General features: G+C 45.4%; 4 protein-coding genes across 11 annotated transcripts; 2 read left to right on the forward strand and 2 right to left on the reverse strand.

Moving 5' to 3' along the window:
* Window positions 1-10,728: 10,728 nt before the first annotated feature.
* On the reverse strand, window positions 10,729-28,963 carry HEXA (hexosaminidase subunit alpha). Its single transcript, XM_083371474.1, has 14 exons — window positions 28,352-28,963; window positions 26,302-26,394; window positions 25,243-25,308; window positions 25,107-25,153; window positions 22,117-22,227; window positions 20,644-20,745; window positions 19,140-19,272; window positions 18,341-18,521; window positions 16,951-17,037; window positions 15,970-16,042; window positions 14,823-15,003; window positions 14,073-14,163; window positions 11,920-12,024; window positions 10,729-10,894 (listed from the first exon to the last, which is right to left on the reverse strand). The coding sequence occupies exons 1-14, from the start codon at window positions 28,587-28,589 to the stop codon at window positions 10,837-10,839; spliced, it is 1,566 nt and encodes a 521-aa protein (XP_083227600.1). The 5' UTR covers window positions 28,590-28,963; the 3' UTR covers window positions 10,729-10,836.
* A 2,935-nt stretch (window positions 28,964-31,898) lies between these two features.
* Window positions 31,899-56,309, forward strand: ARIH1 (ariadne RBR E3 ubiquitin protein ligase 1). Its single transcript, XM_083371679.1, has 14 exons — window positions 31,899-32,522; window positions 38,862-38,929; window positions 40,723-40,867; window positions 42,701-42,793; window positions 43,249-43,304; window positions 44,680-44,746; window positions 45,692-45,798; window positions 46,068-46,110; window positions 46,921-46,992; window positions 48,504-48,634; window positions 49,343-49,400; window positions 50,343-50,603; window positions 51,693-51,805; window positions 52,605-56,309. The coding sequence occupies exons 1-14, from the start codon at window positions 32,118-32,120 to the stop codon at window positions 52,687-52,689; spliced, it is 1,704 nt and encodes a 567-aa protein (XP_083227805.1). The 5' UTR covers window positions 31,899-32,117; the 3' UTR covers window positions 52,690-56,309.
* Window positions 56,310-59,336: 3,027 nt separating this feature from the next.
* On the forward strand, window positions 59,337-105,173 carry BBS4 (Bardet-Biedl syndrome 4). 6 transcript variants are annotated; one of them, XR_014493496.1, is made up of 18 exons: window positions 59,337-59,423; window positions 67,281-67,326; window positions 79,241-79,320; window positions 81,689-81,752; window positions 82,285-82,396; window positions 83,583-83,655; window positions 85,582-85,635; window positions 87,244-87,371; window positions 87,686-87,740; window positions 88,553-88,621; window positions 89,920-90,072; window positions 92,937-93,108; window positions 93,410-93,479; window positions 94,141-94,279; window positions 94,594-94,783; window positions 96,330-96,737; window positions 102,263-102,468; window positions 104,948-105,173. XR_014493496.1 is itself a non-coding variant. In XM_083371149.1 (16 exons), the coding sequence occupies exons 1-16, from the start codon at window positions 59,400-59,402 to the stop codon at window positions 96,470-96,472; spliced, it is 1,572 nt and encodes a 523-aa protein (XP_083227275.1). In that variant the 5' UTR covers window positions 59,337-59,399; the 3' UTR covers window positions 96,473-97,547. The 6 variants fall into 6 exon arrangements, 1 of the variants encoding a protein (XP_083227275.1); XR_014493497.1 differs by lacking the exon at window positions 102,263-102,468; XR_014493498.1 differs by lacking the exons at window positions 102,263-102,468; window positions 104,948-105,173 and adding an exon at window positions 98,297-99,799.
* ADPGK (ADP dependent glucokinase) lies at window positions 101,432-108,889 on the reverse strand. 3 transcript variants are annotated; one of them, XM_083371151.1, is made up of 8 exons: window positions 108,783-108,889; window positions 107,401-107,735; window positions 106,451-106,676; window positions 105,363-105,425; window positions 104,902-105,022; window positions 103,691-103,887; window positions 102,906-103,004; window positions 101,432-102,405 (listed from the first exon to the last, which is right to left on the reverse strand). In XM_083371151.1, the coding sequence occupies exons 2-8, from the start codon at window positions 107,616-107,618 to the stop codon at window positions 101,857-101,859; spliced, it is 1,473 nt and encodes a 490-aa protein (XP_083227277.1). In that variant the 5' UTR covers window positions 107,619-107,735; window positions 108,783-108,889; the 3' UTR covers window positions 101,432-101,856. The 3 variants fall into 3 exon arrangements, with proteins under 3 accessions (XP_083227277.1, XP_083227276.1, XP_083227278.1); XM_083371150.1 differs by having other exon boundaries at window positions 101,432-102,408; XM_083371152.1 differs by lacking the exon at window positions 107,401-107,735 and having other exon boundaries at window positions 101,432-102,408; window positions 108,783-108,812.
* Between the last annotated feature and the right edge of the window lie 25,268 nt (window positions 108,890-134,157).

Raw genomic sequence — 134,157 nt, forward strand, 5'->3', positions numbered from 1 at the left:
CGTGCACGATTGTGGGGGTGGGGAACGTATCTCGCGGGAGACATCTGCCAATTCTAAACGCAGCTTCTGGTTCTTGAGTTGAATCTTGGCAGAACATAGATTTTTAACGATTTTTTTTTAAAAAGGCTGCTTGCTTGTGGGGGGGTTGTTGTTGTTTTTAAATCAGATACAAAGTGGGGAGAAGCTATTTGCATTTCGATGTTGGCCGGTCCTCTCCTGGCCAACTGCTTTGTTCCTAGGCTGCAACGGAGACCCAGGAATTGTTGCCAAATGTTCACAGATCAAAGATTCCAGAGAATTGTGGTTCCTCCCGTGTCACAAGCAGCCAGCTGTTGGTGACCCCCTTCATGCAAGGACTGAAGTCCAGAGCTTGTTGCAGGGCAAAGAGGCAGTTTGAAGGCTCCAATACTGTGCTTCTCAAGTTTGACAACTTGGTGTCGATGTTCTGTACCAGCCTGCTACCAGCCCTGCAGAAAAGGCAGGGACAACCCCTTTTACAAGAAAGCAAGAGGCTGGAATTAAGCCTGCCAAATTTATGAATACAAAAACAAACAGAACAAGACACGAACCAAGAAACAGGAGCTTTTCAAGCGGTTGCCTTCAGCAAACCAGCCCTCCCACACGTTCCCCTTTTATACAGTTCAGGGCGTGGCTTCTCTCTGCCTCCTTCCAAGGTGCCCCATTGCCTTCCTCTGTTTACTCCTGATTGACTGCCTCCTGCGTTGGGCGTCCTTGAACAGGGTCAGCTGTGGGTCATCTTCATCCACGCTGTCAGGCTCACACAGCTGGGTCTCCGTCGTGACCGGGTGGGAGGGGCCTGGCTGAGGGCTCTGCGGAGACTCAAGGCCATCATCAGCAAGCTCTTCAACACCCCCCTCCTCCTCCTCTGAGTCGTCCGACCCAACTGCCGAACCCACAGGCTGACCCTGAATTACAACAGTCGACTTCAACAGTCGACTTCAACTCTCAGAATCCCTCAACCGGCCATTCTGAGAGCAGGACAAGAAGTAATGAATGGAAGGTCATTCAAAAAGAGATCTAACCTGGAACTAAGCAGGAATTTCCTGACGCTGAGAACAATTCATCAGTGGAATGGTTTCTCTCCAGAAGTTGTGGGTGCGCCATCACTGGAGGCTTTCAAGAATAGGCTGGACAGCCATTTGTCTGGAATGATATAGGACCGCGATGGTGAATCTTCTAGAGACCGAGTGCCCAAAAACCGCACCACCACCCCGTCCCGCTCTGCCCCTCGCTTTGCCTTCCCGCAGGGCCACCCACCGCCTCCACGGCCCGCCGCAGATCGCCCAGGTGGCCCAGCAGTGCCATGGCAGCTACACCTTCACCCGTGTCCCTGCGCGTGATGGTGTGCGAGGGCGGAGTCTTGTCCCCGCTGCCTGGTTGCCATATCCTTGGCTGCGCTGCTCCGTGCGGGCCACGCTCGGGGGTGAGTCTCCTCTGGGGGTGCTGATGATGATGAGGGGGCTGTGGGGGGAGGCGGGGCTGAGGCGATGGCGTATGTTCCCACAGAGAGGGCTCTGAGTGCCACTTCTGGCATGCGTGCCAGAGGTTCGCCACCACTGATATCGGATCTCCTGCCATGGGTAGGGGTTGGACTAGAAGACCTCCAAGGTCCCTTCCAACACTGTTGTTCTGGGGACAGATTCCTTGTGTGTCTAATTAATAATCAATAAAGTATTCCATTCAATTCAATTTAAAAACAAAACAAAACAACAACTGGGGTAATACGAAAGCTTGGTGACCTGCCCTAGTCGCTGCCTGTCCCTGTTTTTCCCAAGCTGTTCGATACAACCCCGGGATATTACAAAGCTTCCCCGTTGCCCTGTTTTAAACTTGGTTTTGTGGTAGGCAAAGGGCAACATTTGGCCCCCTTTCCTGATGAGTTTTCAATTACGCCTGAACTGCAGCCAAATCAATAGTGCTGTTAATAGCAGGCCTTGTGAGCCGGGGAATCGGCATTGCTGTGAAGCGTACCGACGGGAGCCAGTTGGCTGCCAATCGGGTGTCAATCAGCAGAACAAGATGCTTGGATTTGGATAAAGGGACTGGAGGGATTATCATTTTTATCATCCTCTTGGCTCCTCCAGGCTGGCGGAGAGGGGATGGGTGGGCAGGACTATGGGGTTGCAGAACTGCCCATCTGCAGAGGAGAAAGACGCGCAGATACATTTTGCAGATCCCTGGGCTGTTGGGCAATCTTTGTGCCAACACATCTGGAGGACCGTCAGGGCTGTTCTTCTGATGCTGCATTCACAAGGCGCTCCCTGACATGCAAACTGGCACCTGTCTTTTAGCCCAATGGTCTGTGCCAATCCAGTCTCAGGGTTTGTTGAGGGTCTGTGTCCTATGGACAGGTAATCCTTCTCACGGATCTGTGCTGGGCCCCCTCCAGATGCGATGTTTTATTAACCAACTATGGAACATCATCAGTGCTAAGACTTTGTTCCCTAGTTGAATCATGAAACATCTGCAAGAAAACAACCAAGCTCAGAGACCACCAAGAACTCCACAGTCCTCCTTCTCCCCTTCATTCCTCCTCCTCTTCCCCCTCCTCCTCCTCCTGTCCACAAACCCCACTCCCTTCTAGCGCTGATGACATTGCCAAGTTGGATCATGAAACATCTGCAAGAAAACAACCAAGTTCGGAGAGCAGCAAGGAACCCACAGTTCAAGCCGGAGCTACAAATATCCTCTTCCAGATATTCAGGCACTTCAAGGAGGGGAGTTTCCCCATTTGCCCCAAAGATTTTTTGTTGGGAGGACAATTTCTCCCTGGCCTCAAACATCTATCCCGGGGGCCCTTTGCCCCTTTTCAAAAGTTTTTTTAAAAGGAGGAGGAGGAGGAAGGAAGAAGGAGAAGGAGAAAGAAGGAGAAGGAGAAGGAGAAGGAGAAGGAGAAGAAGAAGGAGAAGGAGAAGAAGAAGAAGAAGAAGAAGAAGAAGAAGAAGAAGAAGAAGAAGAAGAAGAAGAAGAAGAAGAAGAAGAAGAAGGAGGAGAAGGAGAAGGAGAAGGAGAAGGAGAAGGAGAAGGAGAAGGAGAAGGAGAAGGAGGAGAAAGAAGAAAGAAGAAAGAAGAAAGAAGGAGGAGGAGGAGGAGGAGGAGGAGAAAAAGAAGAAGAAGAAGAAGAAGAAGAAGAAGAAGAAGAAGAAGAAGAAGAAGAAGAAGAAGAAGAAGAAGAAGAAGAAGAAGAAGAAGAAGAAGAAGAAGAAGAATCCAATCTCTGCCTGTCAGCCCCCAGGAAAACAGCTATCCGTTCGGAGCTAATGGGCTTTGGATGAATACAGGGCTATCGACAGGTCGACTGTGTCTTTTAAAAGCCAGCTAATGAATTGGATTGTAGGTATTGATCCTGGACGTCCGCTCTGCCCCTCTTATTGCCTCTCTTTCTCCAGGCTGGCTTCATTAAAAACCCACTGTTCTTTTGATCTCTGCAGCGGGGTGGGGGGGGGGTCGGGGTGGGGGGTTATTATTTATCTATTGGATTCCTGCACCTGCTGTCTTGCCAAAGGAATACCTTCATGGGCAGGTGCCACTGAGGTAGAAGCCCAGGGAGATTTCCCCCCTCCCTCCCCTAGAGAAGAGAATCGGCAGCCAAAAGTTCAAATCCTAAATCAACTTGGCGTCAGAAAGCCCCTCCTTTGCAGGAATGTAGCAAGTCCCCACAGAGAGTTTTATTTAGAGCGCTGTTTCTTTAAGAGGCGGGGACTTCAATTCCCAGAATTCCTCAGCTAGCACACCGGCTAGGGAATTCTGGGAACTGAAGTCCAGACTTCTTAAAGTTGCTGAGATTGAGAAACTCTGAGTTAGAGTCTTCCCAAGCCGGATGTTGAGGTGGCTTTTAAAGCAGCCTGTTGCTCTGATAGGATTTGTTTTGAGTGGGTGGGTGGGGGGGGGGAAGAACCATCTTCTCCCTCTCCCTCTCCCAAATTTAATGGTCCTGTGTTTACCAGCTTTTGGGAAAGAACTGAATGCATTTCTAAGCACGAGGGCTGAGTGGTTAGCTGCTGAGATTGCTCATTGACGGTGCATTGCATTTCCTCGTTTGCTGCCATTGTACACTGTGGCCTTTTAAACACTTATTCCTATTGTCTTGTTTATATGTTGGTATGCATTTTATATGTTTATATGAGATGGGTGGCGGTATCAGTTGGATAAATTAAATAAAATGAAATCAAACGTACGTGCAAGAGAAAAAGACGGCTGATGCCTTTTGGTTTTTAAGGTGTCTTTTCTTCCGCACTTTACCTCCCCCCCACCCCCACCGCAAATTTTTCTGATGGTTTATTTATTTATTAGACTTGTCACCAGAGGCTGCAGGCAGTCTTTGAAGCCAAACACGGTGCAAAGAACAGTATGATAAAAGCATTAAAAGTGCAAGACGTATAAATAGCAATATTAATAAAACTATGTGCGTCTGCAGGCTATCAGTCCTTGGATCACCTCCTGGTGACACGGTTGAGAAATAAATTTAATAAATAAATAAATAACGTGCGAAGGAAGAAAGGAATGAAGCGCACTGCAAGCAAGCACGCGGAAGTGAATTTTTCAAGGCTTCATTGATTATGTTCCATCGGATGGGTGTCAATTCTTAGCGGCCACATGGATTGTCTCCAAGATCTGTCTCCCGTCTGACCCTTTAGGTCATTTGAAGCTTGCAAAATGTTTCAAGATGACTCTAAAGACTGCACTCACACTAAATCCTGACCGAATCATGATTTGGTACAGTAGATAAACTCAGTCCTGGCCATTAATTTTTCAGCAAAAGGAGACCGTCAAAGGTTCCTGGGCTGCATCAACAGAGAGCCAGCATCAAGATCACAAAAAGTGATAGTACCACCGTATACTGCACTGGCAAGGCCGCCTTTGGAATACTCCATCCAGTTCTAGTCACCGTGATAGAAAAAAGATGTTGAGATGTTCCTGGAAAGCAGGCAGAGGAAAGCAACAAATGTGATAAAGGGTCTGGAGGCTAAATCGTATGATGAACATTTGAGGGAGCTGGAGAAGTTGAGAAGTATATCTAGCTCAGGGCTAGGCAATCTTGGCTCTTTTATGACTCGTGGACTTCAACTCCCAAAATTCCTGAGCCAGCACGGCTCAGCTTGGAAACCTCTCTCTTTCCCCTCAGCGTGGCTGGCTCAGGAATTCTGGGAGTTGAAGTCCACGAGTCACAAAAGAGCCAAGGTTGCCTAGCCCTGGTCTAGCTTATTGAAGAGAAGGATTGGTGGGGATATGATAACTGTCTTCTAGTACTTGAGGGGCTGTCCCAGAGAAGAGGGGACTGACTTATTCTCCAAAGCAACCGAGAGCAGGACAAGGAGTAACGGAGGGAGGCTTGTTAAAGAGAGATCCAGCCTACAAGTAAGCTTGGTTGTTTTCTTCCAGATGTTTCATTATCCAAACTAGGTAACATCATCAATGCTGCTCCTCCTATCTAGTTTGGGTGAAGAAACATCTGCTTGAAAACAACCAAGCTCAGAGAGCACCAAGGACCTTCATTTCAACCTTGAGCTACTAGTATTCTCCTTGGAGAAATTCTCTGACAACGAGAACAATTAATCAATGGAACAGCTTGCTTCCCAGAGTTGTGGGTTCCATGGTCTACGTCTGGAATTGCAAAGACCGATACGAAGGATTCGCTTGCTAGGTTACAGTTCTTCAATGAAGAAAAAAAAATGTCATCATATCTGAACAACCCAAGTGCTTATATAGCTAGAAAAGAACATGATGGATTGATTGACCCATCAATACATTTGATGTGTCTTGTCCACAGCATTAGACAGGTGCTCATCAACAGAACAGTCTTGAAATGGTCAAAGCAGAAAGATTTAGAGAGAGGTGATGTTGGAGGGAGGAGGACGCAGAGAAAATTAAGAGTTCTCCTTGATGGACATCCCTACTACCTATCGAAATAAATCATTAGAGTTAGTCTAACGTTAGAGTGAATAACAGACATTGCAGAAATATTAGCTAATAATTATTAGTGCCGTAAGCGATCAAATGTTTGCAGTACGCCAAACCATCCTATGTGGTTTTACACATCACAGTAGCTAAGTTGGTCCATCACACTACGGGAGAAGCCTTGATGGCACATTCTGGTTAGATCTGACTAACAATCTTGGTTGAAAAATGGTTGGGGGCTCATTACGCTGCTTTACCTTCCAAGTTGGCTTAGTTTATGGATCTGGCAGTTAACTCAGTCCATTGTGGGACTAGCAAATTCCCTAGTTTGATTGCACGTGTGAACTGTGCCAGGGTTTCCAAACCAATTACCCTGAGGTTACTTGGCGTAGCTGAGGACAAATGGCCTCACTTCCCTCAGAGGGCCTGATGCACCCCCAGCCTAACCTGTCCAGCCTCCTCCTCTTCCTCCATCTTCTCTTTCCTGGCAACCCACCCCAGCTGAGCAATAGCTGTATCCCGGCAACCGTCCTAGCAACCAGGAGAGACCCCGCTACTCCAATGGGCAAACAGTTGCTAGGAGACCAACTTCACCTTTCCTTCGCCCGTTCCCCGCTCTTGGGGATCAGCAACCACTACTTTGAGTGGATGAGATAATGCCCAACCAAGGAGACTTGGCAACCATGCCCGCAAGGTTGAAGCCCACATGCCACTCCCCCACCCCCTCCCCAAGAGAGATGCCGAAAACCAACATCTAGAGAGTGGAACAAAAGTGGTTCATTCTCTCGGCAGGGAGGGAGATGGCTTTGATCAGCAAATGATTTCCAAATAGGAAGGAAGCAACAGGCTCTTTTCCAGCATTGTCTCGTAAAGCCTGACATCCACCGTGCAGGGGTGGGGAAGAGTCTGCTAGCAAGACTTGTGGCCGAAATTAGGGGGAAATGGCTCTCTCCGACCCTGAATCTCAGATTTGCGAGGAATAGAAATAAAAACTTCCCTAACGGGGAACTCCCTTCATTCTCCCTTCATTCTCCCATGATCATTCCAAGGCTGGCGGGCTAAAGAATTTTAACCTTTGTTCAAATGTTGACAGAGTTTATCTTGCAGAGAGAGTTTAGCCCCACACTGTAAATTCCCTTTCTGCATCTCTCAACCTGCAAATTGTGTAATACAATCCTGGAGCAAAGTCTCTCTCTCTCTCTCTCTCTCTCTCTCTCTGTGTGTGTGTGTGTGTGTGTGTGTGTATGTATGTATGTGTGTATGTGTTTGTCAAAGTCCCCCACCCTGTTCTTTTATCGGAACAAAGGCTCACGCAAAAGGTAACAATTTGCACTGCCAAGCAAAGCGACAGCGATTGTTGAAAAGAATAGCAGTGCATAGTAATTACTCTACTCCTTCTGCCATCCTAGGAACTCAGAAATTTTCCCTCCAAAGGGGAGGAAAAGGGAAGAAAAGAGGGGAAAGGGGGGGGGGGCTTTTAATCCCCTTGACTAGCACTGCCACCTGCTGGCATTGCACGCCAAATGCCAGCCACTGGCAGAACTGCTAGAAGTAACGGCGGAGTAGGCGAGAGGAAGAGTGAGTCTCCTTGGCGGTGTGTTTGTTTTGGTAGAAATGCCAGCGGGTAAAAGAGAGAGAGAGGGAGAGAGAGAAGGAGAGAGAGAGAGAGGGAGAGGGAGGGAGGGAGAGGGAGAGATGGCAGGGCAGGGCCAGAAATGCAACATTATATATTATCCAAACTAGCTTACGAGATCTTGCGGCAGGAAGCCAGCAAACTGGCCCAGTTTTTGCAGGAGGAGGCTTAGAAACCCTGCAAAAAAAATAACAAAAGTGACGCAACGAGGGTTTTGCAAGGGTGGCCTCCTGCAAATCCCCAAATGCTGCTAGACTTCAAACTCCCAAGTGGCCAAAGAGGAAGAATATTGGGGAGTTTTCGTTCAATCTGACCTGACGGCTGCCGTAATCTTGAGACGATTTCAAAAGTTTTGTCCATTTGACCCCAAGGTGCTCATTTCTCCTTTCCTTTAACAAAGCAGAGGAGAATCCCTGCACGAGGGACCTCGCCATGGTCCTGCAAAGTAGATTTGGCTATAAAGAAGTGACCCAAACCAAGTCAGATCATTAAGCTTGATGGCCAAAACAAAAGAAAACAAACAAACCCCAAGTCCACACATTCCTAATTCACCCCACAGATTTTCTCCACATTGAAGCTCCTTTTTCTTGGATAGGGCCCATTGTTCAAGTTTGTCAAGATCTTTCCCGATCCCGAGTTTGTCTTCTGGGGGCATTGGCTATTCCTGCCAGCTTGGTGTCATCTGCAAATTTGATGAGTTCCCCTTCAATTCCCTTGTCCATGGAGATATTGAAGACTACTGGGCCTAAGATGGAGCCTTGTGGTATCCCACTGCTTCTCTCCATGTGGATATAGTGCCATTGAGGACTACTCATTGAGTATGGTTTGTCAGCCAGCTACAGATCCATGACTGCTCTTTAGAAGGCCAGATCCTGAAGTTGAAACTCAAATACTCTGGCCACCTAACGAGAAGGAAGGACTCACTGGAGAAGAGCGTAATGCTGGGAAAGATTGAGGGCAAGAGAAGAAGGGGACGACAGAGAATGAGGTGGCTGGATGGAGTCACTGAAGCAGGAGGCGTGAGCCTAAATGGAGTCCAGAAGATGGTAGGGGACAGGAAGGCCTGGAAGAACGTTGTCCGTGGGGTTGCGATGGGTCGGACATGACTTCGCAACTAACAACAACAACAGATCCATCTGGTGGTGATGTGGTCTAGGTCTAGATGTGGTCCCGTGATATGCCCCAGATTTTCTGGAAGTCGCACGAGAGTTGCATGGCCTCCGGAGCTTCCGAAAAATCACCCAAGGATGGGCTCGGCTTTTGTACGGTATTCTCAGGACACAGAAGTGGCGGGAAAACCTTCTCCAAAGCTGCTTCAAGAGCAACCCACAACGACCTCGTGAGACCCACAGCAGCAGCTTCAGGTGGGCTGTGGGGGTCCCATCCACAGAAAAGGAACTACCTCTGAAGGCAAATCCTGGGGAATCACAAACGTGGGCTGATTTTTTTTAAAAAATAAACATACAACGAATTGTTTCTCTTTTGTGCGTGTATGTATGTGTACGTGTATTCATGCCAGCAGAATAATAAAAAGAAAGGCATTTTCCCAATTTTTGACACGCTGAGCTTAAAAGGTTTGCCATCGCCGTAATAGATCATTGGGTTGAGCAAATAGCCCCCCAAGACCTCGTTTCGTTCTCGTTCTCCCACGCCTGCCAAGCTCTCTCTCATTATTCCCATAGAAAAGGGTAGGCAGAGCTGAGAGGAGTTAAAATGTGTCATCAGCTGTGAGTCATTGCGTTGCTCCAATGCCCAATGGTTACTGGGAGGAATACTGTAGGAGAAGAACAGGCTGGGCTGGAAGGTGGAGCTAAAGGTGTCATCAGCTTAGCATCCACACATTGCCACAATCCAAGTCCACCACACACACCCCTTGAATTCTGTTGACCCTTATCTAGTGTCAATTTAGCGCTATTAGTTGACCAGAGTCTTGTGTAGAAGCGTCAATAAATCATATATGCTGCGACCTTACAAAGGGTCCTGATTCTTTGTGTCTAACAATCCCATGGCTCTTACCTGGAGATTCAGCTCTTACCTGGAGATTCTTTCCAATGTTTACGTTTCTTTAGAAGAATGTTTCTTCCCCCCCCCCTTTGGATTTCGGCAAACAGCAGCTTTAGGAAAACCTAAGTTTTGCATCCCCCTCAGATGTTCTTTTTATTACATAAGATGTGATGTGTGTGTGTGTGTATACATACATATATGTCTTGAGTGTTTTGAGCACCTCGTTGACCCAAATATGGGCGAGTGCTCAAAACACTCAAGACATATCTCCTCCCCTCGTCTCTTCCCTCCCTATTGCAGCTGACAAAGTGAGAAAGAGCCTGTGGCCTAGAGGTTAAAACAACTGCCTAACATGCAAAGCAGCCCAGGTTCGAATCTCAGAAGGGTGTGGATGACTGATGAGAGCAAAGAAGCTTGAAATAGCTATATCAGTCTCCCTTTAATTCTTTGTCAGCAATCCAAATTTATTTAATTCATAAAAGGTAAAGGTTCCCCCGCACATGCGTGCTAGTCGTTTCCGACTCTAGGGGCCGGTGCTCATCTCCGTTTCATAGCTGAAAAGCCAGCGCTTGTCCGAGGACATCTCCGTGGTCATGTGGCCGGCATGACTAGACGCCAAAGGCGCACGGAACGCTGTTACCTTCCCACCGTAGTGGTCCCTATTTTTCTACTTGCATTTTTACGTGCTTTCGAACTGCTAGGTGGGCAGAAGCTGGGATGAGTAACAGGCGCTCACTCTGTTACGCAGCACTCGGGATTTGACCCGCCAAGCTGCCGACCTTCTGATCAACAAGCTCAGCATCCTAACCCACTGAGCCACCGCGTCCCTATTTAATTCATACATACATACTAATACATACATAATACATACATATATCTCTCTCTCACACACACACATATACACACACATATAACTATATCTACACATGTATATACATACATACACATGTATTTATGTATGTATGTATATATATATATATATATATATATATGTATATATATATATATGTATATATATATGTATATACATACATACACATGTATTTATGTATATATATATATATATATATATATATATATATATATATATATATATATATATACTGTACATATATACACACAAACATACATATTCTTCTTCTAAAAAAAGGTTTCAGATAATAGGGAAGTGATTTATTGAAATATTTGTTTTGTTTTGTTTTTTAAAAAAGATTCTCCCTGCACATATTAAGAGTACAGATATTTGGGGGGAGGGGGGGAAGAACGAGGTGATTGTAAAATCAAAGTGCATCGTATTCACAATATCCTGTAAAAAGGGGTTCAGCCTGGATACCTCGCCTGGGGAAAAAAAAGTATTGTTAGAAGATATTGTTGAGGGAAGAGTTTAGCAGCTTTTAAAAGCAGAGACAGAGTGACAGATTTATCCACCTGTTTTGCCAGAACGATAACCCAAGTGTATTGTTAAAGAAACTGAAGGGCCAAACTGCTGGAGAATAATTAGGTCATCCCTATTTCAGTTTATTTAAAATTACATGAAAAATAACTGGGAAAATTTACTTCCTCTCCCGATTCTGCCCATTAATTTGGGGAGTCTGACCTGTGGGGCGCTAGCTGAACCCAACTGCAGATCTTAGCTAGAAAAAGATGGTGTAACTCAGGTCTGAAAAACCCCTATAATTTTCAACCAACACTTTATATTTAAGCGGTTTCTAGATTGGGGAAGGATGACACCCGTTGCTAGATTAGCAAGTGTCTTTGGTACAGCAGCAAAATGGAACAGAGGACAATGATACATGGCATCAGCCAAGAAAGATGAATTTTTCAGAAGTACATGAACTCCCGGACTTTGATTTAGCAACCAAAGTTACAACGGAAGTTACAAAGTTACGACGGGGGAAAAAAGTGACTTAGGACCGTTTTTCACACGTACCACCGTTGCAGCATCCGCACGGTTGCGTGATCAAAATTCGGACACTTGGCAACTGACTCGTATTTATGACGGTTGCAGTGTCCCGGGTGTGTGTGTGTGTGTGTGTGTGTGTGTGTGTCACACGATTCCCCTTTTGCGACTTTCTAACAAGCAAAATCAATGGGGAAGCCAGATGCGCCTGAGAACCGTGTGACTCACTTCACAACGGGGTGGTTCACTTAACAGGCGTGGCAAGAAAGGTCACAAAATGGAGCAAAATCCACTTCCCAAATGTCTAGCTTCGCAAACAAAATTTGGGGCGCCGTTGTGGATGTAAGTTCAGGACTACCTGTGTCCAGTCATGGGCGATGAGATGCTGCAATAAATTACAACCATCGCAATGATTTATGTGGCCCAGTAGAGCTTGGAGACAGAGGAGGAAGAAGGGCGTTACCTGAGCAAGGTGCATCGGAAATGTGACAAGCGGGCATAAGCGTCTTGCTGGTTTCGAACTGTCTCGTTGCTCCACAAACGCTCAGCAACAGCCCCAGCTCTGGGCCTGGAGGAGATACAGAGGTTTTGCTCAATTTGGAGAGTTTGTAGGCTACTTTAACTGAACACAAAGCCTTCATAGACAGCTCACAAATTAATGGCTCACAAATTAATGTTGAAACTCTGGAAAGACTACAGAGAAGAGCAACGAAGATGATCAGGGGACCGGAGGCTAAAACATATAAGGAACGGCTGCTGGAATTGGGGATGTCTAGTACTTTAATGAAGAGAAGGACGAGGGGGGTGACAGGATAGCAGTCTTCCAGTATCTCAGGGGCTGCCCCAAAGAAGAGGGAGTCAAGCTATTCTCCAAAGCACCAGAAGGCAGGGCAAGAAGCAACGGATGGAAACCAATCAAGGAGAGAAGCAACCTAGAACTAAGGAGGAATTTCCTGACAATGAGAACAATTAACCAGTGGAACAACTTGCCTCCAGAAATGGTGAATGTTCCAACCCTGGAAGTTTTAAAGAAGAGACTGGCCAGCCCTTTGTCTGAAATGGTATAGGGTTTCCTGCCTGAGCAGGGGCCTGAACTAGAAGACCTCCAAGGTCCCTTCCAGATTCTATTCTATTCTATTCTATTCTATTCTATTCTATTCTATTCTATTCTATTCTATTCTATTCTATTCTATTCTATTCTATTCTATTCTATTCTATTCTATTCTATTCCATTCCATATTTTCTATTCTATTCTATTCTATTCTATTCTATTCTATTCTATTCTATTCTATTCTATTCTATTCTATTCTATTCTATTCTTCTGTTCTGTTCCATTCTACATATCTGTTCCCGTAACAAAGGTTAGAATTCAATTACAAGTAACGCTGTTTGTTTGCAACATCCAATTGTATTACCGCTAAATCAACAATCGGCATGCCGATGTCCAGGAAAAGCCAGAGGACGTCAATATGATGGTCCAAGGGTCATGGTGTGGTTGCACAAAGGAAGCAGACTAGGGCATAATGTGAATTATTTGCATGCAGACGTCAAGAGGGCCATAGTTGTCTACCCTTCCTGCAGACATCCTGGGACCAAAAGCTACTATAGGATAGTCGTCTTTGAGTTCCTGCGCCGAACCACTAAACATGTTTCCATCTCCAGCTGACACCTGTGAGCATCAGAAGAATGGAAGAGGAACGCACGAAGCTTGTGGGGGGAGGCAGACTAAAGTTTCTAAAGAAACATTTTTTATTTTTATTTTTTGCACAACTGGATTGGTTTGCAATCGGTCACGGGCTGTAAAAAAAAAAAATCTTGAGAAGCAGGAGGAAGAGGCCCAACTCACAGAAAAAGTCAGGTAAGGGAAATTGAGTCTGGTGCCGGAAATGTAACTTGAGAAAGCGTCTCAAGGAAACCTGCCCGGGTTCCTCTGAAGAGAAAAGGAAGGAGAGGGGAAGAAGTCTTTGGCTTTGCCAGATTCTGTCGCTGTGGCTCAGTAATGAAAGTCGTAGCAGAATTCGTCACTTTGGTTTCCTAGTCTAGTCTACCTCGAAGGGGACTGGCACTTTCCCAAGACAACGTGCAGCTTAGCAAGGCAAACACGAATGAATGAATCTTTATTGTCAAAGTACAACTATGTATACATTGAGATTAGCTGAGCCTCCCTTTGTGCTCCCACCCCCCCAACACACAGTGACAACAAACCCTCCATCTTACTACACCATGTGAGCCAACTACACCACACACCGGCCTCCCAAGTCAATTCTGCATAAAATTCACACAAGTTATTTCTCGTTCAAAAGCCTAACAGCCCACGGATAAAAGCTGTTTTTCAGCCTGTTGGTGCGGCTGGCTATATTCCTGCATCTCCTACCCGATGGTAGGAGAGTAAAGAGATACCGTCCAGGGTGTGAGTCATCCCTGAGAATCTTCCTCACTCTTCCAAGGCAGCGACCCCTGGCAATGTCATCCAGTGATGTCAGGGGACAACCCACGATGTCTTGTGCTGTGCTCACCACCCTCTGTAATACTTTCCTAACCGCGGCTGTCAGACCAGCATACCAGACCACAATACCATACGAGAGGACGCTCTCTATAGTAGACCCAGTCTCTTACCACAGTCTTGGGGTTAAATTTGTTGCATCCACATATTCGCCCCACATACAGGCTTCTCCACCAATAACCAGCTTTTTTTGTTCTGCGCTGCCTGTTGGAAGAGACAATAATATACTTACTTTATATCCTATCCAACTTGTATTAATTTTACAAATAGCTCAAGGTGGCAAACATAACCAACACACCTTCCTCTTCTTCCCCCCCCCCCCACCCAAAGAAACCTGTGAGATAGACTGAGCTGAGAGAGAGGGATTGGCACAAAGTCACCCCATTGGTTTTCATTCCTAAGGCAGAACTAGAACTCATCGTCTCCTGGTGATTGGCCCAAATTTACCTAGTTGGATTTCATACCTAAGGCACGACTAGAACTCACTGTCTCCTGGTGATTGGTCCAAAGTCACCCAGCTGGCTTTCACGCCTAAGGAGGGACTAGAACTCACAGTCTCCTAGTGACTGGCCCAAATTTACCCAGCTGGATTTCATGCCTAAGGCAGGGCTAGAACTCTCTGTCTCCTGGTGATTGGCCCAAAGTCACGCAGCTGGCTTTCACGCCTAATGAAGGACTACAACTCACCACCACCTGGTGAATGGCCCAAATTTACCTGGCTAGATATCATGCCTAAGGCAGGACTAGAACTCGGAGTCTTCTACTTTCTAGCCTGGCGCCTTAACCACTAGACCAAACTGGCTCCCTACGTGGATTATTCTTACTATTGTATGTTGATAGGGCCACACGGGGCAAAAACTCACCTTTGAAGGCTAGAGGCTCCACCCAATATGCCGCCAACCAATCCTGCCCGTAAGAGATGACGTTCAAGTACCAAGGGGAGGACAGCAGGGTCCGGAAACCAGCCTGAGTGACACGAGACATCTCCTCTTGAAAGGTGACGGGGTTTTGTTTCCACACATGTATGACTGTATCAGGGTTCACCTGGGCAAAACAGAGAATGGATCAGGGACCGAGGTCCAGGAAGAGGCATCTACAGGAGGTGCATGTGCATAGCAAAGGATATGTGGGCTCCAATATTGACATTCCTGGGAGGGGTACCGTAGGAGAAAAATAGGCTGAGCTGGAAGGTGGAGTTAAAAGAGCCATCAGCTTAGAATCCTTACATTGCCACAAACGACCTAACTCCAGCCTACCTGTGAATTCTGTTGACCCTTATCTAAGTGCCAATTTACTGCTGACCATTTGTTGACAGATTCTTGGGTGTTGGTTTGCATAAATCTTCTGTGTTGCAACTTAACGTGCAGTCCCGATTCTTTTGCACCTGGCAAAATATCAACTGACCACATACACCACGGGGGTGACTTACTGGCTTTCCCTCTCTCTGAGTTTAACCCATCTCAAGCGGTTGCTAGGCTGAGCAGAAAAGGAGGGAGATACCCACGAACAGACCCAGGTGGACGAGTAAGTCCTTGGCGTATGACCAGTCATTTCATGATGGTTTGGATTTAAGACAGCCCCGGAAAAGGTGCTTTGTGGTAAAGCGCTTCCAGGCATTGTAAAATGTTGCATGCTCACACACCCACACACCCACACACACCTCAGGTTCAATGACCCTATTTTGGACATGTAGCAACTGGTTCGCATTTATGATTGGCTGCAGCATCCCGAAACCACAATTTGAGACTTTTTTCAGCCAAACGTCCAATGCCTAATTTGACTTATAAATGCGTGATTCGCTTAACATCCCTCGTAAAAACAGTCAATTTGGTCTGGTGACGTGGTGCCTCAACATGACAGCAGTTTACACCCCAGTGGCAACTGTGGTCATCATTCGAGAACTATACATTTCCACTTTAACAGGCAGGAAGCAATTCGGGGTGGGAGAGAAGAGAAGCACCCTAAAGGCCTACTGCAGGGCATCTTGAGCGCTCCTAGCACAATCCTTACCTTCACACCATTATCAAACACTTCTTGCCACACCATGTAACCTTTCTTGTAAGAGGAGACTATATCCAGCAGCCTGGAGCAAAGAGAAGAACCAAGCGATGGAGAAAACGACTCATAAGCCCGTTGTTGTGATTCAGGGTCAGCCTGTGGGTTCGTCAGTTGGGTCGGATGACTCAGATGAGGGGGAGGAGGGGGGTGTTGAAGAACTTGCTGATGATGGCTTTGAGGCTCCGCAGAGCCCCCAGCCAGGCCCCTCCCACCTGGTGGAGACCCAGCTGTGTGAGCCTGACAGCGTGGATGAAGATGACCCACAGCTGGCCCTGTTCAAGGATGCCCGACGCAGGAGGCAGTCAATCAGGAGTAAACAGAGGAAGGCAATGGGGCTTCTCGGAAGGAGGGAGAGAGAAGCCACGCCCTGAACTCTTTATAAAGGACGTGTGGGGAGGGCTGGTTTGCTGAAAGCAACCGCTCAGATAGTGTTTCAAAGCTCCGGTATCTTGGTTCGTGTCTTGTTTGTTTTTGTAATAAATTTGGCAGACGTATTCCAGCCTCTTGCCGTCTGTAAAGGGGTTGCCTTTTCTGCAAGGCCGGTAGCAGGCTGGTACAGAACAACCGTGTTTCAATTTCCTTGCATCAAACCCTTCTTTTTTAAAAAAATAAAAAATCCCTGCCTTCATTTGGCAACTCTCGAGGAAGTCAGGAGTGTCTCCTGACATGGGATGGGAGTTCAACTTGAGGCCAAAAGACAAGAGAAACAAGAAAAAACAGGAAGCTGAACCGAGACAGCCTCCCAGCACAATTCTTACCCTGGTCTAGCTAGAAGCTGTGTCTGGAGAACTTAACAGGATCTGCACCTTGGCTTGGCTGAGAGGGATGGGTAAGTGGGGCACAACCTTTGGGGGAGGGCCTGTGGGAGGGAGAGTGGCCCTATTTCCTTGCCCTAAGCAAATACTTAGCAATGGAGAGGAAGGATCATTTTACCTTTGAATGTAGAAGGATTCTAATTTGGCATAGTCTTGGCCAAATTGCATTTTCTGCATGAACGCTTGGATGTCTGGGTTGGACTTCCTGTGTGAAAACAGAAGAGCTGGATCAAAGTTGGATCCTCAAGTTTTCCAAAGTCTGCTGCTTCAAGGGACTCTTTGGTAGGCCATCCCGAATAAAAATAGAAGCATCCTCACGCTTAATAAAGACACCAGCTGTCCCAGAGGGGCAGTGGCTAACCTTGTCCCCTTTCAAGACTTTTGGACTTCAGCTCCCAGAGGGTGCAGGGATGGCTGGGGAATTCTGGGAGCTGAAGTCCAGAAGTTTTAAAAGTAGCCAAGGTTGGACACCCTTGAGCTACATGAAAGCAGGATCGATCGCGCTAATATTTGGTCTGCTCGTGACTCCAACCCTCAGGATACAATTTAACATAGTTTTTGAACTCAGCCCCTGTGATTTGTGACACAGAATGCTGTGTGACTACCGCCGATGGTGGCTTACTCAATGAACCAAGGTTACTTAGGCCAGCCAAAGATAGAACCAAGGTTACTTAAGTAAATCAACGCTAAGACAAATGAGGCCTTGGTCCAAAATGAACCTAAAGGTAAAGGTAAAGGTTCCCCCGCACATGCGTGCTAGTCGTTTCCAACTCTAGGGGCCGGTGCTCATCTCTGTTTCAAAGCCGAAGAGCCAGCGCTTGTCCGAGGACGTCTCTGTGGTCATGTGGCCGGCATGACTAGACGCCAAAGGCGCACGGAACCCTGTTACCTTCCCACCGTAGTGGTCCCTATTTTTCTACTTGCATTTTTTACATGCTTTCGAACTGCTAGGTCGGCAGAAGCTGGGATGAGTAACAGGTGCTCACTCTGCTACGCGGCACTCAGGATTCGACCCGCCAAACTGCCGACCTTCTGATCGACAAGCTCAGCGTCCTAACCCACTGAGCCACCACGTCCCTTTTTAAAATGAACCTAGCAGGTCTCTAATACCCATTCACATCACCACTCCTATGGTCTCTTAACTGAGCTGTGTTCATCCTGACTCCAATGATTCAACGGAGTGAAATTTGCCACCAGGCGGTTAGGGCTACAGATGAATATACCTAAGTAAGTTGTTGACACACGAAGCTTCCTCTGAAGCATGGACACCTAGATCCTTGCATGGAGCATGTTCTTATTTTTACATCAGGATCTATCTTAGTGCCACAATAGGTGTGAACAGGGGAGGTTTTTAATGTATGGTTTATGACCATCAATCTTTGCTGATTCCCTCCCAAGAGGTCATCCACCATCTCATCGCCATTACACTCTTCCCTTCACCCCGCCATATATTCGCCTTCTCTCCATCCTTCCCCTTCCAGATTCCCCAAGAGAAAAAACAAACCCACCAGCAGGTAAAATCCACCTCATCTCCTCCCAGGTGAAGGTAGAAATCTGGGAAGATGGCACTAACTTCAGCAAAAAACGAAGCCATGAATTGGTAGGTGGAGTTAAGAATGGGGTTGACCGGCCCGTAGGTCCCGATGGGTTTTGTGGATGTGTAACATGGAGTCAACAAGCCTGGGACACCTGGGAGAAGGAAGGAAAGGAGGAAGGAATGAAGGAAGGAAGGAAGGAAGGAAGGAAGGAAGGAAGGAAGGAAGGAAGGAAGGAAGGAAGGAAGGAAGGAAGGAAGGAAAAGGGAATATCAAACAAAACATCCACAAAACTACTAAGTGCAATTAGATATTATAGAAAAGAGACGTGTTAGTCTATGGCGGTGTTTCTCAATCTTGTGAACTTTCAGGTATGTGGACTTCAACTCCCAGAATTCCCCATTACTGCCACACTGACTGGGGAATTCTGGGAGTTAAAAGTCCATGCATCTTAAAATGGCCAAGGTTCAGGAACACTGCTTTAGCCTAACAACTTCTCAGGGTATTTTCAACCCAGCTCATCTTGAAGGTTGGAAATGGCTAATCCAGATGGCAATATTTAAATAATACCCAGCTTTGCCCTCTCCCTCTTTTTTTCAACCAAAAATGCAGGCAATAATCTTGTTTTATAGGCCTTGAGTATTCCCTCCTGGTGAGCAATTTCAACACCGCTTTTCAAGTTATACACGTGTCTGTTCAGATTCTAACTTAGCACCGATGCATGTTCAAAGAAATCCGAGATCGTGTTTTCTCATCGCAAGAGAGTTCTTACCTGGTCCCCAAGAGAGTGTGTGTCCAGGAGTGTCAAATTCTGGAATGACTCGAATCCCACGCAACCGGGCATATTCAATCACCATCTTCACATCTCTAGCAGTGTATACGTGAGTGGCTGAGTTATAGGATCCCTAAATATAAATATAAATATATAAATAAAGGTAAAGGTTCCCCCGCACATGCGTGCTAGTCGTTTCCGACTCTAGGGGCCGGTGCTCATCTCCGTTTCAAAGCCAAAGAGCCAGCGCTTGTCCAAGGACGTCTCCGTGGTCATGTGGTGGCATGACTAGACGCCAAAGGCGCACGGAACGCTGTTACCTTCCCACCGTAGCGGTCCCTATTTTTCTACTTGCATTTTTACGTGCTTTCGAACTGCTGGGTTGGCAGAAGCTGGGACGAGTAACAGGCGCTCACTCTGTTACGCGGCACTCGGGATTCAACCCGCCAAACTGTCGACTTTCTGATCGACAAACTCAGCGTCCTAACCCACTGAGCCACCACGTCCAAATATGTGTGTCTGTGTGTGTGTGTGTGTGTGTGTGTGTATGTATGTATATGTATATGTATGTATATATGTATATACATACATACACACACACACACACACACACACACATATATATATCTCAAAGGTTCAATTGAATGGTAGGTCAAGGTGGAGTGAAGGAGCTACTGCCTTCAAATCTTATTTCGAGGGAAGAACTGTGGCTCTCAAAGAATGTCTAGTCTGATGAAGAGAAGGACGAGGGGTGACATGGGGCTGCCCCAAAGAAGAGGGAGTCAAGCTCTTCACCAAAGCACCAGAAGGCCAGACAAGAAGCAACGGATGGAAACTAGTCAAGGAGAGAAGCAACCTAGAACTAAGGAGAAACTTCCTGACAGTTAGAACAATTAACCAGTGGAACAACCTGCCTCCAGAAGCGGTGAATGCTCCAACAGTGGAAGTTTTTAAGAAGAGACTGGACAGCCACTTGCCTGAAATGGTATCCCTATACCTGAGCAGGGGGTTGGACTAGATGACCTCCAAGGTCCCTTCCAACTTTATTATTATCATTCAAGAGCTGCTGCTGGCTGAGATCTCACTCTGATCAAAGATTATAAATCTTGCTGGCCCTCAAATCAACCCAGGCTCTTTCAGCTAGCATGCGACAGAGGGTGAGAAATTCGTAAGTCTATGCCACCTGCTTCCCTTGATCTAGAAATCTTTTTTAGAAAATAAGGTCAAACACTGCTTGCATGCCGCATCAGCGTTATCTCACACGCCTAGAAAGCAGCATGGAGACTTGAAAACCGAAATCCAGAGGGCCTGAGAAAACCCTCTTCAGCTTCCATTGGGAGAAGAACGCTGCAGAGTGAAGACATCCCCCATTTCAGCCAAGATGCTCTTTTTCACCCACTGCTGTCACGTCAAAGAGAGGGACGGGGGCTTCAAAGCTCCGCGGAAATTCCCTCCTCACAGCTGGCTAAATGGCAGAGACTCAGTGAGAGATGGGACTGCTCACCTTCAGGCTGAGATCTGGGAACACCATGCTTTCAAATGGGAACGACGGGTCGTCCACAATGTGCCAGTGGAACACGTTAAATTTGCTGTATGCCATGACATCCTGAGGAAACGAAAAAAGGTTAGGAAAACTTGCTGCTCGGTGGGACATTTGTTAGCAACCGTTGTGAGATGGACCAAGGATTCATCTGTGGCTCAGAAAACCCACAGGGACCATTCAGGACTTCTGAATGTCTTAACCCAGGGGTAGGCAACCTTGGCTCTTTTATGACTCGTGGACTTCAACTCCCAGAATTCCTGAGCCAGCACAGCTGGCTGAAGTCCACGAGTCATAAAGGAGCCAAGGTTGCCTACGCCTGTCTTAACCGGTAAGGATCTTTTGAATATTGTGGGGAAAACAAATTTGAATAAGCATGTCAACAGGACTTATGATGAGGCAATCAAGATGACCAATGAAAAAAAGAAGCTTTATATTGATGTGGTTATTACTTGCAGAAACATGATAAAAATGTTTATATTTAATTGTCATTTATTTAAATAAGAATTTTATTAATTTAAGGTTGGCAAAAAGAGAATATTATTGGAAGAAGAGGAAATCAAGTAAAGCTCTCATATGGACTATAGAATTATAGAAACTGTTATTGTTTTTTAAACATTAACCCAGACAACATGATGTTTGCTAAATATTAAGGTCTATGTTAAAAATCAATAAAACATTTTTTTAAAAAAAAGAGAAATTCTGAATGCGGTTACTCCTAAGAAGCCTTCTTCACCCATTAAACCTTTGCCCTGAATTATTGCTCTGCACAGCTGTTTTCTTAGACTGTAGAGCCGTGTTTCTCAACCTCAGCAACTTCAAGGTGGGTCGAGTTCAACTTCCAGGATTCCCCATTCTCCACGGCTGAATGGAGTCCAACGCTAAACAACTGCACCACACTGGCTGTCCTACCAAACCTCCCATTTCAAGTGCAGACAAGAGGACACTTCCTCGTAATGCCAACATGGTGCCACCTAAGCCTAAGAGGGAAACTTCGTAAGACACCCCCCCCCAAGGTTCATGGAGGCAATATGCTGGTGGTGATAAAAAAATGAATTAAGTCAGCCAATATAACAGCCTGCTCAATGGGGAACCATCTCAGTGGGGAACCATGCCAAGAGCTGCTGCAGTGTGGCCAAGATTTGAATTTGAATTTATTAAATTTATATGCTGCCCTACTCCCTAAGGACTCAGGGCAGCTCACAACAATAAAAAGTTAAAAACATAAAATACAAAATTTAAAAAATGAAGTAAATACACAACAATAGACCCAGTAAAACCAAATTTAAAACTACAGTCAGTCCAGGCCCGATTGTTGGAATATCCATGTCTTCAGGTCACAGCGGAAGGACCAAAGGTCAGGGGCCATCCTCAGCTCTGGGGGCAAATGATGTAAGATCTCTTAGGATCTTCTCGATTGCTTCCAGATTCACCTACCAGGGTCTCCAAGATGACTCTCAGAGGCAGATAATGGCGAGATGTGTCAAGGAGCAGACCTCGGTGAGGGAAGCGAGGGAAATCAACCACATCTGTCTTGTTGAGGTAGAACTATATAAAGGAGAAGATAGCACAGTTAACCCAATGCCCAGCATAGATGTCTCCCAGGGAACTTGCCTTCTCCAATGGGAGTGAAAAATCAGGCCATCCGTTTGGAGGACTAAACAAGCTCCTCAAGAATTCAGGTCTAGGATTTACGAGGGACTTAGATGCCACACAATTTTCCCTGTCCCCCAGGTTAAGCTGGAAAGTCCTTTGGAGAACAAAGTAACAGCTAACAAAGTGAGTTCTAAGTGACAGCTTGAATTAGATTAAGCTTCGAATAGGTTAGGATAGGTTAGGATAGGATAGGATAGGATAGGATAGGATAGGATAGGATAGGATAGGATAGGATAGGAGTCTTTATTGGCCAAGTATGATTGGACACACAAGGAATTTGTCTCCAGTGCATAAGTTCACAGTGTACATAATAAACAAGTAACAGGTCATAGGTCATTAATCATGGTTGCAACCGTAAAGTGATAAATCATAAGATACCAATAGGAGAAGATAGTAGAAAAGATGAGAGATGAGAAGATGAGAGGGATAATTGCAATGCCTACTACATGAGTAAATATCCTTAGACCTAAGACAGTGCTGTGGGAACTAGCTGTTTAGCACCTAGTATGTTTAGTTTAATCCTGAGGGGAGAAGTTGAAACAGCTTATGTCCAGGATGTGAGCGGTCGGTAGATATTTTCTCAGCTAGCTGGTTGCTATTTTTTCCCCATTTCCAAGAAATGGAATAGATCAGGGGAGTCAATTTCACTGAGGGCCGCATCAACATTATGGTTGCCTTCAAAGGGCCAGGTGGGTATGGCTGGGTGGTCACGGCTGGGTTGCTGTGACTAGGTAGGCACGGCTGGGTGCGCGCACATGCACACACACACACACACACTCCACATTCCAAGTTTGGGGACTTTTAACCAGACAGGAAGCAGAGGTCCTTCTCCCCACGCCCGGGCATGATTGGCAGCTTGCCATTTCAGACGTGGATAAAAGTCTCCAAGCTTGGAATGGTGTGTGCATGCACGCAGCACGCCAAAGATCTTGGTTGAATTAGAAAGATTTCTGGAGAGGAGGAGGAGAAGGAGTGGTGGGGAGCTGCACGAGGACAAGGTGCCCCAGCAAGCCAGCATCTTTCTCAAAAGGATTCCCTGCCTCCTCTTCTTGTTCTCCAGAGATTTGTCAAGGCAGAAGTTTGACTTCGTGCTCCTACGCACAATAGCATTGCCCTCTGCCTCTCCTACTTTGCCAGGAGGGGGAACCGGACAGGGAAACACCAATGCTCGGATGTCTGAACTTGGGAGAACGTCTCCTTTGACGTGCTGCACACACGCACGCACGCACCATTCCAACTGCAAGGACTTTGATCCACACCTGAGCTGGCAAGCTGCCAATCATGCTTGGGCGTGGGGAGAAGGACCTCTGCTTCCTCTGTGGTTAAAAGTTCCCAAACTTGGAATGTGGGCTTTGTGTGTGTGTGTGTGTGTGTGTGTGTGTGTGTATGCGCGCATGTATGGGCTTGAGTGACAGCAGTTTGAGGAAGCGAGGTCTCCACATCAAGTTAGCTGGGGCAACTTCTTCTGGGCCGACCCAGCCGTCTCAAGTCAGTAGAACTAGGACAGTTGCAACTACCCAGCCAGGCTTACCCAGCCATGCCCACCTGGCTGCTGTGAGTCATCACAGATCCATGCAGCGGTTACCGCTACCACAGCTCCATGCGCTGTAGAGGCTCCCGCTGCCCCTCCTCTTCTAGCACGGCTGCCATTGACAAGACACCAGAAGAAGCGAGGAGGTAATTACTCAATCAACTCCTCCTACTAGTCTGCTTGCGGACCAGATCTAAACACGTCACAGGCTGCGTATCTGGCCCGCGGGCCTTGAGTTCGACAGGTCTGTGCGAGACGAACTGTACTCCCAAACTGATGCAACAATTCCCACAGAACTGTACTCTTCCACCAAAGTAAGCCAATTTACTCCAATTATAGAGTCTTTTTAACAAAAAGATTCTGTGTGGAAAGATGATCTAACTGCCTAATTAAAGATTACAAGGAAGCCCTATTTTGTGCCCTTAAAACATTAACAACTGGATAAGCCAGGGTGAAGCCATGCCTGCTTTTCTCCGTTAATATATGCATCTTATTATGCAACATCTTATTGTGCCTTATATTGTTCCCTCAACAAACAGGGAACAACTTACTTAGAACAGCTGCAGATCAAACTGTTGTAATAGTTAAAAGGATTGAGCAGACTGAGTTATATTGCAAGAGCCTTGGTGGAGCAGTGGGCTAATGCCTCCTTAAGTAACACCAGCTGCCTGCAATTAGTGCAGGTTCGAGTCCCACCAGGCTCAAGGTCGACTCAGCCTTCCATCCTTCCGAGGTAGGTAAAATGAGGACCCAGATTGTTGGGGGCAATTAAGCTGACTTTGTAATAATGCCGCTTGGGGTGTGTGTGAAAGCCCTAACAAGCAGGCATATACATAGAATGAAGGCTACTGCTAAGCTTGTAAGCCGCCCTGAGTCTTCGGAGAAGGGCGGGATATAAATGTAATAATAATAAAAAAAGATTGAGTTATATGTTGGATACACATCATTTCAGGGAGGCAAAAGGTCTTCTCCTATAGCAACCTCGGCTCTTTTATGACTCATGGACTTCAACTCCTAGGATTCCTGAGCCAGCTGGCTCAGGAATTCTGGGAGTTGAAGTCCATGACAGGATAGCACTAATCCATGACTTTAATTAAATATGGTGTATTAAGTAGGCCCCACACTGCTCCACTGGCAAACCACAATAGGTGCTGTCGCTCCACACAGACAGTCACACCCAAGCAAAGCAATTAACCACAGAACAGGAATTGTAAACCCCACCCTAATGTCCCCTACTCACTGTGCCATCTTCGTCCCTCCAGGCAAGCTGGCTGAAGGTCTCCAATCCTATGCAACAAGGCAGAACCACATCAGTTGGGCCAAGTCAAGAATACTGAACTACGAAGACAGCGATGGAAAAGTGGCTCCCGCCTTACCTCTGAGGGCACCCCAGACGTTGGTGGCTGTGAGAAGCATCAGATCCACCGAAACGCTGAGCTTATCTGAGTTTATTTGGGGAACAACAACAAAAAAAAGCAGTAGTTAACAATTTTAAAGCTTAGAAGTTGGCTTTCCACAAAGCAAATGGCTGACATCATCTTTTTATTAGGAGTGAGAATGTGTCAGTTCAGGGATTCTTTTGGGAACTGCTTTTGGGAACACAAGACTAAAATTGGGAACCTCCCCTAAGATCTGGACAGCCATCTGTGGTAGTTTAGAAGAGGTTGAGTTTTGGTCCCCACATCATAAAAAAGATGTTGAGACTTCGGAAAAAGTGCAGAGAAGAGGAACTAAGATGATTAAAGGCCACGAGACTCATATGATGAACAGTTGCAGGAACTGGTTATGGCTAGTCTAGAGAAAAGAAGGACTAGGGGTAACATGATAGCAGTATTCCAGTATTTGAGGGGGCTGCCACAAAGAAGAGGGGGTCAATGCCGCTTGGGGGGGGGCAAAAGCCCTAATAAGCAGGCATATACATAGAATGAAGGCTACTGCTAAGCTTGTAAGCCGCCCTGAGTCTTCAGAGAAGGGCGGGATATAAATGGAATTAAAATAAAAAAATTAAAAAAATACTGGAGGGTAAGAATTAAGGATGGGGCTGCGCCCAACTGGGGACAACCCATGAGTTTTCTCTTTTTTCTCTCTCCAGATTTAATAATAATTCTATAACATTAGAAAACATATTTTAAAATGTTTTATTCTGCATTAAACTTGTGTGCTGCCCCTCTCCCAAAAATTCTGGGCGGTTCAAGGAAATGAACCCAGGAAACCACAATAAGATCAGTAAAACATGATGGCAAATGGGTTGAAGTGAGTATTAAAGATGTCTTCTCCAACCAACCCCACGTTGCCCACCCTTAGGTAAGAATATTCCTGGCTTTGAAAATAAAAGGGTAGATGACAGCCAGGAGGGGTTGAGGCTTGTCTTAAGGGCGCCCTGCTGACCATAAGCTCAATGTTGGCAACCCAACCATCAGATGCCGTTCTCTTACAGTCCTCTGGAGATTCAAGGGTGGGATAGTCACTGCATCCTGCTTGGCTCACGGAGACAAGAAGATTAGGACACAGATCCTCCATGTTGCTCCCTACAATACAAAATGGGAAATTAAGCATGGGAATCTCTCTGAATACAAGTTGCACTAAGCTTCTTTCCTCCCCCCCAAATAAATAAATAAATAAATGAGGTTTTTTTTAACAAAACAATCCTGAAGCTCTTAAAGAAAAAGAAAATTTAAAAACATTAAAAATCTTTTTTTTAAAAAAAAACACCACCAGTTTTAAACCGTCTACCTTGAAGGCTTGACATTGGTGTAAAGGGGGCTGAGGCTGGTAAGAGAAGAGGGGGCTGCTTTGTAAAGATATCACAACCACGTTGTCTGTCAAGAGGATGGAAGGAAGAAGCAAGAATATAATAAAACCAGGGTTCTTCAAACTTGACCCTTTTATGACTTGTGGACTTCAACTCCCAGAATTCCTCAGCCAGCATGCTTGACTGAGGAGTTCTGGGAGTTGAAGTCCACAAGTCATAAAAGGGCCAGGTTTGAAGACCCCTAATATAAACCTAGAGAACTGACCTACAAGCATCTCTGCTTTTGCATTGCACTGGGCAATCACTGTTGTGTGTGTGAAGGGTTCCGTTCTTATATGCAGTCAAGTCTCTACTTTAGCCCAGCACGATAAGTGGGGTCTACAGGTGGTTCTCAACTTACAACTGGTTATTGAACAGACCATTCAAAGTTACAACAGACCCACAAAAGCTACTAACAACTTCTTTCTGAATTTACACAACCTTGTGCGTAACACGATTGCATTTTGCGCTTGGCAACCGGCTCACCTTTGCGGCTGTTTTGCAGCATCCTGCAGTTGTATGACTACAACTTGCAACATTTTTTTTAAGCTGGCTTTAAGCATTTGCTTAAATGTTGAAAAATTATATTCAGTTCCACGATGCCTTGATTTGTGACAGCAATGACTTACAAGTATAATCCTGGGCTCAATTACTGTCCACAGCCAAAGACAACCTGTCTCAGGAAGCAAAATTTGAACATAGGTGCAAAATCTGACAGCAGACTCAGATAGATTCCATCTTTTAGGAGAGAATGCCATATGTGCTAGAAAAATGAAGTTATGAGGAACTATGTCCAGCTATGTACAGCTCACTTTTATTATTTCCTCCTTCTGCCATTAGGAAATTCTTTGTTTATGGAACCAGCTAAAGTCAGAAATATTTTGGGTGAGTGGATGTCGAGTGCAAAAATCCAGGATAATTATTATTGCTAGCAAAAAGATCCTGAAAGCTGCCGTCTCCTGACCATCCAGACTATTTCCAGTATTTGGTCTCTGTAGACCAGCATTTTTCAGCCTTGGCTACATTAAGAAGCGTGGACTTCAACTCCCATCATTCCCCAAGCCAATAAGAAGACCATGTAACTTAAACCAGGGGTCTTCAAACTTGGCCTTTTTATGACTTGTGGACTCCAACTCCCAGAAATCCTTAGCCAGCATGATATAGTACACAACCTGTTCATTTTTTTGTTGGGTGTGGGTTTTCGCCACTGTGACTTCAGAGAGGTTTATTTCCAAGTCAGCAGAAACCAGAATTTGCCCTTAATCTTATCTGAAGCATTCAGCTTTCTGGCTTGTTTTAGAAGTACGTACGCCAGGCTGCCCTGCCATCCTCGATTAAATGAGTTTGGGCTGAACAGCTTACACGTGAACTTTTGTCCAGCTTCAGGAACTTTCAGAAGGGAAAGATTTGCGGGGGGGTCGCATAAAGGTATAATCCGAAGTCCACTGTTGTCCGATCCTCCAACAAGACCTCAACCCCTCATTCAGCTGCAGGGGAAACCCCAAGCCAAGCCCTCCGAGCGAAAACCCCAGCGAAGCTCCGCAGCGGGGTTAGGTCGTGTGAACGCGGCCTCGTATTAGAAAGCGTGGAAAGAGAGGGGGGGTCAAATGCGCTCCCCCTCCCCGATCCGCTGCTTCCCCCTCCCTCCCTCCCTGATCCGCTGCTCTCTCTCTCCCCCCCCCCCCCCGCCGGACCTGTTCTCTCCTTGTACCCAGGAGGGAAAAGCAGTTGCCAGTAACGTCGGAACGCCCCGTCCAGCACTTCGCAGCCGGGCTCCGCAGCCGAGTGGTTGGCGTGGGCGAATCGGAACTGGCGGGAGCTGAGCCGGCAGCGGCTCTGGGGGTCCTGGCGCAGCGCCTGCGGCTCCGGCCACACGGCAGCGCCCAAGCCGGCGGCCAGGAGCAGGAGCAGCGCGCCCACCGCGACCGCCATCTGTGCAGGATCCGCGGCTGCTTGGCGTGGAGACGCGAAGGGCAGGAGGGAAGCCGCGGAGAGCAAGTGACGCGGCCGGATCACATGAGAGGCGGACCGTTCTGCGCCCCCCCCCCCCGCTTCGGGCGACGCCCCATGGGGAGATTCTGCGTGGAGAGGGCGGTGGGTGCCGCCCGGTGAAGGGTCTCTCTCTGTCTGGCTCCCTGCGTCTTTCTTTCTTTCTTTCTTTCTTTCTTTCTTTCTTTCTTTCTTTCTTTCTTTCTTTCTTTCGTTCTTTCGTTCTTTCTTTCTTTTGTTCTTCTTTCTTTCTTTCTTTCTTTCCTTTCTCTTTCTTTCTTTCCTTTTTCTTGCTTTCTTTCCTTTTCTTTCTTTCTTTCTTTCTTTCTTTCTTTCTTTCTTTCTTTCTTTCTTTCTTTCTTTCTTTCTTTCTTTCTTTTCTATCTTCCCTTCCTTCCTTTCCCCTTTTTCTTTCTGTCTTCCCCTCCCTCCCTCCCTTCCTTCCCCTTCTCTATTTTTCCTTCCTTCTCCCCTCTCTATCTTCTCCTCCCTGCCTCTCCTCCCTCCCTCCCTCCCTTCTTCTTTTTCTATTCTCCATTTTCTTTCCTTCCTCCCTCCCTATCCTATCCTATCCTACCCTAACCCTATCCTCCCTCTCTCACTTCTTCAATGAAGAGAAGCAGGGGGGGGAACATGATAGCAGTCATCCAATATCTCAGGGGCTGCCCCAAAGAAGAGGGAGTCAAGCTCTTCTCCAAAGCGCCTGAAGGCAGGACAAGAAGGAAACTAACCAAGGAGAGAAGCAACCTAGAACTAAGGAGAAATTTCCTGACAGTGAGAACAATTAATCAGTGGAACAACCTGCCTTCAGAGGTGGTGAATGCTCCAACACTGGAGGTTTTTAAGAAGAGACTGGACAGCCATTTGTCTGAAATGGTATAGGGTTTCCTGCTTGAGCAGGGGTTGGACTTGATGACCTCCAAGGTCCCTTCCAACATCATCATCATCATTATTATTATATTAATCAAGTTCCCTTCGTCCAGTGCGCTCCCACAGGGAGGGTCTGCTCAGGGTGCCGGTGGTAAAAGATTGCCTGCGTATAACACCCAGGGGGAGGGCCTTCTCAGTGGGTGCACCTGCCCTCTGGAACCAGCTGCCCGTGGAGCTCAGGACTGCCCCCCCCCGACCTCTGTTCATTCCACCGGGACCTGAAGACCTGGCTCTTCGAGCTCTCTGGCCCAGGCTGAGAATTTTAATTTTAATTTTAATTTTAATTGGGGTTTTTACTTTTTTTCAGGGATTGATGTAATTTTTTAAATTGTTTTTAACTTTTGTATTTCTTGTTTTAAATACCCTGTAAACCGCCCTGAGTCCTTCGGGAAAGGGCAGTATATAAATCTAATTAAATAAATAAATAAATAAATAAATAAATTTTATATGCTGCCCATCTCACTCTACAAAGCAAAGCTTTAACAGGCCACTGGCCTTGCGGATAGAAATCTAGCTCCATCCTGCCAGCAAAAAAGCCAGCATGGCAGCGCAAAATGAGGAAGGACCTTGGAGCTTGTGAGGCACATCCCTATGGCTTTCTTAGCAGCAACATGGAAGCGGGTGGTTAGAGCTTTTTTCAAGTTGCTTTTTCAATTCCCCACTCTAGTTCATAACTGTTATTTACAGCTCTTATTTTAAGAGTAGGACCACTTAGTAAAGAAAGTGAATCTGAGGGTCGTTTTCCTTTTTTTGGTGTACTGTATGTTTGCAGACTTTGGCCATTACTGTCCTGCCATTGTTGAATTCCTTCATAGACTTGGCATTGGACTCGATGGCCTTACCTAGTGATACGGTGAATAACATATAACATAACAACGTATTGTAACATCCTTCTGTGATACGGTGAATAACGTTAAGATGTAGTGAAAAAGGAGAAATATATATTAGAACCCAAGATAATTTGATTTTTCAGGACAGAAAATTCAGCACAAAAATACTGACTTTCAGAGTTAAGGTACAGAATTTATAAATATAAGGCCTGATTTATACATCGGTCTAAGATAATGGACATTTATGTTATACCTTATTGGTTTTAACATTTGTTACTTTTACAAGATTCAATAAATATTGTATGGATGTGTCAATTTTAATTGTTTGTACAGTAAATATTGATAAGTAGAAACCATGCAAACAAAAGCTTTGTGGGGTCCTTTTTAAGTGGGATGAGGGTCTTCTGAGTGAAAGTTTCCACTGGCCGAGGCTTAGTGAGAAACCAGCCATCACGATTTTGTAAATGAACGTTTATCTCTGACATTCTTTACTTAGTTCTTGGGAATTTACGGGTCATTAGGAAATAAAAAGGTGATCAGCATGGGGAAAAAAATCTCAATCTTTCAGCCCCTTAAAGATTAAAACTGCAAAATAACTCCAGGCATAAATGTGTGGGGGGCAGGGGGAGGGGGAGGCGCGAGCAAACCAAACTAGGGATTGTCCAGGATGCTTAACCATGGTTTATTTAGCCCAATGTTCTGGGTTCACGATGAAGCCATACTGGTGTTAACGTGTCACTACTCCATAACCCAGTTTCATGAGCCCGCGAGGCCGATTAATAATAATAATAATAATAATAATAATAATAATAATAATAATAATAATAATAATAATAATAATAATAATAATAATAATAATAATAATAATTTTATTTATATACCGCCCTTCTCCAGAAGGACTCAGGGCGGTGAACAGGGCAGATATACAAAAAATACAAAAATACAAAAGTTAAAAGAAAATTAAACATATGCCCTGCTAAAAACAGTAAATACAGATATTAAAAGTGACACAAAAACCCAACCCATCCCCCTTAAGGTCTCAAGGAAGTCAGAAAGGCAGAGCTGAACCAGCCGCAGGATCCGCAATGCAACCTGGCTCGCATTTAAGCTGCGGGCCTCGTGAGACGCCCCTCTCGTTCACCTCTAACCGGCCTTAGCCGCACCCAAGATGGCGGCCGCGTTCCATCTTTTTTTTTTCTTTTCCCTTTCCCCTACTCCCCTTGTGGCGGAGCAAACAGGAGCGCGCGCACGCGCCCCCCCCACCTCCCACAATGGCTTCCCGCGAGAGGATTCCCTTTCAAGCCACGCTCAAGATGGATGTCGCCGAGCGACGATGCGCCGGGCCCCGCCCACTGGCGCCCGAAGGCCAAGCGAGCGAGCGAGCGAGCGAGAGAGAGAGCGCCTGCTTAGGGGTCCGGGCGTTGCCCCGCCCTTCGCCGTCCGCCGCGCGGCGCGGGGTTGCGTCCCGCCGTGCGTGCGTGCGTGCGTGCGTGCGTGGTGGCGTGCGTCGAGGTGACGGAGCGGGCCGGACGCGTCCCTTTGTTGGCTCAGCGGCGCCTGTGAGGAGGAGGAGGAGGAGCGGCGGCGGCGGGCGCTGGCGATCGGTCCGCCGAAGGGAGGCGGCGTCCAGGCCGAGGCCTTCGGATCCCGGTGGGGCCGCCCCGCTCGCGGCCCGTCTCGCCGCCTCGCGGCCTCCGGCGCGCGCGCCGCCATGGACTCGGACGAAGGCTACAACTATGAGTTCGACGAGGACGAGGAGTGCAGCGAGGACAGCGGCGCCGAGGAGGACGACGACGAGCCCGACGACGACGACGACGACGAGCCCGACGACGACAACCTCGACCTGGGCGAGGTGGAGCTGGTCGAGCCCGGGCTGGGCGTGGGCGGCGAGCGCGACGGGCTGCTCTGCGGCGAGACGGGCGGCCTGGGGCCCGGCGGCGGCGGCGGCGGCGGCGGAGGCGGAGGAGGCCTGGGCGGCAGCGGGCTGGGCGGGCCGGGCCCGGGCGGCGGGCTAGGCCACGAGCAGGAGGAGGATTACCGCTACGAGGTGCTGACGGCCGAGCAGATCCTGCAGCACATGGTGGAGTGCATCCGAGAGGTCAACGAGGTCATCCAGGTGCGCGTGCCCGGCGCGCGCGCCCCCCTCCTCCCCCGCCCCCCCCCCGCGGAGGGATCGGGCCGCCTCGCTGGGAGAATCGGCGGGAGCGGACTCGCCAGCCACGCCTTCGGTCCATCCCCCCCCCCCCCTCCGTCGCCCCCCTGGAGAAAAGGGCTCCCCGCCCAGCCGCCCCCCAGCGCTGAGCTCTCCAGAAGGGGCTGGAGGACCTCCGGCCTGGCAGCCCCAGCCTGGAAAGGGAGGGGGCGCTCTAGGCAGGCCGAGGAAGGGTGAAAGCATCCCCCCTCTCTTGCCCCTGCCCCGAAGTTCCTTTGTGGTCACTAAGGTGCCCCTCCCCCCTTTCTGGTGGCATCTTAGCAGAGGGAAGGGGTGACCCGTTGCAGCTGGATTACACAAGAAAGGCAGGGAGGTAAAGGGCTTTCAAGGGTGGGTGGGTGGGTGGGGGGAGAAGGGGTTCAGTGTCAGGGTTCGGTGCACGCCAGCTAAGCTGCGACTGGTCACCCCGACCTCGGTGGGAAATGGCAGGGGTGGAGTCCTCGCCCTCCTATTGGCATCCCCCCCCCAAGGGGAACCCCAGGCTGTAATTTCGGGCCCCCCACCCCAAGGATCTGATGCGTTAATATTCTTGAAGGCTTTTTGTGGTTAAGAAAGGTTCAGCCAGAGGAAAAAGGTCGACTGTCCCAGTCCTGCCGGTGACTGATGGTGACATGAATCTTTGTGGGCGACCCTGTGCAGCTGCTCAGGATGGCAACGTGACAAGAGGGCAGGGCCCAGGAATGTGTACCTCTCTCAGTGTTTTGGCATTTTTGAGAAGCAGGACTGTTCCGCCGGACTCGACTCTTGTGTGTACACAATTGTTGAAAGGGATTGACTCAGGTCGGGTACAAGTTGAATACCTAGTGGCGTTTCCATTGGTACCAAAAGTGGTGTAGAAATAAGAGAATTATTTCCTGGAACTTAACAAAGCCTTATTGTGGGCAAATTTATTTTGCATAGGATTGACTGTGTATTGAGATTGTATAGCTTGCTGTTTACATCATTTATGTAGGAGGGGGGCTAAAGTTGTTTTTTTTAGCATTTATAAATAACTATTTCACATTAGGGTTATAGTTACAATGACACGGTTACAGTTCACAAATTGTACGTCACATTGCTGAGGCTGGAAACAAGGCTAGGAAAAATCCCAAGATTAAGGCTTGTGGTGTTCATAATCTGCTCATTTTATACCTTCCAGCTGAAACTGGCATCCAAAGTTGCACAAGTTACAAACAATAAAATGCTTAACACAGGTGTGTGATTGGATTTCCTGTTGCCAACGTAAGTAAAAGGTGTCAATTTGGTCTAGGAAGAGTCTGGTCTAAAGATCAGTCTTGCTTCTGCAATTAATGGTCAGGTTGACTTGTAGGGAACAAGGCGCTCTTCGCATTCAGGACAATTCATATTAGAGGTGGACCTTAATTACTGTGTTTTAAGCTGTGCAAAGGTTTTGCCTCTCATTTGCTTTGAGCTAATGCCCATTGCTGAGGGCTAATGATGGATAGGCTTGGTTGAATTGATTTCCTGGTTTTGTTTGAAAACTCTCCTGGTTTTAGCATAATGACTATTTTGAGTCAGAGATGAATAGAGAAACATTTACACATCTTCCTTTTTTTAGCAGGTTTTTTCCCCCAGAAGGTAATCAGGAAACTCAGGTTGGAATGGGATGGGGAGGGGAAATAGGTGTCCACATCTATTAGGGATGACCATTTCCCCGTGAAGAAGAGAAATGGTAATCTGTTATCTTGTCATTCTACAAATATGTCCAATTCAGGTGAGTGATCTATGCTCAGCAGGTGAGAAAGCTGTATGGAAAAGAGAAAATCTTTCTGCCAACATGGAGCTCTTCAAGTATTCCTGAGCAGCAATGGAACCTGGTCTTCTCTTGAGTGAGCATTCAGACAGCTCACAAGGAGTGGGGGGGGGGGGCTCCTCTCCTTTTCTGTGTAAATGTTGCATGGCGTACTTGTAGCATCGCATACATAAGACCTTGTTGAGGGGCTGTTGACGTGACTTGCAATAAAATCCCCTCTCTAGCCCAAGTTTCTTTAGAATTGGCTTGATGGGCCCAGACGTTTCTGTTCATGTCCCTGAAACACTGCAAATATTTTAAAAAAAAAACTTTCAAGGGTCATTCATGATGCGTTTGGCGAGAATGGGAGAGGTGGTGAACTTTAGCCTGTATACCAGAACTCTCCTATGACATCAGTTCTTCCCTGTCCTCTTCTGTGCTAAATAGCACTCACAACCTTGTGCTTACCTGGAGATTTGCTCTGACTTTAGGAAGTTGGAAAACAATTGGAACAAAACAACGTATAGTGTCGATTTACTTTTGCGTTGACAACTCCCGAACAAGGTAACGTTAATCCTGTAAAGATTTGCTAAAGGAAAAGGAAGAATAGCTTGAGCCTGATGCCAAATTACAAGAGCTGAGTGGTAGTTAAAGCTGGGTGAGTAATAGTGGGTGTGGAATGGGCTGTATTCCTTCTTCCTTCCAGCTCTAATTGAACAGGTCCAAATCCAGAGCTTATCTTGCTGTAATCTTCAATTCAGGGGTAATATAAAGATTGGCAGTGAAGGATGTCTTTGTGTCTGGCAGGTCCAAGGTCAAATTTAACAGGGAGCTATTAAGCCAACTGGTTAGCTGACTGTCTTACCTTAGAATCACACTGCTATATGAACGAGTCTCTCAACTTTTGACCCTTCTTGCTGGTTGCCGAGTAGTCAGTTGAATTTCATCCATGGAATAAACATTAGAATTAATGCCATTTGTGGTTTGTCTCTTCGTTTTTGTTTCTTTTGTTAATTCTGGAATTGACAGAGGAGCAAATTGCCACTCTGTCAAATCAGGTGGCCGTTTTACTAGCCCAATTTCAAGAGCCGAGTCAGAAGGACTTAATAGTGGCATTTAGGTATCAATGTCCTTAAATTGTTTGAGAAGGATTAAAATATGGCCTGGAAATCCTGCAAAAATGAATATTATCAGGTGGTGTTGATGTTTTTATATACGAACATACCTGCATTCCTTTTTAAATAGCTGGTGTTTAATATCTCCAGAGTACCTAATACAAGGATGCTATGTCAAGTCTCTGTGTCCCGGTCTTTCTTAAATGTAATGGGGCCAGGTTCCATTTTTGTACTCAAAAATATGTTTTAACAGTTTGGAAATATGAAGCCTCAGAGCCTTTCATGGAGCTTGGAGCTGTTGGGAATAGGGAGACCCAGATTTGAATTCTCCCTTCGGTAAGGAAGCTGGCTGACTCGGCCCTAGATGGCAAAGTTGAAAAAAATCTGTCTTGACCAGGAAGGCTGCTTGTAGCCCAAGTTCCTAAATGGAGAATATTTTTCATCCAGCAGTGAACTAATTCACACCGACGATGTGCATGCTAATCTACTGTATCTAGTACATTGTGTCTCAATTCTATTTCTGAAAGGTCTTGCCATCCAAGCCAGGGCTGTCGTTTTTGGTGTTTTGATTTTAACCAAGTTTGTTGCTCTGCCCGATATCCCAGATGGGAAAGGACTAATGTTAAAAATCAATATTTGGAATATTGAATATTTGGAAGGATTACCTGGGGGTGCAACACTAAAAGCGAGTTGTTTAAAGTGTGTATCGACCTGTTGCCACCTATGTGTAAAGCCTACATTCAACTTGTTTACTTTTATATAGCTGTATGTTGTTTTTACAGTGGATGGAAAGTGGACTAATATTTCTCTGCTCTGTGAGAATGATTAATTTATACTTTGTAGAGAATAGGCAAGCAATAGCTTGATGCTGGAGAATGTTGGTTTGATTGTTGGACTTGAACTGTAGGCTTCTTATTAAGTGATAATGTGACTGGTAGATTTTGAGCCAACTAGCCTTTCTCATAGTTTTGAGACTAACATGAGCAGCTGATGTTTCTTGGGAGAAGAAGCAAGGTTAGAACAATGGAGAAATTTGCAGCTAAATTGGAAAAGACTATGACTGCAATTTGCCATCCTCGTGTTTATGTTTGCACAAACCATACCTAATATTATGTGTGTGATCTTTTAGTGACATGGTAAATTTGGTATTTTATCCCATTTAGATTGTGCTCGATTCTAAATTGTTTCTTAGTGCCTGTGGCTGTAAAATAGAGCCTAAACTAATTATGACAGCCATCCCAGAAATTAATACCATTGCCAAAGCTATCGCTTGTAATGTTGAAACGGTCTTACAGATCCTGGATATATTTTTAACATCAGAAGGGCTGTCTGCAGGGGTTGGACAGCTGTGGTTTTTTTTAATCCCTTGCAGTCTTAGAGTACATAGATTATCATGCTAGCACAGACCTAACTAGAAAAGAAGTGTTATGTAACATGTTGCCTTAGAATAAGATGACTGAACTTGGATGTTTTGTAGGCTGCAAATATTTTCAAAATAGGTTAACGATTAGGGTTAACAGATCCTTTAGTTTGTATTTTGAGAAGGCATGTGATATTTATCCTGAATTCTGTGGAGATATTTGTAGAAAAAGTCTGTCTTAAAAAGTCCTTCTGTTGCTAACATCAGATGAAAACTTTTCAACATCCAGTTTTACCTTTCATGTAACCCTGATGCGGGATCATTTGGCCAATTCATTGTTTTGAGAAGTAAAAAACAAAATCCCCAAAGAAGGCGCTGGCAAAATATTTCCGAACTATTTGCCAAGAAAATTGCATGGATATATCCATGTGTTCACCAGAGTTGATCGATTTCATACATGCATTTATGTTACATATCCTAAAAATAGACTTGAATTATAATCAAACCAGACTGTATTCCATTGCAGTTTCTTTTGCATTCTCTGGCGTTCAAGTGTATAGAGGTTATATCGATACATTTAAAATGACTTTTTCATACTTAATCTCTGAATAAAGTCAAAAATTGTAGATGATAAAAACTTTCCAAGATGGGACGATTTTGCATTATTAGTACGAACAATAAATCCTTGGAAGAATTCCTCGTCTATTAATCTCCCAAGAATTCTGGTGTTCTGGTGCGTCCTCCTTTGATCTGTTTGGTTTCTTCTGTCAGTAGACATAAGTAAGTAACACATGAAAACATATCGCCTGCAAACCCCAGAAGCGTGGCTTAGTCTTCTAACAAGCCAGAGCCAGAAGCCATAGTTAGTAAGTAGGTAAACTTGGGGAGGCATCTCTTTGGTTAGTTTTTCAGATCCCTTTTCCAGGAGGAACAAAGCGGGAGCTACTTTCTTGCACGCGTGAGTTTGCTTTGCTTGCATGAAGCCTAAATTCCCAGATATTCTGTTTATTATGAGATGTGAATGTTCCTGGTAGTTGTCGGCTGGGCTTAGCTATTTCGTGTGCCTAAAGGGAGGGATCCTTTTCTTATGCAATGGTAAGTCCAGTTGCACAATGAAACATTAAACTGACATTTAATAGCTAAGAGGATTATACTTATATGCCTTACCTGGCTATTTGTGGAAATCTGTACTCATCCTTTTCGCTTTCACTGGGATCTGTGGAATATGTAAATAACGTGCAACATTCAGAATAACTTTAAAATCTGGATTTATTTATTTTTAAAGTCTAGTCGGACTCTGTGTTTGAGTTAGCCTGTTGGAGTCTAGTCTTAACATTGCCTGAATGTATTTTTTTTAAAAAAATGAATTAAAGCCAAGCACTCCAGATCTAGTGTGTTTAGGGGGTGGGTGAGTCCCCATTCTTGCACAGGCCTCACATTCTCTCTAGTGTACCATTAAAGGAGAATATTTGTAGCTCTGGGTTGAAATGAAGTCTTGGTGCTCTCTGAGCTTGGTTGATTTCCTGCAGACATTTCATTACTAGCACTGGTGAGGCTGCCTCGTTTGGGCAATGAAAGGTCTGCAGGAAAACAACCAAGCCTCAGAGAGCACCAGGGACCCCACAATCCTCCTCCTCCTCCTCGTCTTTCTCCTCCTCCACGGACCCCACTCCCTACTAGCTCTGAGGAGTTGACCTAGTTTGGGTAATAAAACACCTGCAAGACAACCAACAGCCAAGCTCAGGGAGCACCAAAGACCCCTCATTCCTAGTGTGCTTTAGAGGATTGGGGAACTACATGGGACCCATTCAACAGTCAGAAGAAGTGTCCTAAGAAAATGTCCGGCTCCACAATTTTAGATTTCACTCACTATTGATCAGTACTGATCGTCCAACTGATTTAAACTTGAATTTGCCTTTGAAATAACTTGTCACGTTTATTATCAGATATTGGACGGGGGGGGGGAAATGAAGTTTTGGGAGAAAGGGCAGGTCTGCTGGTCACATTCCTTATGACGACTTTCCTTCCTCTTCTAGAACCCGGCCACCATCACCAGGATACTCCTCAGTCATTTCAACTGGGATAAAGAAAAGCTGATGGAGAGGTAAGCCAGGCGGTTTCTTTCCCCTCCTTCCCAGGTAGCCAGAATAGCAGGTACTCCCTATTGTGGTTCCTACTTTCTTTAAACAAATAGGAGTAGAGAACGGGGCATGTTGGTGAGCCAAGCCCATCGTGGCTTGACATTTGAGGCTACTTGGAAATCAAAGAAGCCCATTGAGGTCTCTTGGGAGGAGAGGAGGGAAAAAAAACGTGCCCTTACATGAGCCAGTTATTGGGAAATTGTTTGGCTTGGGCTTTTGCAAAATTCCTGACACAATTCATAAAGTCATCCCGGGTGGTATAGTTCCATATCTCGCACAACATACTTACAAAGCGTGTGGTGCCATTATGTGCCCCATCCTTCCCCAAGAGACTAGCATTTGGAATTTGTTGTGGAATAAAGTTAAGATAACAGTAGCATGAGATAAAGATCTTTTTTATAGAAGCAATGAGTATAGAGGCATAACCATCAGGGCTGTAAGAAGCTATCTTAGTATCGGAACTAGCTTAGTAACATTTGCTAGGGTTATAATGTGATTTCAGCCTCATCTGTTGGGTGGACCAACATATGGTTGCCTAGTTAACAGGCTGGTGAAATGCACCTTGGGTTAGTGTGATATAAAAATCTAAGCTTGGAACAGCTCCTAAAATAGCTTTATGAGTTAAAACGCTTAACAAGCAGCTATAGTCAGGATCCTTTCCTATCATTATAGTTAATTCACTGGCTTAATCTAGTTGCAATTAATCCTACTGGCATTTTTTGCAGCCTTCTCTAGAAACCTTGGGAGTTGCACCCAGAGCTGAGAGGTTGGCCTGTTCAACATTTTTTTTTTAAATATTAGGGCTTTGTAGGCATTTTGAATAATTTTCATATTGGAGAGCTAATCCACAAGCAGTGGTTTTCACTTTCAGATTTTGATTGACAATTTCAAGTAACTTTTAGGACAATGTGGGAGGCTAGGAAATGTTTATTCATAGCTAGGGATGCTGCAGATAATTTATCCAGTTTGACATTTTTTTCAGAAGCATAACTTTGGATGCTGAACTAATAGGCATTTGTTTGGAGAGAAGGAAAATGCGTTGTCTATAACAGTTTTAATTTAATGTTTAATTGCTGAAGGCAAGATTTGTTTGAAATGTACATGGGGCTGCAGTCTTTTGGTTGAATTTTTTTTAATGTGTTTATTGATTGGTTATGGGTCATCAAATTGATGTTTAGTCATTGTGATGACATTGATGTTGACTTTTTGTGATGATCTTTCTCTGGGACGTTTGTCCCTAGCCTGGTCCTTCAGGTCTGTCAACAATTCCCCCCCCCCTTGCCATTGTGTCAAGAGTCTCCTTTGGCAAGACTGGCGGCATACGTTTCTTTAATTATAGCTCGTATTTATTTGTAACTTTAATGTGATTTTATATACTTATGGTTTCATTTTATTTTTGTAAGCTGCCCAGAGTTGCGTTCTGAGACCGAACACAGATGTTAGATTTGTAGACTGAGCAACAGGGATTTGTGCCCTGAAAAGTGACCCTTGGAAGCAGGAGATTTTTGAAGCAGGGTGGGCCCACTACTTTTCCCAGTGTATTTTGCTGTTTTTTTTTTAAAAAACCCCACAAATATATGCAATTGTTTTATGGATTTACAGAACCAAGGCCATCTGCCTCTTCTAGCTAAGAGATGAATTAGAACGCAGGAAGTTTGGGTTTATATACAGATCCCAGAGCTCCTGCATGCTTTTTTTTTCAGAGAGGTTTTTTTTTAAAAAAAAAAATTCATTCGGCTTCATTCTTTTTGGGTAGGTACTTTGACGGCAACTTGGAGAAGCTGTTTGCAGAATGTCATGTCATTAATCCTAGTAAAAAGTCTCGAACACGTCAGATGAACACCAGATCATCTGCACAGGACATGCCGTGTCAGATCTGCTATCTCAACTATCCAAATTCGGTGAGTGCCTTCCAAATTGTGCAGTCTGTAACTTGAAAATGTTTGTATTAGCTGTTTTTTTCTGAGGCACCCGGTATGGCTGGCTGATGAGAGCTAAATAGCTCGAAATAGCTATACCACTCTCCCTTTAATTCTGTGTTGGCAATCCAAATTTGTGTGTGTGTGTGTAATTACAGATAAAAGGTAAGACCTAAAATCGTACAATTATGCCAATAAATGCCAAATGCAGGTTGTCCTCAAATTAGGACCACAATTGAGCCCAGAATTTATGTTGTGAAGAGAGTTTGGCCCCATTTTATGACTTTTCTCGCCACAGTTGTTAAGTGAATCACTGCAGTTCTTAAGTTAGTAACCCGGTTGTTAAGTGAACTCTGGCTTCTCCCATTAACTTTGCTTGTCAGAAGGTCGTTAAAAAGGGGAAATCACGTGACCCCGGGACACTGCGACCGTCATAAATGTGAGTCAGTTGCCAAGCATCTGAGGGTAAATCACGTGACCATGGGGATGCTGCATACGGTCGTTAAGTGTGAAAAATGGTCATGAGTCACCTTTTTTAGTGGTCACTAAATGAACTCTTGTAAGCCGAGGACTGCCTGTAAATAACACCTATCGGTAATATCTAAAACCTTGAGGGCAAAAGAAGAAAAATGCAGCTTTTCGTTAATGGAGATATTCAAACTCCTTTTTTCTTCTGCAGTAGAAGAGACCTAATTATATACCAATGATTTCTGTTTTTATTCCCTCTCATTAAATATCCTAATTTCATTTCCCTCTCCCGTCTCTCTGCTTATTATGTCCTGTGATCAGATTTCTGCTTCTTAAAGGCCTTTGAATACGCTGCTTGTATGGGGCTTTAGAGCCAAGTAGATCTCCTCACATCAGATGCTTGAAATTCAGGCTCACCAGAATCCTAATACAGCTTCTCTTGAGCAGCAAAATCACAAAGTGCAATGTTGGCATTACAATTAAAGCGGGAGAATTGTAAAAAAAATAAAAAATAAATCAGAATTGGTGTCTCCCATAGTTACCTATTTTGATCTCCAAAATATTCAAAGCGACCTCTCTGGATCAGATCAAGTTTCCTCGTACAGGTGGTTCTCATCTAGTGACCGGTTGTTTTGCGACTGTTCAAAGTTACGATGGCCACGGAACGGGTGCTTCACAGCCTGTAAAAGAACCACAATGTTTGCTTAATGATTGCCGTGAAAGGGGAAAAATAAACCCTCAGAAAATTACTTCCGGGTCATCCGTATGCCTCACCTTATGACTGTTAACAACTTCTGGGTGTGATTCTGGGCTCAATTACAATCGTAAGTCGAGGACAGCCTATACCTGTAGCCTCAGAATATTGGAGGTGCTTGATTGACCAGGAGATTGGGCAGATGCTTTAGATGGGGATATACTAGGACAAAGCAGGGCCTAAAGCTCCCAACATCTGGTCCTGTCCAGCAGCATCACCAGTTCTAAACGTGCCGCCTTAATGGGAGATTTGGGTGGAGATGCCAGCTTGTTCACTTTGCCATCTTAATTTCAATTTTTTTGGTATGAAAACCTCAGGAGGCAGCATGATTGTGGTAGTGGAGTCAGGAAGCTTGTGTGCATTTCCTGGCACTTTGGGCCAGGGGCTGCTGGGATGAATGTTTGTGGCTGTGTGGCGCTCTGTGTGTGTGTGTGTGTGCGTGCGTGCGTGTGTATGTAGGGTGGAAGACCTCCCCAAAGCCCACGAGTTCAGTTGCTGTGCTGTGTCACTCTGAACTTGCAAAAAGATGGTACCGTCCAGTTTCAGAGCTGTGAAAATTGAGTAAAGCTAATAACGATGATTTGTTTTTCCAGTATTTCACTGGCTTGGAGTGTGGACACAAGTTTTGCATGCAGTGCTGGAGTGAATATTTAACTACCAAAATAATGGAGGAGGGCATGGGACAGGTAAAATTTTTCCTTCTTGCGTTTACGCTGAATTAACAGTGTTAAAGAAAGGCCTGCATCATGCTCCAGCTGTTCCTTTGCTGAGCCCCCCCCCAATAAATAAATAAAATAAAACAAAAATTGGGAAGCCGCTGAGAACGTGCATTGCTGACACTTTTCAGAAGCACAAGCGTTAGAAACTGGGAGGTTTGCTACTGAGAAAAGCCTTGGCTTTCAGTCCGACCTACTTCACAGGTGGTGGCTGTGGGGGATTAAATGAAAGGCGCCTTGGACTTCAGATGAAAAAGCGGAATATAAGTAAAATAAATAGGCACAGTCTTACGCTGGTCTGGAATTGAGGGAAAAAAATGCTTCTCTGTAGAATTTTCTTTTAGAGGCATCAATACCTAAACTAATCAGATGTGTTCTTCTTTGTCTTCTGCTTCTTCCCGTCGCCTCTTGGATGTCCTTGCTAGACAATCTCCTGCCCGGCTCATGGCTGTGATATCTTGGTTGATGACAATACAGTTATGTAAGTGTTGCGGTTGACACCATTTCAGTTAACACTTGCATTTTCTTGAGCTTAATGCCAGTTGATTGGCTCCACCTTGTATGGAGGGATGAGTCAATCACACCGTTTAGCATCCCAGGACTCTCGTCCCTGTGGGCCCCCCAGGAACAGGGAACCTCTCCCATCAAAGTGGGCTTTTGCTACCCGCTTCCTCCTCTCTTAGCTTGCTTTAAAGTGAAGTAATAGGCATCCAGGGAGCAGCGTCCGATAATAGTGAAAGCAGGATGTACATACAAACAAATTATTACAAGTATATTGGGTCACCTGTCAAGGTTTTTAAGCCACTCCTTTCACAGAAGGCCTACTAAGAGGGTCTGTTGCATCATTCTTAAAGAGAAATGGCATCTATTGCAGGGGCTTGTTCGGCTTACCGTGGTGGCGCAGTGGTTAGTATGCAGCATTGCAGGCTAACTCTGCATTCCCACTGCCAGGTGTTCGATTCTGACCAGCTCAAGGCTGATTCAGCCTTCCATCCTTCTGAGGTCAGTAAAATGAGGACCTAGATTGTTGGGGGCCATAGGCTGACTCTGTTAACTGCTTATAGAGGACTGTAAAGCGCTGCAAAGCGGTCTGTAACAGAGGTTCCCAACCTTTTGAGCACCAGGGACCGGTTCTGTGGAGAGAGGTTTTTCCACGGACCGGAGAGTGCGTGGTTTTGTGTGCTGCCTACATACCCGCGGCCCAGTTGTTTGTGCGGCCCAGTTGCTGGGAGATGAACTCCACAAGTCATAAAAGGGCCAAGTTGGAAGACCCCTGGTTTACATGTTGGGCTCTTGTGTAATCCTTTCCAGCAATAAAATGTCGGGTTTGAATTAATGCATTTGGCCCTTTTGAGGTGGCGACTTTTCTCAGTCGTCTTAGCATTTGCATATTAAACTGACGGTGGGAGGAGATTACATTACTGCTGGGGAGTAGGGGGTTCCCAGGTGTAACTCACGTAAAAGGTTGAGCCACTCGCTTCCTGATTTGTAAACCTGGAATCGTCCAGTTAAAACCCTGTGAGTTTAAACTGCCTCAGACAAACACATTCATTTTGGTCTGGCATTTGACTTGAGTCGTTGCTGGCACCTCTCAAGAGAGTGGGCTTTCTGCAGTCACAGTGCCACTTTCAGAAGGACCCTCCTTCCTATAAAGATTTAATTTGATTTTTATTTTTTTGGGTTGTACCGTAGAACAAATAACAAGATAGTGTGGGAAAAGCCACTCTTTCAAATATTGGAGCCTTCTTTACTAAGCGAGACTGTTGTTTTCCTTGAAAACGCATTATAATTTAGGTTGGACTTCTAAGGTAACAAGGTTTTCTGAATGGAATATTATCTTTCTCTTCTTTTTGTAGGCGCCTGATCACAGATTCAAAAGTTAAATTAAAGTACCAGCATTTAATAACTAATAGTTTTGTAGAGGTGAGTGTTCTGTTTAAAACTGTATGCTGACGTGACTGGTATAAAGGAACGTCTGCCTTTTGTTTTAGGAACCCTAAATATGCTAGAAGCCGTTTAAATATGTGTGTGTGGGGGGGTTGTTGATTGATTAGCCTTTGTTCACATTTTGGTGCCATTCTCGGCTTTTGATGCCGAAATACTCGTTCTGGCTGCGAGTGTCTTTAGCTAAACCACTGGCTCTAATAAGACAACCTGCCTCCAGAAGCGGCGAATGCTCCAACACTGGAAGTTTTTAAGAAAGAGACTGGACAGCCATTGGTCTGAAATGGCATAGGATCTCCTGCCTGAGCAGGGGGTTGGACTAGAAGACCTCCAAGGTCCCTTCCAACTCTGTTATGCTATTATTCTGTTTCTCAGATAGCATTTAAAAAGTTAAGAGCATTGCTTTGGCTCAAAATCTAAAATTCTTACCCACGTGAAGGCCACGATTTTACAGAAGTATTTTAGCCACTTGGTTAGGTTGACTGTTTCCAGGGAAACCACTTACTAGCTTCTCATATCTTCACAATAACGTGGATGAGTTTCTTGGATGAAAAGTGAAAACGTTTTCAAAGAGGAAAACTCCTTCCAAGAAAGTCCAGTTGCCTTTTGGAACACCATCTTTGGGACAATTTTAGGACTTGCTTTTAACTAATGCTGTGCAATTCTCTTTGAATATGAAGAGGCTCAGAAATGACAGCCGGGTAGGTCTCCATCGAGACGAAGTTTTGGATAAAGGATTTCTGGCAAGAGAAGGGAATGAGATGGACTGTTAACAAGCCATCTTTCAGTGCAATCTGCCCCTGCCATCTCCGCAGTAAACCAACCCCCACCCTCCCACCCACCCCCCTCGAAAAGCAGTGAGGCTGTGCGGATTTTGTTCTTGGCTTTCTCTGTGCTAACAATGGGTGGGTTTGTTTCTTCCAGTGCAATCGACTGTTAAAATGGTGTCCTGCTCCAGATTGCCACCATGTTGTTAAAGTACAGTATCCCGATGCTAAGCCTGTTCGCTGTAAATGTGGCCGTCAGTTTTGGTAAGCAGGTTGGGCGGTAGAACACCATTTTGTTACGTTGGCTTGGTAGGGTAGCCGTGTGGAAATACAACCTTGGCTTCCTGTGATAGCAAACCCGAGTGAACACGGGCTGCTGAATATTTTTGGGGGACAGGCAGATGCTTGCCGGCTGCCAGCCATCAGTGAAGCTTTGCGGGTTGCAGCAAACCTCTGCATCTTAAAAGTTCCATCGTTTCCAGTGTTGCTTACCTGGGAAACTGTCTAATAATATTTTCAAACATTTGTTGCAGTTTTAACTGTGGCGAGAACTGGCATGATCCTGTTAAATGCAAGGTGAGCTTTTTAAAGCTGTCTGGGTTGCATCTAACGTGTGGCAGTATAGAAAAGCAATAAATATTGCTTCAGGGGATAAATATAGCAGCAGCAATACACGAAAGGGTCTTAGGATACCTTGGAAATGCAGCTTTGGAAGAACAGGCCGAGAGACAGAGGGCGTCACTTCAGGTTGCCCACCCACCCACTTCATATTTTGTATGGCCCACCCTAACCCTTTTCCAGGAAAGTTGGAATTAAATCATTCAGAATCAGGGTGAGCAAACACAGTTCTCTGCTTAGAAATCATTTTGTATCAACTGATATGTATGATCAACTCAGCATGGCAAGATTTGAAATTCACTTCCATTTCCTACTGCTTTTGGGGGGGGGGGTGTTCCTGAGAACGATGCTTTGGACCTGAAGTGGCTTGAATGAGTACATAAAATTTTGACGATTACTTCTCAAGATAATAGGAGCCCAGTTGCACATATTCAGCTAGTTCTTTCATTTGTGAGACAAGGAACTTTAAATATTCCGATAGCTGTAAACTTTACGTCCGTCGATGTGTTGTTTTAAACCCTGCCCTGCCCTTTCTTGCCTTCTCCCTTTTGCTTTTAGATGGTCATTTATTCCTCAAATGTTTTAAAATAATTTTTAAAAAATGTTTTTGTTTTTCTTTACCAAGTTGTTTATTGTAGAGAAGTTGAGGGGCATGACCCCTATTTCTGCAGGCAGTCCCTGGCATCCGATAAACTCTGAATTTAGGAAGCCTGCAATGATTCCATTAGGACAATTATGATTTTTTTTCTCTCTCTCTCTCCTGGACAGTGGTTGAAAAAATGGATTAAGAAATGTGATGATGACAGTGAAACTTCGAATTGGATTGCAGCAAACACAAAGGTTTGGTGGTTTTGTTTCTCTGGCTTGACACCCTCACAATACAGAGTCTCTTTTCTCCCTTACGAGAACGTTCCGTGAAATCTGACAGTTCCTTTTTGCATGTAGTGAGTGACAATTTTTCGCCGTAAACAATAGCCTCTGTGGTTTCCTCTCTTTAGATAACTGGAGAGCCAAAAAGTACCAGTATCTATTATGTCTGGTTTTTTGGCTTTGTTTGTTTTTTTAAATTGCTGCAAAATCAAGAGTTACTGTCTTAACTGAGGAGAACTAACAAATTTGCACTTATTGAAGGCAATGCAGATCGGGAATGTGTCCGTATTTGTGGTTTCTGGAAAGGCAGGAAAGTGTCTTCTGATCTAGTCCAGCTATTAGATCCACTGCTGCATTGATCTACAGCGCCTTTGTCAGGGTCCAGGCAAATTTTGACCGAGTCCTTCGGTGCAAATTGCAAAATACAATGCAGGGCTTCCTGAGATAACTCAGCCCTTTCTAATCTCAGATTTCTGGAAATGGGCCCCCACACTCAAAACTGGTGGCCCGTTTCATGCTTTGTAGACATCGCAAGCTGTGCCACAAACTCTGTACGGTCTTTCAAGTGTCGGTGGCGGAGAAGAGGAAGTGGTTAAGGTGTGTAAAAAAAACCAAAAATACGCAGTGTGGAGAAAGTAGACCAGTTTTACTCTCTTGGGTTACTGAGTTTGGGGCCGTCTGGTGTACCTGATTCAAGCCATTGTTTACACAGCCCTCTGTGGACTTTTTAACTTCAAGTTTGGGGGCTGGGGTTTGATGGTCACTTCACGTGAGAGGAATTTTGATAAATTCAGGAAGGAGAGGTTGATTGGAGAATTTGTAGTCTCAGGCATCCTGGCAGCATTTTGTTAGCCAGAAACAACAACAACAACAAAAAAAAGCCTGGACTACAGTAGTCCTTCCCATAGCTTCTAAGACAGCTGCTAAGCATCTTCATCACTCTTCTCCCAGGACTTGCCGACGTGTTCAGAATCCGCTTCGTTTTATAAGCCAGTGTTTCTCGACCTCGGTTATTTTCAGACGTGTGGACTTCAGCTTCCAGAATGCCCCCAGCTTGGCATGGGGGCTGAAGTCTGCACATCTTAAAATGGCCCAGATGGGGAAGCACTGTTTACAAGGCCTAGTTATAAATTAAGAACAATTAGTGGTAGATTAATCTATCGGTAATTTGACACAGAGAGTAAATGGTGTATACTGCATGAAGATTTTTTCTATTAAAGCTGTCACTGACCTGGAAGCAGTGGAACTCTTTATTTCTGGTGTTCTCATTATACAAGGCCAACTTTTTGTGCTGTTTTAAGGTGGCTAAAAGTGCAGTCCAAAGAACTTTTTAACTTCATCCACCCTCAGCGGACTTACCTCCCTTCAGTTTTATTTTTTATTTTTAACTAATAACAGGGATGATTAATAATAAAGTTTTCGATAGAAAGAATGATGGCCTGGTAGTTTTTTGATCCCACCGCCCTTCCTGTTGTCTGCAGGAGTGTCCCAAATGCCATGTGACCATAGAAAAAGATGGCGGCTGCAACCACATGGTCTGTCGGAACCAGAATTGTAAAGCAGAGTTTTGCTGGGTGTGTCTCGGCCCATGGGAGCCGCATGGATCTGCCTGGTATGTTTAAATAGATGCTTTTTTTGTGTGTGGGGGGGGGTGTTGGATGGTTAGGAACATTTTTCTGTAGAAGGAGTGAGCCTCAGCAGATAATTGCTGCATATGGATTATCTCTCTCTCTCTCTCTCTCTCTCTCTCTCTCTCTCTCTCTCTCTCTCTCTGTATAACTATATTACTTGTGGTGAGAAGATAGGAACTTGAGAGAAGCCCTAGTCCAGTTTGTCTCAACCTTAATGATTTTAAGCCGTGTGGACTTCAATTCCCAGAATTCCCCAGCCAGTATGCGCCAAGATGTTGTAGAGAGAACCATTCAAAACCAGTTTGAGCAAACAGGCCGTTCTCTGCTTAGGCTGCATAAACTGAGGAAATATCGTGTCATCAGCTCAGCATGGTGTGATTTGAAATTCACTTCTAACTATTTCACACTGGTTTTTTGGCATCCCGAATAGGATGCTTTGGATCTGATACGGTTCCTCTTTGCTGGCTGGGGAATTCTGAGAATTGAAGTCCACTCACCTTAAAAGTTGTCAAGGTTGGGAAATCACTGCTCTAGTCAGCTGTAGGCCCTGAAGGCTCTTAAAAAAACATCACAAGGGAGTTTGTCCTGTTTACAATAATAAGCGAAGGAAGGAAAGGAAGAACTTGGGCTGACAGATAGAAATAAGAGCGATCGTTTTAGAAATCTACATACTCATAAACCTCTTCCAGGTACAACTGCAACCGCTACAACGAGGATGATGCCAAGGCAGCAAGGGATGCCCAGGAGGTGAGTTCATCACTCTTGGCAACCGTCTGCATCAGGAAGCTGTTGACTGCTTGCTCAACTCTCTCTTGTTGACCAGATGGAGAACGTGGAGTAGGGTTAGCTTCCAGCCTTAAATCCACACCAAGTGGCCAATTTATTCATTGCTTCCTGGTGTCAGAGTTCCGGCTAATTGGTAAAACGAGGACACACAACGAGCTTTCACGCTTTCACCCTTTCTTTCCTTGAGGCAGTTTCTTCTTGAGATGTTTTGCTGCGGGTAGACTTCGTACACTGGATGGTGCTGCTCTTTAGGTGGTTTCTTTTATTATTTTACATTCTGGCTGCTCACCATCCTTTCTGCCCGGAAGACCTTCCTCTCCTGTGTCTTGGAGAAACCAAGCTGTTAGATCTTTAGTATTGTGAAAAGGCCCGTTCTTGTTCCTGTTTATAGGCCACCCAATTCGTAAGAGCTCTCGGCAGTTTACAGATCTGAAACTTTTAATCGCGAAGGCTGTTTCTCTGGGCTGCAGAAAACCTGGAGTCTTCTTCAAGATTTGGGGCTACACAGGGATCACCTGCTCCCCATCCGCTCGAGCGCCAGCCGTTTTTCAGCCACCCAACAAATAAATACACCCCTGTCTAAATAAAATTTGGCCAGCCAGCAAGCAAGCGAGCTTGAAAATCTTTTTGAGTCTCTACGACCTTATGAAATTTGAGCCGCTTAAGGTTATTTAAGTTAATTTGGATTTGGCTGGCAGGGGATGTTGTGTCTGGTGGTGCTCCGAGCCAGGGGAGGGGTGGGTGGGTGTCAGATTCAGAGCTTCACCTGGAGAACTTGCTGAATGAGGCAAAGGCTGGGCCTCTGTTTGCCTTGGGCTCCCTCCCTCCCGCGGGGAGCCTCTCAGTATTGCTCTGCTTTAATTCTCGCTTTTCCGTTTTGCCTGATGGGGAATTAAAACGCAGCGCTCAAGAGCCGCCTTGCAGCGATACCTCTTCTACTGCAACCGTTACATGAACCACATGCAGAGCCTGCGCTTTGAGCACAAACTCTACGCCCAGGTCAAGCAGAAGATGGAGGAGATGCAGCAGCACAACATGTCCTGGATCGAGGTCCAGTTCCTGAAAAAAGCGGTCGACGTCCTCTGCCAGTGCCGTGCCACGCTCATGTACACCTACGTCTTTGCCTTCTACCTCAAAAAGAATAATCAATCCATTATCTTTGAGGTAAGAGGCCCGTCCGTTCCCTGGAAATCTCCCAGGATGCTTGACAGTTCTGTTCACTGCCCTGGGATTTTGTTGGAGAATTAACAACGCAGATCATACAGGTCCAGCCGGGGTCCTTGGTGCTCTCTGAGCTTGGGGGTTTTCTTGCAGACGTTTCATTGCCCAAACTAGGCAACCTCATCAGTGCTAGAAGAGAGTAGGGCGGGAGGAGGGAGAGGACTGTGGGTTTCTTGATGTTTTCTGAGCTTGGTTGTTTTCTTGGCACTGTCGATGTTATTTAGTTGGGTCATGAAACGTCTGCAAGAAAACAGCCAAGCTCAGAGAACACCAAGGACCCCAGAGTCTTTCTCCTCCTCCTCCTCCTCCTCCTCCTCCTCCTCCATGCAAACCCCACTCCCTTCTAGCACTGATGATGTTCCCTAGTTGGGTCATGAAACGTCTGCAAGAAAACAGCCAGGCTCAGAGAGCACCAAGGACCCCTCATTTCAACCCTGAGCTACAAATATTCTCCTTTGTAGGTCCGGCAGGCAACTTTTGTACCGGTAATCCTCGACTTAACAACCGTTTCATTTGGCCATGGTTTGAAATTACAATGGCACTGGTTATAAGTCAAGGACTTTCTGTACAACAAACCAAACTTTCTGAATGTCCTCCGGGTGGGAGCCATTTGGATTTCTGGGGCAGAGGGTGTTTCTTCCAGATAAAAGGCACCTGGACAGGGATGGCATCATTGGTACTGTCTAGTCAGATGGATTTGAAGTGCTCTCAGACTGCCTGATTTTACTGGACAGGAAGAAAGGTGGTTTCTCAAATAACCAGGCCTTTTCTTTTCAACACTGTGTTAACGTAGTTCTGTTTTTATGCCAAGTATCTTAATCAGATTTAGGAAGACAGATGTTTCCTGATTTCTCTAAAGAAAAGCCCATAGGAGAGAAATAGCTTAAGCTTTGAAGAGGTTCCAAAACCGCTCTAATGCCTGCCTGCTAATGGAAAATACTAAACTGACAAGAAGGTTTTTTGTTTTTTTGCTATTTTGTTAAACTCAAAGAGTTACTTTTAAGTTTTTACCAGAGTGTTTTGCATTTTTAGAATAATCAAGCAGATTTGGAGAATGCTACCGAGGTTCTTTCTGGGTACCTGGAACGAGATATATCTCAAGATTCACTGCAGGATATAAAGCAGAAAGTGCAAGATAAATACAGGTAATCCTTGTTTCGGATAGCACGGCTCAAAATGTTTATCATTGATCTTGAATTAAGCTACACAAAGGTTGGTTGGCAGGAAAACGTATTCCTCCTGCGGTCACTTTTGATCCAAGCAAACGTTCAAGACAGTTGAAGTGAAAGAAAACCCCAAACATGCAAAACAGAAATTAAGTTAACGGTTAAAATCTCGGCGAAAGAAGTGCATGTTCCTCTCCTGAGAGATGGAAGGCCCAGTTCAGCTTCTGAAGGATTGTATTTTATTAAGTCTGGAAGCCGATTGTGAAAATGGCTTCTCCGTTGGGCTGAATAAAGCACATTGTGGGGGCCTCTGCAGAAGGATCGCTCCTGCAGGTCTTAAATCGCTAAATGGATTTGCAAAGCAGGGCCACGGCCTCTTCACTCGGTATTTCTCAACTGTGGCCACTCCCAAGACATGTGGACCACAACTCCCAGAATTCCCCAGCCAATGTGGCTGGCTGGGGAATTGTGGAAGTTGAAGTCCACAAGTGTTAAAAGTTGCCAAGTTTAGAGAAGCCAGCACTCGAGCAAAATATGGCTGGCTGGGGGATTCTGGGAGTTGAAGTCCACACGTCTTAAAGTAGTCAAGGTTGAGATTCACTGTTTGAACTGCACAGAGGCAAGAATTATTTGCACATGACTGGAAAGACCACCACCACCCCACCCCAGTTTCTCAACTCCACCCAAAGGCAAAAACCTTGTTGCCTTTAAATGTATTATGCCCGGAAATGTTTCCGCCTGGGCATCTAAAAGCTCTCGCCTCTCTTTTTCCTTGCAGATACTGCGAGAGTCGACGGAGGGTGTTATTGCAACATGTGCATGAAGGCTATGAAAAGGACCTGTGGGAATATATTGAGGACTGAAAAGTGCCCTGCATAAAACGAACTCTTAAAAAAAAAATCTCTTCCCATCTAGAGTGCTCATACCATTAAAACAAAACCCACACACGCAGACACCGGACAAAAAAAAAGGGGGCGCCATGCCTATTAACACCGCTGGTCTATAGTACCGGAATTCTGTTTGTTTGTTTTTTTTTTCCCTCTCTCTTTTTTGTTAATGGAAAAAAAATTAAGTAAATTATATTGTAATAAAAAAAAACGGTAGATAAACCATTGTACAACAGTATTCTAGGTGGCCGGTAAGTGTGATAGATGAAAACAGCCCTCCCGACTTTTAACTCGCAAGGTAGCTTACTTCTCCAAGCTGACTTTTTCTCTCTCCTCCTCTGCATACGACCGATGAAATTTAAAAGAGTTTCTTGACACTGCTGTTCATGTCCGACCAGCCATTTTGATGTACTTTGGTATGAGATTATTTTTTTCCCCTACGCCCCCCCCCTTTCCCCTTTCCTCCTGCCCCTCCCCACCCCTCCGTAACAAATACACGACAGTTCATGGGTGGTGAATGTTGTTTGGCTTATTGTAAAGATGATTTGGGGAGGGCAGGGGGGAGGAGGGCAGGGGGAAGGAAGGGGCACCAAACAAGGAAAAACCACACACACACACACACACAAACACACACACAGAGAGAAAACCCTTTGTATATGACTTTTAAAAAAAACAAAAAAAAACAAAAGGAGAACACAGTATTTTTCAAAATTGTAAATAGCGCATATGCATGGATAAAAAAGCAAGCGTGGCACGTGTTTGCATAATGTTTAATTACAAAAAAAATATTTATTCTTTAAAAACCTTCAAGATGTCTATTTGCCGTGCATTTTTTCCTTTTTCTTTCTCCCCCCCCCCCCCCGTTTGCTTTTTATTCAGAGAGGGGGAATAGGGAGGGGGCAGTGTGCGCTGCTGTAAAGAACTCATTCTGTGGCTCAAACAACATAAATGGGGTTTTTTCGGGGGGTTCCTCTTCCGCTTCCCCCCCCCCCTTCCTTGCAACCAGTTGATCCCTTGTTCGGGTGTGTTCCTTGCTGGCAACGGACACCGTCCCTTGGGCACTTCCAGCTTGCTTGGTGTGCGTTTCCCGTTTGGAAATCAAAGTGTTGTATAATTCCGGCTGCCTTTTTTTTCCTTTCAGCTTCGAACGGCCCCATTTCCCCACACACACACCCCGGCCTCGGCCATTTGCCCGTGCGAAAATCCAATATCTTATTCTGCGACTGGGCTCTTCATTCATTCATAGGAAGCTTTGGGCATGTTGGGTTAAAGTGTCTGCGGAACATTCCTTGTTAACGTGTCCAATTTTGGAAACGATGGGGGCTGCTGGGAAAAAATTGTGATGGTTGGCGAGGAAAAAGTGCCTGATGCAGCAAACACTCCGTCTAGTTGCAAGAGTCGGTAGCTGGGTTTTTGAACATCAGGAACGTTAAACGAGAGGTGGACTTCAATTACCAGAATTCCCCAGCCAGCAAAGCTGGTTGGGGAATTCTGGCAGTTGAAGTCCACACCTCTTAACGTTGCTGAGGTTGAAAGACTGGTCTATAGTTTCCGGAGCCATTGGGTGTTTTTTTTCCTGAATGAGGACTAAATCATGAATATCATACAATACATTTATAGTCTCATATTTTTTTGTAATAAAAGTTATCTTCAAGCACCGTTTGGAAGCTGTTTATTACTGTATCGGAGCTTCTTGTAGTGAGTTTTCCCAGTGAGCTTTCTACTTTCAAATTCAGGGGTGGATGGGAGGCTGGATGTACCCCAGAGTCTAGCTCAGGGGTCTTCAAACCTGGCCCTTTGATGACTTGTCGACTTCAATTCCCAGAATTCCTGTGCCAGGCACGCTGGCTGAGGAATTGGAGTTGGAAGTCCACAAGTCATCAAAGGGCCAGGTTTGAAGAACCCCCCTGGTCTAGCTTATTTACCTAAAAGGGCTGCTTTTCTGATACTTTTTTCCCCTCTGTTTTTTTAAAAAAAAGAAACAAGTTTCCAAGGATCTGTTCAGCTAATTCCATGTGTGCCTGTGACACTTGTAGTTGTGTGTTTGGGACAGCCTGCTCGCCCACCCCCTGGCAAATATTTCTATAGTTGCAGGACGTGTAGGGTTTTGCACAATCCGCGATTGGATTTTAAGGGGTTTCCTGCCAAGGTTGAGAGACCTAGCTTCCCTCTTTTGGCAGCTCAGCTTTGCATCTGATGAGACTTAAGACCTGCTTTTGGCTTACCCTGGGGAGTTACTAAAACAAAACCCCAAATAATCTCCTTCAGCATAAGGGAGGGGGAGGGAGAGAGAGAGAGAGAGAAGGTTGTTTTCACTTTGTGACTTCCTGCTTGGAATGGAAGTTTGGAATTGGTCAATGGTTTTGGAAATGTGTAACTAATCCAAAAATTTCTGCATTCAAGGTCAGCGCTCCCGTTGCTTTGAATGGTGAGGTTTCCTGCCATGCTCCTGGCTTCATCTTTGCATGCTCCCAATAAGACATGACAAAGTGCTTCCAATCCAGTTAAGTGTGGGTGTCTGTGCGTTTTGTGTTTCTTTTTTATCGGCCCTGCTTGGAACTAGCTCGATGGAAGAAGTGGTCCATTCCTTGGTGGGCCGCATGGAATAAACCCATTCTGTTCCCCGGGGGTGTCTCATACATGTTCGGCTCTTTTTCCTCAATACTTTGCCATTGCCCCTGTATTATTAAACAATATTGTTTGTTTTTAACAAAATGTATATAGAAGCATTGTATCGCTGCATCTTCTACTTCAGGAGCTCATACCCCTGTGTGTTCATGTGGGGTCAGGAGGGGAGCTTCTTAAAATTGGGATTTGCAAATCATTTAAATCAGTATTTCTCAACCGTAGCAACTTAAAGATGGATGGACTTCAACTCCCAGAATTCCCCAGCCAGGAGGCTGGGGAATTCTGGGAGTTGAAGTCCGCTCATCTTCAAGTTGCTGAGATACGCTGTTATATAGGGTTACTTCTAGACCTGTACTCCTCTCCTTCCTTGCTTTCCTATCCTGTAGAAGACAAAGCAAATAGTACCTTTTTTTAAAAAGAAAGAAATTCTCGGATACTTTTAGACCTTGGTTGGTGCAATCTATGGAAATTATGGCTTGTGCTGCCATAACTATGGGCAGATGGAGCGAGGGTCCTCTTAAGACACATTCTCATTCTCTCCTCCCCCACCGAAGTGGCTGCCTTATTGGGTTTTATCGCTAGTGTTATGTATCAAAATCGTCTTTTAAGTTTTCAGAACCATTTTAACTCAAGTGTCGTAGTACAACTGCTGTATTAGAAATCAGTTATCGTGTGAGACAAAAGAGTAGTGTTCTTTGGCAAACTTTCCCATGTATAGAGAGCGCTCCTGTAATCCAGCATGTAAGAGAGATGGTTAAGATGAGCGGACTGGGCTATGACCGAAGGCTTGTAAGTTTCTTTTTTATTTTCTTTTTCTATTTTTCTTCCCTCCATCTTAAAAAGTGCACCTCCTCATGCTGTGGAATTAACTGTTCTTAGACTTCATTGTAACTGGCGGACTGTTCCATGTTAAGGCTAATCAGAGGGAGAAACTGCGTTCCTAATTCTAATAAACTTTTATTTTGTTATTTCATTTGTTAATTTTTCTTTTGAGCGTTCGCTTGCAGTGATTTGGCATCTTCCTTACACCATAGGGAAAACACCTTGGGTAAGTCGAACAGCTGGAAAACACCCATCAGATGTTAGTCCTCGTGATGTATAGCTTTTCAGATGCAGCCTAATCTGCCTTTTGCCTTGCCGTTGGCCCAAAGTCACATCACATCCCCTATCTGCCTTAATGTGATTTTGGTAGTCCCACCCCCCATATGAAATTCAGAATAACATAGCTGACTTTTCCTTTAGTATTACTACAATCTTGGCTAAACCAGTGTTCCTTCTTCTTCCAGGGTTTCTAGAAGACCCAAAGAATCCTTTTCGCTGGGGGGGGGGGGCAGAATTATTTGCCAGTCTTATGTTGAAAAATAAATCAGTATTAAAATCCCATCAAACAATTGTGAAAAGTTGGGGGCAAATGTATCTGTTTTAATTTTTAATACAGTAAATATTGATAGATCCAACCCGTACAGACAAGCTCTTTTTGGGACCTGTGTAATTTTAAAAGTTGTAATGGGTCCTAAGAGAAGGGAAAAAAATTAAATAGTAAGCCAGACAAAAATTAGCTCAAGCTTTGATCGATGACCTTCAGACAATGATGGAACAGAAGTTCAGTAGTTAAATCATTACAATACAGCTTATGGCTTCATTTTATACATTTTATTATTTATACATCAGGACTTCTTGTTCTTAACAAGTTACTTAGTTACCCTGTCTAAAATCTTTCCTGCAAAACCTGTTGTAAACAACTCTATGCAAAGCCAGCCCGACCTATAGTAACCCTCAAGTGACTTTGGAAAAAAATCGAATGACTAACAATGTAAAGTCCACTTGTTGCAAGTGCGGAAAACTTATATTTTCTAACTCTCACCACCTAAGAGGATTCTCAAAACTCATAAAATCTTTTACACCAGCACTGAAAGAATCTGAAGATCCCCGTGAATCGGGTCAGTGTTCATTGAAAAGACCTTGATTCTTAACTTGTGTTCTGCTGCAACGGTGTTTGAAAGCTGCACTTGAATATTTTTTTAATTTTCAACAGCTAGCAAATTTAACCTTGCCAACGTGCTCCATATTGCCCAGGCTTGTTCCCATAGAAACAGCAGCATTTTCTTGTGCTGATCAGAATATTGTTTCCACCTTCCTTACACAGTTGAACATTTTTAAATCACTTTATTAAATGTTAAACTCAAGTGCAATTTTGCAGTGGGTGCGTTGAACACGAGCCGTGCTGAACAACACAACCAGGCTAACTAATACACATTGTAGGAGAGAGTTTTTCCTGCATCCTGGATAAATATATTTCATTACATTCTGCTTAATGATGGATGTTTAAAATTGAACCTAGGGGAATGGAGGTTAAGTATGGAGGAAGAGATTGAGCACTTCATCCTAGTTATGCAAGTTCTCCTTTGAACTGTACCCTACTTAAAGCTTAAATGAAGTCAACATATTTTTTTCTCCGACAGGTGACGGCTATAAATGTTTGCCCTACTGCCAGGATCCTTAATTGCTGGGCATCCTAAGGAGTAAACAAAACCTGAATGGCTTGTTCAGCTTCACTGAACTTGCTGTTTTAACTTTTATACCAGACTATGCAAACCAACTATGCACACCATGTAAGACAGACTTTCTCAATCCGGGCAACTGGGTAGACTTGAACTCCCACAGTTCCCCAGTTGGCATGCATGCATCCATCTTAAAGTTGCTGAGGTTGAGAAATACAGCCCTAATTGGACATGGCACTACCTGGACACAGAATAGAAAAAAAAGAATAGAAAATAGAAATTGAGCGACAAAAGAAAGCGAAGATAACACCAATAGTTATAGGTGCTTTGGGTGCAATCCCAAACACCTGGAGCATCACTTGAACACCATCAGCACAGACTAGATCATCATCGGTCAACTGCAAAAAGGCAGCTTTACTTGGAACAGCTTATATTGGGTATTCAAACTTGGCCCTTTTATGATTTGTGGGCTTCAAATCCCAGAATTCCTCAGCCAGCTTGAGGCACACTGGCTGAGGAATTCTGGGAGTTGAAGTCCACAAGTCATAAAAGGGCCAGGTTTGAAGACCCCTGGCTTATATCCTCAGATGAGACCTTTAACACCATCAAACATGCACATCTGCCTATCCCAGGTCCTTGGGAAGGACTCGCTAGGTGGATAAAAATATACCAAATCCAGACTAAACACCTGGTTGACTTCAGTTAAACATAAAAAAAGCTCTCCAGATAGAGTGATCCCTCAAAAGGGCTATTCTAAGGCTTTTCTGGGTGAAAAAAAATAAGGAAACCGGTTCCATAAGAATTAAGCACTGTTGAGAAAGACTGTAAATTGTGCAGCTCAACCTCAGCAACTTTAAAGATACGGATTTCAACTCCCAGATTACGGTTTGGGGAATTCTGGGAGCTGAAGCCCACCTATTTTAAAAGTTGCCAAGTGTGGAAAAGTGATATATAATAAGGGCATCCCAATGCTAGCGGCTTTAGCAGCTCTTTGCAGAAATCTGGAAATCCCCGTGCAATTCTTAAAAGTATTTTTTTTTAAAAAAAAAGCAATACCGTTGGAATATGCAAAGATTTTAGACCGCCCTGGTGGAGCCATAAAAATGCAAAATAAGCCATAGCGGAAAACTCCGTCCCTCGAGCTAGCAGGATCCCAAAAAAGGCAAGGCAAATGATTTGTATCTGCAAGGCAGATTTTTGATAATTTATTTCCTAGCCCCCCCTCTGGCTCTTTAAAATAGTTCGCTCCCCCCTTATTGTCGCGGTCCACCCATCTCGGTGGGCGAGTCCAAGTGACAAAAATGGGGGGGTGGAGAAAAGCCAAATCTAAAGAAGCTCATCCCTTCCTCGAGCCCTCCCTAATCCCGGCCGAGGCCCGTGACGTCACTTCCGTTCTTTCCACACGCCGCCGCTTCAGGGTTGGAGCTTAGAGGGACCGGAAGCTCTATGTTACCGTGGCAACAGGATACCCGGCGCCCTTTCCGTCGATTATTTCCGGGGTGGCTGGTCACCTAGGCAACGGACAGCTGGCGGCGGCTTGCTGGGAGCTGAGGCGCCATGGCGGAGGTGACGGCTCGACCGGTGAGCGGGGGTTCCCACCTGTTGCGCCTTTTTCCCCTACTGAGAGCCGAGGGAGGGCCCCGGAGGGACGGGACCCTTCTGGCCAGGCCTTCCGTGGCCTAGTGGCGCTTCGCCCTTCCTCCCACCGTCTTCTTGGGGTGCCTCACCCACCAGGCCCGGCCCTGCTGGGGTCGGGGTGGGTCTGAGTCGGTGGGAGCCCAGCCAGTTGTAGTTTACAATAGAATAACAGAGTTGGAAGGGACCTCGGAGGTCTTCTAGTCCAACCCCCTGCTTAGGCTTCTTAGCTATGGACTATGGCTTAGCCCCTTGTTCCAGATCAGCCCATTGTGGCTTGTGCTCCAAACCGTGGCTAGGCAGATTAGGGCTCATGTGGGGTGCAGTAACCTGGGGGATTTTATGGAGTCCCTCCCCCCCCCCCCGTGAGGGTCTGCCTCCTTTCTTCTCTTTCTCCTCTTCATCCCTTTTGCAAGACCTGCAAACACCCGCTTCCTCTTTGCTCAGTCTCCCTACCCAGCCCATAACTACTTTTCAAAAGTAGTCTATCCCTCTTTTCTTTATTTTATTCCACTGGTACGCTGCCCCAACTCCCAATAACCCTGAGCCCCCCCTCCCCAACAACTTGGCTCCCTTTCTTTCAAGCCTACCCTCCCCCTCTTTTTTTTTTTGCCAGTGCAGCCCTTAAAGGGGAAATATGGACAGGAGATATTGCCATGCTGAGAGCCAGTTTGGTGCAGTGGGGAAGGGGCTGGCCCAGGAACCGGGAGACTCAGTTCTGTTACGTGGAATATTGATCTAACGTCAACTGTCTTGAGTTGTACATTAAAAAAAAAATGGGGTGAAAATATAATGATGACCGCAGAATGTTTTGGTTGCTGGAATTGTAACTAGCTGGAAGCTCCCCACCTTGACAAATTCCCTCCCTTGGAGACCTTTCCATGTAAAAATCGATACAGCTACTCCTTGACTTCCAACCGTTCATTTAGTGACTGTTTAAAGTTAACAACAGCACTGGAAAAAGTGACTTATGACCATTTTTCACCCTTAGCGACCGTTACAGCATCCCCATTGGTCACGTGACCAAAATTCAGATGCTCGGCAACCAACTCATATTTACGACAGTTTATATTGTCCCGGGATCATGTGATCACCTCTTGTGACCTTCTGACAAAGTCAGTGGGGAAGCCAGATCAAGTTAACAGTCGTGTTACTAATTTAACTGCAGCGGTTCACTTAAAAACAGTGGCAAGAAAGGTGGTAAAATGGGGCAAAACTCACTTAACACACGTCTTGCTTAGCAACATAAATTTTGGGCTCAGTTGTGGCCGTAAGTCGAGGATTGCCTGTACAGTCAAAATAATGGAGGGAAGAAAAGCAGAGCCAAGGGTCCATGGGGGAAAGGTTGTGGTTATTGTACTTATATTGTACATTGTTAGGTTTAGTTATGAAATGTGGTAACTGTGAAAAGTCATGCCTTTGTAGCAGATACCTGAAAAAAAGCATGAACCTTGGTAGCCTCTAGAAATTTTGCAAAGCAACTTTTGTAGTGACCCACTGGCCATCTGAGTAGATTTTGGTAACTCACTGAAGGACTATGATATTTTACATTGGAATGCTGTATAATAATAATAATAATAATAATAATAATAATAATAATAATAATAATAATAATAATAATAAGAAGAAGAAGAAGAAGAAGTAGTAGTAGTTGGAAGGGACCTTGGAGGTCATCTAGTCCAACCCACTGCTCAGGCAGGAAGCCCTATACCATTTCAGACAAATGGCTGTCCAGTCTCTTCTTAAAAGTCTCCAGTGATGGAGCAGCCACAACTTCCGGTGGCAAGCAGTTCCACTGATTAATTGGTCTCACTGTCAGGAAATGTCTCCTTAGTTCCAGGTTGCTTCTCTCCTTGATGAGTTTCCATCTGTTGCCTCTTGTCCTACCTTCGGGCGCTTTGGAGAAGAGCTTGACTTCCTCTTCTTTGGGGCAGCCCCTGAGATATTGGAACACTGCTATTATGTCACCCCTCACCCTTCTCTTCATTAAACTACACATACCCAATTCCAGCAACCGTTCCCTATATGTTTTAGCCTGCAGTCCCCCTATCATCTTTGTTGCTCTTCTCTGCACTCTTTCTAGAGTCTTGACATCCTTTTTACATCGTGGTGACCAAAACTGGATGCAGTATTCCAGGTGTGGCCTTACCAAGGCATTGTAAAGTGGTATTAGTACTTCACGTGATCTTGAATCTATCCCTCTGTTAATGCAGCCTAGCACTGTGTTGGCTTTTTTGGCAGCTGCAGCACATGGCTGGCTCATATTTAAGTGATTGTCCACTAGGACTCCAAGATCTCTCTCACAGTTACTACTATCGAGCAAGGTACCACCTATACTATACCTGTGCAGTTGATTTTTCTTGCCTAAATGTAGAACTTTACTTATTGGTTTTCTACATCTGAGATCTTTTACTAGTTTGTGTTTGACTGAACAAGTGTTTTTTGTTTGTTTTCTTTAAAAAGCCACAGCCTAAGCTTGTAATCTAACAGGCAGTGTTTAAGAATAAAAAGAAGGAAACAGGAGAAAATAAGCATATTATGGTCTGATGTTTTATAAGGTGGAATACATGTTCGAGTGCTTGTTTTTAAATTTCATTTAGAATTAATTCCATCTTTAGGCTTGATTTGAAATAGATCTGTGTGACCAGGTTTTTGCTGCAATGTTCTGACTTCTGGATTTTGACAGCTAATATATAGTAGTCCTTATTTTGTGGAAGAGTGTTTGTTTATTATCAAACCCACATATATAAATTAGTGCCCTAAAAACCAAGGCTTCTGTTTAGAGAAAGGCCAAGCTCTCCTCACTTTTCCTGGAAGGATCTAAGCAATACGTAATGGTCAGTGAAGTCTAGAGATTAAGAAGATGATATAAAGTGAAAAAGCCACAGAGTGGGCCATGAGAAGGAAAAGTATAGACCTCAGATACCATTTCTATACCTTACATAAATTTCCGTTTTCCCCACTATCTGATGTAATGGTTGCTGGATAATCACCCAAAAATGTTTAAAAAAAAATAAGTGGCTTTCCTATTGTAGTACCCAGAAGGGTGATGGTAATCTTTTTATTGTTTTTCTATGCTCAGTACTTTCCTCCCTCCCTCAGTAGTGTTTCAAAAAAATATAATATCGTAGTCCATTCTACAATTTCAGAAGTTTTACATTTCATTCTGCTGTGAAATGTAAAGACAAGATCACACACAAAAAATTCATCTGTACCTTTGAAGGTACAGATGAATTTATGGCAACCTGTTTATGGCAACCTGGTTTAATAAGGAATTTATTAAAATATTTTTTTTTAGTATTTCTCTTCAAAAGACATGACTCATGGATGTGCCTTTTTTTTGATGGTCACAGTTGGAGAGTGTACTTAAAATCTTGGTTCTTTATGAACACGTTCCAGGATTTTTAATAGTTCTTTTAATAAAAGCTCTATCACAGCATGCTGTCTTTGGCAAAAGAATTACAATGTAGGAGCCAACTGATTATCTATTCTGCTTGACTATATTTGGTGCTACAATAGGAAAGTTTGACATTTTAATTGGGGTAAGATTTTTAGACTGAATTTTTCAGCAGAACACCATTCTCATTCAGCACAGTTAACTCTGCATCTCAAGGTATTATGGGAAAAGCTTCAAACTGGTTTTAAAAATCTATTTGTTCTGTACTATCTTAGAGTGCTGTTAAAGTTGGAAGTGCTTAACAGCAATGATTGTAAAAAAAACCTTGAAGTTTAAATGTAAAGATTCCTCTCTGAGCAGTGATGCACAAGGGCTATAAGAAATCAAAGCAACAGTTTAACTAAACAAAGCTTATTCTTGTTTCCAGAGTTCTATCGTGGGTACGAACCCTTTTGTGTGAATTCTAAACTATTTTGAAATGTCTGTCTGTCTGTCTATCTCCAATCAATCAATCAATCAATCAATCCTTAAGTTAATCACCAATGAATATATCTTGTAAAACAGCATCAAACCATAGCAGCATATAAAGCCTTGCAAAACTTCACATTTTAGAATAATCTGGGAAACATCCTTTAAATGCTTACTATTGGTTATAGAATAGATTTTTATCCCATTCTTTTTATATATAATTCAAGGAAGTGAACATTCATACTATTCAAGCCCCTTTTTCCAGCAAAAAGGTCGGCTGTGCTGACAGTGAGTGGCTGGCTCAACAGGACCCAGGTAGCTTTCATGCCTAAGGCAGGACTAGAACTCACAGTCTCCTGATGTTATGGTAGCATCTTACCCACCACACCAAACTAGGTCTCTAGAAAATCTTAGAAAGATGGAGTTGCTGTCAGCTAAAAATCACCCAGGGAAAATAATGTCATAAGCAGCGAAACCCAACTGAAACAGCCCTGCTATGGGATCATCAGCAAGAAATCCACATGGAAGCGTCTAAACAGAATCTCAGGCACCCAGCAAGTTTGTGAGAGATTTGTAAAATGTAGGCCATCTCCTTTTTGCATTCATATGCAAGGATGAACTTTTCTTTGAAAAGAATCCATCCACTCCCTCAACTGCCTACCTTTAAGACTGCCTTAAGGTGATGTCTCAAACAAAACAGGATTTTGCTGTAAGTCAGTCTTTGTAGACCACAAATACCTCTGGAGTACTTGAAGTTGTCTTTGTGGTTGACAAGGTGTATTCCATATAACTGGGTTTTTATTAGGTAAACGTATATGTCACCTAGAAACTTAGCTGATGGAGCCTGTGCTGTTTGAGAGGGGGGGTAGAAAGTGGGGCTTATTTATTGGAAGTTGAGGGCGAAGGCTAAATCAATTGGAAAGAAAAACAATACTTTCCTCCTTGCTTTGTTCTCTTGATCTAGTGACGTCGCTGCCTATGATTAATGCCACTGTTTCTTCTCCAAATGGCCATGTTTCAGCTGAATGCTGAGCCTGCAAAGGAAGACTCAGCTCACAAAGAGATTAGCGACTTTTTTATGCTCTGCTTTGAACCTAATCGGCAGTTCTGCCCCTTCTTATCCCTGGTGTATCTTCAGCCTTTGGAGGAGAACAGAAATGGTTTACAAAGCAATGTGTACTTGCTAAAAAGAAATGCGACTAAAGCACCTTACGCTGTTCTTAAGATGTGTGTATACATTCCCAGTTTCCAAACGGGTCGCTGAATTAAGTTGTTGCAGCAAAAAGAAGGAAGTTATCTGAAGGCACCTTAATGTCTAATGATTATATTGTGCAATGATATATACAAGATGTTGTTCTGAGTAGAGATGATTGATAGGAAGGGGAAGAACTGTAACCAATGAAATCAGAGCAAATGAAATGCAGGAAATATCGGCTGTGACAATTACCTTATTAATTAGGTAATTACCACTCCCTGTGTTCCCTGCATTTCATTTATCTGATCTCATTTTTATCCTCCTCGATGAGTGTTTATAGAGACCTAGAATAACACTTTGTATATTTAATTACATAGTTGGCAGTTGATTTAGCTGCTCTGCATTTATAAATTTCACAAGGAACTTGGTTGTGTGTGTATTTATGAATGTATGTGTGTGTGTGTGTGTGTGTGTGTGTGTGTGTGTATATATATATATATATATATATATATATATATATATATATATATATATATATATATATTGCTCAAAAAATAAAGGGAACAGAAAATAAGACATCCTACTATTAAATACAGTACATTGTGTTGTTTAAGTGTTCCCTTTATTTTTTTTGAGCAGTGTGTGCACACACACACACACACACACACATTCCTTGTGTGTCCAATCACACTTGGCCAATCGTAAATATGTGCCGATTGCCAAGCGTCCAGATTTTGATCACATGACTGCAGGGATGCTTCAAGGGTCTTTAAGTGTGAAAAACGGTCATGAATCACTTTGTGCCATTGTAACTTTGAAGGGTCACTAAGCAAACTGGTGTAAGTTGAGGACCACCTGTGTCTCAGAAACTTTACAGAGAGGAAGCGTCCCAACTGGGCGTTTTTGCAGGGATGGGTCTGCCAGGCAGAATCCATCCATGGGTGCCTGCTTTGGGGGTACAAGGGATGTGGTCTTTTTCCATCATGGGGAAAATTTCATTTTAATGTGTGCCAATTAGTGTACATTCAAAGTGACAATAAAGTTATTCTATTCTATTCTATTCTATTCTATTCTATTCTATTCTATTCTATTCTATTCTATTCTATTCTATTTTATTCTATCCCATCCCATCCCATCCCATCCCATCCCATCCCATCCCATCCCATCCAATTCTATTCTATTCTATTCTATTCTATTCTATTCTATTCTATTCTATTCTATTCTATTCTATTTTATTCTATCCCATCCCATCCCATCCCATCCCATCCCATCCCATCCCATCCCATCCCATCCCATCCCATCCCATCCCATCCCATCCCATCCTATTCTATTCTATTCTATTCTATTCTATTCTATTCTATTCTATTCTATTCTATTTTATTCTATCCCATCCCATCCCATCCCATCCCATCCCATCCCATCCCATCCCATCCCATCCCATCCTATTCTATTCTATTCTATTCTATTCTATTCTATTCTATTCTATTCTATTCTATTCTATTCTATTTTATTCTATCCCATCCCATCCCATCCCATCCCATCCCATCCCATCCCATCCCATCCCATCCCATCCCATCCCATCCTATTCTATTCTATTCTATTCTATTCTATTCTATTCTATTCTATTCTATTCTATTCTATTCTATTCTATTCTATCCCATCCCATCCCATCCCATCCCATCCCATCCCATCCCATCCCATCCCATCCCATCCCATCCCATCCCATCCCATCCCATCCCATCCCATCCCATTCTATTCTATTCTATTCTATTCTATTCTATTCTATTCTATTCTATCCCATCCCATCCCATCCCATCCCATCCCATCCCATCCCATCCCATCCCATCCCATCCCATCCCATCCCATCCCATTCTATTCTATTCTATTCTATTCTATTCTATTCTATTCTATTCTATTCTATTCTATTCCTATCATTATTCTAGTCTAGTCCAGTCCAGTCCCGTCCATATATGCATGCACACACACACACACACACACACACACACACACACACACACACACACAGATACTAAAGCAGGAATGACTTCTCTACAATTAAAAAAAAAATTCTGGGGTTTTTTCATGCCACTGTTGTTGGTATCCACCAGGCAAATGAGAACTGTATTTCACATTTAAAAACTCTGCACCTCATAATGTTCAGATTTCATAATAACGGAGGGAAGATAGCAAGCAGAAGGGAAGGGAATTAAACTATTATATTGCTAATGATAGCTAATCTGCTAATACCCAGCTGATTATCAGCAATTTTGTTTGTTAATAAAATACCTTCCCTCTAAGAGTATAGCTGTCTTTGGAAGGGGAGTTATTTTGAAAAAAAGGAAACATAAAGTGGTGAGATGGCAAAGTTGGATACAATTTGTAGCATAATTCAGTTACTGTAGTAGTTCAAAGAGTTTCCATCTCCCAGAAACAAAATTCAAATCTGGAAGATTTAGAATAGACAAGGTAAAAAGTATTTGTGTTTTGAATTCTCAAGAGCAAAAGAGCAGGGGCTTTGAGATAAATAACTTTTAAAAAGTACTAGAATTTAAGTATAATAGCTAAATCGGACCTTCGTGTCCAGAGGCAGTAGTACAATACATTTGAATTCTCAGTTGTAACAAAAAATAATCATGAGAATGGGCTGTTGGCTTTTCTCCTCTTTAAGCCCTGAGTGTGAATAAGGTGATTTCTTTTTAAGTTTTTTAATTCTGACATTTTCCACTTTTTAATATAATTTCAGACCGCATCAGCAGCCACAGAACTTCCCAGAGCCAGACCAGGAAGAGGTTTGTTCTGATTTATATCTCTCTAGTTGTTTTAGCCATTTGAACTACTGTCTCCAAAGTATTCACTTGTCAGCATGTGCAGAAAAAACACTTCCCTTTAATTTAATTTAATCTTGCCCCAACTTTTAAGACTATACTAGAAAGACCTCCGAGGTCCCTTCCAGCCCTATGACTCTTATCATTCTGCCCCACCCTTGATTCTATGACTCTGTCATTCTGCCCAGCTGATGGGCAGTTCTGTTGAGTGCTTAACTCAAGCTTGATTCTGCCATGATAATGGGGCGAGGCAAAATATTGTCACTTCTTCTCCCTTATTAGGTTGAGTCTTGCTTTAGGCCGGCCCACTCCCTTTTGGGAAGAGGACAACAGATAGATTTCCTGCATGGCTGCTTGGACCAGTTTACACGGCCTGTTGTCAGTAAAGTCATTCAGATTTGCCAGTCTCTTAACTCTTTACAAAAGGGACGCGGTGGCTCAGTGGGTTAGGACGCTGAGCTTGTCGATCAGAAGGTCGGCAGTTTGGCGGGTCGAATCCCGAGTGCCGCGTAACAGAGTGAGCGCCTGTTACTCGTCCCAGCTTCTGCCCACCTAGCAGTTCGAAAGCACGTAAAAATGCAAGTAGAAAAATAGGGACCACTACGGTGGGAACAGCGTTCCGTGCGCCTTTGGCGTCTAGTCATGCCGGCCACATGACCACGGAGATGTCCTCGGACAAGCGCTGGCTCTCCGGCTTTGAAACGGAGATGAGCACCGGCCCCTAGAGTCGGAAACAACTAGCACGCCTGTGCGGGGGAACCTTTACCTTTACCTTTTACTCTTTACGGGCCAAGTCTGATGCGATCCCAGGATTTGGTTCTCTTCATTTTGCTCTTTAACATTTAAAAGAAGCCACTAGGAAAGGTAATCTGTACTTAATTTAGAATAAAATAGGTGGGAACGTCCACATAGCACCTTCCCCCCTCTCCCCCTCCCCCCATATATATATACCCTCTAATAATGACAGAGATGTATAACTTTGGTTTCACGTATCTTATTCAGAATATTTCTTATATAAATGAGTGAGGTGGAGCTGGGCGGCGGCGGGGGGGGGTGTCGGTCATTTAATCTCAGAATACCCAGCTGTATGATTCTAAACTATTTAACCGTTGGTTTTGTGGGTGCTTTGATTAATCTAAATATGTGGTATTTTGGTTGTCATTATTGCTGGTACGGTTTTATAGCCATTTATACACTGAAGTCCTTAACTGGAAAGGTCTTGCATTACTCACAGTGCTGATGTTACCTAATTGCCCTTCCAGTATATTCAAGATTATTTTTTTTAAAAAATGAAGAATTCACTAAGTCTCCTAATTAGATGCGTGTCGAAGCAAAAACATTGAGCGGTATAATGCAATAGTGCCTGTTTTACCCCTTCATAATGTATCACAATCAGAAGAGCTGGCAGGGGCAGTTTTAGCTCAGGAACTGGCCTTGTGCACTGTTCCCAAACAGGCAAAGAAGAACAGAGGAAAGCTGTCTTTCTGGAATTTATGAGTAATGCAAAGGCGGTTGAGTATTAACAATAAACTTCCTCCCTTTAAAATAATTTAAATCAGATGTAGTAGGGGGAATAAAAAGGATCCGGCTTTTATAACGTTTCGCAGCTTAGCAGCAGCAAGAGCAAATAACTCTGGCTGAAATAGTCTATTGGAAAGTGTACTTGTTGGAAGTAAACTTGGGAAATTTACTAAACCACTCTGCCTGCTGGGCATTTGTGGCCTAGAATTTAACTCGAACCGGCTTCTGTAAAGCTTCGGATCCCTTGGAGTCCATTTTTCCTTGCTTCAAGCCAGTGAGGGCGAACCTTCTAGAGACCGAGGGCCCAAACTGCAACCCAAAACCCACTTATATATCTTTGGGTGCCGGGTGGGCATGGCCCATTGGGTGGGCGTGGCCCATTGGGTGGGCGTGGCTGCGGTGGAAATGGCAGACTGGGCGGGACTAAAAAGTTCAATCAATCAATTCCAACTTTGTGAGATCTTTTTTTTTCCCCGAGAGGAAAAAAGAGAGAACCCCCCCCTTTTTTTTGGCACACGGCGGCGGAGGCCTAAAGGGAAAAGGTTTTATAAAACCCAGCTAAGGGTGACGACACATGTGCCATAGGTTCACCACCACAGCTTTAAGCCATCCTGTACTTCGACGGGTGTCGGGAGTCGCTCACTTAAGATCTCCAGAAGCTGTGAATGTTTCAATCACTGGAAGTTTTTAAGAAGAGACTGGACAGCCATTTGTCTGAAATGGTATAAGGTTTCCTGCCTGAGCAGGTGGGTGGACTAGATGACCTCCCAGGTCCCTTCCAACTTTGTTGTTGTTGTTGTTGTTGTTATTAACTGTCTTGTCTTAGCAAGGGAAATTCTGGTCCCAACTGTAGTTCTAAGTTGAGGACTGTCTGTAATGGCATCATTGCTACTACATGAGTGTAGTAAATCTGTTGAGAAAAGTAAAGTACAGCATCTGCAACTTGCCACGCACCCCAGTTTTTGCCATCTTGACTCAGTTGCCTGTTCCCTGGCCTGCCTCTGCTAAAAATGGCACTGCCGTTCTTATTTGCGGTGGAGAGAAAAGATGAATGTAAGAGAGCAGTAGGAGAACACGGGAGAGTACCATTAGACGGTGACATTATCCATTCAGACTGCCATAAAAGTCTGTGAACAGCTTCAGAGGCAACGAAAGAATCAGCTGGAAGGATCCTGGTTTTTAGACAGATTCATCACAGGCTTTTTAACTGTACAGAAGCAGAAGACTAAATGGAATGGCTGGTTTGAATTTTTCTCTTGTTGAAATTAATGCGGAACAGCGGAGCAGAGTAAATCTTTTCGGATAGAATAAGGTTTGGGGTAGATTGAATTTCCTGCTGGGCAAATGCAGAGCTGATAGATGATTATTTATGAGAATGCCTTTTTCTTTGGCTGTGCTTTTTTTGTCATACATTTCCAAAGCTGCATTTCGCAGCATTCTCCACATCCAACATGTAGCACCCCAGGAGTTTCGAAGCATGCCAGCTCCGACTTCAAAAGGGCCAACGGTGATCGGGGATTTTAACTGCTACTGCTTTTGTCTGCGAGATTGCAGCACAACAAAAAGTTTCTGTTTTAAGACCCTCCAGGACTTTTCAAGCACCGAGGGATAGAGCTCGCCTGTTTTATAACTCTACTTCAGTGGAAAGATTAAGACAGTGGCAGAATTTATGGAAAACAAATACTGTATGCTTCATGGACTGGATTGTATACTGGGAGGTTTATGTTGCCACACAAGTCTTACGAAAGCTGATTTAACTTGGGGAGACCTTGTAAGAAGAACCGTTCAGGTTTTAAATTTGTTTTAATATTACTGGAATACTCAGACCTAAAGAAGAAGAAAATCAATGTATATAATCTTACGTGAAAATCCTGTTCTCTTCCCCCCCCCCCACATTCTCTTTTGAAACTGTTTAAATGATTTGTATGCTCTGTGTTCTGCCAGAGTAAAATGGCTTTATCATTGCTTTTATTGGCTTTGGTTTAATGAGTTATGTAAACTGAGCCCCCCCCCGCCCTGTCAGGGTAGGCAACCTTGGTTCTTTTATGACTCATGGACTTCAACCCCCAGGAATTCTGGGAGTTGAAGTCCACGAGTCATAAAAGAGCCAAGGTTGCCTGCGAGTCTAGCAAATGGGATAGCACTTAACTGTAAGACCGCTGTACAGTTCGGTTTCAGCCATGATTGAACCCCGCACAGCCGTGTTTCTCAATCATTTTGATACCTGCAAATGCCGCTGTTGGTGTAGCTACAGCTAGCTCTCAGCTTACGGCACAGCTGGGACCAGGATTCGCACTGCTAAGCAAGGCGGTTGTTCCGTGAAGGGCATCTGATCTTACGATCTGTTTTTGCCCCAGCGGCTAAGCAAATGACTGCGGTTGTTAATTGAACCATGCGGTCGTTAAGTGAACCCAGCTTCCCCCAAACTGTCCAGGAAGGGCACCTGATCCCGGGACACTGCAGCTGGCGTCAATTCACGATGGTTGCCAGGCGCCCAAATTTCAATCAAATGATCACGGGGATGCTGTGAGGGTTGTAAGTCTGAGGACCGCTCATAAATAACCTTTTCCCCGTGCCGTTGTAAATTCCAACCATTGCTAAACAAATGGGTGTAAGTTTGAGGTGACAAATATCAGGTGACAATATTATTATTAGAAATAATAATAGCAGAAGTCTCCACATTGTATAACCCTGTCTTTCCAGACCTCTGGAAAGGAAAAAAGAGCCCTTGCCATACTGCTTGTATTCCACTAGGGGGTGATGCAGAGTCAAACAATATCTTCCTTTTCTTTGTTTGCTTAAATGGTCTTTTTTTTTCTTTCTCTTTCCCCATTTCAATCACACTTTTGCCTTTCTGGTGTACGGGGGACTGTTAATACAGGATAGCGAGATAAATTACAGCTTTGTTGCAAGCCTCGGAATTGTTTATGACGGGTTTTATTAAGCCCAGTTGACTGTAAATAACTGTAAGCCATACAGGTTTATTGTTTGATTTAGAGTTGATTCCAGTGGCAGTTTGAAGAAAAAAAAAAAGCGAGCAAAGAGAACGTTAAGCACAGAGACAATAGCAGTGGTTTGGGAATACCGAGATTTCAAAGCTACCTGCTCCGCGTGCGAGAATGGGAAGAAATATGCCTCTAACCTTCAGAACCGTATCTGGATTACGTGCAGCGTGATGCCATTAAGACCCCTCTGGTTAGAGAGTTGATTTTGTGTCTCTGATCAGCCTCGCCCTTCTAAATCAGCCTTAGGAATCACCTGCTGCCAGCGTCAACGTCCCTCCGTCCAGTGCGCTCCCACAGAGAGGGCCTCCTAAGGGTTCCGCCGTTCGGAGAATGCCGTCTGGTGGCTCCCAGGGGGAGGGCGTTCTCTGTGGGCGCGCCTGACCTATGGAACCGTTTACCGGTTGAGCTCCGGATGGCTCCCGACCTTCGCTCCTTCCGACGCGACCTAAAAACATATCTGTTTGAGCAATCCGGTCTGGTCTGACGGGTTCTGTTTTAATTATTGTTTTAAGATAACTATCTTCTGCATTTGGGCAAAATTAGGGTTTAATTTGTTTTCAATATCTGTATTTGTGCATTCTGTTATTTATGTCACTGTTCACCGCCCTGAGTCCTTAGGGAGAAGGGCGGTATACAAATCAAATAAATAAATAATACCAACTGGAACGTGGAGGAAATGTTGGACCACAACGCCAATCCCTGATCTTTGCCAGCATTCTCTTTGGCTGGCAAACTTTTAAAGCAGCCAGATATAATACTGGGTAGCTTTAGTGATTTCTCCATGTTCTCTTGTTTTAAAAGAATTATAATTTTAACAGAAAAACAGAGTTGGAAGGGACCTTGGAGGTCTTCCATTCCCTGCTCATGCAGGAAACCCTATACCAGTGATGGCGAACCTTTTAGAGACCCAGTGCCCAAACTGCAACCCAAAACCCACTTATATATCATAGGGTGCCGGGTGGGCGTGGCCTATTGGGTGGGTGTGGCCCATTGGGTGGGCGTGGCTGCGGTGGTAACTGCAGACTGGGTGGGACTAAAAAGTTCCATTAGTCAATTCCAACTTTTTCCCCCCCTAAGAAGTAGTAAATGATTGATTGATTGAACCTTTTTTTTTTTGCACATGGCGGTGGAGGCCTAAAGCGAAAAGGTTTTATAAAACCCAGCTGAAGGCCTAGGACTGGGGTGATGGCGCACGTGCCCACAGAGAGGGCTGTGTGTGCCACTTGTGGCACCCGTGCCATAGGTTCGCCATACCATTCCAGACAAATGTTTGTCCAATCTCTTCTTAAGAACTTCCAGTGGTGGACCATCCACAGATTCTGGAGGCAAGTCGTTCCACTGATTGTCCTCACTGTCAGGAAATTCCTCCTTAGTCCTAGGTTGCTTCTCTCCTGGATTAGTTTCCATCCGTTGCTTCTTGTCCTGCCTTCAGGTGCTTTGGAGAATAGGTTGACACCCCCCTTTCTTTGCGGCAGTCCCTCAGATATTGGAACACCACTATCTAGTCCAGGGGTAGGCAACCTCGGCTCTTTTATGACTCGTGGACTTCAACTCCCAGAATTCCTGAGTCAGCATAGCTGACTCAGGAATTCTGGGAGTTGAAGTCCACGAGTCATAAAAGAGCCGAGGTTGCCTACCCCTGATCTAGTCCTTCTTTTCATTAAACTAGACATACCAATTCCTGCAACCGTTCCGTGTTTTATCCTCCAGTCCCCTGGTATTTATTGCTCTGCTCTGCACTCTTTCTAGAGTCTCAACATTTTATATCGTGGCAACCAGAACTGAATGCAATATTCCAGTAGTTTTAAAATAATGGCCTGCAAAGAAAATGGAAAAAGACAGATATGCATGCTCTAATTCTCTCTTGTTCCTTGCTGAGGGCCATCAAAGGCACCTGGCTGTCAGTGTAAGACCAATTCACATGAATGTCAGGTTGTTGAAGGTGTGCCAGGACCCTTCCCTTGCACCTCTGTTGCTGTCATCTCTCTCCTTGTTCCTGCAGTTTTCTTGGCTTCTTTGAAAGGGGAGGCATGAGTCCCCCCCTAACCTAGAAAATTCAAATGCAGGCACAAAATGGAAACACTCTTTTTTTTTATTTCCTCACATTTTTAGCGCAACAAAGCAAAGCTAAAAGTAGAGAAACAGCAACAGTTGGCTTTGTCTGAAAGCAGGAAAGCTAACATTCCATATTTGGAGCTGCTGAGGCTGCGGTTGCCAAGATTTTGTGCTTTAAAGAGATTTATTGATTCATTTGTTGGACCGTCTGCAGGATAGAAATGGGGCTGAGGAAGAAGGATGCAGCGAAGGATATTTTTACAAATGTGTTTCACAGGAAGAGTTTGATGGTGTTAAGGCCTTGCAAATTCAGCTGAAGCAGAGGTAGAACAGTTGGAGGAATATTGCAAGATCACCTGCTCTGAGAGGTACTGACCGTTCAGGCATATTTGCCTAGAAAATCCTAATAATTATAATTATTGAGATAGAAGCAGTAAGCCTGTCTGCAGGCGGAATGGGACAACTCACCGCAGTCAACTTGCCGTGAGACCATTCAACAATTCAATTATTTAAAATACATTTTTTAAAAAATAATTTTTGTCGTTCACATTTCATTGGTATCCTTTAATGATTCTATTTCACTATTTTTTTCAATGTTCGTGTGACTCTTGTCCCATGGTGAGTTTGCTATGGCGAGTTGACTGTGGCGAGTTGGCCACAGCAAGACCCTCCTGTAGGCCATGCGATTTAAGAACTTCAAACTGCATTAACAGAGGGATAGAATCAAGATCATGTGAAGTGTCAATACCACTTTACAATGCCTCGGTAAGGCCACACTTGGAATACTGCATACAGTTTTGGTCACCATGATGTAAAAAAGATGTTGGGAGTCTAGAAAGAGCGCAGAGAAGAGCAACTAAGATGATCAGGAGACTGGCGGCTAAACCATATAAGGAACAGTTGCTGGAATTGGGCATTTCTAGTCTAATGAAAAGGGACGCGGTGGCTCAGTGGGTTAGGACACTGAGCTTGTCGATCAGAAGGTCGGCAGTTTGGCGGGTCGAATCCCGAGTGCCGCGTAGCAGAGTGAGCGCCTGTTACTTGTCCCAGCTTCTGCCAACCTAGCAGTTCAAAAGCACGTAAAAATGCAAGTAGAAAAATAGGGACCGCTACGGTGGGAAGGTAACAGCGTTCCGTGCGCCTTTGGCGTCTAGTCATGCCGGCCACATGACCACGGAGACGTCCTCGGACAAGCGCTGGCTCTTCGGCTTTGAAACGGAGATGAGCACCGGCCCCTAGAGTCGGAAACGACTAGCACGCATGTGCGGGGGAACCTTTACCTTTAGTCTAATGAAGAGAAGCAGCAGGGGGGGGGACATGATAGCAGTCTTCCAGTATCTCAGGGGCTGCCCCAAAGAAGAGGGAGTCAAGCTATTCTCCAAAGCTCCTGAAGGCAGGACAAGAAACAACAGATGGAAGCTAGTCGAGGAGAGAAGCAACCTAGAATTCAGGAGAAACTTCCTGACAGAACAATTAACCAGTGGAACAACCTGCCTCCAGAAGTGGAGTTCAGTGACAGGACATTGGCTTCCCCTGCAGAAGATCCTAAATTGCATGCTGGGTTTTGAGATCGAAATATGCTGAGTAGTAGATGAGAACCGAAAGAAATTACAGCGCGACAAACTTGCATCTCAGTTTTTCTTGACCAGCGGGCCTATAAATAAAGGGAAGCACCTTATATTGGTGCTCGGGGAAATTATGCTGACTACCAGCTCTTAGACCGTCCACTGATGCTCCCCACCTTGCAGCGAGACTGCGAAAAGCACTAAATTTGTCCACTGGTTGGCAGGGAAGCTCCTGTGCAGCTGAAGGTGACTGCAGTGATTCCAGAGAGAGAGAGAGATACATGTAGATATATGTGTGTGTGTGTGTGTGTGTATATAGAGAGAGATACATGTAGGTGTGTGTGTGTGTGTGTGTGGAGAGAGAGGGGGGAGGGAGGGAGAGAGAGAGGCCTCATCCTTCCTGCCACCTTGCAAATAAATTGGTCGAATTGAGTATGCGAGTCCAACATATTGAAAGCGCTCCAGAGGTCTACTTGCAGTGATTAGCATTCACCGTAGCGCTCAAGCAACCTATTTCAGATGGTTTATTCTCCCCACCTACCCTGATTTTTTTTTTAAATTTTTTGAAACAAGCCAGTTGCCTTTGCTCAAGGAAAGGTGAATGGGAGACATAGTCTGAAGCCCCATTTGAGTCGGTGCCATCTGGAAGGAGATCTTTCGTGACGCGAATTGAGAACCTCAGGTAGCCCTCCACTCACAACCACAGTTGAGCCCCCCCTCCCCAAAGCGAGACCTTTGTTAAGTGAGTTTGCCCCATTTTACAACCTTTCTCGCCGCGGTCGTTAAAACTGAACCACTGCTGTTGACAGGTTAGTCACCTGCTTTGTGAAGTGATTCTGGCTTCCCCCATGGGCCTTTGCGTGTCAGAAGATCGCCCAAGGGCCGGGGGAGGGACCCATGACCCCCAGGGACACTGCAGCCGTCCTAAACGTGAACCAGTTGCCAAGCCGTCTGAATTTTGATCACCTGATCCTGGGGGATGCTGCGAAGGTCCCAAGTGCGAAAAACGGTCGCATTTCCCAGTGCCGTTGTCACTTTGAGCAGTCCTTAAATGAGCTGTTGGCAAGTCGAGGACAACCTGTCCTCAATTCAGAACACAGAATGGCAGAGTTGGAAGGGACCTTGGAGGTCTTCTAGTCCAACCCCCTGCTGAAGCAGGAGACCCCTATCCCATTCCTGGCCCATGGCTGTCCGGTCTCTTCTTAACAACCTCCAGTATTGGGAGCTTCCCACAATTGTTCTCAGTGGCAGGAAATTTCTCCTTAGTTCTAGTTTTTAATCTCTCCTGGATGAGCTTCCACCCCGTTACTTCTCCTCCTGCCCTCAGGTGATTTGGAGAATAGGTCGACCCCCCCCCCCCCACACACACACACACCTCTTCTCTGCAAAGCTTTTTTGCATTGTGAACTGCCTGCCCCGCCTAGACGACGATCCTGTTCCTCACCGTCACCTCTGCATTTGCTGTCTCAGCAGCTTTCCCCCCACCACCCCATTTTGTTTTCTGCTGAGCTCCTTTATCATCATATCCACTTGCAAACTTTCCCCCCCCCTCCCTATTAGTTGCTATGGTTACCTTGGCTTTCCCCCATCTCAGCTGCAGGGATGAGTTTGGCGCACGTCAAGCCCTGTTGGTGGGATGTGAATGGCGGCGGCGTCTCCTTAAAAACTTCCAAGCCAACCACAGAACAGCCGTACTGGATCTGGATCCGGATTAGTAGCTGGGGGCTCCCTCCTCATGATCCTATTGTGAGCCAGAGCTGACCTCTTCTCTCCTCCTCCCCCCCCCAAAACACCCCCACAGTAAGAGGAAAAGATTCGCCATGCTAGCTCAGTCTCACCGCCCTTCTAGCAATAACCAGCCTGATGCTCCGCAGAATTTTTTTTTTAAAAAAGGAATGAAATTTACTCCCGGTTCAGGGCCCACTTTAAAGTATTAGTAATTATGTCTAAAAGGCTTTATTGGGGGGGGGGTGTTTGTGAACAACCTTTTTTTTCAAGCTAGCGGCTATAATCTTAAAAAAAAAAAGTGCGAAGCGGCCGGACCAGAATAAGAACTAAAATTCGGGTTAACCTGTGTGTCGTTAAAAACAAGAGGAAACCAGTTTGCAATGATTTTGTAAACGGCAGAAATCACGCAATGGCAGCCCAAGCGTGTAATGTCGTCGTTCCCCCCATCTCTCCCCAGGAAAATCGGCGTGCCTCAGCTGGTTTTGGAAGGGCAGTGGGGTTGGCAGATGGGAAACACCCCCCCACCCAGCCTTAGACCTTGGCATAAAGGATCACGTATTCCTACAGATGCAGCTCGTCCAGGAACTCAGTTGGAGTGGCCCAGTAAAGGGATTTTTTTGTTTTTTGAGTGTGACAGTGTTCAGTTTATGGAACCTCTTTTCTGCCATTGACCTGAAATATTGATGAGGCTGGGCTGGACAGTCACTTGTCTGAGATGGTCTAGGTCAGCGATGAGAACCTTTTAGAGACCGAGGGCCCAAACTGCAACCCAAAACCCACTTATGTATCGTCGGGTGCCGGGTGGGCGTGGCCCATTGGGTGGGCGTGGCCCATTGGGTGGGCGTGGCTGCAGTGGTAACGGCAGACTGGGTGGGACTAAAAAGTTCAATCAATCAATTCCAACTTTGCGAGATCTTTTTTTTCCCCTGCGAGAAGTTGAAATTGATTGATTGAACCTTTTTTTTTTTTTTGCACACGGCGGTGGAGGCCTAAAGCGAAAAGGTTTTATAAAACCCAGCTGAAAGGCCAAGGACTGGGGGGGTGGCGCGCGTGCCCACAGAGAGGCCTCTGCGTGCCACAGGTTTGCCACCACGGGTATAGGTTCTCCCGCTTAAGTGGGGGCTGGACTAGAGGACCTCCAAGGTCCCTTCCAGCTCTCGCCTAGTCTAGTCTATTTGTTGGCTTGGATAAAAGAGATCATTTCTTTGACTGCAGGTGGTCCTCCTTACCACCACCATTGAGCACCAAATTTATGTTGCTAAGCAAGACATTTGTTGAGTGAGTTTTGCCCCATTCTACAACCTTTCTTGCCACGGTCGTTAAGTAAATCACAGTTAAGTTAGTGACACGGTCGTTAAGCGAATCCGGCTTCCCCTATTGGCTTTGCTTGTCAAAAGGTCGCAAGAAGGGATCCGGTGACCCCGGGATGCTGCAGCCGTCACAAATACGAGTCAGTTGCCAAGTTCCCAAATTCCGATCAAGTGACCCTGGGGATGCTGCAACGGCCGTAAAGTGTGGAAAACGGTCACAAGTTCCTTTTTTCCCCCCAGTGCCATTGTAACTTTGAGCGGTCACTAAACGAACTGTTGTGAGCCGAGGACTTGCCTGTATTACCTTCGTTTTTGTTGTGAGGCTGTTTTCCGTGAGATACGAATTGCTCTGAACAACTCCAAAAGGAGATGGGAACGCAAGATCGTTTGATAGGAATAGTGGTCGCCAAGACGTTGTGACATCTTCAGCTTCTTCTGCAGGGATGTTTCAAAAATCTTCCCCACTGCGTAGCACGGCCTCGGTCTCCTGCTGGTGCCCCCTGCTATGTTTTCGGCAAGAAAAGCAGATTTTGCTCTGTGTTGCCCTGGTTGAGTCAGATTTTAAATCTCCACCTTGCCAGGTTTAAGATCTCTGGCTGGGGAATTCTGGGAGTTCAAATTCCAGAGATCTTCAAGTTGTGTCGGGGTCGAGAAGCACCGCTCTAAATATTTGTTCTGCCGTCCTATTTCGCAGCGCCCGACCTTCCCATTCTGGAGAAGAGGAACTGGCTGATCCACTTGTACTACGTCCACAAAGATTACGATGCGTGTAAGGTAGGAACGAGGTTGGTGAAGTCATCAAATCCCCTGGGCCAGCCCTGCCTTAGGCACGGGTGGGAGACTTTGAGCCAGTCACTCTTTCTCAGCCCTAGAAAGAAGGGAAGGGCCAAAAATATCACTTGCAGAAATGTTGCCAAGAAGACTGCAGAAACGTGTCTGGGCAGTCATCTCCGGGTGAGATTCAAGGTGCTAGTAATGACCTAAATGGCTTGGGTCCGGACTATCTAAGGCAGGGGTCTTCAAACTTGGCCTTTTTATGACTTGTGGACTCCAACTCCCAGAATTCCTCAGCCAGGCACGCTAGTTGAGGAATTCTGGGAGTTGAAGTCCACAAGTCATAAAAAGGCCATGTTTGAAGACCCCTGATCTAAGGGAATACCTGCTGCCGGCATCATCTTCCCATCGTCCTGTGCGCTCCCACAGGGAGGGCCTTCTCAGGGTACCGCCGGTTAATGAATGCCGGCGGGTTATTCCCAGAGGAAGGGCGTTCTCTGTGGGTGCGCCTGCCCTATGGAACCAACTACCCACGGAACGTAGGACTGCCCTCGACCTTCGCTCATTTCGCCGGGACCTGAAAACTTGGCTCTTTGAGCTGTTTGGTCCAGACTGTGGGGTTGTTAATTTAATTGGGTTTTAGATTTACTTTTGGGGCTTGAATTTTATTTAATTGTTTTAATTGATTTTAATTTTTTGTATTTCATGGTTTTAACTGCCCTGTAAACCGCCCTGAGTCCTACGGGAATAGGGCGGTATACAAATTCAATAAAATAAATAAATAAATAAGTCTGAGTGTAGCCCCAGCCCCAGAGGAACGTATCAGACCTTGAACAGCCCTGTCAACAAGAGAAGAGGGAAAAACCCAGGTCTTTGTTCCCAGCGTATGGCGTTCAGTTCTGTTTTCCATGACTGTTCAAACCAGGGTTTGGCTTCCCCTCCTTTCTTTATGCACAGCCCGTTTTTTTCCCCTCCCCCCCAAGAATCCTAATTAGTGTGACTAGTTGTGGTTAGCGCCAACCAGGATTGCCACCCGGTGTGTGCTCTGAAGTTGATTGGGGCCCTCTTTGGGATAACTCTATAAATTGCGGATAATGCTGTACGGTGGGGGAAAAAAATAAGTCTTCCCTAGCCTGCAGTTTGTCAGAGATATCGGCATCAAGTCACAAAGTGTTTTGTGGCAGTATGAAACCTGTCACGGAAGAGGAGAAGAAATATGTGACACCTAAGTTGCGTTCAGTCAGGCGGCCTTTTTCCCCGACGAAGGACTGTTTTTACTTACAACCCTTGCATGCCAAAACAATTAGATGTCAAGATAGTTTTTCCCCCCAAGTCATCACTCTGCTGAACACTTAATTCCCACGGCTCAGTCTCATTTCTCATCTTTTCTCATCTTCTCGTCTTGCCTACTATCTTCTCCTATTGGGTTTCTTATGATTTATCAGTTGTTGTTTGTAACTTACGATTAATGATTGTAATTATGATTTATGACCAACGACTTGCTTTTTATAGGTATAAAGGTAAAGGTAAAGGTTCCCCCGCACATGCATGCTAGTCGTTTCCAACTCTAGGGGCCGGTGCTCATCTCCGTTTCAAAGCTGAAGAGCCAGCGCTTGTCCCAGGACGTCTCCGTGGTCATGTGGCCAGCATGACTAGACGCCAAAGGCGCACGGAACGCTGTTACCTTCCCACCGTAGCGGTCCCTATTTTTCTACTTGCATTTTTACGTACTTTCGAACTGCTGGGTTGGCAGAAGCTGGGACGAGTAACAGGTGCTCAGCGGCACTCGGGATTCGACCTGCCAAACTGCCAAACTTCTGATCGACAAGCTCAGCGTCCTAACCCACTGAGCCACCGCGTCCCTTTTTATAGGTATACTGTGAGCTTATGTACCGGAGGCAAATTCCTTGTGTGTCCGATCACACTGATAAAGAATTCTGTTCTGTTCTGCCCTGCCCTGCCCTGTCCTGTCCTATTCTACCCTGTCCTATTGAATCCCATGTTACCATTCATCTCACATCTTCAGGCACAGCTGGATCTGTCTGCTTCCTTCTTTGCTCTGATTTAACAAGCTCAGAGTTCCAGATGGTCTTTGGTTTGATCAAAAATGTAAGGCAACATTGTTATAATAGAAAACATAATGGTAATAAAAGCATGCACATCCTGTGCCCTGCCTAGCACCATCTCTTATTCTTAGGACACCCATTTTAAGTTTCGGTGCCAACCTTCCCCAGAGACCGACCTTCCATAACTCAGAGTTAGTTGCTGTTGTAAAAGGACCGGTCAGTTGGACAGCTGATGACATTCCTGCCTCTTCTCCAAATCAAAAATTTCCATTCCTGAATCTCTCTCTTCCTTTGCGCTTCAGATTGCTATCAAGGAGCAACTGCAGGAAACCCAAGGAATGTGTGAATACGCAGTCTATGTTCAAGGTAAGCGAAAACGACCCTGGGGATTAAACAGACTTCAAGCTGCATTTATGTGTTTTGTAAGAACACACAGGCACCTCTTTGGGGATCATCGAAGTGAAGCTTACAGTGCTTGAATAATCCAGCACATCCTGTTTTATAGAACAACTTGCACCATTGCTGGTTGTTTGGTGAAGGGTAAACGTGAAATTCAAACCTCAAAAAATTAATTTACCTGGAGTGACTTAGAGAATCTGGATCGTGTCTCCGTGCAGCCGAGGGGCAATCTATATGTCCCTCATCAGGTTATTTGCTGCAACTCCAGGGTGTTTTTAAAATGAAAAATAGTTCCAGGGAGGCCAGTTTTTGAATAGAAGTATAACCAAGAACAGGATACCTGATCTTGCTTACTCATGTGCATCTCTGAAACATTTTGAGGCTGTCCTTTAAGACAGAACTGTTCCGTTAAGCATTAGCAGAAATTAAAATATTAATCTTAAAATATGAAGATGGAATCCTCCTGATTAATGGGCTATTACGGCAATGTTACTCCTAGCTTTGATCTTTCGCTTGGAAGGAAAAATTCACGAATCTCTGGAGCTTTTCCAGACTTGTGCGATTCTCAGGCCTCGATGTGCAGACAACCTCAAGCAGGTGGCCCGCTCACTGTAAGTGTCATTTTATTCTTCCTATCTATCACAGAGTTTCCCAACATTTTGGGGTTGGTGGCCTGGAGCAGGAAGAGGGGAAGGAAGAAGGGATGGTGTTGTGGGAGGGGTAAACGCACGCCCATGCGTACGCACGCACACAAACACCCATTGCTTGTGCGCAGGGGGCCATGAGGACTCACTGCAAACATCTGCCACAGTTGCGGTGAAGCTCACACGAGTGGGGCTGCCCGCATGTGCACACACGCATGCACCAGCCACCCACTCAATGTGGCCCAGTGGCCAATAGCCCAAGGCCCAGCAGTGGGCCACGGTCCATGGTTTGGGGACCCCTGATCCACGGTGCCTCATGGAATGAGATGGGACGTCTGAAGATGGTGTCACTGTCATTTGCATCCATACGTGCGTAATCCAGCTTCCCAGCGTGTATTTTACTTGACTGCGTGCTTCAGAACATAGCTGGATCAGAGCAACAATTCAGGGATACAATGATCCTGATGCTTCAAGGAAGCACCTGAGCAGGTCCAGAAGACAACAATAATTCATTCTATTATTTCCCTTCTCCAATAATAATAATAATAATAAAAATAAATCTGTCTGTTGGCATATTATCCTGAGCAATATGTTTTTCCCCCACCTCAGAGGAGTTTACAGGTAGTCCTTGACTTATGGCCCCAGTTGAGCCGAAAGTTTGTGTTGTTAAGTGAGTTGGGCCCCGTTTTACGACACTTCTTGTATGAATCCCTGCAGTTAGTAACCCGGTCGTTAAGTGAACCTGGCTTCCTCATTGACTTTGCTTGTCAGAAGGTCGCCAGAGGGGATCCCACGACCCAGCCTGGGACACTGGAGCCGTCATAAATAGGAGTCAGTTTGCCAAGTGTCTGAATGAACGGTGGGGGAATACCGCAATGGTCATAAGTGTGAAAAACAGTCACAAGTCTGCATTTTTCCAGTGCCGTTGTACTTTTGAACAATCACTAAATGAACCGTTGTAAGTCAAGGTCCACTTATACAACCCCTCTCTGGCTGTAAAGATGACCATTCTTTAGGCAGCTCTCGCCTGCTCGGTTCTGTCTGGGAGTGAAAGTGTCTTCCTTAAAAGCTCCTTGATCCCGTGACCGACAATCCCTTTCCTCTCCCGTAATCAAGCTGGGGGAAAAAATAAGAAAGAGGGCATGTGTTGCAGGTTCCTTCTGGGCAAGCACAAAGCAGCTATTGAAGTCTACAACGATGCAGCTCAACACAACGAAAAGGACTGGGTATGTGTGAGGCTCTCCTCCTTATTTCTAAATAGGATTGTCGGGATTGGATGTGGACAAATCAGTCAAGGACCCCACGCCAGATTTATACGTTCCCCCCCTCCCTTCTTTACACAAGCAGCAGCCACTTTTTAAAAGCACGACTCAGGGGGAGAAACATCTACAATGAAACTGGTGCACAGGGATTTTTTATTTATTTTTTATTTTAATTCCATTTATATCCCACCCTTCTCCGAAGACTCAGGGCGGCTTACAAGCTTAGCAGTAGCCTTCATTCTATGTATATGCCTGCTTATTAGGGCTTTCACACACACCCCAAGCGGCATTATTACAAAGTCAGCTTAATTGCCCCCAACCATCTGGGTCCTCATTTTACCTACCTCGGAAGGATGGAAGGCTGAGTCAACCTTGAGCCTGGTGGGACTCGAACCTGCACTAATTGCAGGCAGCTGGTGTTACTTAAGGAGGCATTAGCCCACTGCTCCACCAAGGCTCAATGTAGCTTGCAAGACGAAATGCGGCTCCAGTACCCTGTTTCTGCCATACAGGTAGTCCTCGACTTATGACAGTTTGTTTAGTGACCGCTCAAAGTTACAACGGCACTGAAAAAAGCGACCTAGGGCTGTTTTTCACATGGCCATTACAGCATCCCCAAGGCCCCATGATCAGAATCCAGACACTTGGCAACTGCTTCATATTTATGACGGTCGCAGTATCCCGGAATCACGCGATCCCCTTTTGTGTCCTTCTGACAAGCCAAGTCAATGGGGGAGGCAGATTCACTTAAGGAAACATGTTACAGCTGCAGCGGTTCACTTAACAACTGTGGCAAAAAAAAAAAGTTGTAACGTTGGGTAAAACTCATTTAACAAATGTCTTGCTTAACAACATAAATATTTTGCTCAATTGTGGTTGTAAGTTGAGGACTACCTGTATAAGTGTACAGCTTGGCTTAACATGGGATGAACACGTGAGCGAGGAGAGGCTGTTCTTTGGTAAGGATTAAGGCTGGGTTCAGGGCCTATAAAGTAAAGTCTGTGATGGGATCTCCAGCCATCTCCAGAGGAAGAACAAACTAGATGAGGCAGGGTTGTTTCTGATTGATATACACAACAAGGCTCCCATCTTCCTATTTTTCCCCATCTGGAAGAAATATTTTTTTAAGTGGATAGACCCATATCCTCTTAGCATGCATTCTTTCATTGTGGTGGATATTTTCTGGACTCAAATGTTGGCCAGTTGTGCAATTCACAGTATTTCGGCAGCAAACCGAAAAATATATTATATGCTAAACAGATCCACCTGTTTGTCGCGCGATATTGCTATTGAACCAAAATCTTATTTTCTGCATCCATACAGTACATTCAAATTTAACTGTCCAAATCAGCATTTTTCAATCTTAGCCGCTTTTAAGATGGGTGGACCGACTTCCAGAATTCCCAATCGGCTGGGGCATTCTGGGAATTGGAAGTCCCTACATCTGAGGTTCTGGTCTAGATTATGATTGGAACTGACCAGAACGTGGGGTGCTTTGTTCCTAGTTCAGCCTTCCAACCACTGCACCATGTAGGCTGATAGTCTGAGAAGAAAATTTAATTGACGTATTTGACTAAATTTTTACTAAGTTGCCCTTTTCATTATATTGATGTCTTCTTTGGTAACCTTTCCCAACCTCCTGCCCTTCCAATACGTTGGATTTCAACCCCCAGCATTCTCATCTAGGATGGCCTTCAAGAGAGCAAGCAGCAGGTTGGGACAAGCTATGAAATTGCATCCTTCCTGTTTTTTCAGATTACTTGCAAGGTGTGTCCTTGCTTGAATTTTGCGGTAAATAAGGCGCTTGACATCAGCGTTTTGCAGTACGCAACAAGAAATGGTTTCCGTTTCCTTGAGTGCTTTATAAACCTCCCTTCTTTTCATACCTAGGAGATCTTTCATAACTTGGGCGTCTGCTACCTGCAGCTGAAATATTTTAACAAGGTAAAAAAACGGGCCGTTCAGCTATATTATATGCCAGGCAATCCATGGCTTATAGGTCAAGGTCTCAGCTTTCCAGAAATCCTCCAGAATTCGAAGCTGTTTCTTGGTTCTGATGAGAAAGCCAGACTCTGCATTTCATCACTCAGAGTCTTCAAGCTGCCTTGTGAAAAAGAATCTCCAACTTAGGCTTATGCTATCTTGAAGCTTCAGTTCCCAGCTGGTTCCCGTATCTCTCCAATCCAGATATTTAGCTTGTTATGTTGCTCCCTGTACTGGAAGGTTGCCTCTTCCAGTAACGTTGCAGTCCCTGAATAACAACCTATTTTGCTTTGTTCTAGTTGCTAAGACCAAGCCAATATTTTATTAAGGGAGAATTCTTGGCTGGCTTCTCTCAAGCCATGAAAACCGTGTTCCCTCCTTTCTCTCTCCTTTGCGCGTTGGTGCAGTTTGCCTTTAAAAGGGAAGCTTGCTAGTGTATTTGGCTCTTCTGTCCCTCTTACGCTAACTTATACCAGCCTATAAAATATAATGAAGTCTACAGAGTGTTGTGCTATTTATACCTTTTAGTAACAAATGGGCTGTGCTACGTAAAAGTAACCCTTTTTTAAAATAAATAAATAAATAAATGATAGGGCTTTCTCTCTCTCTCCAACCCCCAACCCCCCTTTTTAAATGTGCCTGGGGGAGAAATATCAAAACCTGCAACCTTTTCCTTCCACCCCACCGGCTGGGTCTGGGGGAGAAGAAAATAAGGCCTTCCAATCAATGCCTTTTGACGGGGAGGGTTTGAGCAGGAAAAAAAACCCACCGTCGCCTCTACCGCAGTTCATCAATCCTGACGTTCCTGCTGGCCTCAGCACTTTTGGGCAGGACGACCTATAAAACCCTGCTGGGATCTTGCGTCGCTTTACGTTTCCTCAAACTCATTGCAACTCTAGCCCGAAGCGTTCCACCCCACCCTAGCTCGGTTAGCGGCATCTGTTTTGTAATGAACCAGAATAGTAACCTAATAACAGAAGGGACCTTGGAGGTCTTCTAGTCCAACCTGCTGCTCAAGCAGGAAACCATACATCATTTCAGACAAAGGGTTGTCCAATCTTTTGTTTAAAAAAACCAAAACTCTAGGGTTGAAGCACCTGCAATTTCTGGAGGCAAGTTGTTTCACTAATTATTTGTTCCTCACTGTCAGGAAATTTCTCCTTAGTTCTAGGTTGCTTCTCTCCTTGATTAGTTTCCATCCGTTGCTTCTTGACCTGCCTTCAGGTGCTTTGGAGAATAGGTTGACACCCCCCTCCCTGTTCTTTGTGGTAGCCCCTCCAATATTGGACCACTGCTGTCATGTCACCCCTAATTAGTTTTACAGCAGGGCTGGGGGTATAAAGCACTAAAGGCTTGGAAGTAGCACCATACAGGGCAGATAAGGCTCCGGTCTTGAGCAAAAGGTTAGACTAGAAGATATATTTGATATATTTGATATATTTTGTGTGCCCCCCTCCCTCCCCCTCGCCTGCAGCAGTTGCTTGACATTGTTGGGGAGGGATAGATAAGAGCAGCATTGGGACTGGTTCAGGGTGACGAGACCGAGCCCATTCTCTCGCTTGCGTTCAGGCCAAAGATCAACTGAACAACGCCTTGCAGCTCAACCGACATGACCTGACATACATGACTCTGGGGAGAATTCACCTGATGGAGGGGGAAAGAGATGCAGCCATTGAAATCTATAAAAAAGCAGTGGAGTAAGCGATTGTCTTCGTTTCTTCTCTTTAGGGGTGGAGGGAGAGGCGGGAAAGATGGCGTTCCATCAGAGGGTCAAACTCATCTTAAAATCCAAGCTCAATACTTAAACATTTGGGGCAATTATATATGTAGACCAGGGGTCCTCAAACATGGCCACTTTAAGACTTGTGGACTTCGACTCCCCGGCGTTTGGGGCCACCTATTACGAAGCTTCTTCCTTCCGCTGCAGACGAATGAACGCTTGGATTTAATGATGGCAACAGACACCTTGAAACCCCATAATCTCTTTTCTGTTGGGTTTTTCTTTTTTCAGATTCTCCCCTGAAAACACAGAGCTCCTTACAATTCTGGGCTTGCTTTACCTCGAGGTAGGAAAAGTTGGTCATTAAATCATTACGTACCTAATCCTCGGCTTACAGCCACAACTGAGCCCCAAATTTCCTTGCCAACGCTACAACGTGAATCGCTGCAATTGAGTTATTTATTTATTTATTTATTTATTTATTTATTTATTTATTTATTTATTTATTTATTTATTTATTTATTTATTTTTGGGACTTATATGCCGCCCTATCTCCCGAAGGACTCAGGGCGGCTAACAACAATAAAAAACAGCAATACAAAAATTAAAAAAGAATTAAATAACAGCCCCAAAATAAATTAACTACACAGTTAAAAATTAAAACATATTTAAAAACCCATCATCGTTAGTTATAGGCTTGTTCAGCAAATCCAGCTTTCCCCACTAACTTTGTCAGAAGTTTACAAAAAGGGGATTTATGTGACCCCAGGATGCTTCAGCCTTCATAAATAATGTGCCAATCGCCAAACATCTGAATTTTGATGACGTGACCTTGGGGATGCTACAGTGGCCGTAAGTGTGAAAAAGTCCTAAGTCACTTTGATTCAACGCTGTTGTAACCTGGAGGAGTCACTAAAGGAGCTGTTGTAAGTCTGGGACTACCTGCAGTTGGCAGTAGATGTTTTTCCCTTCTTTGCATGGAGAGTAAATCTCCACTGTTTTGCTCCCTCCACCCCACACCTAATTTGTAGACTGAAGACTCTCCCTCCTTCCCTTTAGACCCAAAATTTGTGTAGGACTACTATTCTCTGGATGCAGCGACGGTAGAATAACCCTTAGTGATAAACATGCCAAGTTACCTGCTTTCTCTTTTCTTAGCTTGAGATTTATCAGAAAGCCTTTGAATACCTCGGCAATGCACTCACATTCGATCCCTGCAACTATAAGGTAAGTTGGGGGATTAGGAGGACAGGCTTAAGTTACGAGTGTTTTTGCACACATATAAAGTTAATGCTGAATGCAGCCAGGAATCGCTTAAGGTGGAAGTAAAAGAGAGATGAAAATACACAGATTGCTTAGCAAACGGCTTGATGCTAAGATAGAATTCAGGTACATGGTCTCCCCCCCCCCTTGTTTGTTTAATGTATTTACGATTAAATGTGTAAATGTGATGGTCTTGGAGGTTAGGAAATGAATAGCTGCAACTTGTACGTCAGTGACAAGTCAATTTATTCTTGCTAGGCTGTTTATAAAAATTGGAAAGCAGAGAAAGAAGGAACGAATGTGGTTGGAATCTCAAAACAGATAGACAAAAGGAAAAGCGAGTGGTTTCCATGAAACCTGGGGGTGAATAGAGTTGAGATCCTCAATGTATTAAGTAGTGCATCCTCACAGCAAAAGCAAGCATAATTGGTAGGCAGAGGCCTACTAAACGGGTGTTGGCTTCCTGTTTCCTTCCCTGCATTTTGCATAACGTTGCTTACCCCTGTATGCATGTAAATAAAGAACTTTATAACAACAAGCCTAATGGAAGATTGCGAACCGCCTTTCTCGTCTCCCTGCTTCCAGATGGCAAGAATTCAGTTATTTCTGGTTTGCAATATCCTACCTCTTCTCACCATTTTGGGCCACAGGTTGACCTTCGGATGCATTCCTGAAAACTTAAGACAACAACCTCTCCATTGGGACCCTCTGACAATATGGAGCTCGTAGCGTATTTGTTGTTGTTGTTAGCTGCGAAGTCATGTCCGACGCATCGCGACCCTATGGACAATGTTCCTCCAGGCCTTCCTGTCCTCTACCATCTTCTGGAGTCCATTTAAGCTCACACCTACTGCTTCAGTGACTCCATCCAGCCACCTCATTCTCTGTCGTCCCCTTCTTCTCTTGCCCTCCATCTTTCCCAGCATGAGGTTCTTCTCCAGTGAGTCCTTCCTTCTCATTAGGTGGCCAAAGTCTTTGAGTTTTAGCTTCAAGATCTGGCCTTCTAAAGAGCAGTCAGGGTTGATCTCCTCTAGGACTGACCGGTTTGATCGCCTTGCAGTCCAAGGGACTTGCAGGAGTCTTCTCCAGCACCACAGTTCAAAGGCCTCAATTCTTTGGCGCTCGGCCTTTCTTATGGTCCAACTTTCACTGCCATACGTACACTGTAATCCATGAAGGGGTCGTAGCGTATTTACTTACTCTCTATTGACGAAACGTTTCCATCCTTGGCCTGTTTCATGTGGGCTTCTTGTCTTTTAAAGGCCATTTTGGCAGCTGGCAGCATGATGCAAACCCACGGGGACTTTGATATGGCTCTCAGCAAGTACCGGACCGTGGCTTCTACCGTTCCTGAGAGCCCTCTGCTCTGGAACAACATCGGGATGTGCTTTTTTGGCAAAAAGAAATACGTGGCGGTAAGTCTGTTGCCTTCCTATTACTTGTCTCCCCCCCCCCGTATGTTTCGATAGGAGGAAGACAAGAAATTCTCTCCCTCTGTTTCCCATTGAGTCTTTCTCCTCCTCTATGCCAGGGAGGTACGTATGAGTAGTCCTTGGCTTACCATCACAATTGGGACCAGAATGGCATTGTGGCGGGAGTCGCGCTTGGTTTTACAATCTTTTTTTGCCACAGCAATAGCACTTGGACTTATATACTGCTTCGCAGTGCTTCACAGCCCTCTCTAAGCGGTTTACAGAGTGAGCATTTTGCCTCCAACAATCTGGGTCCTCGTTTTATTGACCTCGGAAGGGCCTGCATTGACCTGCATTCTAACCACTGTGCCACCAAGCCATGATGGTTACACGAATCACTGCAGTTGAGAAGTGAATCCAGTTCCCCCTGTTGACTTTGACTTGTCAAAAGCTGGCTGGGAAGGTTGCAAACGGCCATCCCTTCTCTCTCTCTCTCTCTCTCTCCCCCTCCCCCCCCACACACAAACACACACACACACACCAGGGTGCTGTCATAAATCCAGGCCAGTTGCCAAGCCCCTGAATTTTGATCTGTGTGACTGTGTGGATACAATACTAGGTGCGAGTGCTGCGTCATACGTCCCTTTTATTTCATTGCTCTTGTAGTTTTGAACAGTGGCTAAAGGAACGGTTGTATGATGTGTTTTCTCGTGCTGCTCTGCTCCTGGGTTGCAAGAAAGAGACGGAGGCCCTTTCCTCACTGTTTTTACTCTGTCTGTTTCCCGGTACATTTGCTTTCCTTTCAAGGCCTCTGGCTGGGGGAAAGGGGGGTGGGGGGTAGCACATACACAGGGAGAGGGGAGGCGGGTGGATCTGGCTCGCCCCGACATTTGGAGAAAATGAAAAACAGCAAGGAAGGGACCCCCGCTGCGTCTCTGCTGCGTCTCCTTTTCCCCCGTGCCTTCTGCCTCTGGCATTCTCGCCAAAGCCTCCCGATCTGGAGGATTTGCAAAGACTTCATCAGGTGCCAGAAGCTCTCAGTCGGAACACCTCTAACCTTGTCTCGCCAGGTTGGGGCCGTGTGCCTCGGAGGGGCACATGCCCTGTTTGACACGCAGCCGTTGCAAGGGTGGGTGCCTGTCGTAAGAGGATTCCCCACAGAGCCATTAGGATCCCCGACACCTCTCTCTTTTTGAAAATCTGAACTGTTTAGCTATATAGTCACTGGCTATGTAGGAGAGCCGTGACTGGCTCTTCTCTAGCAACAATGACCGCGTATGAACTATGGTGTCTCCAAGTCACACGTGACCTTCAGAGGCCCGCCGTGTCACCCAGCTCAGATTCACGTGGCCGGTGTTGGGAGCACTGTCCAGCTGGGGAAGAGGAAGGGCAAGGACAATTGTCCTTGCCTGCTGCCTTCTCCAGCTCAGCAGAAGACAGGAAGGCATGTCTGTGTGCACGGGCACGCGTGTACCTGTGTGGGCCACTGGATTTACTCTCGGCGCTGATACGACTCTTAAAGGGGGAAAGCGGTTAACGGATCTCCTGCATTGCGAACACGTTGTGCCACAGGATGGACTTCACTAGGTTCTAACGAACAGACTGATACATCTGTTGTGACTCAGGGCCAGCCTGTGGGTCCGACAGCCGGCTCCGACGTATCGGAGGACTCAGATGAGGGGGAGGAGGGAGACGAACCGGCTGATGATGGTTTGGAGGCTTTGCAGAGTCCTCAGCCGGGGACCTCTTCTCAGCTGCGTGAGCCCGAGAGTGCGGAGGATGATGACCCACAGCTGGCCCTGTTCAAGGACGCCCTACGCAGGAGGCAGTCGAGCAGGAACAAACAAAGAAAGGCTATGGGACTCCTCGGGAGGAGGCACAGGGAGACCACGCCCTGAGCTCTCTATAAAAGGAGTGTTTGGGGAGGGGCTGGTTGCTGAAAGCAACTTTTCCGCTTGAGAAGACAAGCTCTAGTGTTTTTGTTAACTGCGTAATTAAATCTTGGCAGAAGCCTTTTAGCCTTGGACGCTCTCCAGTCTCTTCTTTCTGATAAGGGGTTTGTTAGAAGAGGGCTGGTTCAGAACAACATCGCTTTATCAGAGAACGAGTGTTTATTTATTTATTTGATTTTTATCCCACCTTTAATACTCGATGAATAACTCAAGGCGGCAAACATGCACAATACCTCTTCCTCCTCCTGTTTTCCCCACGACCGCAACCTTGTGCGGTGGATTGGGCTAAGAGGGAGCGATTGGCTCAGCCAGCTGTTTTTTCTTGCCTAAGGTGGGACTAGAACTCGCTGTCTCTTGCTGATTGGCCCAGAGCCATTCAGCCAGCTTTCAGGCCTAAGGCGGGACTAAAACTCACCATCTCTTGCTGATTGGCCCAAATTTACCCAGCTGGCTTTCATGCCTAAGGCGGGACTAGAACTTGCTGTCTCTTGCTGATTAGCCCAAAGTCACCCAACTAGCTTTCAGGCCTGAGGCGGGATTAGAACTCACCGTCTTCTGGTGATTGACCCAAAATTACTCGGCTGGCTCTTGTGCCGAAAGTGGAACTAGAACTCGCTGTCTCTTGCAAATTGGCCCAAAGTCACCCAGCCAGCTTTCACGCCTGAAGCAGGACTAGAACTCACCATCTCCTGATTTCTAGGTCTGCACCTTAACCACTACACCAAGCTGTCTCTCAATGGTTTCATCAATCGGAGTAGATCGAATTACATTTAGTTACGTTCACCTTAGCCAGGATTTGCGAGCAGAAGTGTAGGAGTTCTTTTGGAGAAGGACAGTGTTGTTTTGCAGGGGCAGCCAAGGCCCAGAAAGTGGGCTGGGGACATCCCCTAGTGACAAAATAATGTTCTTCCACAGGCCATCAGCTGCCTGAAACGGGCAAACTACCTTGCACCTTTTGATTGGAAGATCCTGTACAATCTTGGGCTGGTCCATCTGACAATGCACCAGTATGCTTCCGCGTTCCACTTCATCAGCGCAGCTGTCCACCTCCAGCCAAAGTTGGCAGAACTTTACATGTTGTTAGCAGGTACCAATGCTGCACCTGCCCTCCACGCCTCCTTACTTAAAATTCTGATTCCTGGCATCCAGAAACATCTGCTTTGCTACGATAGCTAGTATACATTGATAGTGTTTTAGACATACCGTCCTCATTAGTGATCTCGAACCTTGCTAAAACAATTGTGGTAAGATAATTTCACCTTAAGAGTGAGGCCTCCGTTCTTTAAAATGAAAATGTCATTGGTTCAAGGGTAAAATTTAATTGAGAGTTCCTCCACATTAGGAAGATAAACCCTTCTGTCTTTTTTCTCTCTCTTTCCTTACTCTAGTTGCCCTGACAAATCTTGAAGATCTTGAAAATGCAAGGCTAGCCTATCAGAAAGCTTCATTGCTGGACACGTGTGTATTCTCTACTTACTTAATTTTAGGGAAGGCTTCCTCTGAACTCCATGAAAAGGGATGGGGTTATAGAGCAGGGGTGTCATCCTTGGCAACTTTTAAGACCTGTGGACCTTCAAGTCCCAAAATGGCAGTCTTCCAATATTTGAGAGGCGGCCACAAAAGAAGAGGGGGGGGGGGTTCAATCTCTTCTCCAAAGCACCAGAAGGAGAAGAAGCAATGGATGGAAACCTCTCAAGGAGAGAAGCAACCTAGAACTAAGGAGGAATTTTCTGACAGTTAGAACAATCAACCAATGGAACGGCTTTCCTTCAGGAGTTGTGGGTGCTTCATCACTGGAAGCTTTTAAGAAGAGACTGGACAGCCACTTGTCTGGAATGGTGTAGGGCCTCCTGCTTGAGCAGAGGGTTGGACTAGAAGACCTCCAAGGTCCCTTCCAATACAGTTATCCCATTATTCTCTCTCTTCCTTATCCTTAGTCTGATCCAACTGCCTTGACCCAGATCACAAAAATCAAGCCTCTGTAATCCTTTCTGTATGAGAGAATTTGGTGACCACAATGCAATCGGTCACATTTGCCTACTTTTTTGCCCTTTACCGGCCAAATACCATGTTTGGCATTTCAAGGTTAAGACTACACTGTGTTTCTTCTGCTTTACAGATGCAACCCACTCATCAGTCTGAATTACGCAATCCTGCTGTACAATCAAGGAGACAAGACGGGGGCTGTTGCTCAGTACTACGAGATGCAAAGAAAGGTCCACGCGTTAAAAGAGAGCACCCTGGATTTTGACCCCGAGGTAGGTTGGTTGTAAACTACTAATGGGAACTTCCACAGCAGGGGAGCGGAGTGGTTGACTTCATCAGAGGTGTTCTGGTAGAGAAGACACCTCTGTTACTGCAAGTGAGCATCTGAAAACTATATTCAAATATTAAAATTGCTCCTGGCAACCGCTGGCCAATGGAGACCTTTTTCTGAACAGCCATACGAGCACCTCTCAAGGTTCTCTTATTTCCTTCGGTGAAGGCAAAAATTGGTGTGGGACTCGGGTAAAATCTGCTGCAGGATTGGAGCAGGCATTCATTTTTCCTCCTTTTCCTCTTGCGTGGCCAGATGGTGGACATAGCCCAGAGACTGGGCACTTCCTTACAGCTTGGAGAGGTGGCAATCTGGGCCAAACCTGGGAAAGACTCAAAATCGAAGCTGCGAGGCGCTGCACTCAGCGCACAGCCATTGGGTTCCAATCAAGCTCTGGGACAAGCCATGTCTTCCGCAGCTGGGTATGCAAAGACAATGAGCCGAGGTAGGTCTTCCAGCGCTGCTTGGCTTAAGCAGAACCCATCCTGCCTTCTCTGTTCTTCTCAAGAACCCCTAGACCTGGGAGCTACTCAGTAGAGCAGGGGTCTTCGAACTTGGCCCTTTGAGGACTTGTGGACTTCAACTCCCAAAATTCCTCAGCCAGCTTGCCTGGCTGAGGAATTCTGGGAGTTGAAGTCCACAAGTCATGAAAGGGCTAAGTTTGAAGACCCCTGCAGTAAAACTTGGTTTTGGTGGCCTCTGACCTGTCTTGGTAATGGCTAGTTCAGGGGTCGGCAACCTCGGCTCTTTTATGACTCGTGGACTTCAACTCCCAGAATTCCTGAGCCAGCTATGCTGGCTCAGGAATTCTGGGAGTTGAAGTCCACGAGTCATAAAAGAGTTGAGGTTGCCGACCCCTGGGCTAGTTGGTTGGTTTAGCCCAAGGGTCTCCAAACTTGGCAACTTTAAGACCTGTCCAGCATGTCTGGCTGGGGAATTCTGGGAGTTGAAGTCCACAGGTCTTAAAGTTGCCAAGTTCGGAGACTCCTGGTCTAGCCACATGTTTGTATCTAGCGCTGCCCCTACTTAGATTAAAAGGACCATAACTACAGGCAGGTAGAGCATCGTATGTTGATTCCATTGTCGTCTCTTCTGCTTTGTATCAGATATTTATCTACCTTGATTGGGAGCTGCCTAGAGTGGTTTGAAAGATGGGCGGTTATATAAATGTTTTAAATAAATAACTATTGAAACCATGTCACCTCCCAAGTGACTCCCAGCACCATAGAAGGGTTAAAAACCACAACAATTTCACCCCAACTAGAGCCACAAACACAACATAACGGAGGTAAAAAAAACATTAACGGGCAGAGTCCATTTGACCCAAATAGGAGGCAGAATAAGAATTAAATCTTGACTCGGCTGTGCAGAAAAGTACCTGCATAAGATTTCCCTTTTGTCTTGTCGATGGCAGGGAAGCAGAGAGAGAAAGAGAGAATATGAATGCTTGAGAGGAAGAACTAGAAAGGAACCCTACGGCACATTGCACAATGCCAGCAGTGTCTCTTCAAGGTGGTGGCCCCGGAATAGGGAAGGAGAAGCAGTTGAGTCAGTTAAGAACCAAATTCAGAGTTGTAACATTGTACATAAGAGGATTTTTTAATTAAAGCAGGAAGCAAATAAGGGTGGCCGGGAAGAATGGGAAAGTGGAAAATTCTTGACTGACGAAGCCCTAATTGGGTCCTTCAGTGCATCCCCCCCCCTCTCTGAGGGTGATGGGACAGGTAAGAAATATGAAATATCAGTCAATCAATCAATCCTAAGGGGGCTTCCAGGTGTCTCAAATGTCTTTCGGGTTTTTTTTTTGATAATGAGAGAGCATAACAGATCCATAAAATAAACTTAAGTGGAGGAAATAAAAGAATGAAGTACAGAAACGTTGACCTTCCAGCATCATAAAAGAAGTGAGAATATCAATGTGCATTTCACCGCTTTTTAACCGGAAGAGAAGAATGTTGGTGTCACTACTTTTGTGCTCTCTCCTTCTCCAGTTCTTGGAAGTTCAACTCATGTGGCAAAGGCTCCTTCCTTACCTTCGGAGCCTAAACCCAAGCAACCGACTCCCGAGGAACTTTCATCTACTCTAAAACCACAGGAACAAATTCAACCCATCGAACAAGCCGAGCAGTCTTGAGGAGAGGGCCAACCTGGAACTGCTCGTAGAGCGCTGTATTGAACCTGTTGGGTGCAATAGGGACAGGGTGCATTAAGTATCCTACAAACTTTGCACCAGACCAAAGAGTGCAGCAGTCCTGCCGTACACCATTAGCCGATGAGATATTCAGACGTTGTGTTGTTCCCTTAACATTCCACACGTAGACTAATGAAAGATGAAGAGAGGGACACGGTTTGAGCAGCTTTCCCTGGAAGCCACTGGACCTTCATTAACAGGAAGAGAAGTGAGTTGATTAAGTTTCTACTAAGAGGTGTCTCTAGATTTTCAGAATGTAGCCCTTTCTAGTTACTTTTTGGTAGCATTTCCAGCCGTACGAGCTGTGGCGGCACAGTGGTTAGAATGCAGCATTGCAGGCTAATTCTGCCGACTGCCAGCAGTTCAAGTCTCACCAGCTCAAGGCTGACTCAGCCTTCCATCCTTCCGAGGCCGGTAAAATGAGGACCCAGATTGTTGGGGGCGATAGGCTGACTGTAAACCGCTCAGAGAGGGCTGTAAAGCAATGTGGAGTGGTATAGAAGTCTAAGGCTATTGCTATTTCTGAACTCATGATCCAGCTGTTCTGTTGAACCATAACCGGAGGAATCTACTCGTATATTCCTAGACAAGTAACTTGTTTGGGATTGTTGAATCTGGGTAGAATCCAGCTACTTGTGCGGCAAATGCTTTTGTAGGACTTCTGTGTTTCCTGCCACTTTTGAACCCAGAGGAAACCCCTAAGGCAGGGGTAGGCAAGCTTGGCTCTTTTATGACTCGTGGACTTCAACTCCCAGAATTCCTGAGCCAGCTGCTGGCTCAGGAATTCTGGGAGTTGAAGTCCACGAGTCATAAAAGAGCCAAGCTTGCCTACCCCTGCCCTAAGAGGAGCAGATTCCATCCTCTTACCAATCACTTGGTGGTGGAATTTACTACTAGATGACGTAGTAGAGAAGTACGTTATGTGCTCGTTTAGGCAGAACGTACGCTAAAATTGAGAAGTACACATATTGGATGGGTTAAGGTTTTTTTTTGTATAAATAAAAATGTGATGAGTTGACTGAAATCCTTTCTATATATTACTTTTCCCATGCTACTGAAGTCCCTTACAGGGTGATTAGGCTGGTGCACAACCAGCAGCAGCTGTGAAGTATGTGTGGCATCCTATAGTCACGGCTGCGTTTTAAAACAGCTCTGCTGAAAACCGGCTCATAGCGAACCATTGGTTCATTTTAACAACCATAGCCAGCAGTCTTGTTTTACGACGGTCACGACTGATGATCATGACGGGCAGGCTCCATTACAGTCATAAACCGAGGAGTTAGCACGGAAGGGCAGGGTGGCTCAGCTCAGGAGAATTATCCTCAGAGCAAACTGAAGCTTGAAACGTTGAAACCGTGGCAAATGCTCGGAATTTTATTGACAACGTCGGGAAAGTAGAGAGAAGCCCGACACTTACTAACGGAAGTAATTTCTCTCCACGTAAGCAAAGGCATTGGCCCCGTTGTGGACAGCTTCACAGCTTCAGTTGCATTTCCTGGTAAGTTCAGGGAACTAAAGTCCCTTTCTTACAAACCGTAGAGAGCTATATCTCTTTGGATGAAAAGCAGCAGCATCTCATTCCCTAAGCTTTTTCAGGTACCTGTGAAGTATTTAAAAAAAAAACAAAAACAAGAAACCAGGCGAGGCCACGTTTGTACATTAAATGCAAAACAACATTTATTGAAAACACCACGGTGCAGCGCCCTAGGATTTTTACACCCATGTCGAGACCTCGTACGTGATTTTAAAAAAAAATACCTATTTCAGAAGAACGGCGCAGGCAGAATACTTTGGCAAGAAAAGCTATTCGAGACATCTTTTCAGAGAAGGCTCCTAAAACGGTCCACTCAATCCCTGCTATTCTTTATCGAAAAGAAAGGAAGAAAAACGCGGTCTTCACATCGCAGCTGAGTTTTGCAACTGTTGTGTTTCACAACTGCCTGGCACCAAGAAAATGGATGCCGATGCTTTAGCCCAGGGGTGCCCAACCTTGGCAACTGGGCAAGACCAGTGGCTAGGGAATTCTGGGACTTGAAGTCCACAGGTCTTAAAATTGCTGAGGTTGGACACCCCTGCTTTACCCATTTAATCGATGCAGTTTAAAGCACTGGATCCTACATTTGGATCTCCAGCCGACAACTCCCTGAGAATTTGGATTACATTGAATTAATTTTGAACTGAATGAAAATGATAAGGCAACCACTGTGTACAAAGGAACCACAGGAAGAAGCCTCCTGAGATTCAGAAAAGCTCACAAATCTATAATTATAATTTCTTTAGCAGTAATCTTGGACCACCCCCCTTTTAGCTCAGCCTCCCAATTCAAATGTATTTGGCAACTACAGAATTTCTACCTCATATGTCAGCTGGGAATTTTAACTCCCACACACTTGAAGGAGGTCATGTTAAGGAGGATAAAGAAAGATGTGTAAATCTTCAGCGGGTATTGCTGTTTTGCTTTAGTACAGGGTTCTCCAAACTTAGCAACTTTTAAGACTTGTGGACTCCAGGAATTCCCCAGCCAGCCATGCTGTGGCTGTGGAATTCTGGGAGTTGAAGTCCACAAGTCTTAAAAGTTGTCAAGTTTGGAGAACCCTGCTCCAGTGTGTCGATTCTCAACCTTGCCAAATTCCTCAGTCAGAATTCTGGGAACTGAAGTCTACACATTTTGACAACGTTGAGAAACACTGTTCTAGCAGAACGGGCAGGGAAATCTATTGAAAATCTGCCAAAAATATGCACATTTTTTTCCCCATTTGGATACCAAAATATACTTTAGAACAGTGGTCCCCAACCCCCGGTCCATGGACCAATACCGGGCCACACAAACAAGCAAAGCCCCATCCGCGGGATGCAGTCAGCACACAAAACCACGCACTTTCCGGTCCGCAGAAAAACCTCTCTCCACGGAAACAGTCCCTGGTGCCCCCAAAGTTGGGGGCCTCCGTTTTGGAAGATCTGAAGTAAACTGGCTATTCCAAAGTAGAAGGAATGCAGTAAAAGAGAAAGGCCACAGATAAGGAAACGTGTGAAAGGAACATTATCAGCAGGGATGAGGTCTCCCAATATAGCCTGGACGACTAACTAGGATTAAATGGTTGAAAAAGGCTTGCGAGGTGTGAAGAGGATGAAATAGACCTGAAATCTAAAAGGGACTAAGACAAGGAGTGAAAGCAACAACTGTGGAGTGTTTTTTCCCCGTGTGGCCACTGTGGAATAGAAGCAATGCAACCTTATAAGCAGTGCAGACACACACACTCACTCTCTCTCTCTCTCATATATATATATAATATGAGATATATATGAGATATATATATGCAGTTAAAACCATGAATACAAAAAATTAAAAACAATTAAATTCAAGCCCCAAGAGTAAATCTAAAACCCAGTTAAATTAACAACCCCACAGTCTGGACCAAACAGATCGAAGAGCCAAGTTTTCAGGTCTCGGCGAAATGAGCGAAGGTCGGGGGCACTCCTAAGTTCCGTGGGGAGCTGGTTCCATAGGGCAGGCGCACCCACAGAGAACGCCCTTCCCCTGGGAATAACCCGCTGGCATTCATTAACTGGCGGTACCCTATATGTACCTTGAGTCTGAATACATTTACAATGACATTCACAAAAAAAGGGGGAACGTCAATGGGGCACAGTACATTGCTTAGCGACCGTTTGAAGTTATGACGGACCCCACAAAAGGTACTTACGACTCGGCTTGCAGTTCTCATTACGCCTCCCCCCCCCAGTGATGTGATTATATTTTTGGGCGTTTGGCAACTGGCTCTTATTTACAGCCATTTGTAGCATTCTGTGGACACAACCAGAATTTTGGGCGATTTTTGACATTTGGGCACATTTTCTTTTTTGCTTTCTGGCAAAAAGCAAAAAAAAAACCCCACCCATTGGATAAAATGGATTTGCTTCAGCGCCACAAAAAGTTCACAAAATCGGGTGCAGCTGCATGACGACCCATTTAACCACAATGACTTACCACCGTAATTCCAGGCTCAATTATGGTTTTAAGTCAAGAGTTACCTATGTACATTTTTAAGGTCTCCCGGCATTCATCCCATTTTGTCACATTCAAAAGGCCAATCTGAACATTTCAGTTCCGTTGTTAGTTATATGTTAATCTTGCGCTTCCTCTCTGGGACGTAAACCCACTGCTTTACTCTTTACACAGCTCCCATGTAATTTACAACCACTGAAGTCTTAACCTACCAAGTGGGAATTACTGAGCACAGATTTGGATCTGAATTTCTGCCCCTAAGCCTTGCACCTGCACTGGCTTTTGCCCAGCTCCTGGCAGATTCTGGATTTTATTTATGTAAATAACTCATGTGGCTGACGCTCTCATATTAGGCACTGTCTTTATGCTGTACTGCAAAAAAAAAAAAGGGTGGGGGATGAACAATTGAAATCCATCTTCCTGAGATCCTAAGACCTCATGCTAATATAGCAAGCCAGAAATGCTAGAAGCTCTTTTCTTAATCAAAGTTCAGTTTTAAAAAAAACAAACATTGTTTCTGGTTGTTTATTAAGGGCCACGTTAAGGCTTCAGCAAGATATACCTCGGCATTTTGCCCAGATTTATTGCAACTTGTTCTGCCTATTACGTTTAAGATGTCTGCAGCGGTTATACGGTAGGCTCTCCTTTCCCGTCCTTGCCCCCAGCCTTCATCGTTAGAGGAGACAAAACTGCCTCACATTTGAGAATCCCCTTGCCAACAAGAGACCTTTGAAAGTAGCAACCGCAAAAGAAAAAAAAGAGAAGAAATTAGCATTATCCAGCAAAGGAAATACTTCTCTTGACATTTCGACAGCAGCCTTGGTCACTTTATGAGCCTAAGAGGAGAACCCTTGCCTTGCCTATTAATAGGCTGGTACATCTTTGGAATCTTTGGAAGTAGGAAAGTTAAAGGGTAAATTACATTGGTCTTCCAAAGAAGTAGAAGGTTGGGTTTTGCTATGTCGGGAATGTGAAGAAATAATTTTTATTTTTTTAACTTCTGCCTGGCCGATAAGATTCTCAAAAGAATCCCTATATCTCACCCTGGAATAAACAGGCACCAACAAACAACATCCCGTTTAGAAATTAGAGCAAATTAAATGGACTTAATTTGTTAAAAAAATTAAATAAACTTGGCTTTCTCGCACCGTCCAAAAAGGGTCCCTTCCTACCTAACCATTGCGTTATAAACATTCCTGTGGCAATAAATCCCAAGTTCTGGGTAGCATTTATATTTTCGCCCCTTTGGGTTCCTGATCTAGTCTGAATTCCAGCCCCTACCTGCTTGGTCTGCGGATGGAGTGATCTCTTTATTCAGGGGTTAATGAGGATGGATTTCTGAATACAGGAGTCCTTCGGCAGATATGGCGTCCCCGAGGCCCACAGTCCGCAGAGGGCTTTTACACACCAGCACGGGGGTGTAGTGGAAAGAAATGGCGTTCCGATGCCATACCGAGATGGGCTCCTTCGGGTTTAAGGAGACGCTGGAGGCCCCCTCCATCTTGGAAGTGGCAAACTCCAGTGGTGCCTTCAGGAAGACTTTGCTGGCGTCGATGGTCTGGGTGGCACAAGCTTGGGTCCCCGCCACCCTGGCTCCAGCAGCCACCGCGGCCACCTGGTTGCCCCAATACCCATCCACGGTAACCAGGAGGTGGTAGGCTAAAGTATGGAAGTGGATCCGGGTGAGATCCGAAACCTGGGCTGAAGTCCTCCCGTGTTCTTTCAAGATCCAGAAAATGATGTCACTGACAACAGCCACATCTGGAACGCCATTCCAGGAAGTTAAGTTGGAGTGAGGTCCCGAGGCTGCCTGGCTGAGGAACAGCAGCTCTTGCTCGTTCAAGCCGATGGAGTTCACGAGAGGGAAGATCTGCTAACAGACAGACCAAGTGATAGGTTGGCATTGGAGGAGTCCCAACGTCTAAAGATGAAGGTAGGGGTGTCCAACCTTGGACTTCAGCTTCCAGAATTCAGGCGTGGCTGGCTGGGGGATTCTGGGAGTTGAAGCCCACAAGTCTTAAAAGTGTCCAAGGATGGACACTCCTGCATGAGATATACTGGAAATTAAAGCATACCTTTGGATCAAGCATGCCAAAAGACAGCCAGAGATCCTTGCCATCTGATACAATGGACTTTTGGCCTGTGCAGTCTGTGGTGATCTGCCTTTTGGTAGACCTTGGATCTTGACCTGTGACCATGCTGGTTCCCGACTCATAATATGTAAAGCAGGCGGGTTGTAATCTCCAGCCAAGGTCTTCCCTTCCCATTAAATAACTCCGCCTTTGTCTACAGCATCCCAGATACTTTAAATTCATCTCACAACTTCCATCTGTTCTGAAGGTGAGAAGAGATTCACCAATTGTGATTTACCTGGTGAATTATTTCTCTCATGAGGTCTGGGTCGGTCATACCGGCTAATTCCAGATGGATCGGGACGTCCGTGGGAATGTCAGAAATGGAAGTTACGGCCTACAGAAACACACACACACACACACACCAAAAAATTCAGATTAGGAGAAGCAAAGGCAAATAGGAAGATAGCAGAGGGAGACCACCCAACGGAGTCAGCTTCTTTCCGACTGAAGGGCTGTTGCGTCAATGAGTGGTTGGTGAACCTCCAAGCATATCTCTTTGCAGGGCAAAAGAAAGTCTTTGATTCATCTTCCTAGACCATCATGCTGGATGCCCACTCCCATCATCCCCAGCACTACCACCAGGAGATGCTGCAAGCTGGAGGATAAAGGATTAGAGCAGGAGTTGGCAAGCTTTATAAAGGACCAGATCCTGTCCTCCTTCCATCTTTGCAGGCATGGCTGACAGATCTGTGGGCCAAGGAGCAAGGCAGCCAATGGACAGCACTGGTGCACCAGCAGGGAGGCTGCTGATAGGCCACTATCCAGGAGGCCCTCCCCTCACCCTAGGAGCTTGCTTGAGGTCAGGCTTGACCATCTGACCATATTCTAACTCGTGCGTGGACCATACAAACACCGGGTGGCCCACATTTTGCCTGCAAACTTTGGTTTCTCAACCTCAGCATTGCAGCATACCTCATTCCCAGCATCCTGACCATAAAGCTCCATCTCTAGTCTTTTTAAGTGGCAAAAACAGTTCTGGGGAAATTTTGAAACGAGAAACCAAAGCATTTGGGATCCTACCTCTCGGATCCTCTTCTGGCATAGTTCTCTGGTCTGTCCTTCCATCATGTGGAATCCTGAAAGCACCACCAGGTCTGGCTGGAATTCCTCCAGGCTGGATACAAATACTTCTAGCATGTTCATGGCCCCGTTGGACAGGTCATGGGAGAAGATGAATCGGTTGGCGTTGGGGGCTCTCAGCTCTCCCCACTCTTCGCCTGATAAGCACACACAAGAGACACACACCACAACACAAAAGCCCATCATTACACGGAATCTTTGCAGACACATCTTGCTTTTGGGACAGTTCTTAACAGTTTCTCCTGAACTTCGGTTATCAGGAAAGGCATAAACACTCTCTGCGGAAAGCCTGCCATTAGGCCAGTCGTAGTTTTGGAACTTCTGCTAGTCAAGTAACTTACAGGCCCGTAATGGAAGCCTGTACATTATGGCTGTAAGCTATGATGGTCATTTGACCAACTCAATACTATGATCTTTCTGGCAGCGGTCATAAAGCAAGCACTGCAGCCATTAAGCAAACACCACACTCATTAAGTGAATAATAGTTGTAAACGTCTTTTTTTTTTTTTTTTGCAAAAACACCGTAGATCTCAATCACGTGAACATGCAGTCAGGTTTTCTGTGCTTTCTCTTTTTTAAAGCAGAGCTATGCATATTTCCACTACTGGACCTTTCAGGCCTGGGTGGATTCAAAATATTGCAGGCTGCAGAACGTTAATGTGGCAGATCAAAGTCTGGAGGAAAGAACAAGTCTCACGAATCCATTTCATCGCCAAACCTTTCACCTTGGGCAGACTGCTACCGAGCATGCTCACTGCTTGCCTCTCATTCTCTGTTTTGACCCCACCGAACCAAGCTCAAAAGGAAACCCGTGACAGATTGCAATCCGTTACCAGTGACAGGGATGCGTTCCCACACATTGTTCCCAGATGGGGAACTGGGCAGTGCATCTTAAAAACTTCTGCAATGTTGACAAATATGGGGGTGGGCGGTGTATTATTATTATTTTTACTATTTCTGCATTTGGGTATTGCTCTATTAGACTTCAACGTAATCGATCGGAGTTCTGTGAGGACCATGTTGCAAATTTGAACCTAAGATATAATGGTTAACCGGTAGATTGGTGATGGCGTCCAGCTCTCAAACAAGATGTTTCATAGTCGTTTACACTACCCTACCAATTGCCTTTCGGATCTTCAAATGGCACATACCTGCTTGGTATTCCAAAATAAGATGATATTCATCTAATTCTTGCAGGGATTCTGGAGGGACGATTACATTCTCGTCAAGCAACTCGTGAAGTTTAGGCCCAATCGGGCCACAAAGTAGAACCTACAAGTAAACAGACCGATAATAACTTCTTCTCAGATTGGCTAGGTTCTTAATGAATTTTCCGATTTGGATCCCAATCCGGATTTAAGAGGCATAGGATACGCCGGCAAAACTTTTTCCTATTGATAAAATTAAAAGCAGGATATGAAAGTCGATCATTGCATGCCTGCCAAGTCACGTTTGTTCATGTGCGCCCTTGATTCTTTTGCTGTGCTGTTGCTTGAGATCTAAATGCAGTGAGCAGACGGGCGTCATTTGTGAACGTTGTCAGCCTCATTATGATATACAAACACCGGAGGGACAACACAATTTACAGTTACAGGCAGAGAATAAAGCTTACCTTTAAGCCAGGATGAGATGCAATTTTCTGGCCAATGAGAGCAGCATTTCCTCCAACATACAACTGCAAGAGAGTAAGAAGTCATTGGACCCACTTTCCAGTGAAGGGACACCGTTAAGCCTTTTGCCAATACTGTCATAATACAAGAGGGAGATAGGTGGCATTTTTAAAAAACCAGCCAATTACGCTGAAGCATAACGTTTCATGGGTCAATGCCATTTTCCAACGCTGCAGATTTCTGCACTGGCAATTTTATAAGAACATAAAATTGAAGAGAGAGAGAGGGGTCAAAAAGAGGATGGTGAGAACAGACAAGATTGCTTGCGAAGTTCTCTTGATTACGGATTTTATTCTCTTTATTCAAGCTTTCGGTTCCTTGACATATTTGCCGACTCTTGCAGCCTTGACTTGCTTTCCATTTTATTTTAGCTCTTTCATCTAATGGGCATATTCTTTTCATGAGGAACAGAATGCCAACTCAATTAAAGAAAATGACAACTAATCTTGATAAGCGACACTCCACACACACACACCCCACCAGAACCAGCACATTTCCTGCTGCAGAAACACATTCTGAGCATCAGATATCTGGCTAATTCCAGTCGGCTACCGTCTCTCCCAAAATAAGTGCAAGTGAGATAAACTTGGCTTGTTTGTATAGAACCAGGAAAAATGGACACACACACACACACACGTTCCTTGAGCTCTCAAAACATCTGCTAAACACAAGTGTGACAAAACAAAGAATCTTAAAGCCATTAATCAAGTCCTAAATTAAAAGTGAGATCTGAGCATTGGTAAAATAAGCTGTCAACTCACAGTGGATTTACAGCTTCTGGTGCAGCTGGCAGCCAAGAACTAGCATGACTTTGCAGAAATTTACACAGCTGTAAATTTCAGAAGATTCACTATCGACCTGTAGTTATTTAAGAAACACTGGCTTAAGGGAGCCTTGGAACATGTTCGTATATGCTTTGGATCCTTAGCATCCCTGCTTGTTGTCCAAATCTCGCACGCCTCCAGAAGAGGCCTCGGACTCCTGATACCAACCGAGTCACGAGGACCTCCTTCTCAAGCGAAAAGCCCACCTGAGCGCCAGGATAGCTGGCTGCCGTTTGTGCGATGCGGTGGAAGGCGTCTGCGTCACTGAAGAACCGCTCCGCAGCAGCCCCCTGCCCCATGAAATGGAGGAAGGCTTCTTCCAGATCAGCAGCGGAACGCAAGACAGAGTGGTCTTTCCCGCCCTTGCCGCGGAAGCCGAGGGCCTGCAGCAGCTTCGCCCCGGACAGGATCACATCTACGCAGGCGTTGACCCTGAAGAGCAAGCGAAGAAGGGAGAGAGACCACCTCAGGTATCAAGGCTCTGCGTGAAACCCTCCAATTTGCACACGGGGCCTTCTGCCTCGGAAGGGATGGCAGTTCCGCTTTGGAAAAACGAAGACCAGGCCTTCCACCCAACAGTTACGGTAGGGTAAGGGTAGGGTAGAATAGAATAGAATAGAATAGAATAGAATAGAATAGAATAGAATAGAATAGAATAGAATAGAATAGAATAGAATAGAATAGAATAGAATAGAAAATAGAATAACTTTATTGTCACTTTGAATGTACACTAATTGGCACACATTAAAATGAAATTTTCCCTATGATGGAAAAAGACCACATCCCTTGTACCCCCAAAGCAGGCACCCATGGATGGATTCTGCCTGGCAGACCCATCCCTGCAAAAACGCCCAGTTGGGACGCTTCCTCTCTGTAAAGTTTCTGAGACACAGGTGGTCCTCAACTTATAGCAGTTTGCTTACTGACCGTTCAAAGTTACAATGGCACAAAGTGATTCATGACCGTTTTTCACACTTAAAGACCCTTGAAGCATCCCTGCAATCAGCACATATTTACGACTATTGCCGTGTCCCGGGATCACGTGATCCCCTTTTCGTGACCTTCTGACAAGCAAAGTCGGGGGGGGGGAGGCGTCCTTAAATTTAGGCCTCCTTCAATTCTACATCACCCAAATGAGCGGTCGATCCATTCTTACCCCACAGCAACTCTGCCCCACTGCTTGGCTGGCTGGGTGATGAGGGCGTCCCACGCCTCCGCCATGCTGCTCTCCGAGGACCCTGGATCCCCCCGAAGTTGGTACAGGAAGGAGCCCGAGAGATGCCCCCACAGGGAATCCTGCAAGGTGGGGTCCAGCCAGAAGACATAACCCGTGGTCAAGGCCAGCAGAGCCACAGCCAGGGCCTTGTGCCACATGGCGAAGTCCCGCGCCAAGGCCGAGGACGGACCAGGGTTAGACGGAGAGGCTCTCAAAGGCAGGTAGCCGTCAAAGGGGCTTCAGGGGTCACCATCCATCTGGGAACAGATCCCACTCTGGGGAGGAAGAATTGGACACGAGTCAGTGGAGTTTGCACAGAGGAAGCTGCCCACAAGCCCACTTGAGGGTGGGTCATTTGCCCCTTTTGTGGCGGGGGGGGGGGGAGAATTCCAGAATTCCAGTTGTGGTTTCCTTGGCAACTTCAAAAGGGAGAGAGACTCTTGAGAAATGGCTTGGTGGAATTATTTTTTTTAAAAAAAAGAAAAGTTCAAAGAATAAAGATCGATGGCCTGTATAAAATTTAAGGGTAACTATTGTTATTATTATTACTCTTATTATTAATTGTATTAGCTTTGGTACCTCTGCCATACATAGAAATGCAAAGTGTGGCTTTGTGAATGGATGTTACCGTAGTATAATTCACTTTGGGAGGGGGAGGGGGGTTGAGAGGTAGGCGGATGATGGGTTTTTTTTAGTCTTTAAGCATCTGGATTGTGCCACATCTGGAGGTCCCACCGGTTGGGGACGATGGAGAGGCAGAAGAGCCCATCCCCAGGGTGAGCGAGGGTCCAATTGTGCCGGCTGGGCATGAGGGTCCAGCCTCTCCGGGACAGGGAAAGAGGCTGTGGTGGCTGGGGATGATGGGAGCTGCAGGAAAGGAAGGAGCCTGAGACGATGGGGGCTGTAGTCCAGCATAGCTGGAGGGAGGGCAGAGGAGCAAGTGGGCTGGGGATGATGGGAGCCGCAGCTTCACAAGCCCGGAAAGCGATGGGGAAAGGAAGAGGTCGAGAGGATGGGGGCTACCTGGGAGCCAGGGGAGCGTGGTGGCTGGGGATGATGGGCGTTAGAGTCCCATCGACCTGGAGGGCCCTGAAAGATGTTCATCAGCTGGGAACCACGGGGTGGCCCAAAACCCATTTGGAGACGACCAGGAGGAAGGCATCGAGAGGGTAGGGGACGATGGGCTCTGGAGTACTACTCTGGGCCCACCAGGGGATCCTCCCCCCCCGCCCGGCTGCTGCCATCAGGCACCCCCAGATTTCTGCCGCCCTCCGCCGAGAGACCCGGGGAGTCCGGGCAGGAGCGGAGCCGGCGAGCATTACCGTCCTTGGCCGCCTCCGGCCGGGCTCCCCGCAGCCGCCACGTCCCGCCAGGAGCGTCCGCTACGCCGTTTCCGTCCCTCGGGCGCGCCGCCCCAGGCACGCCGCCGCCGTAAGTCTCGCTAGGGAATAAGCGGAGCTCTCTAACGGAAGCGGCGTACCGGGCTTCCCACGCTGCCTCTCGAGGGCGCAGAGCCCTTTCCAGAATGCGGCAACGGAAGCGTAAAGGGCACGGCCTGCGCAGGCCTTGGAGCGGAACATACCAACGTTCCGCAAAAAAACGGGGGTGGATGGGCAAACGAATACGAAAGAAAGACCGGAATCGTGCGGGAAGCCGATAGGACGCCCCGAATATAAAAGGAAGCCCCGCCTTTTTCGGAAGAAACCATTGGGAAGCAGTGGCGGGGGGGGAGAAATAAAAAAGGGTGAAACGCAAAGGAGGCGGCGCCGCTTTTCTGATGTTTCCCTTCTTGCCAGCTTGCATTCGCGACGTAGCTTTGATCTCTCGGTCCAAAGGGGCGAGATTTAACGCGTGCATCCATCCCGCCTTTGCTAACGTTGCATCTCATTCAGCAAAGGCAGCGGAAGAAGTTCAGAATCAGCGAAAATGAGCAGCTGAATGAAGCAGCTTAGTGGCAAGATCAATATTTGCACCATCATGTATTCCTGAGTTGCGTTTGCTTTGGGCATCGTCCAGTCGCGGGCAGTTTAAAACGTTCTTATGTTTCGTTTCGTGTGTTGTTGTTTTTTTTTTAAAAAAATCAGGGATTATAAACCCCCTGCCTTGCCAGGAGCAACCCATCTGCTACTTGGACCTCAGTTCCCATCATCCTTGCCGAGATGGCCACCCCAGTTGCTTAGGGCAAAATGGGTTATAGCGCTGAACGAGAACCAGGGCTCAGGGTGAGGGTCTCTTGTCCAAAATCTCTGGAGGTTGAAAACCCTTTGTCCCTTTTCAGCTCAAAAGCCAAAACCTGCATCTGGATTGCATCGATATTAGAAATAAGATTTGTCCGTATTTGGGGGTGCATCCTTCGCTTCCCATGCAGAGAATTGAGTGTCTCAGATTCTAGCAAGTCCTCTGACCCATCTCAACTCTAACCCCAAAAATCAGGTCATATTTGAGTCAAATCTCAAACTTCCTTTCCCCCCAACTGTTAAATAATATTGCTTAGATAATTCAGACACCTTTGCCTGCTCTGTACAGAGTCCTTGTCTCAACAGCTATTTGTTATCAGCCTTTTGAAGTTACAGTGGCGCTGAAAAAAGGGACTTGCAACCGATTCTCACACTTAATGCTCGTCGTAGCATCGCAGTCACGTGAATTTGGAATTTGGATGCATGGCAACTGGCATGTACTTGTGACAGTTGCAGCGTCCTGAGGTCAGGTGATTCCCACGTGTGATCTTTCCAACTGGCTTCCAGCAAGAAATTCCATGGGGAAAGCTGGATTTGCTTAAAGCTGCATTGGCTTCCAGTTGCCCTCCGGGTGAGATTCAAGGTGCTGGTGATGACCTATAAAGCCCTAAATGGTGACGGTCCGGGATATCTGAGGGAACACCTGCTGCCGGCATCAAGCTCCCTTCGTCCAGTGCGCTCCCACAGGGAGGGTCTTCTCAGGGTGCCGCCGGTCAAAGAATGCCGGCGGATGACACCCAGGGGGAGGGCCTTCTCTGTGGGGGCGCCTGCCCTCTGGAACCAGCTGCCTGTGGAGCTTAGGACTGCCCCCGACCTTTGATCATTCCGCTGAGACCTGAAGACTTGGCTCTTCAAGCTTTCTGGCTCAGGCTGAGTTTTAATTGGGTTTTAACTGGGGTTTTACATGTTGCAGGGACTTAGTTTAATCTTTTTAAATTGGTCTTAATTTTTGTATTAATGTTTTAAAATTATACCCTGTAAACCGCCCTGAGTCCTTCGGGAAAGGGCAGTATATAAATTCAATAAATTAAATTAAATTAAATTAAAAGACTGCATAATTCACTTAGCAACTGAAGTGAGAACAATTAACCCGTGGAACAACAGGCCTTCAGAAGTTGTGATTACTTCACTGCTAGACGTGTTTAAGAAGAGATTGTGGACAGCCACTTGTTTGAGAAATGGCATCTGGAGGGTGGACTAGAAGACCTCCAAGGTCCCTTCCAGCTCTGTTCTCATTGATTTGCTTAACAAATGCTGCAAAAAAGGTGGTAAAATCAGATTCATCTTATTTAACTATCACTTTGTTTAGCAATGGAAATTCTCTTTTGGTTATAGTCTAGAACAGGGGTAGGCAAGCTCGGCTCTTTTATGACTCATGGACTTCAACTCCCAGAATTCCTCAGGAATTCTGGGAGTTGAAGTCCATGAGTCATAAAAGAGCCGAGCTTGCCTACCCCTGGTCTAGAACTTACCTGCATACATATTAGCATTCATAAAATAAATTGTGGCTTATAAATAACCTCATTGCAATAAAATGGTGGTTTTTTCCCCCCCCACAATTGTAGAACTGTCTGTGGTCCAGTTGGGGGTTTTACATTTGCAAAGATCAGCTGTTCAAAAAGCTTCACCTCTCCTTTGCCTTTTGCAAAACCTTGCTTTTCGGTGCAAGCCTTTCCTCTTGTGAGGCTTTTCTACTTGGGGCTTGAATTGTTGTGTTTGTTCTTTAAAGCTGTAAAGAAAAACGAAGCAAAAAAAGCACGTTAAGAAATATCCCTGTGCTTTTTTTTTTATTAGCTATTGGTTTCTCGTCCTGCCTTTGCAGCTCCTGAAAATCAAAGATATATAACACCTGGGAAGCAAAATTGCCCTGGAGAAACTCTTAATAAAGCTCACAATCTTTTTTCGTATAAGCTACGGTAAATTTCACTGAAGTGGCAAAGACAGAGAACCGGGTCCCTAAAGAAGCAAACCAGGCATTTTATCCGGTGGCTGCAAAACAGAGCGCCTTCAACTCCTTTCCTTGCATAACTGTTGTGTCCCCCATATATACAGGTGACAGATCAGTGACAAGAGTAGAGGCTTGCCTACCCATCACCGCCAGTGCAGGGGAATTTACGGCTGTTGCAAATAAGGCTGGCTGGAAATTTCTTGGATCAGCCCAAAGACTCAAAAGGCAACCTTGTCTTACCGTGGCCAAGGGAAAACTACATGCAGATGTGAAGACCAACACCTCTGGATATCAGGTGCTACAAGATTCTGGACAGCTTACATCGGGTAAAAGAATATGGGTAATCCCCTGACTTGCAACCGTAGGTTGAGCAATCCTTTGACGTTACAACAGCACTGAAAAAAGAGACTTTTGACGGGTCCCTGCATTGATGACCATTGCAGCATCCCCACGATCGTGTGATCAAAATGCAGCTGCTTGACAACTGGCATGTAGTTTTACAATGGTTGCAGCATCCTCAGGTCACATGACCCCTGTTTATGACCTTCCCAGTTGGCCTCCAACAAGCAGAGTCAATGGAGGAAACCAGATTCAGAATAACAGAGTCGGAAGGGACCTCGGAGGTCTTCTAGTCCAACTCCCTGCCCAAGCAGGAGACCCCAGACATTCTGGAGAGTCTCTTCTTAAAAAGCCTCCAGTGATGGAGCACCCATGACGTCTGAAGGCAAGCCGCTCCACTGGTTGATTGTCCTCACTGTTAGGACGTTTCTCCTTAGTTCTAGGTTGCTTCTCTCCTTGATCGGTTTCCATCCGTTGCTTCTTGTTTTGCCTTCAGGTGCTTTGGAGAATAGGTTGACCCCCCCTCTTCTTTGGGGTTACCCCTGAGATATTGGAAGGATGCTATCATGTCACCCCCGGTCCTTCTTTTCACTAGACTAGACATGCCCAATTCCAGCAACCGTTCTTCATATGTTTTTGCTTAATGAGTGCATGGTTCCATTAAACAACAGCAGGGATTTGCTTAGCTGTGGCAAAAATGGTTGTAGAATCAGGCTGTGACTCACTCAACAGCCAGCTTGCAAAGCCAAAGGAATTCTGTTGTAGTCGTAAGCTGAGGACTGTCTGCATCGTGCGCTGACTCCCAGGAATTTCATTGCTGGCCTCGGCTGAACAGAGGAAAGCACCAGCCAGAGGAAAGCGGTGCCAAGTTATTTTATTTGAATTGCCAGATTAATTTTCACTTGTCACCTAAACAGGATACACAACCCTCCTTTTGCAAATGGGCTGTCAGCTGCAAAGAATAACTCTTTCCTTGGCTCCCCACCGAGCTGCTAATTATAGAGCGAAGTGTTAATGGCAGAGTCCGTCCAACAGCTACAGCTGTAAAATGCATGACAGTTTCCCAGTCACTCATATCACACACACACACACACATGACAAGGTGTGCTACCTTTTTTTGTCAACGAATGCAATAAGCCACTGAACCTTTGTTGTCAATGTTAGGACGGAACTTAGAGCGAGCTTTTCAGCCAACGAACTGGAATCGCACTTGGTCTGGAAGGGCTGGTCATCCCGTTGCGGACCAGTGGACAAATCCTTTCAAACCTTTTCCCTTATCAATCAAAAGACTTTCCTTGTGGATGCTGGCTGTCTGGAATAGCCTCCCCCAAATCCACATGGCTTTTGTTGAAAAAAAAAAATCTTCATCAGGGTCCAGTCCAAGCCGGGAATAAACAACATGGAGACTGCTTTAGAAAGAAGGTTGCAGTTTATTGAAGAAGAGAGCCAGACAGGAAGATGGCTCTGGAAGGGGGGGAAAAAGGGACCACATGGAGCAGAGTGGTGGGCTTTTATCCCTTCTGGGGCTCTTGAGGTTGTCTCCTGTTCCTGTTTGAGACTTTGTATTTCCTGTGTCATGTACTTTGACCTGGGTCTGAGTATGCCCTTTTGGCATTGGTGGGTTAATCCCAGGGCTTTTTTTGTCATAGAACGCTCAGAACGGAGTTCCAGCACCTTTTTTGGATGGAACCTTGTAGGGTAGGCATGGTGGGTTGTATGACATGTGTGAGTTCCGGCACCTTTTTCTTTTACAAAAAAAAGCACTGGTTAATCCTATTATCTCCTGTCTTAGAGTTTGGGTGGGGTAGGTAGATTTTAAGGGTCTTTGTCTTCCTAATCTCTTCAGCTTCTAGCTGGAAGGCTCCAACCTTCCTGAACGGATTATTACATCTGCATTTCTAAAAGCTGGTTTCTGTAGAGCTGTCTAGCTGTGTGTGTGTGTGTGAGGGGGCAGTTTCTGCCTTTTTAAAGATTTTCTCCATTATTCCTTTGGGGAAATATATTTAAGTGTGTGTGTGTGTGTGTGTGTGTGTGTGTGTGTGTAGGTCTTGGCGTATTTGGGTCTTTTCCCGTGTAAGATTGAGAGTGTCTTGGCGACATTTCGACGAGGTCCCACTTGTCATCTTCAGGCTGGTGTCTTCGGCTTCGTGCTTGTGCGAGTGGGACCTCGCCGAAACGTCGCCAAGACACTCTCAATCTTACACGGGAAAAGACCCAAATACGCCAAGACCTACATACCTGTACCCATGAAAATCTATGAAAACAAATCTATATCTATATCTATATCTATATCTATATCTATATCTATATCTATATCTATATATCTATATCTGTCTATCTATCTATCTATCTATCTATCTATCTATCTATCTATCTATCTATCTATCTATCTATCTATCTATAATTAAATAATATATTTAATATTTCCTGAAACATTTCTTTCTCTGGATTCTTCCCACACTTTCACCCTGAGGGCTTCTAAGAGTATTTAAAAATCTGGCTTTTCTCCCAAGCCCTGAGAGACGTAGAGTGCTACTGAGGCCCCTTGGCTTATATTTTATCTACTTGGTGGAATTTGCCCTGTATGGACATCATGGTTTCTTCGGTCTATTATGGTTTCCTATGGAGATGCTGTTGTCCTCTGTTCAGCCTCCATCTGCTTCTTCTCAGAGATGCTTCCTTCAGCTAATTTCTCTGGTGTAAGCTGAAGATCAGCCTGGCCAAGCTCTCTACATTAGCTGCATTCAACCTTGGCAACTTTAAGGCCCGTAGACCTCAACTCCCAGAATTCCCCAGCCAGCAGGGCTATCTGGGGAATTCTGAGAACTGAAGTCCACAGTTCTTAAAGTGGCAATGTTTGGACACCCCTGCTCTAATGTCTGGATCTGTTAGGTGTGTAAGCGAGCTATAGGAAAAAAAAGTGGATCTGGGAAGTGTGTCGCTGTAAGCCGTTTGGTGGATTGTCTCAGACTATTTTGGATTTGGGACAATCCTATGATGTCGAGACACCGTTCCCCAACACCAGGTCAGAGCTGAAGAAGCTTCTCGGATGGGAAGCGAAACGTCTTCAAGAAAAAAAACAAGGAAATCCAGTTGCCTCGTGAAAAAAGCACCTTTGGGTCTGTGAAATCTAGCTTTCTTCTTGAGGTAAAAGGTAAAGGTTCCCCCGCACACGCGTGCTAGTCGTTTCCGACTCGAGGGGCCGGTGCTCATCTCCGTTTCAAAGCCGAAGAGCCAGCGCTTGTCCGAGGACGTCTCCGTGGTCATGTGGCCGGCATGACTAGGCGCCAAAGGCGCACGGAACGCTGTTACCTTCCCACCGTAGTGGTCCCTATTTTTCTACTTGCATTTTTACGTGCTTCCGAACTGCTAGGTTGGCAGGAGCTGGGACGAGTAACAGGCGCTCACTCTGCTACGCGGCACTCGGGATTCGACCCGCCAAACTGCCGACCTTCTGATCGACAAGCTCAGCGTCCTAACCCACTGAGCCACTGCGTCCCTTGTTTTCTTCTTGAAAGCGTTGCCTAATGAGATCAACAAAACATCTTTGGAGGGTTGTTTAATTCTCCTTATACAGGTCTGAGGAAACCCAGGGGCTCCCGGAAGGAAGTTTCTGCCTGCATAAAGCAACCAACGTGTTTATGGCGTGTTTAGAACATGGATGGGAAGTAAAGGTTCTTGAAGAGTCCGTGTGTTCAGACAGCAGGGGGCCTCCTGCAGAGTGTTGGGCAAACGCTAGAGGGCGCTCTGCCCTTTCCCTTTCCGACACCCTTTCTGCTATTCCTGGCATGGCAAATCCTGTTTTTCTAACAGATTTATGACCACATTACATATTTCACAGATTAGTAACGGCACACAACATGAAACAGGCAATATCCAGCAGAAAATAGGAGTGAAGGATTGGTCGTGAAGCTCAGTAAATTGAAAAAAAACGATGGTGATGGATCACAGGGGTGGGGGTGGGGGTGGCAGGAAGAGAGGGGATCCCTGGTGCTCTCTGAGCTGGCTGGTTTTCTTGCAGACGTTTCATGACCCAACTAGGTAACATCATCAGTGATAGAAAGGAGAGGAGGAGGAGGAGGACTGTGGGGTCCTGGGTGCCCTCTGAGCTTTTGGTTGATTTCTTGCAGATGTTTCATGACCCAACTAGGAAACATCATCAGTGCTAGAAGGGAGATGGGGTTTGTGGAGTGAAGGAAAAGGGAGGAGGAGGAGGAGGAGGAGGAGGAGGAGGAGGAGGAGGAGGAGAATTGTGGGATCCTTAATGTTTTCTGAGCTTGGTGAGCCAAAGTCCAATCTCTTTAAGGCTGTTGAGTGTGGCCAAAATGTAAAGCCCAACTTCTTACATTTTGATGATCTGATGCTGATATTCGTAAGTGACGGAGGAAGCTTAAATTGGTAGGATCCACCAGTCTGATGATTAATCTGGATTTTGGCCTGGCTGTGAAGTCCTTGATTGCTGGGCCGTTGATTCTTCAGAACAAGGGATGACATTCGCAAGAGGGAAACTATTTTCTTTTCGTTTCTTTCTTTATTCTCCCATCTCCTCCTCCTCCTGCAGTCTCAACTGGAATTTGAAAACACCCTGAAAATTATACCTTCCCTTGTATCTCCTCCTCACACAGTGCCAAGCCCTTAAGTGAGGGATAAAGATCAATGGGGTCCTTTGACAGCCCTGATTAATTAAAACCCACCCTCCGCTGGGGAAATTGATTCATATCACTCTCCAAGCAGCCTCTGCTGTGCATTATAAACCAATGGCTCCCTCCAGTGAGAAGGCGGAGATGGTTGACACATGAAAAAAAAGCAAATTAATTAGGAATCTAAAGAATTCCCATCCGAGAGACTGGCAAATACAGACAAGGACACAATCTGCAAGTGCCAAAATTGTAAACAACAACAACAACCACCAAAGGCACATTTGAGCCCTATGTTAGGAGTGGATGATGGGATGATATCCCTCCCTGTGAAGTCTTTAGTGTTCTCTGGGCTTAGTTGTTTTCTTGCAGACGTTTCATGACCCAACTAGGTAACATCATCAGTGCTAGAAGCGTGTGGGGTTTGCTCTCTGTTTATGTACTAGTGGTTTGCCCTGTCAGTGTGGATGCGAATAGTTCTTAGTAGTTCCTTGATTAGGTTGTTGTTTACCATTTGATTGTTTGTCTGAATTGGTAGCTCCTTGATTGAGATATTGGGGTAGAACTTATTTTGTGTGTGTGAATTGGATCCATACACACACAGACACACACACACAGACACAGACACACAGACACACTCTTCAGCAGGCACTGGTACATATTGCCGGGGACTGCCACTTGCCAGTTTTTCCATTTTTGCCATTTGTTTGAAAGCTGCCCTGTGGATTCTGCAAAAGGGAAGGAAATTTTTTTTAAAAAAAATGTGTCGGACAGATGGGAGGACTCTGTTCCCCAAGATTTTCAGCTTGCTTCCCGATTTAATTCTGCTTCTGCAAAATCAGAGGAAGCAAACTGGAGAATAATTAAATACACACACATGCGTGCACACACGCGCACACACACACACAGAATCAACACAGTGCTAGGCAACCTAGCTAGGAATAGCCTCCCAGACATTTGTCAAAAAGGAGAAAGAAAAAAAAATAGAAAATCCAATCCATACTGGGAGAATGGCAGATCACTCATCCACCTTTTAGCCTTTTCTGACAGCCCAGATGCCAGAAGTCTTCTGCACAGCCATCAAGGGAGCTTGCTAGCCTCCCTCCATCTTCCTAACAGCCTGTGTGCCTCCTCTGAACCCCCCTCAAGACAAATGAATCTGTCTTGGCTTGGAGAAGAGACACTACAGCAGCTTGGCGTTAAAGGGAGATCAAGTCTCTCCTCTTTACAGGCCAGAAGCCTTGCAAGAAAGAGAGAGAGACGTCAGGAGTTGCATTCTGAGAAAGTGCAGAGGGCGAGAGATGGTCAAGGTGAGAAGCAAGACATCCATAAGAACACCAAACATCTTCCTTGTCTTGGCCGAGGCCAGCTCCCCATTGAAGGCAGAGCGAGTTGGTGGCCTTCCATGGTAGTGGATGTTGGAGACAGCAGCAAGGAATTATTTGAGAGGCCTGTTAACCAGGAAGCCAGTTCGGAATTAATAGTAACAATAACAATAACAAGAAGAAGAAGAAGAAGAAGAAGAAGAAGAAGAAGAAGAAGAAGAAGAAGAAGAAGAAGAAGAAGAAGAAGAAGAAGAAGAAGAAAAAGAAAAAGAAAAAGAAAAAGAAGAAGAAGAAGAAGAAGAAGAAGAAGAAGAAGAAGAAGAAGAAGAAGAAGAAGAAGAAGAAGAAGTAGTTGGAAGGGACCTTGGAGGTCATCTAGTCCAACCCCCTGCTCAGGCAGGAAACCTTATACCATTTCAGGCAAATGGCTGTCCAGTCTCTTCTTAAAAACCTCCAGTGTTGGAGCATTTACCACCTCTGGAGGCAGGTTGTTCCCCTGGTTAATTGTTCTAACTGTCAGGAAATTTCTCCTTAGTTCTAGGTTGCTTCTCTCCTTGACTAGTTTCCATCCGTTGCTTCTTGTCCTGCTTTCGGGTGCTTTGGAGAATAGCTTGACTCCCTCTTCTTTGTGGTGGCCCCTGAGATATTGGAACACTGCTGTCATGTCCCCCCTCGTCCTTCTCTTCATTAAACTGGACATACCCAATTCCAGCAACCGTTCCCTATATGTTTTAGCCTCCAGCCCCCTAATCATCGTTGTTGCTCTTCTCTGTACTCTTTCTAGAGTCTCGTCATCTTTTTTTAATTCCTAATTTCTAATTCCTAAGCTAGGCTGTCAGATTTCAGCTTTAGGACAGTTCGCCACGGCCAACTCATTGCGGTCAACTTTCTGTGGTACAACTCACCACAGAACAAGAGTTACAATAATATCAAAGAAATGGTGGAAGAGAATCATGAAAGAAAGGATGCACACTTGAAGTATCGCATCCAGTTTTGGTCACCATGATATTAAAAAAGATGTTGAGACTCAGAAAAAGAGGGCAGAGAAGAGCAACAAAGAGGATCAGGGGACCGGAGGCTAAAACATATGAAGAACGATGGCTGGAATTGGGTATGTCTAGTTTAATGAAGAGAAGGACGAGGGGGGAACATGATAGCAGTCTTCAAGTATCTCAGGGGCTGCCCCAAAGGAGAGGGAGTCAAGCTATTCTCCAAAGCACCTGAAGGCAGGACAAGAAGCAATGGATGGAAACTAACCAAAGAGAGAAGCAACCTAAAACTAAGGAGGAATTTCCTGACAGTTAGAACAATTAACCAGTGGAACAACCTGCCTCCAGAGGCGGTGAATGCTCCAACACTGGAGGTTTTTAAGAAGAGACTGGATAGCCATTTGTCTGAAATGGTGTAGGGTCTCCTGCCTGAGCAGGGGGTTGGACTAGATGACCTCCAAGGTCCCTTTCAACTCTGTTATTCTGTTAAGTGAGAAGAGGGTGGCAGCTTTAGAAAACTTTGCAACAGGCAAAAGCTTTTTTTTTCTTTTCCCCAATGCCAGCGGTGCTTATTTCAAGTCACCCTAAGCCCCGAAATTACAGGTCTGCCTCTTTCTCCCCTGTTGAAAATTGGTCTGCAAAAGACTGTTGTGTGTGCCAAAGTGAATATTATGTTCTCACAAAAGAAAGGAGCGAAAAACTGAGTCGGGGGAGACCAAATCCTTTCCTGTGCTGAATGAGAGGGAAGGAGGGCTGCAGAGGGCTCCTCCTGCATAGGTTAACAACCCCTGTGTGTGCGTGTCTGCGTGTGTGCATGCACGCATAAAAGAAAAGGAGGGGGCAGCAAATTAATATCCTTCTATTCTTCTGGCATGACATCACCGCCAGCCAATCGGCGGGCCCCTTTTGTCTGCCACCTTTAAATAAGAGGAAATTCATCACCATCATTTGCGAGATATAGCGATGGGTTAAGGCCTGCGCACACGTTCAAACGCACCCTCCTCCCTGTCACATTGGCAAACAATCTGTTCATTTCTCAGCCAGGGATCATTGCGTCTCCAGGGCAGAGCAAAGGGGCCTAATTTTGCAGCAAGCCCCCCCAAAGTAGGTCTATTGCTGGCTCAAAAAGAATTGGTGTTTTAATTTCTTTCTTTCTTTCTTTCTTTCTTTCTTTCTTTCTTTCTTTCTTTCTTTCTTTCTTTCTTTCTTTCTTTCTTTCTTTCTTTCTTTCTTTCTTTCTTTTTCCTTTTTCCGGGAGGATTAGCTACTAGTTCTGCCAAAGTGGCGCGAACCGACTGAATCCCACCACTGCTTCTGGGCTTGGCTGTTCTCTGATAAATATACTGCTCAAAAAAAATAAAGGTAAGAGAAAATAAGACATGCTACTATTAAATACAGTATATTGTGTTGTTTAAGTGTTCCCTTTATATTTTTTTTGAGCAGAATATATTCCTAGGTTTCGATCTCATCCACCTTCAAGCCAGCCCTGAAAATCCAACTGGCAGAGGTAATCGCCAAGGGGGTTATCCTCTCTCAAGCCTTTGCACAACAAAAAAACCCATTTATACAGCGGTTTGCGCCTCACCGCAACTGACAAGGCAGCAAAGAGCGCAAAAGGGAGGGGATGGAGGCTATTTGCTTAACAACTTGCAACTCCTCCGAAGCCTCTCAGTCTGCCTCCTGCAGCAACTGCCCGTCACAGCCCAGTCTTCAACCCATACGTCCATCTCCCTGCCTGGAGGACCGAAGAAAGGTCAATGTTCGATGGCACCAGTCGCTCTTTGCTAGCACCACATGATTTAAAACGCAGGCGGGTAAGTTTGGCAGATGGAAAAACAAACACCCAGGGCAAGACGCTGTTGGTGCCAAGAAGTCTTTGCAAGCAAACCTTGCCCAGCTTTAAAGGGAGAATTTTAACTCTTCTGCTCAATGGGCAACATTGATACTTGAGTGGAGAACAGTCCCGGCAGGAGAAACAGTTGGGGTTTCCTTCAAGGAAGTATTTATCAAGCAGTCCACGACGCTCAAAGACTCTATTAATTCTTGGTCTTAATGGAGCTGAACAAATCAGGTCTCCTTAAGGCCCAGAATGGAGAACTCTTGAAGCCAGAAGAGCATCTGAGGTGGTTTCTCTTGTGGAGAATGTGGACTACGTTGTCCAGCTTTGAATACTGAGGTTGTACCCGTTCTTGAGTCCGCGCGGAACTGAATTAAAATGAGTGAAGTACCCAATGGGCTACCTGGCTATATACCTAGGACATCACAATGCTTTCCTAGCAACTGCTCATAAGAGTTTTCTTTAGCGAGATTTATTGAGATGGATGAGTTGGGACGTGGATTTTCTTTCTAAAAGCATTTCTCTGAAGGCAGTTCCCTTTAGACAAGCTTCCAGATGACTTGCTATTTACAAGTCTCCTGGTATGGATCTTTATCCACCTGTGACCCAACTCTTACGTTGTGCTAAGTGAGGTTTACAAATCTAGCCTTCAGAGATGGTATATGGCAGCACAAAGGACCTAGAAAAGTAGCAAGATAGATAAAGTTGATCTTTCCTATCACAAGGGGTAAGAGTGGAAAATAGAGGTTCTGGCTTAGATCGGAGGCATCCTGCTTCTCAGAACTATTAACCTCACGCCAAGCGCGGCTGGCAGCTCTTCTCTCTGACCCACCAAAGATATTCAGAAACTTTGGTGGATCAATTATCACTTCACGAATCCCGTTCTGCTTCGGGGACCCTATGGCTTTGCTCAGATCCAGATCCACCAGAGTTTAGGAAGGATTCCTTAAAACCAGGAGCAAAGAAGAATAATCCATTTGACCAGATCACCAGGAATTCACTTTTTCAAAGGCAGGATCTGAAGACGTTTGGCCTCAAGAATGAGGCCAAAGAGATGCAACATTGAAGACATCTCCAAGCTGTCCTCTACTCAACCGTCCTGGAATCTAGGAGATGGAGCTTAAGTTACAGAAAAGTAGGTTCTGGTTGAGTGTTAGGAGAAACATCCTAGTAATATGAGCGATTTGTGGAGTTGGCTAAGTAAAGGAAGTCGTGGTTGCCTTCCTTTGGGCACTATAATTTGAATTCCTGTCCCGAGGCAGAGTTGGACCGAGACCACACTGGTCTTTTTCAGCTGTACAGTCCTGGGAATTTTGACCGTTCCCCATGGCCACAATTTCTAAACCGCTTTGAGAATTCCAGCGCATGGAACGTGAAACTCAAACCACACTAAGCAGCAGGATTTCTTATATCGCAATTTATTCATACCTCTTTCTGCCTGGGCTGCATCGCCTTCCTTTGCCATGTGCTGGGATGAGAACTCTAATTTCTCCCCAGTTCTCCTGCCAGCGGATTTTGCCTGAGCTCATCAGGGGTGGAAAGGCTTACAAAATTCTCAGCGAACAAACGTGAGGCCTGTTAGTCCAAAGCAAAGACTGGTGTGTTTCATGTGGCTTGCGTTCAGGAAAGTGTGACTCGGTGGCAACTCCAGTTCCTGATGCTCTCTTCTCCAGAGGAAACTAGACTTTGCCTTGGACCATCCCACGGCTCAGAAACAAGGAGGACCAAACAGAGACCTCTTTGTCTCTGCCCTTGCAGCCTTCTTTCCCCCTGTCTCACAAGAAGTCCTCCATTAAAGTTTCTTTATTGATGTTCTGGAGATGTCTCCTTGGAGGAGTACAGCAGTTGGAGGAAAGGAAGGCTTTTAGGAATCCAATCTAGGTGGGATACCGTAACCAGAGGTTTAGTCTTTGGACTTCTGCTGGAGTCCATCCTGAGGGAAAGCTCCCCCCCCTTCAAAAATGAAGGAGATCATTTTGATGTCACTGTGGCTTGTTAGGAATGTGATTTCCTGGCCATTAACTAAGCTTCTATCCTCTGCTAACTGATGTTTCTCAGAGCAGGCCAATCATTCAGTTGTTAAAGCAACAGAGGGTGGGACAAAAAGTAATGAGTAGAAGCTTGTTAAAGGGAGATGCGACTTAGAGTTAAGGAGAAATTTCCTGACAGTGGGAACAGTGGAAACAGCTTGCCTCTAGGAGTTGTGGATGCTCCATCCTTGGAGGTTTTCAAGAAAAGATTGGACAACCATTTGTCTGAAATGGTACAGGGTTTCCTGCTTGAGCAGCGGGTTGGACTAGATGACCTCCAAGATCCCTTCCAACTCTCTATTCTATTCTATTCTATTCTATTCTATTCTATTCTATTCTATTCTATTCTATTCTAGCCCTGTGATTCTATATTCTAGGTGAGTGGATCCAGGAAACCTCTCATTCAGGGTTGCCAGGATGAACTCTCTGTATTAATGCCATGAGCTCTAGAATCTTTGAACTGGCCTAACCAGGGATGTTTGGTGGGGAATTCAAGGGACTGGAAGCAATCTGGACCCACTGTGAGAGGTCTATCCCAGTCAGGATCCTGTAGGCCTTAAATCTGGCGGAGATAAGGTCTCCCAGTTCCTTCCTCTCTTTCCTCCAATCTCAAAATCTTTCTCTCTTCTATTCAGCGCAAACACAAACAACGTGTCAATCAGATGTTTGGTCTTACAGAACAAGCCGCTTAAATAAGAGTCTTGGGTTATACTCCGCCAGAAAATTACTGTTTACCGCTGTAGTTCGAGTTGAGAAGCACCAACGTTAGCTGGGTCGACCGAGATGAAATATCTTCTTCTTCTCTTCCAGCGTGAGGTGACAGGAGGGATTTTAAAGCCCCCATTTGTATAAGCAGCAAATATTCTTCTGCAGTCCAGTTATAATTACTGAACTTTAAAATGCCCGGTGGCAGATAATGGATGATCTCGCTTTGGGCTGAGTAAATATTTTCCACCCTGGAATCTAATCTGCCCTCTTCATCACTGAAAGAATTTGGCTTTTGTTGCTTCAGCTGGCAGAGATTGCTGGGGCATTCGTGCCCGTTAAAAAACAATTCTCGCTAAGATGCCTCCAATAGCTTGGAAGAGGCTGGCCACAATTGTCTTTTTTTTTTAACTGGCCTACCTCGCAAAAGCGACAGGAATTTTGCAAGTGTCCAAGTGCGTCTCTCCTCTCTCATCTTTACAGTCCAAAAAACCGAGAGCAGATCCCTTCTGAGGGGTCTGCCATGTCCCCATTGCTTCTGCAGACTCAGCTCCCTCTAATCTGACCATGGTCTAGTCTGTGGCTCTTCCCCCAGTCTTCTCACTTCGTTCCCACAAAGTCATGCTGGCTGGGGAATTCTGGGAGTTGAAGTCCACACATTTTAAAGTTTCCTAGTTTGCAGAGCCCTGCCCTATAAGCAATGAAAGGCGTAGCTGAGAAGGCCGTGTGTGTGTCAGTTCTGGGTGTATAATTTTGCCAGCCCTGTGATGACATGGGGAACTTATCACTCAGTTTTCATGGAAATCTGCCTGAAAATCCCATTCTGATGGTCCCAATCTTCCCTTCCGAGAAGAAAGGAGCATCCCTTTGAAAATCTAGATTAGCAGTATTTATTTCACTTTCCCAAATAAGTTTGGCAGCTGCAGATTTATTTATTACTATGCACCCTTTTGTTGTATTATTGCCGTAATGATTTTCGGGTTTTCCATCTCTGCCCCTTTGCCACACTCTGTATTTGGAGTTGATTCACTTCTTCTTTTTCCAAGCATTCCTCTTTTGATTGCTTCAGCGTCTCCGGGAGAAGAAAGCAGCCCATCAAATTCTCAGATCAATGCGTCTATCGGAGAATGTGGAATATTTCTGCATGCATTATTGGATTCTAGATTAGATAGCTTCGAAAGCAAACAAGACACATCCAGGCAAGGCATGGCATATTCTGCTTGAAGACAACCTCCTGCTTTGGAGGTTTAAAGCTTGATCTCTGCTTTTGCCGGTTGTGGTCAAAACCACAAGTATGAAAAACATTCCATGCGGTGCCGAGACCAAGCTGGGGAACGGCTAGAATTAACTCTTCAGAGCAAGGACAAGCCTTTTTTTCTCTGTTGTCCCAGCAACACTTGTGCAGCTTGAGAACTTTGGCTAGTGAGGATTTTCTAAAATTCAGAGAGGGCACAACGATTGGGGGCCACCGGTAGTGACTGCACAGCTCAGGCACTGCGGGGTCTAAGGGGATGACGAGATTTGGATGGACTCCACCATCTACCAGACTTCTTTGGGGGGTTAAATGGGTTTTCTTTATGTTCTCAAGACCACATGAAACCTATTTTAAGGCTCCACGGCGGCTTCCAGCGGGTTTCCTGTCTTGAAATGGGAGGGTACCAGAATTCAGTGGTGCCTCCAGAGGAAGTTCTTGGCTTTGGGGATGGCAAACCATCTCACGTCCCCACGTTGTCATCCTTGGCTTGACAAGACTCCATCCCGATTCATCGATGCTTCTAGCTGCGCTGTTGCTGCAGAAATTGTATAACCTTGATTTGTCGGCTTACCGAATCAATCCCCTGTATGAGTTTGCATGCTATCTTGAACTCTTAGTTAAGCCCATGGGCTTCTTTGCACAAAAAGCTAAGTCTCCACAAAGGTAACCCCAGGCTTATACTAACCAAAGGTATAAATATGGCTGTGCCACGGGGCCTTTAAACTAGCCTGGTTAAATATGTTGCTTGAAGGCAGTACATTCAGAAACAGCCGGATAAGGAAGGTCAACCTCTAGAGTTTAGAGTTGGGGTTTCAAACCGTGGGAAACCTTAAGACTTGTGGACCTCAACTCCCCATTGCCAAGGTTGGAGACCCCTGATTTAGGGAATTTAAAGCCTCTACAGATGTGTTTCTCAACCTTGGGAACTTGAAAATGTGTGGACTTCAACTCCCAGAATCCTGAGAGCTAAAGTCCATGCGTCTTCAAACTGCCAAGGACGAGCGAAACCACTGGGTGAACTTCAGCTGAAGTGTCCTGCGTGCCTCAACTGTAGGCACTTACTCCTAAAAAGCACAATCTGGCAGGAAGTAAGGATTCACCATCCTACATTTCCCTCATTATGGATCCATCATTACATTTCCAGACGTTTGGGGGGCGGGGGGGGGTTGATGTGTGTTTTTGGCAAACATTGATTGACTCAAATGGAGCTTCAGTCTATGTGCCAAGTGAGCCGTGATCTCTGGAAAAGGATATCAGGTAGCGTAGTTGTTTTTTTCCCCCTCCTTTTGGCTGAGTTTGTTTCTTTCATCTGATTAATGAGTTTTGCTGTTGTGATTACGGGATTTCATAATGAGATGCCAGGGGGAAAGCCTCTCCTGCAAATATGCTGTCTTTCAGAGTGAACCAAAAGCTTTTTAAGATTTAGCTTTTGTACTTATCCAGAGCTAAGCCGATATGAATCTGTCTTAAAATGCAATTCCCATCCACAAATTCAATGCATTTGGAGAATGGATTCAGTGTGAATCTTCAGCTAGCTAGACCTCTGATACAACTGCCTCCAGAAACGGTGAATGCTCCAACAATGGAAGCTTTTAAGAAGAGACTGGACAGCCATTTTCCTGAAATTGTATAGGCCCTATACCATTTCAGACAAATGGCTGTCCAGTCTCTTCTTAAAAACTTCCAGTGTTGGAGCATTCACTGCTTCTGCAGGCAGGTTGTTCCACTGGTTAATTGTTCTCACTCTCAGGAAATTCCTCCTTAGTTCTAGGCTGCTTCTCTCCTTGACATCCGTTGCTTCTTGTCCTGCCTTCAGGCACTTTGGAGAATAGCTTGACTCCCTCTTCTTTGGGGCAGCCCCTGAGGTATTGGAAGGCTGGTATCATGTCATCCCTCGCCCTTCTCTTCATTAAACTAGACATACCCAATTCAAGCCACAGTTCCTTGTATGTTTTAGCCTCCAGTCCCCTGATCATCTTTGTTGCTCTTCTCTGCGCTCTTTCTAGAGTCTCAACATCTTTTTTACATCGTGGTGACCAAAACTGGATGCAGTATTCCAGGTGTGGCCTTACCGAGGCCTCGTAAAGTGGTAACACTTCATGTGATCTTGATTCTATCCCTCTGGATGTCCTATAAAAACATGGAACACTGGAGGTGTTATCATGAGCCTTTCTGTGACCTTCCTTGTGATATTACAAAACTAAAACTTTTTTAAAAGCCAAGTTTTTGAGGCTAGAATCGGGGCGTTGCGCTTATTTGTGAATATGCTCGGCTAAGCAGCCTTATTTTGCTTCTGCAGGTCCTCAGATATTTCCTTGGAGGGTTTTTTAAAAAAAAAATTGGAAAAAGCTGACCTAGAAAAATATTCAAATCAATCAGTTGGAACAGTTGCTCCAGAATATCTTATAAACATTCTTGCATGGTACAATTTGATATGCTAAGCATAAACAGTTCAGTGTAGATTTTTGCACACAGTGAAAAAAGTTTAGAGTTAGGAAGAAAGTTAGCACTTTATATATTTCACATCTTTCCACCCCCACCCCTCCCCTTTATTCATTAACTAGCAAAATTCTGGGGAATGTTTAGATGTCCAGACTGGGAAAGTAAAGTAGTTTTAAGAAATGGAAAGTCTTATCTGAAGTCAAACCCAAAATAAATTATGGGTGGAGGAGGCAGAAATTCAAGCTGCTTTTTTTTTGTTCCCATTGAAAGAAAGAATATCCTGTGTTGGCTTGGGAATGTTCTTTCTAAACAAGCCCACAATCTGACTTTGGAACTTCTGCCGTAGTGAAGTTAATTCACTTTGGCTTAACTTTGCACTCTGTTTATTAACCAGCCCTCTACTAAATCTTGATTTAGTGAGCTTGTCTTGTTTTCAAACTTGTTGTGTCAGGGAAGTCAACCCATAGTAGATTACTCAAATGCTGCAGTAGCCATCGTATTTGCAAACTTTAATTTGACTGTTGATGACTCCGCCACGTGAACCAATGAAGCCAGTATTATCAGAATTATTATCATCAGAATAATAGAGTTGGAAGGGACCTTGGAGGTCTTTTAATCTGCCCCCCTGCTCAAGCAGGAGACCCTAGACTCTTTCAGGCAAATGGTTTTCCAATCTCTTTAAAAACCTCCCATGTCTGGAAGCAAGTGATCAATTGTTCTAAATACCAGGAAATTCCTCCTCGGTTCCAGGTTGCTTCTCTCCTTGATTAGTTTCCATCCATTGCTTCTTGTCCTGCCTTCGGGTGCTTTGGAGAAGAGCTTGACCCCCTCTTCTCTGTGGCAGCCCCTCAAATACTGGAAGACTGCTACCATGTCAACCCTAGTCCTTCTCTTCGTTAGACTAGACATTCCCAATCCCCACATCGCATGGTTTCTCCTCCACCCCTCTAATAATCCTTGTTGCTCTTCTCTGCACTCTTTCTAGAGTCTCATCTTTTTTTTTTATATTGTGACAACAAACAGGAGGAACTAAAAGACAAGGAGCAAGTCTTGGGGAACTATATGGAAGCTCCTGATCAGATTCTAATTCTTTATCAGGCTGCAGTTTTCTCCTTCCATTAACAAACAGAAAGAGCGGCAAGGAAAGGGAAAATCCATCTCCAGCCATGGCTGCTATGCGGTTGCAGAGCCTGTGACCACATCTTTCTTCCACCATTATCCCTTCAATACCTGGAACTCTGATTATGTGGCCAACATCATCCTCACTAGAGGGACGAAAATCAAGTAATGAAATATGACTCTCACCCAGAGAAGACGGTGATACCTCCTTTCAAAATAGTGTGATTTTTGGCTCCTGGTTCGGGCAGAAACAGGGCGGCTTCTAAGCCAAGAGGCCTCCCCTGTCCTTCAAAATTCATCTGGTTCTTAGATCTTTTGTCTTTGATTGCTTTGGCATCCGATGAGTAGAGGTTGCCAAATGCTATTGGAAGCTCGTGTGAGATCCATATCTCCTTGCTGTCAGCCAACAAGCTTCCCAAAAAACAGCTTGCAAGGAAAAGGGACTCCCCCCCCCAAAAAAACCCCCACACTCCCACAATATTTCTCTTGTATAAGTTGCCCTGGAATTGAGTTGGCAGAAGAAGCAGCAGGCATGGCATCGGATCAAAGACTCGATGACTAACTTCAACTTAGCTTGAGCTGTTTCTACTTGCTCAGAAGAATTTGTTCCAGGAGCTTTGGCAGAAGATACTCCATATCTCTGGCCTCAGTCCATACCTCAGTGGGGTTCCCTGGCTGTGGTGGGATGGTACAAGGTGGAGCCATCTAGCTCTTCTTGCTTCTCAGCGATTCTAAGAAGAGTTGGCTTCAACATCTCGGGAAGAATTGCTTTATATTCTTTCAGGAGGGACTTTCCCCCCCCCCACACACACACACTCTGGAAGAACAGAATTTTTAGTCCCTCTCAATGAAACCTTCAGTGTCAACTTAAAATGAAACTTGCAAAATTCCATTTGGTTCTTTCCACATGGATGGAAGCCTCAGGCAAGCCAAGATGAAAGGAACCCAGACGGTGAGGCGGTTGTGAGTGGTTAGACACGGCTTTTCAATTCATTCCAGCTGTTGGTGCAAAGTGGGGAGAGGGTGACCTGTAACTTTTGGAAAACCCTTGCTGGGTATGGTTACCTAACATGGCCTGAAGCCATATGAAGCATCCTTTCCCAATGTTGGCGTCCTTCTGATGTGAGAGCAGGGCTGGGTGTTAGAGTCCATCAAGCATGGCCATAAATATTGACTTTTCAGACTCTCATCCCTGCGTTCAGTAACTGTAGAAGCTTCAATGATTTGCTGTGGCTAGTTAAGTTGCTCTACTGCAGACTATATTTACTTCCAGAAGATCTGCTTATTTACATATGCAACCTTCCTTCCTTCCTTCCTTCCTTCCTTCCTTCCTTCCTTCCTTCCTTCCTTCCTTTCTTTTTTTCTTTCTTTCTTTCTTTCTTTCTTTCTTTCTTTCTTTCTTTCTTTCTTTCTTTCTTTCTTTCTTTCTTCCTTCCTTCCTTCCTTCCTTCCTTCCTTCCTTTCTTTCTTTTCTTTCTTTCTTTCTTTCTTTCTTTCTTTCTTTCTTTCTTTCTTTCTTTCTTTCTTTCTTTCTTTCTTCCTTCCTTCCTTCCTTCCTTCCTTCCTTCCTTCCTTCTTTCTTTCTTTCTTTCTTTCTTTCTTTCTTTCTTTCTTTCTTTCTTTCTTTCTTTCTTTCTTTCTTTCTTTCTTTCTCTTTCTTTTTCACTCCCAGGATTTAAACTGTAGCTTTTTCCTTCTTTCATTTGGAGATACCTGCTACTCATTAATATAATTTATCTGACTGGCCTGTAAATGACTGATTCCTACTTTTGTGGTCAGGATTTGCACCCCCCCCCCCCTCTTTTTCCCCCTATCCTTGGGACACTTTTAATTTTGGAATTGATGCCGTCATTTTTCCTTTACTTTAGCCCCAACACCAAAAAAAAAAAGACATTGAATTTAAACAATGTAAACTGAACAGGAGCTTCTACAGGTCTCCCATCCTCAACCCCGGATCTTACTGGAATTACCTAATTCATTCTGATTCCCAGTTCAGCTTTCTTGAGCTTTATGGCATCCAAGCATTTTGGATTGCAGCTGCCTGTCTTCCCTGACTACTAGGCCCTTTTGGCTGGGCCTGATGGGGAGTGTAGTCTAAAAAAAACCCCAACAGATGGGGAAGGCCATCTCTCCTAACTGAGCTGTGCTTTGAATCCTGAACGTTCTCCACGGGAGAAGGTGTAGTTTGGTAAGATCCTTGCCTACAAAGGCATGGAGATAGATTAAATATGGCTGACGCTTAGACTCTCTTTGCTGGGGAACAAAAGGGATCAATATTTATTAGGGGCAGAGAGCACAGCTATGCAAGAAGCACTTTGATCAGCCTGTCAGCGGAACCCAGCACCGTATATCTTCTTTGTGATTTGAAAGAGCATGGACAGCCATGGAAGTGGGGTGGGTGGGTGTAGAGTGACCTCAAAGAGGCAGACAGACGGGGCAGGGAGGGAAAAATATGCCACTATGGCAGCTGGGGTTTAAGACTAGCTTGAACCCACCCACCCGCTTTGGGTGCAACATTGCAGGTTTCCAAGCTTCACCGAAGATAATTAGACTTTGCGTGTTTGTGAAAGTCTCCTCATGGTCTTCTGAAGGAGAGGGAGCAGCATATCTTCTCCATAATGGAAAAGCCCTGATAGCAGGTGATGTCCAGATCTTATGCCCCATCATAGCAGATGAGCGCCATCAAAGCAAATCTCCAGAGAGGCAGGTGGTCTCCAGGGAGAAGAAAATTTCCAGAAGGAAAAGCTTTGGTAGCAGATCACCTGTCCATCGTAGCAGATGATCTCCAAGGGGCAAAGGTCTCTAGATAGCAGAAGATCTCCAGTGGATAATCTGTTATCCAACCTTTTCCACGGCAGATCTTCTGCTGTCTGGAGATCTTTGCTATCTGGAGACCATCTGCTTTAATGGTATACAGTGCAGGGTCTGGAATCACCTAGCAAGGCTTTTCCGCTGGAGGTCTTCTGCTATCTGGAGAAGAGCCATCTGCCAAATCAGAGAGGTCCAGGGCCAGTCACTGCCTCCACTGATGCAAGATGCCAATTTTCTTCCCCAATGTATCTTATAATCCCCACCCCTGCTAAAAATCCCACCTGCAGCCTTGCAATAGCATCGTCCTCCTGATGGATTATCCGGCATGTGTGTTTATATGATGTGTGTTTAACCCCAGGCTAACATTAATCCTCTCTCCTATACATAGTGACAGTAGCAATCTCAGAAGCAGAACACCGTAACTATTTTATAAACCAGCTTTCCTCAACCTGGTCATTCTTCTTGGCGTTCTGAGAGTCGTAGTCCGGCTTCTCCAGAGGGTGCCAGGTTGGGAAAGGCCACTCAGCTCCCCTCCCTCCTTTGTCTCCTTTATCCAAAGGACAGCAGAATTATTAGCTCTGCCGAGGTCTTTTCCGAGGGTTATAAATTTTGAATTAGAACATAAAACTGGCCGGGCTGACTCGATCTGCGTTCCATCTAGTCACATTGCTGTGTCTCCAGCAGCCAGCCAGGGCCGGAAATGGTCGAGCAAAAGGCGTAAAAGGTCTAATAATGTCTCTAATTGTCAACTCTTATCCTTTGGGAGTGATTTCTGATTTAACCCAGCTGGCTACTCACTGCAGCCCAACGGCAGAATCAATCGATAGCCTGTTATGATTCTCGGCATATTGAATGTCAGTGCAGAGGTTACGGCTGTTCACATAAATGCCAGATCTTGTGAAGGTCACTCTTGCCTTGGGCTCTGGCTCTTTGCTAGTGTTCTCAAATGTCCTGTGTGAATCCCCCCCCTTTCCCCAAGGCAGCCTCAAACTTGCCCTTTTTGTCCTGGTCCCCTTGGTTCCGGGAAAGTTGGGAATCCCTGAAGACCTGGCACGCAGACAAATCAGCCATCAGCAGGCACATTAGGATAAACCGAGTTTGCCATCAACAGGTATATAAGGCTAAAACAAATCTGCTATCAACAGGCATATAAGGATAAACTAATTCAACCATCAAGAGGCATATAAGAATAAACCAAATCTGCCATCAACAGGCATATAAGGATAAACAATTCAACCATCAACAGGCATATAAGGATAAACCAAATCTGCTATCAACAGGCATATAAGGATAAACCAAATCCACCATCAAGAGGCATATAAGGATAAACCAAATCCGCCATCAACAGGCATATAAGGATAAACCAAATCCGCCATCAACAGGCATATAAGGATAAACAATTCAACCATCAACAGGCACATAAGGATAAACTACACGTGCACACCATTCAAAAGAGACAATTCAAAAGCTAAAAAGGAAACGAAAAAGACCAAAACACTTCCTCACCAGCAACCAGATAAGCAGGAAATAATAGGATTAATTTAGGGTCCTTGATGCTCTCTAAATTTGGTTGTTTCGTTGCAGCTGGCTCCTTATCCAGCTAGGTAACGGCATCCATGCTGGAAGGGAAAGGGGTTCGCTTTCTATTTATATACAAGTGGTTTGCCCTGGTCAGGGTTGGTGGGAGTGGTTGGTAGTTGCTTGATTGGGCTGCTGTTTATTGTTTGATTGTTTGTCTGAGTTGGTAATTCCTTAATTGGGGTACTCTTTTACGGCTTGATTGTTGGTCTAGTGTTAATGTTGGTGTTAATCTCTGTTTATCTGGGCGTTGATTGCTGCCAAGGAGACCTTGCGGTCTTTTCGCTTTCTGATTGTCTCTTTTGAATGGTATGCAGATGTGGGCTTTGCTGATGGCTGATTTGTCTGAGTGCCAGGCTTCCAGGAATTCTGTAGTGGTTTTGGATTCAGCTTGGTCTGGGATGCTCACAGTTACAGTATCCAGTTAAAGCTGCAGTGAAATCTGTCCGTGTGTTGTGCAATTAAGGATTTTTAATCGTATCTCCTGACTGCTTGTTAGTGGTCATGGATGTGCTCAGCTCGTCTTTTACCTGTCTGTCCCATATACTGGCTGTCACAGATCTGGAAGAGAGCAAAGACATCAGCCTTGGGGCTAGAAGGACTCCTTATAGCACTGGGAATGAAACATCTGCAAGAAACCCACCAAGCTCAGAACACCAAGGACCTTACAGTCCTCCTCCTCCTCCTCCTCCTCCTCCTCCTCCTCCTCCTCCTCCTCCTCCTCCTCCTCCTCCTCCTCCTCCTCCTCCTCCTCCCCCTTCTAGCACTGATGATATTACCTAGTTTGGGGAATGAAATATTTGCAAGAAAACCAGCAAGCTCAGAGAGCACCAAGGACCTTACAGTCCTCCTCCTCCTCCTCCTCCTCCTCCTCCTCCTCCTCCTCCTCCTCCTCTAGTCCCAATGATGTTACCTAGTTAGGGTAATGAAACGTCTGCAAGAAAACCACCCATTTCGGAGAGCACCAAGGACCTTTCAGTTCAACCCTAAGCTGCAAAGATTCTCCTTCCATGGTACTAAGTGAACGGTGGTAAATCAGCGGACAATGTAGTCACAAAGATCTCATCTGCTCCTCCGCCCGTCCACCGTCCTTTACAAGAAAAAGGTCCTTCCCCACTCCCCATGGTGCTGAGCAAGAAGAAACTCCAGATTCCAGGAGGACCAATGCCCGCCCAGGTTTAGCTGTCTTTGGAAATGAGAAATTCACAGGTGGCTTCAGACGCTTCTCCCGTAATTGGATTGATTTATAACCGTACTGGAGGAGCAAAGGTGGAAGCAGCCAGCTTCACTATGCTGCAAGCTGCAAATTCACTACCCTGCAGTGCAAGTGCTGATATTAGCCCCTTTCTGAGGCTCAGGGTAGCCCCCCTCCCTCCCTCTCTACCATTTTCTCTCCTCCTTAACATACAAGCTGAGATCAACCATTGTAGCCCAACCTCGGGCTG

Source organism: Vipera ursinii (assembly GCF_947247035.1).
Source record: "Vipera ursinii genome assembly, chromosome: 11".
Lineage (NCBI taxonomy): Eukaryota > Metazoa > Chordata > Lepidosauria > Squamata > Viperidae > Vipera > Vipera ursinii.

Bases quoted from the DNA above. Each gene is read 5' to 3' on its own strand.
- BBS4 (XM_083371149.1), top strand. From the start codon at position 59,400: ATGGCGGAGGTGACGGCTCGACCG. The intron at 59,424-67,280 runs GTGAGCGGGGGT...ATATAATTTCAG, and splicing joins CGGAGGTGACGGCTCGACCG to ACCGCATCAGCAGCCACAGA. The intron at 93,109-93,409 runs GTACCAATGCTG...TCCTTACTCTAG, and splicing joins ACTTTACATGTTGTTAGCAG to TTGCCCTGACAAATCTTGAA.
- HEXA (XM_083371474.1), bottom strand. From the start codon at position 28,589: ATGGCGGTCGCGGTGGGCGCGCTGCTCCTGCTCCTGGCCGCCGGCTTG. The intron at 16,043-16,950 runs GTAAAATGATCC...TCTTTGCTCCAG, and splicing joins GAATCCTTCTACATTCAAAG to GCTGCTGGATATAGTCTCCT. The intron at 12,025-14,072 runs GTAAGAGACTGG...TATCTCCTCCAG, and splicing joins AATTTAACCCCAAGACTGTG to GCCCAGAGCTGGGGCTGTTG.
- ADPGK (XM_083371150.1), bottom strand. From the start codon at position 107,618: ATGTGGCACAAGGCCCTGGCTGTGGCTCTGCTGGCCTTGACCACGGGT. The intron at 106,677-107,400 runs GTAAGAATGGAT...CTTGCTCTTCAG, and splicing joins TGGGGCAGAGTTGCTGTGGG to GGTCAACGCCTGCGTAGATG. The intron at 103,005-103,690 runs GTAGGATCCCAA...GTGTTTCTGTAG, and splicing joins GCCAGAAGAGGATCCGAGAG to GCCGTAACTTCCATTTCTGA.
- ARIH1 (XM_083371679.1), top strand. From the start codon at position 32,118: ATGGACTCGGACGAAGGCTACAACTATGAGTTCGACGAGGACGAGGAG. The intron at 40,868-42,700 runs GTGAGTGCCTTC...TTGTTTTTCCAG, and splicing joins ATCTCAACTATCCAAATTCG to TATTTCACTGGCTTGGAGTG. The intron at 50,604-51,692 runs GTAAGAGGCCCG...TTGCATTTTTAG, and splicing joins ATCAATCCATTATCTTTGAG to AATAATCAAGCAGATTTGGA.